Source organism: Ochotona princeps, chromosome 5, assembly GCF_030435755.1.
Source record: "Ochotona princeps isolate mOchPri1 chromosome 5, mOchPri1.hap1, whole genome shotgun sequence".
Classification (NCBI taxonomy): Eukaryota; Metazoa; Chordata; class Mammalia; order Lagomorpha; family Ochotonidae; genus Ochotona; species Ochotona princeps.
In genome coordinates this window covers 96,031,981-96,152,483 of record NC_080836.1, presented here as the reverse complement: position 1 = coordinate 96,152,483, position 120,503 = coordinate 96,031,981, and the positions used below count along the sequence as shown (strand labels likewise).

The window sequence follows — 120,503 nt, the reverse complement described above, 5'->3', positions numbered from 1 at the left end:
GAAATGCCTTTTTTAAAAAAAAATAGAGAAATGTTTTTAGAATTGCCCTTTCTTAGTGCAGGTGAGAGCAGTTCCCCTACACATTATTCATTACTTTGTGAATCTCTAGAGACGGACACCCCATCTCTGACCTGCTGTCTGGAGGACATAAACAAAATACTGCTTTTTATGTCATCTGACTTGGTTTTTCCCATAAAGAATTCATTGTATCAGTACCTCCGTGTTTTTTAAACCATTAAAATGGGCCCAAATATTACCACAATAGCCCAGTCCAAAGGAGATATTTTCTAAAATTACTCTTCCTCAAAGTACTTTCTACTTCCATTACTAGATCTGGTATCTCATAAAATCCAAGAAACCAGTTACCATTAATGATTAGACTATCTGCTCATTGTAAATGTAAGGTTTAACAAATAAGTAATACATTCTATATTTTTCAAGTATCTATTGCTTAATTGTTAATTGTGAGCAGATTGTTGAATGCCTACTCTATTTTCGGTAGTTTCCTATATAATAACTCTTTGTGTAAGTTGAAGTTTAATTGTGCAACAAATATATATTTAGAGTACAACCAAGTGTTTTTCTCAGTACCCTTTTTTGACATGGTAAGCAAAAAGCAATTTTATTAGTAACATTTGTTCTTTGACTAGCAATGTTTCTCGTGTGTCCAGAGAGGCTAGGAGACGTTCTTTGCTCCTGTTTCTGTGTTCTGTTTTTGTGCTTTTGAGGGAATATGCATACAATAAAATATTCCTTGCTTGTTACTGTGTTGTTGTGTTTGGACACGAAGCAGTGCTGTTAGTGTGTGGTCAGCACCCTCTGTGTGCTTGGTACTCTACCCGGAGTGTCCTAGTCAGTCCTGGCAACACCTCTGCAAGGTATCATTCCCTTCATTTTACACGTGTAAAAGCCCAGCACATTCTCTCTGACCCACAAGCCTTCCCTGTGCCCCGCCTTCATCAGGCAGCATGCCACGCTGCTGTCTGTAAGGAAAGTGGCCTTGTTTTCTCAGGTGAAGTCTGGGAAGGCCTTCCTGAGTGATCCTTTGGCACAGTGCAGAGCTACGGGAGATGCCAAGACCTGAGGCCTCTCCTTCCCGCGGGCAGCTCCGTTTCCTGAGTCCACCCAGAGACCCGACACCTGCCAAGCCAGGAAGAGACTGACTGACTTTGTTTTCTTTCATCATCATCAGAAGTATATTTGATCATAGAATGAGAAGAGTAAAAGAACACAACACTGCCCTTGACTTGCATGAGCGAGTAATAAATCACTATTTTAGTCCACGGGCATGCAGGGAAGGTGTGTATTTGTGTACGTGTGTTGGGGCGTGAGACTACAGCTCGTGGGGGGTGTGAGTGAGAGTGTAGCCTGTATATCAATATTCCATTGGTGTACTATAACATAAATCATCACTTATTTCCCCCAATACCATATTGAAATTAAGTTACACTGTGAAAAACTAGTTTTAAACCTGTGCTTATTTTTCTAGTAGCCCTTCAGGCATGTTCATATTTGAAAAAGTTTTGGAATATGCATTTGACATTCCAGAGAGAGAAAGCAACAGGAATGACTTTTTTTATTATTATTATTATTATTATTATTATTATTATTTGTAAACACCATTGGTAGAGGCAGGAATGTGTGAATGTCTCCAAATCAAACCTTGCATTTGCAAGGATTTGGGAACTGCTTTTCTCTAGGGAATTGCTGTTCAACCTAGGCCACCCTCAAAGGACTTTCACTAAATCTGCCCTTCGAACAAGCATCATCTGTGGGGAAGGTGGGCATTGTTTTCTCAGACGAGGTTTGGGAAGGCCTGGTGATTCCTCAGGTAGCACAGCATCAGAGTGCCGTGTGCTCTCTGACCTCACAGTTACACGGGACATGCTGTCCTGCTTTTGCAACGGCGAATGCCTGGCAGGCTCGACCATGAGAGTAAAGCCACAAAGCAGTCACATGATCATTATAGTTGAGGATGCCAGGCACGCTTTTTCTTTATTAAGTAAATGTGATAGTAAATTTTGGTGAGATAATGGTGAGCAAGCAAATAGTTTCATGATTAGATTTCTTTCAGTTCATCCTGCAATGTCAGGATTTATGTGATTTCATAATTTGCTGTAATCAAAATAGCCAAAGAAAAAGAAAGGATCATTTTCAAACAATTGCAAGTGTTTTTAATCACTTTTCTGGACCGACCCCAGCTTTAGTTTGCCTTGTGATTGTCAGTGCAGCCCGTGAGCGGCCTGCGCCTCGAGCCCCTGCGCTCTCCTTCCAGAGCAAAGGGCGCCTTCCGTTGTGTCCTCCCTGCCTCTCACACAGGCTGCTGAAGGCGTGTAACCTTTGCATTCCTTACATATTTTTTGTTCCGTTCATTTATCCAACAGATAGAAAGCTAAACTCAGTGTGTTCCTTATGCTTTGAAAATGCCACACTTGGCTGAATACGTTGAAACTTCTGTTGTGCACCGTAGTGAGCTGTGGAAGTTACAGCAAGTAATGACAGAGAAATTTATCCAAGTAGAAACACCTGTTTGAGTGAAACCAGTATGCTATTAAGAGGAAGACAGAAGAAGCATATATGATCAAGGAGAAATTGGTTCATTTGTGGGTGTACCCTAGCAAAAATTAAAAAAAAAAATCTTTGCTCAATTACATGGGGATTTTGCTTCTAGTTTTTTATGCACTTTGCTGTTTTCTGTGATTCGTTACATACAACATCTAATAACTGGCTACAGCAGTCCTGTTAGGCTGTCAAGTGATTCCTAATGTTTGTGTGAAACATTGGTGAGCTTGCAAACACAAACCTTGGCACAAGCCTATTGGCTGTGCCTTTCAAATGTATCTCCCAAATGGCCACTTCTCAACATTCAGCTGCTGTCCTCTTCTGGATTATTCCAACAGCTCCCCTTGCCGTTTCATGATCCTGCACCCAACCCTGTTTTCAACACAGCTGTTAAAACACCATCCAGTATCATGACATTCATTTCCACAGAACCCTGACAGCCTTCATCCCACTCACAGGTCATGCCCTAAAATGGTTCCTCATTGCTCCTGCCCCATCCCCCGCATCCACAGTGATGTTCTTGCTAGCTCCTGTCTAGCCACACAGGGCTTGTCATTCTCCCTCTAACTCTTGTGAGGACGGGGATTTTGCACACGATAATATGAGCACAGTGTCAGTCACACGTCAGGCACGGAGTGAATCATGAAGGTGAACGTGTACAATGTGGCTGCATTTTCAAGGATTTGTACATAAGGACTGTGTGGAGTTGATGCTTATCTTTGCAAAACACCAAACTCATTTCTGGGGGCCTGAGCTTGAAGAGACTTATTTGAAGACGACTCCACTTTCTTTGCAGCTTTATGGGGAGGAGTGTGGGAGTGAATGTGGAGACAGTGTTTAAAAAGATTTCTCTGAGCTGTTAGGCCTTCTTCCTAGTGAGCAATAGAATCTATGGCTTTTGCCCTTGAGATTGGCCAGACTGACTCAGTAATAGGATGCGGCAGAAGTGAAACTACAGAATGTCTTAGGCTAGATTGGAAAATGAATACGCGAATGAGAACTGTTGAGTGCTAATCATGTATAGTAGTATCCTAGATCCTTGAAAAACACATTCGAGAGGAAAACAAAGGCCTTTGCTTTTGTAGACTTGCAGAGGGCGACAAACAATAAGCAATGGACCAGAGTATACAGGATGATGTGGTCTTTAGGAAGAAGCATGCAAGCAAGGAGGCCACTAAAAAGGATGTAAGGGGGTGAGTGAGGAGTAGATACATTCTAGGAAGGTTTTGGCAGGAGAACCAGCATGATTTCCTGATGTTCTGTATGTGCAGAAGAAACTGAGAACAAAATAAAAGGGGGAACTAAAACCTCCTAGGTTGTCCTTGAACAAATGGAAAGGCCGAGCTGCCAGAAGGTTTAGAACTTTTAAGGTAATCAGGTGCTGAACTGATGAATAGATGCCGGGACACACATTTGGGCTAAGGAAAGGGCCCTGCATACTCAGACCATGTGCCATCTATGTTGCTTATGTGTTTCCTTTTCCACACATCTACTGAACATTCAGGGATGACATTAATGATAACTCCAATTCCAATCCAATGCCACAGGGTTATTGTTTCATTCACGCTTTCAATTACTGCCTTCTGCAACAGTGAGAAACATGTCTCAGGTTATAATACTTACTGAGTTCCAGAATACAAACAGGTTTTAGAATTCCTAACCCAGAGTCCAGTGACTGGCACAATAGGTTAGGATGCCACCTGGGTAATCCTTGTGCAGGGGCCATGCTAATCTCTTATTGTTCCAATTTTAGTTCATGTGCTACCGAAGTGGGCACAGGATGCCATCTGGGATCCTGCATCCCATATTGGAGTGTTTTTTTTTTCCTGCCATGAATATTTAAGATTTCTTTATAGCCAAACATCAATAATTAAAGACCTAGGGCGTCTGCTAGAAACTGTGTGTAAGAGGAGGTTTAAGTACATTTTAAGTTTTTTCCCCAGAACTTGTATGGTTTTCTTTTTCACTTTTGCATTTGGATTCCTGACTCCTGGAGAGTTTATTCTCATGGGATATGAGCTATGGATCTATTCTTTTTTTTCAAATGGCAAATCAATATGCCAGCACCAACTACTAAAAGGCCCATCTCTGTCTTGGTGATTTGCTGTAAAGTTTCAAGTGTGTGAAAGTCCACTTGTGGACTTTATATGGCAGGCCACTGGCCTGCCCACTCATGTGACAGTGTTATTCCTCTTCAGATATGAAAACTTCATGTTTCTCTGTTGATTTAAGATTTATTTATTCTTATTGAAAAGGCAGATATACAGAAAGGAGGAGAGACAGAGAGGAAGATTTTCCATTCTCTGATTCATTCCCCAAGTGACCGCAATGGCCAGAGCTGAGCCAAAATGAAGCCAGTAACTTCTTCCAGGTTTCCCACACAGATGCAGGGTCCCAAGGCTTTGGGCCATCCTTGACCGATATCCCAGGCCACAGTCAGGGAGCTGGATGGGGAGCAGGGCCCCTGGGACACAAACCAGTGCTCATATGGGATTCCATTGCGTGCAAGGTGAGAACTTTAGCTGCTGGAATACTGTGCTGGACTCTCATACTCTCTTAATGCCTGGTAGGCTGATCCCATATTGTAGCTCCTTATTTTAAACGCTTCCTGGCTACTCTTGCATGTTTGTTTTTCCTTGTAACGCTTGTTCCTACTTATTTAACTTCATCAACAACCCTTGGTATTTTGACATCTTTATAATGTTGAGAAATTTTGTTAAAACAAGTGTCTTTTGTTCAAATAAACTTTCGCAGATGAATAGACTTTCAAGAATGATGTTTTTCTCAAGTAGGGCTTCATCTACTTCCTGTTAAATTTCCTCTAGAAATTCTTCTAAGTGTTGTTTGTTATCTTTATTGATAGAGCAAATAAGGATTTCTCTGTATTCTCCAACTCCTAATTATGTAGAAGCTATTTCTTATACTGACTTAGATGTCCTGATTCAGGACCGACTTCTCTCGTGTGAGTGCTAAGAGTTCTTCAACAGTATGTCTCCTCCCTCCCAAACTGAGGAAAACAGTTTGTTTTTCTTCCTAAAACCTGGGTGCTAGTGGCACAGCTTAATGTGTTATTTGCAGGTGTATTTCTGCTACAGCTTATGAAGTGAGAAATGAAAATTTAGAAATATACGTTCTAACACATTGCTATTTATGATAAGAAGTATAAATTTCTAATTATATAATGTTAGATTTTTTACCTGTACCTCGGGACATGAAGTATCTTAACTTATGAGGTTATTTAAAATCTATTTTTAAAATTAAATTAAGTAAAAGATTCCTCCCATCCATTATTTCATTGTCCAAATACTTGTACTCTCTGGCCAGGTCCGAGCCCAGAATCAAAAACCAGTTCTAGAACTTTTGAGAAGATGGCAGGAAACCCATCACTTAAGCCCCCACTGGCTGCCTCCGGTAGGTGCCTCATCAAGAGGCTGGAGCTATGAATGGAACACAGGCATTCTGATGTGGGCCACGAACGTCTTATCTGACAGGCGGAGTGCCTGCTCTGTTTGTTTGAACTTGAGCTGTTTCAGTTTTAATAACAATAAGAAAAGAGCACAGAGAAAATTATGTTTTTCACATTTCCAAAAGGCAGTACACAAAGGCAGTTATTTTTAAAAGCATGTAATATTTTATGTGTTAAAACAGTAAGGTTAACACAGTGTTAGGCTCTTAAATGTATTGAAAATGCAATTGCACATTTAGGAAAGTTCACCCAAGTTGTTGAAGTGTTTTCTGTGCTCCTATAATAGTTTCAATTATTCTTTAATGTTCCTATTTAAACGATTTGCATTCTGATGGATGTCATGCAAGTTGCTGGTTATGTCATGGTGCTGGGTTTATTTACGCCTCTGACCTGTGCCTCAACACCAAGTCACAGTGCGATCCAGAGGATGAATTCCGTGTCAGAAGCCGCATCACACAATTTATCTCAATGTTCCCAGTTAGTTTTTAGAAATCAAATTTTAGAAGGAACATAAAAGGAAGTGTATAGTCTTCAAGTAAGTGCTAAAGCCTAGTTCTTTTTTTTCTTCCTGGCACCAAGGGTCAAAAAATTTTTTTAATGGAAAAAAATATGCCTTGTTATACTCTAAGCATTTTTGATGGAAGAAAATTGGCTAATTAGAGGTAAATGGTGACTTTTTTTTTCAAAGATTCATTTGTTTTTATTATTATTTTTAAAGATTTTATTATTATTGGAAAGCCGGATATACAGAGAGGAGGAGAGACAGAGAGGAAGATCCTCCATCCGATGTTTCACTCCCCAAGTGAGCCGCAACGGACCGGTGCGCGCCAATCCGAAGCCGGGAACCAGGAACCTCTTCCGGGTCTCCCATGCCGGTGCAGGGTCCCAAAGCTTTGGGCCGTCCTCGACTGCTTTCCCAGGCCACAAGCAGGGAGCTGGATGGGAAGTGGAGCTGCCGGGACTAGAACCGGAGCCCATATGGGATCCCGGGGCGTTCAAGGTGAGGACTTTAGCCACTAGGCCACGGCGCCAGGCCCGATTCATTTGTTTTTATTTGAAAGGCCAAATTAAAGAGAGAGGAAGAGATGGAGAGTGAGATATTTTGCATCACTGGCTCATTTCCTAAATGACCACAATGGCTGGAGCTGGGCCAGTTGGAAGCCGAGAACTACCCCCCAGGTCTCCCACATGGGTACAGGGGCAGAAGGACTTGAGCCTTCCTCTGATGCTTTCCCACACACATCAGCAGGAAACTGGCTTGGAACTGGAGCAGCTGAGGCTTGAACTGGCATTCCTATGACATGCTGCTTCCCCAGGCGGTGGGTTAACTGACCATGCCACATCAAATGAAAAGATAGAACTTGAAAGAGCAAGTGTCAAGGAGGATGAATATCTATTCATTTATTCAGGTATCCTGTTTGCATTTCTAGGTGTTGACACTGTCTTAAATAAAACACCAATGAGAGCAGGGAGCAAACTAATTGAATCCCTGTCCCGCCAGTGAATGAAACAAAGAGAAATATCTAGCTTAACCTTTAATATTGAGTGATTATTGATAATTAATCTAGACGTTCATAAAAATTCCAGTCTTTTCTTCATAGGAAAAAGCCTTGGGAAAGAGCAGTTAGAGACAAGGCCTTTAACTGGGTTGGGTGGAGACATGAAGATAGTGGAAGACCAGTTGGATAATTTAGTCGGAAAATTCTCTTTATTTTCAGTATTCTGAAATTCCAAAGAAAGTTCCATAAGTGAGTCTTGTAATTATTAGACAGGACATTCAGTGGGCCCCATAATCTGAAAGTTTGTATCTTAAAGTTTGGAGACATTTCCTTGAATCATTTCCTTGATAATTTGTTTCCAGACACGTTCTTTACTTGTGTTTTCAGACATAGGCTATCTTGGAGCTGTTTTCTCATTTTTCCTGCCTTTATTCTTGGTTTATTTTCTAAATGATTGCCTCAATTTAATCTTCCAACGTTTCCGTTGAATATTTCATTTCAATTTTTGTGTCATTTCCATGAATCATCTATTTTCTCTGAATTTAAAAAAATGTTATGTGGTTCTAGTTTAGCAAATACAAGCACTTCTGTTTTATTTCTAAAGAGTTAAGATTCTTAAATCTATTATTTGGGAGGCAGAGAAAGAGAAGGAGCTCCCATCACTGGTTCTCTCCCCAAGATGCCTACAATGGCCCCCACGTGGAGGTGAAGCCAAGCACCCAGAACCCATCCAGGTCTCCTTGGTGAGTACAAGGTGCCCCGTGTTCTTGAGCCATCATGTGCAGTCTCCCAGGAAGCCGGCCTCAGGAACCAGAGCTGGAGTCAAGCCGGGTACTCCAGTGGGGGATGCAAGACCCTTAGCCAATGTCCCAAGCAGCAGACCAAGTGGCTGCCCCTCCTGCAGATCTTAGTAGCTGCTTCTGACCTGTCATCTCTCCTTTTTCACCCCTTTCCTTCTTTCCTCTTGTGTGTTTCTGTCATTCAGAATCTATCCTGGAGGGTCTGTCTGCTCATATTTAAGAACCAATCGCTGAGCCTGGCGCCGTATCCTAGTGGCTCACCTTGAACGCACCAGGAACCCATGTAGACACCAGTTCTAAACCCAGCGGCCCTCGCTTCCCATCCAGCTCCCTGCTTGTGGCCTGGGTAGACAGTTGGGGATGGCCCAAGGCCTTGGGACCCTGCACCTGCATGGGAGACCTGGAAGAAGTTCCTGGCACCTGGCTTCGGATTGGCGCAGCACCAGCCGTTGCGGTCACTTGGGTGAATCATGGGATGAAAGATCTTCCTCTCTGTCTCTCCTCCTCTCTGTATACCTGACTTTGCAATAAAAATAAATAAATGTTTCAAAGAAAAGATTTGCAAGTCATGCAAACACTGTACTCATTGGCTTCACTACTGGTAAAACATGTATAACAATATCAAGAGTGTAAAGTAGCTAGGTTATGGTTGTTTGAACTTGCTTTGGGGAAGGAGAGAGAGGGTGGGTAGGAAGACCCTCTGGAAGCAAAGCTTGTTCTGGAAAGGCTGAGGTGTGCAGCTGGGTGCCTCCCAGTCCTAGGAGAATGAAGGGTGCACTCATCAAAGGCAGGTCCTAGGCCCTGTGACCCAGGAGGTCTGTAGTGTAGTGCCTGAGTTGTTTGATACTGAGTTTCTGGAAAGAATCTAAGAAGACTGAGGAGTTGGGGTGGGAATGTGGGTGAGGCCACTCTGCAAGGGTAGCCAAGATTGCCCAGCAGGGGAAAAGCTCCACCAAGAACAGGGATTTGTAGGCCTGCTGGGGTGAGAACCTGGAGGGCTCAGAAAGGAAGGGAGGGCTGGGGGAGAGACTGGAGCCCAGGAGTGCTTGTTCTGGAAGTGAGTGTCATTTCTAGTCACTCAGCATGTGTTCGTTGAGGGCATGCCGGGTAGCGGCTGGGGGTTGGACTAAGAGCAGGGGTCAAGGAACCCACAGCTGGACTGGAACCCTCTCAGGAGCCAATGCACCTGGGCTGGTTATTCAACCTCTGGTCTTGGATGCCCTCCTCTGCAATTGGGGAGAATGATAACCTCCACTATGTGGTGTGTCAACCAAATGATTAATCTGGACAATGTGTTTTCAGTAGCACCTGCCATATATACATACCCAGTAAACCTGGACTGTGTGTGTGTGTGTGTGTGTGTGTGCGTGCGTGCGTGCCAGATGGGGCCAGAAGATTAGAAATGTAAAGACTAGGGCCCGGCGGCGTGGCCTAGCACCTAAAGTCCTTGAACGTGCCAGGAGCCCATATGGGCGCCGGTTCTAATCCCGGCAGCTCCACTTCCCATCCAGCTCCCTGCTTGTGGCCTGGGAAAGCAGTCGAGGACGGCCCAAAGCTTTGGGACCCTGCACCCGCATGGGAGACCCGGAAGAGGTTCCTGGTTCCCGGCATCGGATCGGCCCGTTGCAGCTCACTTGGGGAGTGAAACATCGGATTGAAGATCTTCCTCTCTGTCTCTCCTCCTCTTTTTATATCCGGCTTTCCAATAATAATAAATCTTTAAAAAAAAAAGAAAAGAAATGTAAAGACTATTGAGTCCCAGGGGCCTTGACCCAGTGGCTGATGGAGACTGGATATCCTTGTCTGAACTCCGTTTGCAACACTGGTTTGCGGGGTGGGGTTTAAAGTGCCCAACTTGTCTCCTATGGTTTCCTGCCTGAATCTCTCTGCTATGGTTCATGCTTGACTTTTTGTCATAATATTATCTAATTTGGTGGAACACGATATAATGGGAATGCCCCCAGTCTAAGACTCAAGTTTGGACAGGGCCATGGACTTAGACAAAGGGCATTGGCGACTCTTTTGAGCAGTAGAAGTTGGATGGCGTTTGGAATGTTACACATGCAGCAGAAATAACTAAGAGAACATTAAATTCACACTCTGACCCCTTCCTTCTGGGAACCCTGAGAGAGGGTGAGGGGCAATGACTGGACCACCCAAACGCCAGCCAAAAAAGGCACACTTGTGTCCTCGCCACAGACTCCCAGGACTTTGAGTAAAAATCCCTCTAGACAGGAGGTAGTCCCCAAACTAACTTCTCAGACAGCACTTCGAGCCCAGTTAATAAACACCTTGCTTCATTAGATATGTTTACAAAGGCATATACCAAATATACTCGAGGACTGAATTAATGAAGCTCCCCCAAAAGCCCTGGACATTAGAACATTTCCCCATATTGTTACAGAGTGAAGTGATCATGCTGGACACAAGGGTAGGATGTACACTCCAAGAACCATCATCATGTCTGGAGTTGGACCTTTGTAATACTAGCCGTGGTTACCAGGCAACCATTCATCTAATGATAACAAATTAGCAAATGAGCAAACCCCTGAGATGTAGAAATGGTCATTACTGTGAAACCCATCCAGGCCTGTGCAGTAGTCTAGCAGCTGAAGTCCTCACCTTGAACGCGCCAGGATCCCATATGGGCGCTGGTTCTAATCCCAGAAGCCTGGCTTCCCATCCAGCTCCCTGCCTATGGCCCAGGAAAGCAGTCAACGTTGGCCCCAAACCTTGGGATCCTGCACCCACGTGGGAGGCTGTCGCGGTCACTTGGAGAGTGAATCATTGGATGGAAGATTTTCCTCTCTGTCTCTCCTCCTATCTGTATATCTGACTTTCCAGTAATAATAATAATAATACTTTTAAAAAAAGAAACCCATCCATTAAACTGAAGACCTAAGTTCCAGCTTCCCCAGCAATATAAATTATCCTAAGAGATGCAAAACAAACAACCTGGACACATTTATAAAACTGCAAACATCCGGGGCCAGGGGCGTGGCCTGGCGGCTAAGGTCCTCGCTTTCAACCCGCCCCGGGATCCCATATGGGCCCCGGTTCTAATCCCGGCAGCTCCACTTCCCATCCAGCTCCCTGCTTGTGGCCTGGGAAAGCAGTCAAGGACAGCCCAATGTATTGGGACCCTGCACCCGTGTGGGAGACCAGGAAGGAGCTTCCTGGTTCCCGGCATCGGATCGGCGCGCACCGGCCCGTTGCGGCTCACTTGGGGAGTGAAACATCAGATGGAGGATCTTCCTCTCTGTCTCTCCTCCTCTCTGTATATCCGGCTTTCCAATAATAATAAAAAATCTTAAAAAAAACCCCTGCAAACATCCACAAATTCATTCAGCTTTTCCTGTCTTCTCTGCACACATTCCATTAACACTAGTAGTTTGCCTAAGCCTCACCTCCACTGAAACTCTTGGAATTACACAAATCAGAAATACAAAACATCTTAGCATTTGCATCTTCACCAGTTCTCCCAATCAGTGAGCAGAGGGTGAGGAATAGACACACATGGGCCACGTTCAGGGGCTACCTCTGTCTTCCGAGTCTGTCCTCAAGAAACCAGAGAGCAAGCAGGTACGCGAGAGGCCAAGAGCCCAAGCACTGATGTGTGTGAGGAGGCATGAAAGTGAGAGATGGGGACCCCTCCCAAACGCAGGCTTTGAGGGGCTTGGGAGAGGAGTGGCTTTTCAACAACACAACAGCGCCTCCCTCAGGTTCCAGGTGAGCTCACCTGGTTTACAAGTGGGCAAAAGGGATTACCTAGGGGAGGTGTGGCCTCCAAACTCAAGACCCTGAACTAGCTGCCTAAGACCATACCAGTGTAATTTCTTTTAGTTTTCCTCTAATCAGGAGGGGAAAAACAGTTCTTACAGGGAGCTAGTACTCACAGTGGACACAGGAGGTCTCCATTGGCATGTTTTGGTTTAAGATGACTTTAGTCTTCCATAAATCATTCACAAGGAACTCACAAAACTGCCAAAATCTAGTTCTTAAAGTCTAGCTTGGGTCCCGGTGAGGTGGCCTAGCGGCTAAAGTCCTTGCCTTGAATGCGCCGGGATCCCGTATGGGCATCAGTTCTAATCCCAGCAGCCTTGCTTCCCATCCAACTCCCTGCTTGTGGCCTAGGAAACCAGTCAAAGACAGCCCAAGGCCTTGGGACCCTGCATCCGGGTGGGAGACCGGAAGAAGCTCCTGGCTTCGGATGGGGCAGCCCTGGCTGTTACAGTCACTTGGGGAGTGAATCATCAGAAGGAAGATCTTCCTTTCTGTAGCGCCTCCTTTAAAAAAAAAAAAAGTCTAGGTTGAAAACAGGGAATATTTAATTACTGGGAGAGGTGACACTATTTGAAAAGATTTTCAGTTAGAAAGAGATGAGGGAGTGTATGATGATTCAAGAGATGAATTCCTTAATGATAAGAACTGATAAGAATTCCTTAATGATAAGGTTTGGGCAGCTTTTTTCTTTTAAATGATCTTTACATAGTTGATTAGGGCACAAAGGGTCAAGGGCTACAGGAAAGTGGGTAAGACCATTGTTTCCGCATTTTCTTATTTCCTTCCTGTGTCTGAGGGAAGGAGAGAGGCAAAAGGAGAAGTCACACTCGCCCTCCCAACCATCCCAGGGTCCCTAACGTGGGACATGCTCCGAGAGCATTGCTCAAATGGTTTTGATAGTTCAACTGTTCTGAATTGCTGCCAATCACACCATTCCAAGCATGATGAAATCTCTTCGGAATCTACTCTCTGACATAGTCCACCTTAGTATCTCCACTTGGCCAGATTTTCACTGTCAACACTTGGCTGGGCTAGTTGAGCAATTTGTTCTGTCTTCTCCTGGCTATGCTCCTGGATATGCCGTCCACTTCTCTGTCTGAGTCTCTGAGGAGGCTCAGCTTTGACACAAGCACTCCACGGTCAGACCATGGAACCTGCAATTCTCTTCATGGTTTGGGTTCTGAGTCCAGCAGTTCAATTGGGAGTATACCCAAAGAAACTTTGTCTAAAGTGATCCCAGACCAGATTCTTAGGTGTGCTTGCCAGTACAGTGCCCGGTACAGTCTTTCGTCCCTATTAGCCTGTGCATATTTTGGTGGTTGCAATTGTTGGATCTGTTTTACCTCCAGCCCCATGATCTACACAAACCAATGGATGTTAGAGCTCATCCTAATCCTGCCCACCACACACTTGGCCATGTAAACCAGTGGGAGCTGCAGCCTATTTGGGGTGACTCCCAATAACCCTTATCAGGCCACCCCCTGTCCTGGTGCCTATGCTTGCCAGTATGTACAGCAGACAGGTTCAGTTTGTCCCACATCCCATTCAGATCTCATACTTGTTGATGGGCATTGAAATCTAGTTCAATCCAACCAGCCCACACACCTGCCAACAGGTACCACTCTAACTAGCCATGCCTGCCCCTGTCCTGGTTCTTATGCTTAGACAGAGTGGCATCCCAGGAGGGAGGTACATACTGTTTCTCTGTTAAGCCGACTCCCAATCCCAGATCATGCACTCTCCAGGTGGTTCTGCAGTTTGGCTTGACAGAATTAGCCCCCTATGCAAGCATCTACTAGTTGATGCTGCAGCAGAGCCCAACCAATCCACACCCACCCTGACCTATGCGTGCACCAGTAGGAACCATCAACCCAGCCTGGCTTTTCCCTGGTACAGCCCACATGAGGCCCACAGGTGTAATAACCCTGCCTAGTCTGGTCTGCCCCCAACCCAGCTCAACGCTCTCCAGTGGGAATGGTGATCCAGTAGGGGAGCCCTCCATATTCCCTCTACAGCTTTGCCTCTTTCCCACCCCCCGGGTCTTGCATGTGCTGGTTGGGTGCTGCAGCCTGGTCTAGCATGGCCTACCTCACCTCAGATTTTGCCAGTGGGTGCTATAGCCTGGCCTGGCCCAGTCCACCCCCAATTCCAGCTCAGGTTTGTGGGGGCTAAAGCCTAGACCAGCCTAGCCGGCACCCAATCCAAGACCTCATGTGTGCTGGTGTGTGCTGCAACCGGACCCGGCCTGACCTACACTCTGTTCTGGTGCTCAGATTCGCCAGCGGGTGATGTGAACTGGTCCTGCCTGGTTCACCCCTGACCTGTGCTAAATATATGCCGCTGGGTACCGTGCCCTGGCCTGGTCTGGGTTGCTCCCTATCGTGGTTCTTGTGCTCACCTGCATGGACTGTGTCCTGACAGAGGAGTTTCCCAGGCTCCTGCATCACAACCTCTTGGGCAGCATTTTATGCAGAAAGCTGAGAGAAAGATTTTTTTTTCTTCAATAAAACCCCAGTTCTTTATAGAACCTGGGAGACCTTCCTCACCAGGGACCAACATGTTCTCCCACTTGTTTTTTCCTGCATAGGGCCTACCTCTCCCTGCTCCATTGGGTGCTTGAGGCACCCACACACCCCTCACCCCTCCCCTTGGCCTAAGTAATGCACGAAAGCCTTCAGGCTAAATCGCTCCCTCTCAGCATTTTCCTGGACTCCCTTTGAAGCAGATTCCCAAACAGTCCTTATCAATGATCCTCGGTTTTACCCATCACAAAACTTACGCTCTCCAAGGACACTGTTTTCGTTTGTGTGCTTGTCTTTTGGCCAAGCCATGGACTTGGACAGCCTGCAGTGGTGACTCTGCTGAGACGCTGGGCAGCAGGCAACTGCTGTATTTCCTGTATGCATGCTGCATTGGCTCTGAACACAGTACCCAGCACACAGTAGGCACTTAGCATAGAGTTGTGGACTTGGCCTCAATAGAGAAGTAAAGGTGGATGAGTCTGCAGCTTATGTATTAGGAAGGCTGGTATGGAAATGTTCAATCAATAAAACAAGCATTATCAATAAATTCACAAATTATTATGAATATCCTGCCATTTATATTAAAAAGATGCATCTATTTTGTTTTTAATTGAGAAATCTCCACCTGGGCAGAGTTAATGAGTTCCCCTCCTAATTTTTTTAAAAGATTTATTTATTTGCAAGGCAGACCGAAGACAAAGAGAGAAACACAGAGATCTTCCATCCACTGACTCACTTTCCAAATAGTCCCAGTAGCCAGAGGCTGAGCTGGTCTGAAGCCTGAAGCTGGGAACTCCTGGGCCTCCCACGTGGGTACAGGAATCCAAGCACTTAGGCCACCTTCTGAAGCTTTCCCCGGGCACATTAGCAGGGAGTTAGTGGAAAGTGGAGCAACTGGGACTCACACCAGCACACATATAAAATGCCAGAACTACAGCATCAGTGGCAGAAATTCTCTTTTGGATAATTGAATATAAAGCAAGCCACTGACTGTGTGGGACTGGACTTGGGAGCCTGTTGGATGCGGTTTTCATAAGTAGAGTATAAGAGTAAGCAGATGTGTTACAAGGGAGATCTTTATTTGCTTAGTACAAAGGTTCACAAACTTTGGTATCAGGAAGAACAGTTAATTTTTAATAAATTCCTACAAGGTACCTGGCACCAGGCTGAACACTTTTTAGGTGTTTTTATTATTGCCAATTCACGCACCAAAACTATGAATCAGGTACCTATGTCATCTCCATTTACAAACGCGGAGATAGAGGCACAGAGTAGTTAAGTAGTTGGGCTCCACAGGTAAGTGGGGGAGCAGGAGTAGAACCAAAGTCCCCCGCAGTCTCCCGCACGGGTCCCCTGAATCTGCATTTCCTGAGGAGGTAGGGCTGAGTGGGGCATGTTGAGTGCAACAAAACTCCAGCCCACTGGCTGTAGGCAGTGGGGCAGAGCCTAATGGGGACCCCCTGCCCTCAGCTGGTGTTTCTAGGTGCAGCTTCTTCCTCCTCACAGAAAGACCCTGATGCAGGTGCAGGGTGACAACTCCACACCTCAGGCTGGAGGAAGAGTATGTGGGACAGATTGTTGCCCACCATCACAGGGACCAACAGGACAAGGACTGAGGGCAATCAAGGATAAAACCTCTGTGGGAGGCTGCAAGAGAAGAGCAGCAGAAAGATGATGGACTTAAGGACCCCCAACTTGGAATTCCAGCAGCGTCCGCACTTCACTAGGGAGATGGTTTCTCTGGTACTTGATCTTTCCATTTGGTTTCCTCATCTACAAAAGAGGAGTAGTAACAGAATGTCTGGACCAATCTCTATACTTTGAATGTATAATAGAGAAAAGAAAATAAAGGGAGGTTGAGTCGGCAGAGAAAACCAGTAGTGCAGAGTGAATTCCTGGAAATGTTTGCGTTCTTGACATGTTAACCCTAGAGCAAAGGAGCAGAACGTCTGTTTGAAAGAGATTAGTGCTGGCTTTATCGTGTAGTGAGTTAAGGTTGATGCCAGAATCCCATATGAACTCTGGTTCGAGTCCTAGCTACTTGGTTTCTGATCCAGCTGCCTGCTAAGGAGCCTGGGAAAGCAGCAGAAGATGGTCCAGGTACTTGGGGCCCTACCATCCTTGGAGGAGACCTGGATGGAGTTCCAGGCTCCTGGTTACAGCCTGGCCCAATCCTGATATTTTGCAGACATTTGAGGAGTGACAACAGATGGAGGAGCTTAAACTGTGACTTTCTTTTTTTTTTTTTTTAAAGATATTTTTATTATTATTGGAAAGCTGGATATACAGAGAGGAGGAGAGACAGAGAGGAAGATCTTCCATCCGATGTTTCACTCCCCAAGTGAGCCGCAACGGGCCAGTACGTGCCAATCCGATGCCGGGAACCAGGAACCTCTTCCTGGTCTCCCACGCGGGTGCAGGGTCCCAAAGCTTTGGGCCGTTCTCGACTGCTTTCCCAGGCCACAAGCAGGGAGCTGGATGGGAAGTGGAACTGCCGGGATTAGAACCGGCGCCCATATGGGATCCCGGGGTGTTCAAGGCGAGGACTTTAGCCGCTAGGCCATGCCGCCGGGGCCCAAACTGTGACTTTCTAATAAATAAATCTTCATTTATTCTTTAAAAAGATAGTATTAATAACCAAGGCTTATTACTTATTGACATTGCTTTTAGGTTGACATTAGAAAAAGACAACACATAAACAGATTGTCATGACGGAAGAAGAAATAAGGAAGGCACTTGGAAAGCCAAGTTCCTGAGCACTTTGAACAGAGGAAGGAAGTGCTTTTTCACACACCATTTCTCAGGTAACAAGTAAGCTCTGCCTTTGCTGGTCCACCACACACCATTATGCACGTGAAGACTCTTATACCATGGAGTAACCCAACTACAACTCTGTGTGGGAAGATCAATGTTCCATGGAGTTTCATATAAAATTCAAGTGTGGCTTAATTCTATTCGGTTCAGCCCTCACCACTATTTTCAAATATGCTTTTACGAAGGCACTGTTTAACATGCTATGGAAAAGGCAATTTGACCAGCGAGCGTGCAAGCCAACTTTTTAATAAGGCTAATGCTAACATCTACCGTAAGTAGCAATAATAACTGTAATTATGGATTGCTGACTATTTGAATGCAGCCAGCATCTTCAGGAGTCGTGAGAGCTGTTTTCATTCTACAGATGAGGCAACAATAAGATGAATCATCTTTCCTAAAGTCACTTGTCTGGCCCAGCAGGCTGGATTGGGATTCATGGTGTCTTACTGCAGGTCACCATCCTCCTATAAGATAGTTCCTGGACCCAGCATTGCTCTGTGGAACCTCATTGTTCTGGGCAGGCACCCACTCATTCCCTGTTCCAGCTTACTGGAGGGCTACATGATTGTTTATTCTGCCCCTTCATGTTCTGGATTTTGCATCACTGCCCAATTCATTCACCTATCCAGTGACTCTACACTTTAGCCTAGCTATACACAGGAAATCCATATGAAATCTACACAGCCAAAGGCTCATACTCATCAGGAGCACCAGGCCTGGCATTTCACTGGTTGATGCTGAAAATTAAGTATGCCGAGGAATTCAGCATATGGTATTGAGGCTAGTAGTGTAGGACACCAACAAGGCATCAAGGCTCAGGCAATACTGAAGGCCTTTCACATACGAAGCTTTCTCCTTCTACATAATTTTAAAGTTGGCCCAAATATCACTTCCGCATCTCAGGCATTTCACCAAGATCTCCTAGAACTTCACTCTTGGAACTGTAGCCCCTGGATCTTCTGAGCACCCTCCAGCACATCATGCAGTGTGCACAACGGATGCTGTTTTGTTCTTAGGAAATATTCAGCATTCCATCATAGGAATTATGAAAATGCAGTAAAAATCAGTAAAAAAAAAAGTCAGAATTGTCACTAATTCTTCCTTTCAGCTTAAGATATGTAGAAGGGGTTGGTGCTGTGGCATAGTAGCTTAAGCTTCTGCCTGTGACACTGGCATTCCATAACAGTGCCAGTTTCAGTCCTGGCTGCTCCATTTCTGATCCATCTCCTTGGGTTGGGGAAGCACCAGAGAATGACTCAAGTTCTTGGGCCCCTGTACCCATGTAGGAGACCCAAAGAAGCTCCTGGTTCCTGGCTTCAGATCAACCCAGCCCTGGCTGTTGTGATCATTTGGGGAATGAACCAGTAGACAGAAGATCTCTGTCTCTCCTTTTCTTATTTAACCCTGCATTTCAAATACAAATAAAATAAACCTTAAGAGAGAAAACTCAAATTTTCCTCAGTGCCCTAAATTTACTGCATTCTAAGTTGTGACAGTAATGGCTAACCAGTATGTAAGGTGTATCTGCATGTCCTCTTTTTTTTTTTTTTTTTGATTTTGTGTTGCTGTGATAACCATCAGCATGTTTTGTTCAAGCACTTCTATTCAGCAAGACTCAGGAGCAGCTCCTCCTGGGTCTACTTATCAGTTAGTTAGTTCAGTTAGTCTTTAACCTGATGACCATTGTGGGCACTGTTCTGAAAGATCTTGTTCACTTCCTGGCAAGTTTTGTTTAAGGAAGCCAGGTAAGTCATGTCTATTTGTAGATTCCAAAGATTACTGTTAAAGATTAAGTAGCCTTTAGGAAGAACTTTGCAAATAACACAAGAAAGCCTTCTTTGCCTTTGATCTTACACCTCTGCCCTCCCAAAGACAGCCTGGCATTTACAGTAGATCAAACAACACTTGGTTGGTATTAATTAGTACACACAGGTCATCTGGGTTAAGATGCCACTATGCCTCGGTAGCAGAGGTGAAGGTAACAGTAGGGATTTTTGCTTCATTCTTTGATAATTTCACACGCTCATGGGTCTGCTATGTGATCGGACAGGTGATAAATGTATGTAGCCCTGGGATTGTATTTATCTATTAGACAAATGTATGGTCTTCAGAGAGGATGGATAAAGTTAACTTGAAGGCAGAGCTCCTGCCCTGTGTACTGCAGGCTTTTCTCTGAGGACTCGTCTCTGCTGCATTCTGTGTATCCACCATAGAGAGCGTGGCTGGGTGACTCCAAACATTGAGCATTGGATTTGCTGGTTTTCACAGCTTCCTCCAGGGTCTATCTGAACTCCCACCACATCTGACTTCAGGGTTCACACCCATTATGTTGTAAATTTCAGTAGTAGAAAAGCATGTTCTAAACATAGTCCCTCAGAAATGAAAACAACTCAACACTTGCGTCCTGTGGTTTATTTCAGTAAGTGACACCGCAACAACCTAGACAATCTGGATTGCTCAAAGTGTACATATGTGTGTACACACATGTGTGTCTAGCAATGAGATTACACACAGTCTGATTTTCGTTGCCAACTTTCCAGATTCTTCTCACATCTCACAAATGTGTTTCTGATCCCACGAGACTGGGCATGCAGCTGTTTGAGCCGCTCCTTCTGGTGCTGGGTCCTTATGCTCTGCAGCCTGATGCCTCTCCAGTTAACCTGCCTGCAGCACAGTTTCTTTCCTGCTCTGGGGCACTCCTTGCCCTGAAGCCCAGTCTCCTTCCTCTTGCTGACTCAAACTTGTGGCCTGCTTTATTGACTCCAAAGACCGGTCTACAGTAGCAGCTTTAAAATACTCAGTAACACAACTTACTGTGCACTACATCTCTACTAGGTTCCAAGTAGGAAGACAATTTTGGTAAAGATTGAGTGAGGGTATAGTATGCTACACAATTGGAAGACAAAGGGATTCGGCTGCCTTGTGGCAGAGCTGGCTAAACCACCACCATCTGCAACATCGTCATCCCATATGCGCATATGGGTGTTTAGCCTCAGTTCTGATCGCTGTATTTCTGATCCGGCTCCCTGCTAATGCTCTTGGAAGAACAATGGAAGATGGCTCATGGTCTCTGGCCCCAGCTACTGAGGTGACAGACAGGGATGGGATTCCCAGTTCTTGGCTTTGGCCTGGCCCAGTCGTGGCTATTGTGGCCATTTGGGGAGTGAATCGATAAGGTGAAAGACCTCTCTCTCTGTGACTCTTCCGCTCTCTAAACCTCTACTTTCTATATAAATGATCTTAAAAAAAAAACAAAAACAAAAAGACAAGGGTTAAGAGGTAGAAAAGAAAGAGAAAGAAGAGAAAGCCAGGGAAAGAGCTCATTTTCTGAGGCAGCCAGGAGCTGTTTGAAGACTGCACATTGCCCACTGGAATGGGCCATGGAGCTCATTGTTGATCTTGCCAAAGTGGCGTGGTGGAATGGTAGAGACAGAAGCCCACTAAGGTGGAGTTCAAAAGAATGTGGGGATAAGGGACTTGCACAATGGTTCAACCGGCTCAGCCTTGACCTGCAAGTGCTGGCATCCCATGGGTGCTGGTTCGTGTCCTAGTGGCTCCACTTGTGATCCAGCTTCCTGACTGTGGACTGGGAAAGCTGTGGAGGATGGCCTTAGGCTTTGGGACCCTGCACCCACATGGGAGACTTGGAAAATGTTCTTGGTTTCTAGGTTTGGATGAGCTCAGTTTTGATCATTGTGGCCATTTGGGGGAGTGAACCAGTGTATGAAAGCTCTCTCTTTCTCTGTGTCTCTCTGTAAATCTGACTTTACAAAAATAATGAAAAAACAAACAAAAAACCCCACAATATGGTGGTAAGAGCACAGGTTACTGAGATGTTACTCTACAGGGTTTCATAGAAAACTGTCTGATATATTACTACAAAGGGGAGCAGAAAAGCAGGGCGATCGCCAGAGGGAAATGACGCCAAAGAAACTTTTGTTTGTTTTGAAAAGATGGAGGATATTACTGCATACTTGGAGGTTGCAGGAGACTGATCTTGTGCAGAGGAAGGAAATGTCGCTGAGTTAAGAATGGCAATTGCTAATAGGATCCTTTCTGTGAGAAAGAGCTTCAGACCCAGTGCTCATCCCACAGGACAAGCCAATGGGAGAGGTGAGAAGGCAGACAGAAAGGCTGGGGCACTCAGTGTTTTGAACAGGAGGAAGTTTTCTTTTGGCTACTTTTGCTTTCTCAGTGAAAAGCTGAGAGGGAGAAAAGGAGAGGCAATGTTGAAGCTGGAGGAAAGAAGGGCAGGTGGAAAAATGCTTTAGGGGAGCAGTGAAAGTTGAGATCGCCTGAGGCCGTTCAGACTCCTGAGCAAGAGTTTAAAGTGAGAGCAGCCAGGACTGGCGTGAATTTTCTCCAGCTAAATTCAACTGCAACGATTTAGTATGGAAATGGATTCCGAAGAGGCATACAGGTTGTTTGTTGCTGGTGGAAATGTGGTGAGACAGGAAGTCCTTTTGTGCCTGTGCACACTACTGCAGTTTTCCTCGATGGAGATAGTTCCATAAAGACAAATAAATAGATCTTGGGACCTATAAAGGTTTTCTCTTTACCCAGTAATTTAAAAGTTATGAGTTGATCTTGGTAAACTAGAAGATTGAGCATACATATTATGTGCACATGGTATGCATTATAGTATTTGTAAAATATGACTGGAAACAATCTATACTTAGTTATAAAAACAAAAATCTAGAACTTCTGTTTCCTATAAGGGAATGTAACCAAAATACTTAGAAGTTATAAGGAAATATAACCAGCAATGGACTATTGGATGTATTTTTAGTAGGATTTTTTTGTGAAAGATTACTGTATTCTTTTACTTTTTTTCCAGTTGAGAGTTTCATTTATTTATTTGCAAAGCTAGAGTGAGAGAAAGATCACATTCATTGCTTCATTCTGCTGGAAGAGTTTTCCCTTCCACTGCTTTATTCTGCAAATTCCCATGCTAGTGAGGCACTCTATCTGGGTCTCTCACTCAGTTGAAGGAACCTAGGTACTTGACCACCCTCTACTGCTTCTCAGGATATGCATCAGAACAAAGCTGGAATGAAAATCAGAAGCAGGACTCTGTCTCAAGCACTCCGATATGGGATGCAGGCATACCAAGTGCTGGCTTCAACTGTGACACATGCTTGGCCCTAAGTTGTTGTTCTTAATAGAAATTGACATTGGAGAAATTAGACACATGGTGAAAAAATCCAGGATGAAGCCATTATGATTATCTCTTGGTTGAACTATTTTAGCCCACTTAGTAACTCTCTCTCCTAGATGTCCTCTCTCCTCCACCACTCATTCTATTCACTAGACCACAGCACATGTTTCAGTAAACATCTCCCGAACATCATCTTGCCAGGTTTCAACTTTGGGTGGTTTCTCACTTATTGGGCTCCTGTTTTGAATTCCTGAGATCTCCACAGGCTCGCGGGATCTCCTGCCCCGGTGCTGGTTTTCTGGCTCTGAACAATCTATGCTCTGCTGTCTCCAGGTCTCAAGGTGGTGTTGTTCCAGCTCCATGACTTTCTACACTTCCCTCCTGCTCTGGACCGACCTACCTGTCACTCCTCCCCTCAACTCTCAGTTCACACGTCCTTTCCTCAGGGAAGTTTCCCATCATGGATTTATGTTCTGAATCATGTTGATTATAAGTAGCAACCCAAACTGGCTAACTGCAAAAGCTAGGGTTAGTATCAGGTTTGATCCTTGTCTCAAAACGTGTTAGGAGGTCCTGCTCACCTTTCTGCCTTTTGACTTAGTGTCATGGGCGTTGGCTCTATAGGGAAGCTCATCCATCATGGTGCAAAAATAGCTGCACCAGCGAAGGCGTTAGTGATACAATGAGTTAAGTTGCTGCCTGTGAAAGTGGAGACTCTCAGGTGGATTATGTCAGCCAATGGACCTTGGAAAGATTTCCTCAACCTTGGAGCAATGAGATCAGCAGCATCTCAGAACTATCAAAACCACTTCAGCCCTACCCTAGGGCATGCTCCACATAGGGGACCCTGGGATGACATCGAGTGGCTGTCCCTCATCTCTGGGTAATGACATGGTTAGGCTACTGGGGACAACCCTCTCCCCTACTCTTCTCCCTTTCCCCTAGATAGAAGAAGAAAAAAGGTAGAAGCAATTGTCTCATCCCAACCTTCATTCCTCAACCTTCCCCATTCTAGCTGGTGGTCCACATGGGCATGCATCCTTCTTAACCATCATCAACAATAAAATTTTTAAAAGTTGTTGCCTGTGATATCAGCATCTCTTACGAGTACCAGCTTAGGTTCTTGCTGCTCTGTTTTCAAGACAGCTTCCTGCTAATGTATCTAACAGGGCTGTAGAAGATGACCCAAGTCCTTGGGTCCCTGCCACCCAGGCTCCTGGCTTTAACATGGCCCAACCCTAGTGATCGAATTGAGGCTATTTGGAGAGTGAACAAACTGATGGAAGATTTTTTTAAAAAAAGATTTATTTATTTTTGTTAGAAAGGAAGATATACAGAGAGGAGAGACAAAGAGGAATATCTTCCATCCGATGGTTCACTCCCCAAGCAGCCACGATGGCTGTAGCTGAGTCAATCTGAAGCCAGGAGCCAGGGGCCTCTTCCAGGTCTCCCATGTGGTGCAGGGTTCCAAGGTTTTGGGCCGTCCTCTCTTGCTTTCCCAGGCCACAAGCAGGGAGCTGGATAAGAACAGGGGCCACCGGGATTAGAACTGGCAACCATATGGGATCCCGGCGCGTTCAGGGTGAGGACTTCAACTACTATGCTATCATGCCAGGCCCCTGATGGAAGATTTTGATCTCTCTCTTTCTCTCCTTCTCTTTTTATGCTCCTCTTAAAATAAATAAATAAATCTTAAAGAGAAGAGGGGTGCTCACAGTAGCTTCAGCTTCCTCTTTCACATTTAAAACTAGTAGGAGGAGTAGCTTAACTCCTCCAAGAAGATCTTGAAAACTGTGCCAGGGTTTAGTTTTCTTGGTACTGGCTACTAGCCTGTTGTCTATTACTTTGGGCATATGTCTATTCCACAACCAATCCTGGTTGCTGTGGAGAGCAGTATTCTATCTGGAGCTGGGTCATGTGTCTTTCCCAAAGTCAAGCGTTCATGTGTGGTTTGGGTCCTGTTCCCAAACTGGGAAGTGCAGGAGTGGGATCCTGGAGAGAAAGTCTCCAAATGTCTGCCAGGAATTCCTTTATTGCCAGTTCATGCGGCATCTGTATTTTCCTTTCCTAGCACTTGTGACAATTACACTTTCATGGGTGTTCTTTGTCTAGAGAGGAGCTGCGCTTCTTTATCATGTCCTGGCTCATCACGGTTCTTAGCAGAGACCAGAGATGCTCAATAAATACTTGCTAATAACCCAGCCAAAGGGTGGGGTACACAGTTCACTTGGGCTGACACTGGGTGATTCGTGCAGGACAGACCTTCATTCCTCACAGCCCTGGAGGCTGAGTGTGCCTTGATGCACCAGGGAAGGCCCAGTCCTGCTTCTAGGATGGTGCCTTACTGCTGGAGCCCTTGGAGGGACAGATGTTGTGTCTTCATGTGTCATAAGGGGCAGAAGGTAAAACAGTGGCTAAAGGAGTTGCTTTGATCCCTAATCCAATCATGTCCCCAAAAGTTCTACCAGTATTTTAAAAAAATTATTCATTTGAGCTTATTGGAGATATGACTGCCTTTGAAGGCTAAGAATTTCAGGGTCAGCCATTTCCTATCGGGTCCTCCCACACAGGACTAAAGCAGCCCAGGACCCTCCTCACAGGCTCTGGTGATACATCAGACCAGCACCTAGCAGTCTCGCATGGTTCTCACAGCGGAAGGGAAGCCTATAGATTCTGTTCTGGACACAGGAGAGCAACTTTCTCTGTTCTTGGCTCTAGATTTGGCCCCTTTCCCTCTTACAGTGGCCATAAGGATCTCTCAGGAGCCCCGGATCAGCTCAGATGAAGATCACCGTTCTTGGGGCCTGGCATGGCAGCCTAGTGGCTAAAGTCCTTGCCTTGAATGCACCAGGATCCCATATGGGTGTCAGTTCATGTCCCAGCAGCCTTGCTTCCCATCCAGCTCCCTGCTTGTGGCCTGGGAAAGCAGTGGAGGACGGCCCAAAGCCTTGGGACTCTGCACCCATGTGTGAGACTTGGAAAAGGCTCCTGGCTTTGGATCGGCTCAGCTCCACCCATTGCGGTCACTTGGGGAGTGAACCATTGGACGGAAGTTCTTTTTCTCTGTCTCTCCTCCTCTGTATATCTTCCTTTCCAATAAAAACAAATAAATCTTGAAAAAATTTAAAAAAAGACCACTGTTCTTTTGCCTCCTTCTGAGAGACTGATGCAGAAGTTTGGAACATCTGAGAAAAGCTGGTTGGCCCGTAACTTCTCAGCCTGTACTACTGGTCATGCTCCCTGCAGGGCTGTGTTTGCCAAACTCCCTCCTGAATTCTTTCTTTCTTTCTTTTTTACATTTTATTATTATTGCTATCATTTTATGATACAGCTCCATATTTCCTTATCCCTTATCATTCAATGACTTGTAGATCATGCAGTGGCATCATTTTCTTCAAGAAGATTCTTGATTTTCATATCTTCAGCCACACATTAGTCATTTAATAGCATGTTATTTAACTTCTTGGTGTTGTTAATTTCTTTTTTCTCCCAGATGTTGATTTTGTTTTGTGGCTGTTCATTTAAGGGGATGTATAGTAGCTGTGTAATGTAGACTGTCATGTCTAGTGACATGTCGTTTAACTTCAGGGCATTGTAAATTTTTATTTTTCCTTCTATTGTTGATTTTGTATCATGACTTTTCATTTAAGGGGATGTACAGTAGCTGAATTCTTTCTAAACTTTGCTGGACTGGGACATCCTGACTGTTCTGATGCAGAGATCATGTCTTTCCTGCTTGCTGAATCACTGGGGATTTCTCTGCTCACCTACTTAGGACTCTTCTGATCTCCGATTGCCAATACATGGTTTGCCAATCCATGACTTTCTATAGTTTTACTATAGAACTATTTAATTGCTGGACTCTGTCCTAAAGTGTATAATGTCTGTGAAAACTTGCTAGAATGCTATGAACAAATAGGTTATTACAAATCACAAGTCGTTTAAATCTGCCATCTGCACTGTCATTCATATGTCTTGTAACAAATGTTTTTGGTTCTGTGTTTTATGTTCTAGGCTAAATATCTTCCTGAGACTCTTAGGGTTTACAACAATTGCTAAAGTGTAATTGTTTTAGAAAAATCTAACCCTTGTCTGTTCCCTACCTAGATGCAAAAACTGTTGTAGCATTTTCAAAAGTCAAAGGGGTTTAAATAATTATGAGTTATAATTCTGTATGTTCCCTCAAAAGATTATTTTTCTTAAATCAGAAATGTCAATGTTAGACAAGATGTGACTCAATGGAAGCTTTGAAGTCAACCTTGTAGGATCATTAGTTATCTCACACCAGTGGTAACACTGGGACATCAACCTTGTGTTTAACCATCCTATGTGATGGGTTTATAACTTGAGGCTACACGCTGTCTTCTGCTGTTTCTGTATCTTCTAAATGATCTAGGTTAACTGTTTTGTGCAGCTCAGGGGAGCTTCATGTGTCCTGTTGCCTTTATTGAGTTCATCATTTCAACATCTGATCCTCAAAGGAGTTAACTTAAGCTGGTAAGTCTAGTCCATAGTCTCAACTAAAGCTCTCAGGTCTAACTTTTACTCTGACAAAGGTTTAAACCTGACAATTCTTTCACATCTGAGCTCTAAAACTCAACATAGAGGTTTCCAGCTGAACTCACGAAATGCCAAATTGGGAGGGACTATAACTGCCTCATGCTTTATTACCTAGATTTCTACAAAAAGAAGCCTTCAAGCTCTAGGCGGTATTTCAGACACCTGATGACTTACCTTCTTCCAGGGAATGTGAGGAGTTAGATGCGGTAAGGGGCAGTTAGGGTCTCTGGTTCCTGTTAGAGAACTTTTTTTTTTTTTTTGCTAGAGAACCTTTGTAAAAGGTGCCATCTCTCCCTCTCTCTCTCTCTCTCTTTTTAAAAGATTTATTTATTTTTATTACAAAGTCAGATATACAGAGAGGAGGAGAGACAGAGTGATCCTCCATCCGATGATTTACTCCCTAAGTGACCGCAACGTCCGGTGCTGTGTCAATCCGGAACCAAGAGCCAGGAACCTCCTCCAGGTCTCCCACATGGGTGCAGGATTCCAAAGCATTGGGCTGTCCTCCACTGCTTTCCCAGGCCACAAGCAGGGAGCTGGATGGGGAGCAGGGCTGCCGGGATTAGAACCGGTGCCCAGATGGAATCCCAGTATGTGCAACGTGAGGACTTAGGCTGCTAGGCCACGCTGCCAGGCCCAGGTGCGTCTCTTGAAGTGGCTGTCATGAGAAAAGCAAGAAGACACAGTGCATGTTAATCCCATCTCTGGGTCACTGTTAACGAGATGGTGCCTGAGTTTTTGGATGATTTGGGAATGGGAGGAATGGGGGAACGTGGGGTGGGGAGGAAGCCACTGACCCCACCCTTCTGATGTCCTTTTCTTCTGGACAAGGTGATGGACATTGTTGCCCATTGCAAACGAGGATTTTGTTTTGTTTTCTTTATCTTTCTGCACTTTGAGATCCTCTCCCTGAGGTGGTGAATAAAAGATAACACGTCTACTATCTCCTCAGGTCTTTCCTGGGTGACTTCTCCTGTTGCTATGGTAGGGCACTTCTCTCTCTCACATTTCCTCAGGTTTTTTCCCCCTCCTGTCTGACTCTCTCTTCAATAAATCTTGCTTTGCACACTGAAAAAATATTTTATTTATTTGAAAGGCAGTGTTAAAATCTTCCCAAATGGGCCCGGCATGATAGTGTAATGGTTAACGTCCTAGCCTTGAACGCGCCAGGATCCCATATGGGCACCGGTTCTGGTCCTAGCAGCTCCACTTCCCATCTAGCTCCCTGCTCGTGGCCTGGGAAAGCAGTTGAGGATGGCCCAAAGCTTTGGGACCCTGCACCCGTGTGGGAGACCTGGAGAAAGTTCCTGACTCCTGGCTCCGGATCGGCGCAGCACCTGCTGTTGTGGCCACTTGGGGAGTGAATCATCTGACAGAATATCTTCCTCAATGTATATCTGCCTTTCCAATAAAAAATAAAATAATTCTTAAAAAAAAAAATCTTCCCAAATGTCCAGACTGAACTGGGCTGAGCCAGACTGAAGCCAGGAGCCAGGAGTTTCATTAAGATCTCCCACATGGTTGCAGGGGACCAACAACTTGGACCATCTTCTGTTGGTTTCCTAGGAGCATCAGTAGGAAGCTGGGTAGCTCTGGAGAAGATAGGGCTTGAACTGGCCCATATGGGATGCCAATATTGCAAGCCACAGCTTAACCCACTGTGCCACAACATTAGCCCCACACCCTGCTTCTTAATGCTATCACAGTGGGAATTTTACAGGGTCCACATTCAAGCTATAGCAGTATGATTCTGATTTTTTAATTTTAACATGAAATCTCCTCTCCTGCATGTCTATGGGGCACAAATCTTGAAGGAAACCTGCTAAATATAAGCATCATTATTTCTTGATTGTAGGATTAAGAGTAATGACTCAACAGGTTAATCAGCTACTTGCAAGTGCTAACATCCTACATGGGCACCGTTTCGCGGCCTGGCTGCTCCACTTCCCATCCAGCTCAATGTTTGTGATGTGGGAAAGCAGCAGAAGATAGCCCAAAGCTTGAGACCCTGCATCCACATGGGAATCATGGAAGAAACCCCTGGCTCCTGACTTCAGATTTGCTCAGTTCTGATTATTGCGGCCATTTGGGGAGTGAGGCAATGGATGGAAGGTCTTCCTTCTCTCTGTAAATCTCCTTTTCAATCTAAAATAAATAAGCCTTAAAAGAGACAGAGAGAGGGAGAGGGAGGGGGAGCAGGGAGAGAGAGAGAGAGAGAGACCTATCTCTGTCCTAGCCTGCACTTGATCTTAACCAAAAGGCCAGAAGCGGTTATCTCTGTCCTAGTCTGCTTAAAGCCATTCAGGCGGGTGGGACAGAGTTACACCTGCTCTGAAGGAAGACACAATTGCTCCTGGGGCAATGTAGAGCCAGAAGGTCTGTGATAGGGAGGAGAAATTTGCCTGCAGGTGAAGGTGGGAGATTAGAAAGCAGCTCTCCTAAAATCACAGGAAGTGCTGAAAGGGAATCTCAGCAAAAAGGCCCCGGGCAGGCTGGGGATTTAACTGCTGTTAAACCCCTTCCAAGACCCTAAGCACATACCGTTACACCAGGGGTGGCTTGAAAATGTTCAGCACAGTGACAACTGGGCACAGGTGGCAGCCGGGCTTTCAGAGCTTTGCGCTTGGAGGCTGTCGCCAAGCCTTAATGTAGCAGTGATGACATTGCCTTGGGCTCCTGTCAACCTCTCAGGCCTCTGAACTCCAGCACAGAGCTTTGAGTTCTTGCCAGAAAGGTGCCTCCTCCCTCCCCTCCCCTCCAATGCATTGCCTTGGGACTTCCAGCTTTCAAGTTTGCTCTGGAGGGGGGAGGGGCGGGAAAGTCTCCCCAACACACACCCGATTCTGAACTCATGCAGCTTTCCTGTGCCTATCCCAACAGCCTGCACATCTCAGCACTTGCCTTGATTTTAGTTCATTGGAATTTATTTCTGTGTTGGTTATGTGTTCTTCTCCAATAGGCTGGAAGTTCTAAGGAACATGGAGCAGGGCTGTGTTTCCCGCAGGATCCCCAATGTTCTTCCCAATGTTCTTGGTATGCTTGACTCTGGGGGGAGTCAACACTGATATGTATTTGTGGCGTGAGTAGATGGCGCTCCCCTCACTTCCTGGTCACCTGAGCTGGCCCGCATCCCGCCGAAGGTGCAGAACAGATCCTAGAACATTCTACGCCCTTGTGAGTACAGGGGCATCCAGGGAAATGGTTCTTAACCTTTTCAGGCTCACGGATCTCTTGTCTCCAAAGAACACAGGTGTGCACCGCTTTTTATGCTCATAGTTCTGATTACAAGTCAGAGGCGTGGCGCCTCTCCTCCGAGCCCCCAAATAATAATACAATCCCTGGAAAATGACGGAGTGAGGCTCCTTCAACATTGCAACTCCTTAGCGAGGGAACTGTTTAAAGCGATCTGCTTAAAAAGACACACGTTCTTGGACAGTGGAATTTACTTAAAAAAAAAAAAATCCCTTCTGGCTGGTCTACAGAACGCTCCCTCCCCACCCAGATCAGGAAAAGACAGCTTTTGAGGTTTCCTTCAAATGTATCTGGAAGCGTTTCTGCCAGGTTTAATAAGCGTTTGTCGAATGACTGACTGACGCTGCCTGATCAGGAAAGCAGACGTTAGTTCTCAAGAGCTCTAGCTGCAGGTTGGTCCCGGCGGGTGCCAGCATGATTCCGACTCACCACCCTGGTCCCGGCGGCGGACAGGTGTGGAGTCGGCGCGCGCAGGTGTGTTGATACCTGCTGCTGCTGCTGCTGCTACTGAGGCCGGCGCAGCGTGGGCGGGAACGAGGGGGGGGGGGAAGGGAGAGAAAAGCAGGAGGAAGGATAAGAGAAAGAGGAGAGTGAGAGGGAGAGGAATAAGGGAGGAAGGCACAGGGGAGGAGCAGCTAGGGTGGAGGGGAGCGGCGTGGGGAGGAGTCTGCAAACTTTCACTCCGAGGGCATTGTGGGAAGCAGCCATGGTCTAAGGCGGCCCCCTCACCTGTCAGCCGCGCGGGCTCCTGCGCTCGGCTCTGGCCTTCGGAGTCCACCGCGTTCGCTGGTCACAGGGCGGGGACTGCGGCAGGGCCACCATGGTGAGTACCGGCCAACCGCGCGGCGCGCTGGCCCGGGGACGTGCGCGCTCTCGGGAGCACCTGCGGCGCTGGGGCCGGGAGCGCGGCCGGGTTGGGGTGCAGGTAAGCCCCGCCCAGGCCCCCAGCCTGGCACGCCTGTATCCCCGCCGCTTGGGAAGGTGTGGGTTCCTCGCTAGGTAATCTTGCTCGGGATTCTCTGGGCAACCGCGAGTTGTGGCTGCATCCATTCGTTTGCTTGGAGCCTAGTCCACCTGGCGCAGTGCGGGGCGCTGAGGACGTCTCGGGGGACCCGGTGCGACTCCCGCCCTCAGGGAGTTTGCGGTTCTAGGAGCCGCTGGTGGAGGGCGGGTGCCTTGTGATGTACACGCAAAATAACTTTGCAAGTAAGGAGGGCTCAGCAGCCTCACACGCCCAGCTTGTGAAAGGAAACTTTTGACTGAGAGAAGGCCTCCTTGGGGAGGGGGCTTTTAAGCGGCTGGAGAACTGTAGAGGGAACACAGACCACGAGTCAGGCGGGGAGGCCCCCTGAGGCAGGTCCTTAGAAGCTAAGTAAGGACTTTTTTTGTTGTTCAAGCGAAGCGGGGAGCATTACAGCGGGCAGATTGCTTTCATTCTTTTTTTGTGCATTGGAAAGCTCTCTTTGGCTGTTGGTAGAGAATGGAGTGTGTGTGTGTGTGTGTGGTGTGTGAGCATGTGGGACAAGATGCAAGCTGGAGAGAGATGCTGGGATTGCACACGTTTTAAGCAGTTGGCAGGCTGCTCTTGTTCTTGCTCTTCTGAGCTGTGTGTGTGTGTGTGTGTGTGTGTGTGTTTTAAGATTTTATTATTATCGGAAAGCCGGATATACAGAGAGGAGGAGAGACAGAGAGGAAGATCTTTCGTCCGATGATTCACTCCCCAAGTGACCACAACGGCCGGTACGCGCCAATCTGATGCCAGGAACCAGGAACCTCTTCCAGGTCTCCCACGCAGGTGCAGGGTCCCAATGCATTGGGCCGTCCTCGACTGCTTTCCCAGGCCACAAGCAGGGAGCTGGATGGGAAGTGGAGCTGCCGGGATGAGAACCGGCGCCCATATGGGATCCCGGGGCTTTCAAGGCGAGGACTTTAGCCGCTAGGCCACGGCGCTGGGCCCTGAGCTGTGTTTTAAGGCGCAGTGATGTGAGCTACTTGAGCAAGAGACCCCGCTGCGTACCACACCCAGACATCAGCAAGTGGGCACTGTGGTGAGAGTGTGATTGACAAGGAGGGCGCTGAGCCCCTGCACAGGAAGCCTGTGGTTGCTGGTTCCCAGGGCACTTCGGCTGCACATACACGGGAGGTGTCCTTTTGCTGGCTGGAGGTTCCTTGTGATGCAAAAAAGAGGCTGTGGATATTGGTGCAGCTTCTTGTGTCTGGCTGAAGTTTCCCAAGGAGCAGTGTTCGTGGCCCACCTTACTTCTCTTGTGGAGGTGGAATAAAGCTGCGAGTTTCTGAGTGGTCAAAGGCTGCTTCCATTCTGTGGGTTGGATTGGGGACTGGGAGCAAAGGGTTCCGTTTTGTGGGCAGGGGTAACACCTGCCGTCACGTTCGGTTTCTTCTTGCTGCTGTCATTTGAGGAGTTGATTAGAAATGCAGACCGTGTTAATGCTGGTGGTCAGTTATGATAACCCAGGAGATGTCTAACTCATTATCTCAGTTTGATCCTTGGGATAAGCAAATGAGGCTAACTATCATGTGCTTTGTATTTTGCTCGCTCTGGGCTATTCTAGCTGTGCGTCTTTGGGCAATTCCTTCATCTCGCTCTCAGTTTGCTCATTGTGAGAAGTAGATTTTATTTATTTGAAGGAAAGAAGGGTGGGGAGAGAGAGACAGAAGGATGAGAGAGATCTTCCATCTTCTGTGGATCCTGCAGGCCTAAGGTCCAGGTGCCCCAGGAACTCGTCCAGGTTTCCAGTGTATGTGGCAGGGACCCAAGAACTTATCTGTGGCCTCTGAGGTTGTGCCTCAGCAGAAAGCTGGAACTGGAAGTGGAGGTGGATCTGGAACCTGGACACTTGACTGGATGATGTGGACACCCCAAACTTCATCTTAAATTTTTTGTTTAAAGATTTTATTTATTTTATTTGACAGTCAGAGTTAGAGAGAGAGAGAGAAAGAGAGATCTTCCATCTGTTGGTTCACTCCCCAAATGGCTGAAACAGCCAGGGCTAAGCTGATCTGAAGTCAGGATCCAGGAGCTTCTTAAGGGTCTCCTACATGGTTGCAGTGTTTCAAGAACTTGGGCGAAACTCGGCTGCTTTCCCAGGCCATTAGCAAGGAACTGGATCAGAAATGGAGAGCTGGGACTAGAACAGGGCCTGAATGGGAGGGTAATACTACAGGCAAAAGATTAGCCTTATATGCCACTGCACTGGCCCTCAAATGTCATCTTAACCCCCGGGCCAAGCATGCAGCTCATTGCTCCTTTGTAATTGAGGATATAATTGTTTTGAACTGATGAGAAAGGGGTTCTTTCTCACAGTGTAAGGTAAGAGTACATGGAAGCTTTTCTGGAGGTTAGAACCTATGTTCATAGCAACAGGAAGACATTAATTTACCCCTTTAACTCTCAAAAGGCTACAGTAAAATGACCTTGAGCCTGCATGCCGGAAGTACAGAAATAGGAGAGTACCAGGTCTTCAGTTAGGCCTCATGTGAACATATTTGCAAAGTAAAACAATTCTCCTCTTTTCACTGGAAAAAAAAAAGGTTCTTTTGGCTTTGTAACATATTGCTATGGATTATAATGTATAATCGGTTTATTATCATTTTAACTGAATTATAAAAATATCCAATGTTTCCCCTTTTAAGTTCTAATACAACAAATATCAGTTAACTCACAGAAACAAAAAGGTCTCAGTTCTGAAGAGTGTAGTTCATCTAGAGTTGTGATGAGTACTGTGAGTACCTGCAAGGAGCTCTACATTGAACTTGGGGATGGGTCCTATCTGTCCCTGCTGCCACCTGGTAGGGAGCAGCAGGTGGCCCTATCTGGTGTCCAGGAGCCTAGGGTCTTTGCTGAGGAGCAGGCTGTAACTCCTCTTACCACTGCTCCTCTAGCTCCCGACTCTTGCTTACTTTTAGGTTAGGGAACTGGAAGCTGCCTACAGCACGCTGCCTGGGAACACAGCCAGTGGTCCTTGCTTCTGTCCTGCCAGCCCTTGGCAGTTTCAATCTCATGCCTGCTGAGGCTGTGTTGATATTTGCTCTGACCATTCGCTTCAGCTGTGAACATCTCCCTCTTGCCTCTATTTTAGAAATCTCTACTTTAGAAAACAATACTGGGAATCCCAGGGGTCCTGAATCCCTTGTGTTTCAACCCTTATCTGGAAGAATTTACTGTGGACCTGTTGACAATGTTTTGTTATCACTGCTCCTTTATTTATTTATTTATTTTCCCTTGAGAAGGTAGCTTGTGAGGATTGACAGGGTTTGGAAAGCTCTGGGGATGCCTTTTGGAAAAATGCAAGTGGACTTTGATCGATGGACCCCTGTACTTCTGACAAGTTGAGGTAGGGAAGTCACTGGAAGAAGCCCAGATGGCTACCCCTATGGAAATGTAACATTTTGTGTTGCAAATCATATCCTAATAATGCGTGTTACTTATACACAGTGAGATAGACTGCATGCCAAAGAGATCGAGTGTGTGTGTGATTTTAAGTCCAATTTAGCCAGAGAACTTTCCATATTGAAGTTGCAGCAACCCAAGTGTATACATTCTCCTCACTCAGGTTAAAAACAAAAGCTTCCACCATTCACTGTAGTTTAGCACCTTACCCAGAAACAGCAAAGGTGCAGAGTTGGGTGGAGCCATTGAACTATGAACCTGTTGATCCTGCCTCGCCCCTCTATGTACCAATTTTATTGTTTGAGGCTTGAATGCTTTGTAATAAGCATGGAGTCCTTTTGGCAATGTAAGTTCTGGTTTGCTGGTGAGGGAGTTTATTATAGTAATGAATTTTTTCCTCTAAGGGTCGGTCTGGGCTATTGGTCAGGAGTTGCTGTGGGCTAGGGGGTTGGGAACAAAACAGAAAAATAAGCCTTCATGGTGTTCACTAGGGCCCACCTGTAATAGGACCTTCCCTTTGGTCTCCTGAACCCCATGGAGACTTGTGTTTTCCCTTCCAGGACTGGGACTTTGGAGTTCCATGACTCATTGTTTTGTGGTGCAAAGTTACTAGCTACAATTTTTGTATGGCATTTTACTGCAGGAAGCACACTGCCCATTAGGTATAGTGTTTTGTCAATGTTTTTTTCCTTGTGAAGTATTTGATTATTGACTAAGACACAATAAACAAAGCTATTTTGCACCCCTCCTCAACACACACACATACGCAAAAACAAAGTCCTTTAACAGATCCCAGAAGCAAACATTTCTTGAGAATTTGATACTTACTGTTGCTTAAAACCCAAGACCGCTGTGGTTTCTTCCGAAGGATAATCCCCTGCTTCTCCTGTGGAAACTTTCCACCTGCCAAGCCTTGTCCTTCCCTCTTCCTGATGGGATTCTCTTAGGTATACTAGCCACTTACAAAGGAAAACTCCATGTAAGCCACTGGGAGCCCCCACTGCTTTTGGTGTGAAATAATGTGTCTAAGGGCGGAGGCAATGCCCGCAACATCCCTCCATGGTGCTCCACAGGATCCAGCCAGAGAAGGCGGATTTTCAGCCTGGCTGCTAATGGTGGTAAATTAGGAATTTTAGCAGTGGAAATGGGAGTTAGCAAGTCATTAAAGTTAGAAATGGGATGCCAGGGATCACTAGGAGAAAGCTGGCCTGGGAAACATCTGTGCCGGAGTCCTGGGGCTGTGACCCTTGTGATGCAGGCAGAGTGGGCTTCTGGAGTAGCTCTCTACAAATAGTTTGTGAACAATATTACTGGGGGAAAATAAGGTGACCACAGTTAAACATTCAGGGGAACAGGATATAGTAGTCTAAAAATATATTTAGCTGAGTATAAGTGTATTAACAATCATACATATGTATAAAGAATTGTTTCATACATACATATGTGTGTATATATATAGATCTAACTTAAATTTTTTTTTTTAATTTGCAAGGCAATGCCACAGAGATAGAGAGCAAGATTGAGAGAGTGCTGTCTTTCATCTTCCAGTTCATTCTGGAAATGGCCAAAACAGCCAAGACAGGGCCAGGGAGAAGCCAGGACTTAGGAATTCCATCTGGGTCTCCTACATGTGTGAAGGTGGATCAGGCACTTGGTCATCTTCCACTGCCTTTCTAGGCACAATAGCAGGAAGCTGGATTGGAAGTAGAGCAACTGGGGCTCAAAAATGCGCTCCAAACATGGGACATCACTGTTGCAAGCAGTGGCTTAATGCATTTCCCCACAGAATCAGTCCTGGGATCCTGTATTTTAATGTCCTGATTGTATCTTGTGTACCAGGATTTCAGGACTGGTAGGAATTGTTTGGTTTGTGTTGACACTCAGTGCTTTCCTTCCTTCCTAGATCTGCCTAAAAGGAGGAGCTCAGGCTGTGAGTTGCACACTTGGGTGCCTGCTCCTTCTGTACTGACACTTACACAGGGAGATGCAGAAGCACAAACTCATTCAAAGGCACAGTTTCTATTTGAAAGCAAGGCACAAATATTTTTAGGGTCAAAATGCAAAATTCCAATAAACTTTAAAGGTAAATCTCTAAGACATATCATGTTAATGGTTAGTTCCCTGAAGTCAGCCCTTTGGGTTTATCTGTCATTCCTGCTGTTAGAGTTACTTGGGTAGGAAAATTTTAATGTTCTGGGACAGAAGACAGCAAGCTTTCCTGTAAAGGTCAACTGCTAAGTGTTTTAGGCTTTGAGGACCCTGTGGTCTTTCACTATCCCTAAATTCTTCTGTTGTAGCACAAAAACAGCCGTGGACGAGACGCTAATGGATGCGGCTGTGTTTTAATACATCTTCATGTAGAACAACAGGTGGAAGGCCAGATTGGGTTGGTAGGTTGTAGTTTGTTGATCCATAGCCTAAGTTTGTACATTGGACAGCTAAATTTTATACCTTTCCCTCAATAGGCTGGACTGCCTGTGTCATCTATAGAGCTGGGAGGAAGATGTATGTTCTTCTGTCCAAAAATTGTTGTGAATGTTGACAACATTCACAGAACTCCACACAAACACTCACACACACATACATACACATACATGCATACATACACAGGCACACACCCCCTCCCCCCATCTATTTGTCTTTGCATGTGGATCGCAGTCTATCCTGCTATTTTTTTCCCTTCCTTTTTTATGGATTTTTGGCCAATCTTCCAGACCAGACTGTACTTTGCCTTCCATATGAGAATTGAGAAATATGACCTATCTTCATATCTTTAGTGATTCTGAGAAGGCCCCTTTGGCAATCAGGTCACATGATAGTTCTTGTCACTTTATAGTACAGATGTCTGATGTTGGTTAGATCACTCGGGGGTGGCCTCTCTTTGTATTCAGTAGGCAGATTCCTACAAGATTAAGAAGCTTCAGCCTTGAAGAAGTCAGGAAGAACCTGTCTTGTCTGGTATCAGTTATGTAGTGTCCTGCATTGTTAGGCTCCAGGTTTCACCATCTGCTGTATGCATATTCCTATTTCCCCCGCAAACCCTGTAACCCCAAACCCAATAATATCAAGGCAGCAAATTGTCTTCATGTGGGAGAAGCTGTTGGAGTTCTGAGTAAACCTAGCATTTCTTGCAAGAAAAGGTCCAAATTGTACCTGGGGACAGAGCATGTTATTCTAAGAGCCGTATCTTCATGTACATGTGTATTTTACTATGGAAGTTACACAGGGGGTGCTTGGCACAACTTTTCATGACATCCTCACCTGTTCGCTTTTCAAGGAAGGTGTACCTCTCTTTCTTTCCTCCTCACTGTATATCTGACTTTCTAATAGAAATAATAAAAAAAAAGAATGTCCTGTTTCTTTATTAGAAGTGCTATCTTCAATTCTATGTCTTTTATGTTACAGTCAGAGAACAGCTTTTCAAAGTCCTTTTGATTTCATGATTTCAAGACATTGAAAATGCTGGTAGTTTTATCACCATCAATGAACTTTGTGAAAATAAGAGAGGAAGGGAGAAGCTTTTTATTAGTATTTTTTAAAATTTGTTTTTATTGGAAAGACAAATTTTACAGAGAGAAGGAGAGAAGATAGGAAGATCTTTCATCCACTGGTTTACTCCCCAAGTGGCTGCAATGGCCAGAGCTGAGCCGATCTGAAGCCAGGAACCTGGAGCTTCCTCTGGGCCTCGCACATGGGTGCAGAGTCCCAAGGTTTTGAACCATCCTGCACTGCTTTCCCAGGCCTCAAGCAGTGGGCTGCATGGGAACTGGATCAGCTGGGACATGAACTGGCTCCCATATGGAATCCTGGTGCATGCAAATTGAGGATTTAGCCACTAAGCTGTCAGGCTAGGCCCAAGGGAAGCTTTTTAATTTTTTTTTTAAAGATTTATTTATTTTTATTTGAAAGAGTTATAGAGAAAGGAAACGATAGACTTAGAAAAACTTTCCTGGCTCACTCCTCATATGGGCCAGTCTGAAACCAGGAGCCTAGAGCTTCATCTGGCTCTCCCAGCTGGTAGGTGCAGGGTCCCAAGCACCTGAACCATCCTCTGCTGCTTTCCCAGGCCATTGGCAGGACTCTGGATCAAAATCAGAGCAACTGACTTGGCTGCCTGTATCTGATGCTGAGGCTGTAGGTGGAAGCCTAGTTTTTTGCACTGTTGAGATGGCCCATGAGAATCTTGATATATGTAACAAAGGAAGTTCATCTCAGGATTTCTGAAGTTTGTGGTGGTAAGTTTTGAAAATGTGTGATGGATATGCCATTGCCCATCTCTGAACACATTTTTGTTTGCAAATGAAGGCAATTTTGTCAAGGTTTAAAGGTCTCTGGGACAGAGTTTTAATGAGTCCTGAGTAGGCTGCAATAAGAAGAAAATGAAAATTCTTAACATGTAAGTGGACATCACCACGCCGGAGTTTGAGTTTAGCATATCAAGCCTAGGATCAAATAAGAATGTTATGAAATATAAATAGGATCTCTAGTTATTAATGTGTTCAACTTCAAGGTCATATTGAAAATTGCCTGAAACTTCCTGTTCCCTGTTTCAATTCTTTTTTCTCTTTGGATGTATTTGCAATAGAATGAAACTCTAGTCTGTCTCTCACAGGATTCTAGGGAAAAAAAAATCCCTCCAGAGCCAATTTCTCATGTTTGCTATAGGAAAACTATCAGCTAGAAGATGTCATTGATATATTGAGAGTTGGTTACTCTGCCCAGGAATTTGATAAATTGAAGAATAATACATTGCCCCCAGTTCAAGGCATTTTTTGCTTGTTCATTTTGATGTTTTAAATGTAGTGGTTATTAGGAAATGAAACCCCATAAGAATAAGGCCTAAGACACTTGCCATACTGCCTAGGGGAAATTTCTCCTCTGTGTAGAAAATCTAAACTGGTATATAGTAAGAAATTAAATTCAGAGATGTCATTCAAATGTTATCATTACTGCGTGAGTTCAGGGGAGGAGACGGGAGGCCATCAGGAGAGATGAGCTTCCTGCTGAGCCCAGCAGGGTGGGGTGACTCTGCCTTTAGCTTTCAGAGAAGAGCGCATGTGTGCATGTCATCCAGTTTATGAGGGAGTAACATTTCTGACAAGCGGATATATCAGATCACTAAAATGAACAGATTTCTAAGATATTTAAGTTCTTACACTATAAATGTTAAAATGTTCCTTAAGCATTTGGGGGAGTGGTTCACAAGGAGCTTGAGGCTTGTTGAAGGTCAGGAAGAACTTCAGGTCACTTAGCCATGCTTCTGGATGTGACCTTGCCTTCTTACCAGACCTGGTGCAAAGCTGCTAGCACTGCAGGTGTGTTTGGGGTCCAAGTGTGTGCATATTTTCTTTCTTAGTCCACCAGTTCCCCTAAAGAGCCATCTGTTATCTCCCAACACTCTCTATCTGCCACCAGCCATCTTCCTGAACTTCACTGTGTGGTTTTAACTTCATCTATTATCTTTAAAAAAATGACAAATAAAAATGGTATTTGTGAAGTACAACATTATGTTTTGATATATGCAGCCTTATGAAATGATTAAATCATGTATTACTTCATATGCTTACATTTTGTTATAATGAGAACACCTAACTTTTTAAGCATACTCATTTAAAAAGTATAAATGATTAATACCTAAAGTTACCATATTGTATCATAAGTCCTTTGAATGTATTCCTTGTGCCTAACTGAAGTTTTGTATCTTTGGCTGATATTTCCCCAAGTTTTCCACCTCTGTTTCCAGCCCCCTCATTCTAAACTCCACTTCTGTAATGCCATTTTCCGATTTCACATATGATTGAGACCATGTGGCAGTTCCTATATAATTGTAGAATATAGATGTATATACTTGAAATGTCTGCCAGGTTAATTCATGTTGTTGGGAATGACTGGATTTCCATCTTTGTTGAAGTTTGAATAGTTTTCTGTTGTGTAGATGCACTACATGGATAGACGTTTAGGTTGATGTATATCTTGAATATGGTGAATGATGTTGTATTGAGCATGGAAGTGAAGACATCTCTTCAACACACTAATCTCTGTTGGGACTATACTACATATTTGGATTATGAATAATATGCTAATTCTGTCTAATTATCTGAGGAAGCGCTATACCATTTTCTATAATAGCTATATAATAGCTGTATTAATTTTTAGTGCCACCAGCGGTGGGAAAGGCTTTCTTTGATCTTCGTCTTTTTCTGACACAAGTTAATGCTTATCTTTCATCTTTTTGGTAGTAACTTTTCTAACAGTTGTGTGTTGATAACTTACTGTGGTTTAAATTTGCATTAGCGGTTGGTGATGCCTAAAATTTCTTTCGTATGCCTATTGGGTATTTGTAGGTTTTTCTTCAAGATTTGTTTATTTTTATTTGAAAGGCAGATTTACAGAAAGAAGAAGAAACAGATGGAGAGGGAGAGGAAAAGAGAAGTAGAGAAATATCTTCTATCTATTGGTTCATTTCCCAAATGGCCAGAGCTGCCAGAGCTGGGCCAGTTCATACCCAGGAACTAGGAGCTTCCTTCAGGTTTTCCGCATGGATGCAGGGGTCTAAGGACTTGAGCCATCCTCTGCTAGTTTCCTAAGCCAGAAGCAGGGAGCCTGATCGGAACTGAGCAGCAGGGACATGGATTGGTGTCCATATGGGATGCTGGTGCCATTGATGGAGGATTAGCTTCTCCACTGCTGTGCTGGGCCCTGTAGGTCTTCTTTTGAGAACTGTCTTGTTATGTCCACTGCCCATTTTTTTCAGATTATGTTCTGGCGATTGAGTTGAGTACCTTGTATAATTTGTGTATTAACTCTTTCCCAGATGTACGGTTTGCAAATATTTTCTCCCATTCCTGGGTTGTATCTTCACTCTGCAGATGGTTTTTTTTTTTTCTTTGCTCTGCAGAATTTATTTAGTTTGATGTATAAGAGAGCTTAATTTAAAAGCAGCTTAAGACCAACATTAATAGAAATGTAGAAGACCAAGATATTGCTTACAAAGATTATTGCACTGGAAGATCAGGACACCAAGGTTCTATTCTCAGCTGTGCTGGGGTCTGTCTTCACTAGGTCACGCAGCATCCTTGTGGCCTGTCCTCAATTGTCAAATGAGAACATAGGCCTACAAGCAGCTGGAGAGGAAACCCTTGTTTTAAGAATCTAGTGATGTCTCTTGCCTTAGGGAAATGTTTCTTTGATGAAGTTTGAGATTTCCTTTTCTTGTGTGTGTTTTATTTGTGGTAATGAAATAGTGAATGACTTACACAGCCATGGCAAGGCAGATCTGCAGGGCCCACTGCAGCAGAGGACTGGCAGAGTAGGCTTGGCACCTGGGGCTGCAGGGCTTTGGTTTCTTGTGGGCCTGGCTGTTTCTTAGGTGTAACAGGGGCTGTGGCTTTTTGTATGGCCCCATTCTAAGTTAAACTGAAGATTTTATGCTCATTTTGTTTTTTTTAAAGATTTATTTATCTTTTTATTACAAAGTCAGATTTACAGAGAGGAGGAGAGACAGAGAGGAAGATCTTCCATCCGATGTTTCACTCCCCAAGTGAGCCGCAACGGTCAGTGCTGCGCCGATCCGATGCCAGGAACCAGGAACCTCTTCCAGGTCTCCCACACAGATGCAGGGTCCCAATTCTTTGGGCCGTCCTCGACTGCTTTCCCAGGCCACAAGCAGGGAGCTGGATGGGAAATGGAGCTGCCGGGATGAGAACCGGCACCCATATGGGATCCCCGGCGTGTTCAAGGCGAGGACTTTAGCCACTAGTCCACAGCGCCAGGCCCACTCATTTTGTTTTATATTGGATAAATTAAATAGCTACACCCATTAGAAAAGAGTTGAGCCCCTCTTTGTCCATGCCCAGCCTGAAAGAAAATTCAGGTAATACCTGTTTACTGCAGAGCTATATTTTGGTCTATGACTATTAAATGCCAAACCATTTAACTTATCTAAGAATACGACATTTTAAAACATAGTGCAATGGATGTGGAAGCCATAGTTATGGTACCCGAATAAGTGTTTGATAAAGATAAAGGGAAGACATTTATCTTGTGTTCATTGCAAGATTAATTATTTTCAGTCTGAATGAAAGTTTTTAAAAGTGACCTTCCTTGAAATAATGGACATGCCTGACTTATTGGTAAAACTGATATTAAAAAGTATCTTTTAAATGATGATAAAAGGTGGTTTTTGGAGCAACTAGCTTAGCAAACATTATGCCACTAAATTTGCACTGTTGCATTTTTTGTTCTGTATTGTTTAGAATGTGAAAACATTGCATTTTGCATGCCACTTTAAATCTTTCTAACACAAATTACATTAAGATTTTTAAACAAAATCAGCTTTTTTAAAAAAAATATTTATTTATTTTTATTGGAAAGGCAGATATACAGAGAGGAAGAGAGACAGAGAGGAAGATCTTTTGTCCGATGATTCACTCCCCAAGTGAGCCGCAACGGCCGGTGCTGTGCTGATCCGAAGCCAGGAGCCAGGAACTTCTTTCCAGCTCTCCCAAGCAGGTGCAGGGTTCCAAGGCTTTGGGCTGTCCTCGACTGCTTTTCTAGGCCACAAGCAGGGAGCTGGATGGGGAGTAGAGCAGCTGGGATTAGAACCAGCACCCATATGGGATCCCCGGCATGTTCAAGGCGAGGACTTCAGCCAGTAGGTTACTGTGCCGAGCCCCCAAATCAACTTTTACTTCCCAAATCTGCAGAGCTCATTTTACAGCTTGTTAATACAGTTGTGTTTTATCAGTTAGGAGCTTTAAGGGCACAATGCATAATTAAATTTTCAATTGTCATATGTTTGTAGTAAATGTTTACACAAGGAATGCTTCTGTAATATAATTCCTATTTAGCATTAAAACTTAAAGCTTAGGACCTTGAGCAAAAGTGACCAGAAAGACACAGCATCCTTTTCTGTTAACTATGAAATAAGACAATCACACAATGGGACCTCCCTTTCCTTATAAAGCTTCTTTTTTTAAATTTTTTTTAAAGATTTTTTTATTATTTTTATTGGGAAGCCGGATATACAGAGAGGAGGAGAGATAGAGAGGAAGATCTTCCGTCTGATGATTCACTCCCCAAGTGAGCCGCAACGGGCCAATGCACGTCGATCCGAAGCCGGGAACCAGGAAGCTCTTCCAGGTCTCCCACGCGGGTGCAGGGTCCCAGTGCATTGGGCCGTCCTCGACTGCTTTCCCAGGCCACAAGCAGGGAGCTGGATGAGAAGTGGATCCCATATGGGATCCCGGTGTGTTCAAGGCGAGGACTTTAGCCGCTAGGCCACGCCGCCGGGCCCCTTATAAAGCTTCTTGAAGCAGTGTTTTTGTCACACTCTTGAAAGACTTATAATTAAATGTCAGTTTCACTGCCAACTGCTATGATTATTTACGGGTGCCAATGATTTGATAGTTTATTCAGTAGCTACACATTACTAAAATTAGGTTAGATTTTTGGATTTAAAAATAAGTATTTAACATGTTTGGCAAGAAGAACAAGTGAGAAGACAGAGTGCACTTTTCTTTACTGATTGATGTAAAGAAGGGTTCATGTCTGTCAAAAGGAACCCCCAAACATCTGTTGCACAATTTCTCAAAAACGTTTTATGTGGCTTGGTTATTTTGGCATGTCTCGTTAAGACAACAGCACCCCCACCACCAAAACAATAGAGTTGAGAATTGGACACGTTAGATCCATCTGCACCTTACTGGCTGTTGTGACTTCAAAATGGGCCAGGGCCAGTCCTGGCTTTGGCGCAAGTATTTTCTGTGTTCCCTTTCTGTGAAGAGTTGGAAGTGACCAGGTAGAGAAGAGATGCATATTTTATTCATGCCCGGCCTTAATCATGTCACACTGCGAGAGTAGAGAGCTTGAATGGAATCAAGCAATGTGATTCGAGCATAAGACATGGCTCACTATCAAATAATTAAACCTGGAGTTAGTTTTCTTAAATGGCAACTGAAATAAATTTAAACTGTTTCCTCACAATTGAAACATATCTATGACCATTTAATAACGTCATTTGTGAAATAATAGTTTCTAAAATTTGGGGGGTGGTGGTGGATAAGAACAGCTTGGAAATTCCACTAAAATTTTGGATCCTTTGCCCTAGATCAGCGTTTGTAAAGCCAACTATTTGCATATGCCTACAGTAAGTGGGTAAGTTAACATTGTCCCTGCACCCTGGCTCTTCTAATAAAGCTGAGTTCAACCTTCGTTTGATATCTACTGCATATATGTTGATGATTCTTGAGAAGTCTTTTAAGTGTCAACCAATGAATTCTTTTTTTCTTTTTTCTTCTTCTTCCTTCTTCTCCTTCCCCTCCTGATCTCTGTCCCTGTCCATTTTCTCCTCCTCCTCCTTCTTGTCTTCAACATAATAAGCTGCTTAGCTGTGTAGTTTAAACAATATAACACAAGCAAAGGTCCTCAGCAGCTGACTGCTGCCCATGAGGCATTTAGAATAGTGAATGCAGTTGTCATATGGAGTACCATGTTCATGGTGGTCAGTCAAGATATGTGAGTTTCTTGTAGGAAAGTCTCCCCGAGACATTAGATGACGGTTGGAAGAGTTCTTGGGATAGCTTAGAATCAGTTACTACTAGCAAGTGCTAGAATTCTATAATGCATCATAGCTTGTTGTATCTATTTCTGCCCCAGGTAAGTGAGTCAATCTCAGACACTCGGGATAGACAGTGCATCTTTCTTTCTGGGCATGTTTACAATTTTGCTCACTATTGTGTTCAGCCCAATTTTCTTCATACAGTCCTCTGTAAGGTAGATTTTACAGCTATTTTAATAGGTGCCATTCCAACCACATCTTACTAAGAATTATCATGGTAATGATAATTTGACCAACTCTTCTGTAGAGGATGCCTATAGGATACTTGATCCTTTTTTTTTTTTTAAGATTTATTTATTTTATTACAAAGTCAGATATACAGAGAGGAGAGACAGAGAGGAAGATCTTCCGTCTGATGATTCACTCCCCAAGTGAGCCACAACAGGCCAGTGCGCGCAGATCCGAAGCCGGGAACCTGGAACCTCTTCCAGGTCTCCCACGCGGGTGCAGGGTCCCAAAGCTTTGGGCCGTCCTCGACTGCTTTCCCAGGCCACAAGCGGGGAGCTGGATGGGAAGTGGAGCCGCCAGGACCAGAACCGGCGCCCATATGGACCCCGGGGCGTTGAAGGCGAGGACTTTAGCCACTAGGCCACGGCGCCGGGCCCAGGATACTTGATCTTAATTGCCAAGTTAGGAGAACTATCTGTAGTCTGTGTGAATAATCTGTGTTTTGTTGACTCTAGTGCTATGCATTAATTTAGCCTAGATCTGAGGAGTCCCTATTGGTAACCAACAGCGCCATCTACACTGCACTTATGTGAAGGCTATACTTGATTGGCAGAAGAGGCTGGGTAATGGAAAGACTGGTTTTAGAATCAGGCAGGTTTGGGTTGGAATCCCTTTCTGCCACTTACTAGCCTTTGAACCCAGTCATTGATGTGGGCTCCTATCCATGGCTTCCTACGCATACTTGCCCTCTCCTCCTGGCTGGTAGTATCAGGACTTGAGGTTTATCACATTTCCTGCTTCTCTTAGCAATGATTCATATTACGGCCTGGAACCCTACTTTTGCTCAACATGAACCATCTGATTTCTGAATTTGTTGTTGGCAAGTGATCAGTTGCCGCAGTTTTTTTTTTTCCCAAATGAAGGGGAAGAAAGGAATAATCACCTTTGCCTGTCACAGATGCTTATTATCAAATACATCTTTTAGATTCCTCATGTAACTGACCCAACTGGCAATGGAGTTCATTCCGGTAATATTGTGTACCATAAGATGAAGAATGCATAAGAATTGTGGGCCAAGTGTTGCTATGTGTTTGCTCTGGAATTTAGAAAAGTATAATTCACTACTTCAGTTTTTGTTATAAGCTCACATGTTAGGTTAGTTTTGCAAATCAATGCATGGATTAACTTTAGGTCAGGGAGGATCACAATCCATTTAGGAATTGCAGATGGTTCATAAACTGAAGGGCAAAAGTGATTGTTACCTTGAGAATGGAGTCAGACCCTAACGAACCGTAGCTTGAGTCTGTCTGGAATTAATTAACTCAGTCTTTCGGTTTCCTTTGGATGCCATCCAGAATCAATCTTGGATAGTTTCTCCCAGAAACACCTCTTCCAAATTCTTTCTTCTGAAGAAATCTTTCATGTACTGCAGCCCACAACTGAAATGTATTATATAAGGAGAGCCAATGGCTTTTCAGCGAAAAAGAGGAAATATTAAAAAGCTTTTTCATGGGGTTCTATAGAATATTATTTGTGTTTCAGAGCCGGTGGTGCTTGTTTCGTTAACTCTATCAATGGTGTTGGTAAAATGTCTCAGAAGTTAAAGACTAAACCACATTTATTCAAGATAAAGATTGAGTCATTGTTCTCAGTGTCAGCCAGTGCAGTGTTGGAACCCTTGTCATGTTTTTTAGTTAAGTATACAATCCTCATTTTGAATGAAGTGAAGCTAAGAGCTTCTGTATTTGAAGCGAGAGAAGGTTTTGCAAGCAGGGAGTATGCACCTGGTCAGTGGGAATGTTGTTTGTGAACTTGTGAGGATTTGTAGAAAGCTAGCCTCCTGGCCATGCACTGAGTTTTGGCCTGGATGATCAGGCATGGTTTAAATGCAACCTTTCAAGCACATTTGATTTCAGCACTTGGTGGTGTTTGAGGGACAGACAAGCCAATTCTCTTACACACTTGCTTTATTATTCAATTTATATGAATGGGCTTAGCTGTGTTGGGATGGCTAACTGTGAACTGGGTGGGCAGAATGTAAAATGCAAGGCAGCTTCTTCTTGGTAACAGAGGAGACAGTGTGGGAGCCTCCCAGCGATGCCATCTTTTCACCCACCCCTTACTAGTGATTTTTTTCGGACTTGCTGTGCAGAGTCTTCCTCCCACAGTCACGTCAGTCGGGGCTTCTCAGGGTCAGGGAGCCCAGGCCACTTCCTTTTCTTGAAGCCACCTTAGGTGACAGAATGAAGAAATATCTCAATAAGTCTGTCCATAATATGACACATTTTAAAGCTTGATGCTTGGGAAGATTATTCTTATATCATGAATAAAATGTTGTGCACTTTCATTTTGTCATTTGCGAAATATTTTAGACTTATGGGCATGCAAGGAGCTAGGGCTGGGGATGGAAGAGAGACATGCATGTGTGAGAATATTGACCTTTTGGCCTCCTTGGGGTTCTTGTGTGACAGCTGCAAAAATGCTACAGCTCTCCAAGTAGGACCCTTCTGGGTGTGCGGGTAACCCTTGCCTGCTCACCCCTCTTCTCAGAAGGCCTGCTCTCATTCTGAGGATGGTTTCCCGTCACTGGTTTTTTTTTTTTTTTTTTGTTAAGATTTATTTTATTTTTATTGGAAAGTCAGAAATGCAGAGAGGAGGAGAGACAGAGAGGAAGATCTTCCGTCCAATGATTTACTCCCCAGTGACTGCTACGGCTGGTGTTGTGCCAATCCGAAGCCGGGAACCAGGAACCTCTTTCCGGGTCTCCCACATGGGTGTAGGGTCCCAGTACTCTGGGCCGTCCTCGACTGCCTTCCCAGGCCACAAGCAGGGAGCTGGATGGGAAGTGGGACCACTGAGATTAGAACCAGTACCCATCCATATAAGATCCCGGCAGGCACGTTCAAGGTGAGGACTTTAGCTGCTAGGCTATTGCGTTGGGCCCCAGAGTCCATATTTTAGTGAAGGGCATGCGGAGAAGACACCAGGACTTTGCTGGAGTGGATTTAATCTGGCCGTATCCTCCAAACAGGACTATAGTTGGTGAAAGAACTCAAGCCAGCCGTTAGCCGGCGCCTGGCTTTTCAAAAGCCAGTTCTACTACTTCAAACTGTAGGATCTCAGGCAAGCTCCTTAGCCTGTGGGAACCAGAGCTACTTCATGTTAAAAGATTAAAATAATTGCTATTCATCTTTTGTCTTTGTTATGGGCTTTAACAAATGAAGTACTTGGCACAAACCCAGGTGTGTAGTACATGATATTCCAAACAATGCAGGAGATCTTACTGTTAGCTGTGCTTTTCATTCCTCCCCACCGTGTCCATTTGGCTCATCCTGGCAGTTAAGGCCCTTGAGGGCCTGGAGATGCTCTGTCCTTAGGTGCTGAGCCTTTGGAAATCAGAGAAATCACTCACTGAGCTTTTAAACATCCAGGTTCTGAAATCAAGCGGACATGCCTGAAAAGATAACGGGAAAAGCACTCATTTTTTTTCTTTGTTTTCCTGGTACCTTTGATTTCAGCTTACCAATTTTGGTAAATATGCTGCAGGTACCTGAGTTGGCCCGTTCCCCTCCGTGCGGAGCGACGACGGCCTTGGAGGCAGGAGAACCGAGTCCCCATGAAGTCCCACGGTCTGCTTGTGCAGAGTTGCTATTCAGCTCTAGAAAATAATCTCCCAAATCACATGAAAGCCCATTCCTCTAAGGTCAGATAGTAGGAATGGGAACTACAGTGTACAGTAGCCTTGGCCTTGTACTTAGGAACCAAAACAGTCAGAAAGGGAACCAAAATGTTATCGCTTCTGCCTCATGAAGGCTCACATGTTTACATGCATAAAGAAATCAAGACTTGGGCAATGAATGTGGTGTTTGTGTTATTCTGTAATATTCTGTTTATGAGCAGGATTTGAAAAATGATTTATGACGGCTGACCTGAAAGTCCTCCTCTATATTCCTTTATTTTGAAGAATATATAATTATTATTGCTTTCTAGATGAATAGATAGTATCTGAGTTGAAAGGAATCTTGCAGACCACCTCAGGTTCCACCCCAGAGTGGCTGGTCTACTCACAAAGTCATGTGGAACTGTCTGAGTTCTTGGCTGAGTCTGGGCTGGAAAGTGTGCTCTGTGCCAGGATACCCCGTTGCTTTCGATGGCTGTTAGCCTACCTGCTCAGTAGTGAACACACAGAGAATGCACAGGCTTTTAACCTCTCCTATTGTACCCGAAAACTGCCAAGTTATATTTTCTTATTATCCATGGTTTATGCTTAAGAGCCTTGAAGACATAAATATAACTCCCAAGTCCTAAGCAACCACTGACTAACAAGTCTTACTTCAGAATGTTGAAGGCAGTGGGTTATGCCGCAACTTCGGATGCCCACATCTCATATCTCGGTGCCTTGTTCGAGTCTCAGATGCTCCATGCTTTTTTTTTTTTAAGATTTACTTATTTTTATTACAAAGTCAGATATACAGAGAAGAGGAGAGACAGAGAGGAAGATCTTCCGTCCAATGATTCACTCCCCAAGTGACTGCTACGGCTGGTGCTGTGCCAATCCGAAGCCGGGAACCAGGAACCTCTTTCCGGGTCTCCCACATGGGTGTAGGGTCCCAGTACTCTGGGCTGTCCTCGACTGCCTTCCCAGGCCACAAGCAGGGAGCTAGATGGGAAGTGAGGCCGCTGGGACTAGAACTGGTGCCCATATGGGATCCCAGGGCAGGCGTGTGCAAGGCGAGGACTTTAGCTGCTAGGCCATGCCTCCGGGCCATCTATGCTTCTTGCTGAGTCAGATTACTCCTAAGTCTCCTGGTAGGTAGTGGATGATGGGCTGTCTGTTTAACTTTCTGCCCTCCGTGTGCAGACTGGGTGGAGTTCTTACTACCTGTCTTTATCCTGTCCCAGCCTGGCTGATTCAATTTGGGAGTGATACAGTAAATAGAAAATACCTTTTCTCTCTCTCTTTCTCTGTCACTCTGCTTTTCAAAGTACATGTTTTTTAAAAACTCATGGAAAATGGAATTAAATGGTACGTTTATTTTGGTGCAAGAAAAGTTTGAAGTATGCATATTTTTCCATAATACACATTTTAAAAAAAGATTTATGTATTTACTTGAAAGGTAAAGTTAGAGAGAGAGAGATCTTCTAGCCATTGGTTTACTCCCAATATGGCCACAGTGGTAGCAACTGGGCCAGTCCAAAGCAGGAACCAGAGTCTTCTTCTGGGTTTCCCACATGGGCGAAGGGTCCCTAATACTTGGCCATATTCCACTGCTCTTCAAGGTGAGTAACAGGGAGCCAGATGTGAGTGGATCAGCTTAGACTGTAACCGATGCCCATATGAGATGCTGGTGTTGAGGCGGTGGTTTCAGATGCTACAACATAGCCGATGCCCCTGTAATATGGAGATCTCTTATAAGGCGTTGAAAATTTGTTTTGGCACCAAAGTACATCTTCTTCTAATAAATCTTTCAATTCCATCATCCACAACATTTTGAAATCCCTTAATATAAAGATGGAAATATGAAAGTGGAGCTAAACAACATAATGAACAAATGGACTAAGGACTTGAGTACATATTTCTCCAAAGAAGACATACATTATCAGGATGCTCCTCCAAAGCTGTTCAGTATTACAATCAATTAGCTAAGTGCAAATTAACACCACAGTGAGATAACCCTTCGCATCCTTTAGCATGGCTACTATTAAAAAAAAAAAAAGCAGAAAGCAATGTTTTGGTGAAGATTAAAAGGAGTTAGAACGTTTGAGCCCTGGTGGTGGGAATGTAAAATGATATAACCACTACGGAAAATGGTAAGGTGGTTTCTTTGAAAACATAAATAAACATAGAATTACCATAGGATGCAGCAATGCCACTTCTGGGGATAGGCCCAAAAGATTTGAAAATAGAAATCTGTGGGTATGTATTTTTTCTATTTTTAAAATGCTATTTAATTTTATTTTTGATGATATTTACATAGTTGGTTAAGTTGGGAAGTGTCGAAGGTTAGGGGAAAGTGGGTAAGATAATTGTTTCCAAATTTTCTTCTTTTTCTTCCTGTATCTGGGGGAGGGGGGAAAGTAAGGGGAGAAGGTACACCCAGCATCCCACCTCCCTCAGTACATGGGGATGGGGAACAGCCTCCCAATGTTATCCTAATGTCCCTGATGTGGTTCCCTGATAGGGAGCATGTTCTGAGGCTTCTGCTCAAGTGTGTTTTTTTTTTAAATTATTATTTTTTTATTTTTTCAAGTGGTTTTAATAGTTATGTAATGCTGTGGATCTCACCACTCTAAGAAAAAGGAAATTTCTTTCAAGGTCCAATGGTTGACATAGTCCACCTTAGAGCCTCTAATCACCCAGATATTTGCTGTCAACACCTGGCTGGAGTAGTTGACAATTTGTTTCTGCCCTCCTTCCTCTGCGATGGTACCAGATGTCCTTTGAAGGCCCCAGTGAACTGCCATATCCTCCATGTATGCGTATGCTGTTCACTGTTCCATCTGAGCCACTGAGGACGCCCAGTTCTGACACATGCGTTCCACGGTCAGCAAGTACAGTGAGCTTATCAATGGAAGTCCCTTAGAAGTCATTCCTCACCTGCAACATACTCCTTCAGTGGTCCTTCCTTCCACACATGCCCTTACCCCTTTCCCTGTTCCTGGTGCCCACTGTCCCTGTGCCCTGGAGAACATGGGGCACCCAGCTCTATATGGTACCCATGTGGGCCAGGCTGAGCTGGCTAGGAGCCTGCGGTGCCAAATCCCTTCACATATCTTCCAAAAATTAATAAAATAAAACAAATAGACTAGGTGACAATACTGGCACACTGATATAGTTAACACAAATTTGGCATTAACCAGCCCCAGATACCTGTCAGCTATTGGCTATTTTTCTGCTAGGTTTGTAACACTTACTTAGGTACAAGGCAACCTAGGCTGCTGGCAACAGCTAGGGGTGATGGGTATATTTGTAAACTCATATTTGTAGAGTGTTATTCATGATGGCCAAAATGTGGAAGTAACTGAAGCATCCACTGAATATGCTCATTATGATCCATGCATGCAAAATGGAATGTTATGCACTGTGGGTGGGAATGTAAATTAGTTGCGCTCATTATGGAAAACAGTATGGCGATGTTTTTAAAAACGGGAAATAGAACTGTCATATGATCCAGCAATCCACTACTGGGGTATACCCAAAACATATGAAATCATCTTGTCGAAAAGATACCGTCCCCTAAACCTTGTAGCATTATTCACATTACTCCAGGTATAAACTCATTCAGAGAGAATATCACAGATGGATCGACAAAGGAAATAGTGTATACACACAATGAATACTGTTCAGTCATAAAGAGTGAAGGCCTGTCCTTTACAGAATAAGAGATGAAACTGGGGACATGAAGTGAAAAAAGTCATACTTAAAAAAGACAAATGTGTGGTATTCTTTATTTGTGTTAAATAAAACCAAACCCTCTGGAGAGGGCATCGTGGCTCAGCAGATAAAGCCACTGTAGGTCACACTGGCATCTGATTTGGGTGCTACGCAAGTCCTGGCTGCTCTAGTTCTGATCCAGCTTCCTGTGAGTGCCTGGAAAAGCAGCAAATGATGGACTAACGGCATGGGCCCCTGCACCGTGTGGGAGACCCAGAAGAAGCTCCTGGTTTCTGGCCTCAACCTGGTTCAGTGCTGGCCATTGCAGCCATTTGGGGGATGGAAGATATTTGTGTCTCCCCTCCTCTAGCTCTCTCTTCTCTTTAAAATGAATCGTAAACAAACAAACAAAAATCCCCACAAAAACCCTCAGTCTGAATGCAGAATCTTGATTACTAGAGACTAGGAAGGTGAGAGATGATAGAGGGAATTTGAATTAAAATAATAGATGAAGAGGGGTGTGACTATTAACTGTGACAAATATACTGATATAAGATGCCAATAATAAGAGGGAAGGTGGGTATGTGGTATATGGGAATTCTGTACTACTCTTTGCTTTGAAATCTAGAACTATTCTGAACTAACACTTTTTAAAAAAGATTTATTTGTTGTTATTGGAAAGTCAGATTTACAGAGAGACAGAGAAAGAGAGAGAGAGACAAAGATCCTTCATCTGCTGATTCTCTGCCCAAGTGACTGCAATGGCCGGAGCTGAGCTATTCTGAAGCCAGGGTCCAGGAGCTTCTTCTGTGTCCCCCATGTGGCTTCAGGATCCCAATGTCTTGGACCCTCCTTAACTGCTTTCCCAGGCCACAAGCAGGGAGCTGGATGGGAGGTGGAGCAGCCGGGACATGAACTGGTACCCATATGGGATCCTGGTGCATGGGAGGTGAGGACTTCAGCCACTGTGCTACCATGCTGGGTCCACTAACTAGTTTCTTAAAAAAGAAATTCTACTGCATTTTGCAATATGGATGAATATTGAGAAGATTATGCCAAATTTAATAAATCAATCATAAAAAACAAATACTATAAAGTTCCACTTAATTGCACTGCTTAGAGGAATCAAATTCGTGGGAAAAGAAGGAAGAGTGGTGGTTGCCAGAGGGTAGGGGAGGGAGGAATGGGGGATTTTGGCTGAATGGGTACAGAGTTTCAATTGGAGATGATGAATAATTTGAAAGATGGATGATGGTGCTAGTTGCACAACTGTGAATGTGTTTGATGCCATTAAACTGTAAACTTAAAAAATTTAAAGGTGAATGTCATGACATTTTACTATAATATACAAAGCAGTTTTAATCATGGAGTCAGATTTTAATGTGTAATAGATATGTGATATGAGGTATAATAGATGTTACCATCCTTAAAAGAATATTACAATGAATGAGCCTAATAAGGGAAGAATCTGCTTACACACAGTCTGTTTGAAGTGTGACTCCCTAATTCACGAGGGACTTCCTGTTCATTATAAGGTGTTTATTGATCATAGTATTTTAGAAGTGAGGCAGCATATATTTGCATTCATATGGATAGATATTACTTCATATGTTTTTCTACAAAAAGAAATGAGATTGTTTCTTTGGACCCGGTGCATACCTTAGAATAGTGTGCTATTTACAAACTAAATAGATAAGGCTTTAAGGTGGGACTAAGTACTACTCATTTGCTCTCTGTCGTGTATGTAGCCATTTACTCTAAAGGTTCACTGACTTTCATATATATAGGGTTTTGTGTGTGTGTGTGTGAAGGTAGCTACTTGAGGTCCAGATCCACACATGTTCTCAATCTGATTCACTGCTTACCCAACCATACAACTGTGGTTAGAGGTTTTTCTAGAAATGTGAGAAACAAAAAGATTTATCTTTAGAGATCACAGTGTAGAGTGTGAAAAAATAGGAATGACATAGTAAGTTGGGCCGTAGGTTATGAATAGTGGAAAAAAGAATGGGGTTGGTTGGTTGGCTAAAACTGTTGGGCCAGGTAATTATGCTGCGTTTTATATGGGATGGGCAAGGTTGGTCTTACTGAGATGCCGGTTTTGAATAGATTTGGTGAGGTAAAGGAGGGTGAGTGAGATATTTGGAAGAAGACTTCTGAGTAAAGGCCTTAGCAGGTGCAAAGTCACCAAGGTAGGGTGTGCCATGGTGGATGTGGAAGGGTGAGTGAGGGAGGGTAGATGTCTCCAGGGGCACAGGCCTTGGACACTGTGGCAAGGTGCTGGTTTTCCTTGGAAAAATATTTTGAGCAGGGGAATAAAGTGCTTTGGCCAAAGACAAGTCTGGTTGTTGTATTGATAACAACTTGTAAGGGGAACTGCTTGAAATAATTATAATTTTCCCAATGCAGCCTCTTAAAACTTCACTAGTCTATTGAAGTTTAGTAATAAATAATATTTTGAGTATTTGGAATTGAGTATTTCTAAGGAAGCATATTGTGTATTTTTTTTTCCTAGTGTGTTGGTTCCATGTACCAAAGTATCCACAGTCAGAGACCTTTTTAGATCTGTCTCAGTGAGATGAATCATTAAAGCTAGGAGTCATTTAGCCCACAACTTTCTAAAAATGACTGCAAAGAGTTCTTTCTACAGTGTTTGCAGCTGGCCTGTGGATTGACAGCAATAAAGCAGAACACGTCTTTCATGTTACACTAGGTTAACTTCCTTTTACTTAGCCCTCAGTTTAAAAATGATTTGAAGGGAGGAACTACTTATGAAGTTGCACAAAAGGCCTTTATCAGTCAACTTCCTTAGGTCCTCTGGGACCATACTGGCAGCAGCTGCACCTTGAAGCAAGAGGGGGCTGTCTTAGAGCTGTGGGGACCAAGTCTGCTTGTGCTGTTTGTTCTAACATGGCTTCTTGGGAAGAATTTATGGAAACCCTCTGGTCATCGCTATGTGGGGACTGCTTATAAATACTGGATTGCTTCTTGATCCAAGCCCAGTATATAAGCAAACCCATATTCTCTTGTGGTGGAGTATGTTTGAGTAGTGCCCCTGGACAATAACCACCTCTAGTCGCCAGCATTCCAGACAGCCCAGTTCAGCCCAGCCTGCACTGCGTGTTTCCCTAGCACTCCTTGAGCCTTAACAATCAAGATAAGCATAATTATTCTAGAAAATTTGAAAAAAGAAACTGCCAGAAATATAAAGAAGAAAATAAAACCATCTGAAATTATGGCTGGAGAGAGTCATGGAAATATTTCCTCTACTCTTAACTTTTTTTCTTGACATGCTATAAAAGTAAACCAGACTGCTCTCTCAAATTATTTGTCCTCACAAAGGAAGTTTACACTGTCAGTGTTTTGCGCACGAGCAGCTTAACAAAACAGACACACACACACACACACACACACAAATGCATTGTCTAAATATACATCTTTTAAAGACAGAGGTATAAAAACAACCTTGGACTATAAGAAGAATAAAAGAGAGAGTCTAGTTTACATACAGCAGCATGACATAAAGTAATTCTTATATCAAAAACTCAAACGTGAAGATGAATTTCACATAGCTTCCATTTTGCCCCTACTGCTGGGATTACCAGGAGGTTTTATCTGGGCTTGGTGCTTTCAGTAATAAATGTATGTGGTTGTGTACTCAATTGGAAACTTTCTAGTTTCTTTTTAACTTGTTAAACATGTCTGCTGGGGGAGCCAGGCTGTTTTTCTTCTGTTAAGCTCAGGTTTGTATGTTTATTTTTGTAGAGGTTGAAAGCTTGCGATTCTTTGTGACTCTGTTTGCAATTTGGTAGATTCTCTACATAGGAGATTACTCTGTCTCTGGCACACTAGGCTAATCAGAAATGGAATAGTTTGATAGATGAAAAAAGACAAAATGAAAAAAAAATTTGAAGCATCATTCTTGGTTAAAATTCTGAAGATAAAAAATAAAGTGAAATGATAAAAATTCATATATATTTTTAAGAAAGTATAAGCAATTAGATCCATTTGTGAACTACAAGGAGGCATGAACACATTTTGGTTTATGCAATTTGCAATGCTGCTAGATAAACCATTCACCTCACAGAATATACTTGGAGACTAAATAAATTCCCTAAGTAGCAATAAGTATTATCAAGATAGAAAGCACAACTTTTTGAAATAACTCAGGAAATTATACATAAGTATGTGTTGTAGCTCCTGTGGTTACTATTTTGTTCTTTCTCAGCCCAAGCCTGCTGCCCAAGCTTGGCCTTTGCTCTGCAGGGCCCTTCAGAGGCAAGTTCATTGCTGCTGTTTCGCCATACTGTTCACTCACCGGTTCTTTCCATTTGACTCATAACTGTACACATGCATGTTTTCACCCTAGATCATCATTTCAGCTTGTAGTGCAAGGTGGTTGTTGGCTGTCTAGGACCAGAGCTGCCTTGCCTGTAAGGCTGCTGTGAAATTAGTCTTTTCCTAACTGTTGGTTATTGAGATGAACATACAATTTATAGTTTATCTATAATATTCCTTCTCTGGAAACTCTTTTCTTTCATTTGATCTTTTTCTTTCTTCCCATAGTTTGGAATCAGTGATGTGGGAAACTAGAAGCATGGAAATCATGGCATTGGCTGCGCAGGCATGCCCAGTGGCAGGTGCATTGTGACTTTAATTACTAGTTCCACCCCCTGTGCTGGCAGCCCAGGTCTGCACCCTGGATTTGAGAGGCTTGGGATATGCACTCAGCCACTGCCTGCTGGTGGTTTTTCATGTCAGAGACAGGAGTGGCACTGCAATTTATGAGTGGAACCTAGCCATCAGTTGGGAGGTTCCCATGTTCCGTGTTACGTAACTCTTACACATTCTTTTTATTTTTTAAGATCCATTGTTCAATCTTTGAGTAACAGAGAAGAGAAGTAAGAGGGTTATAATACAATACACTACAGTGATTCACCACTTATCTGTGGGGAAGTAAGAGGGTTATAATACAATACACTACAGTGATTCACCACTTATCTGTGGGTTATATTTGCTAAAAAAAGACCTCAGTGGATACCTGAAACCTCAGATAATACTGAGACCACATAATACACATAACAACAATATAGTTTATTCATTAGGCATTATACAGTATTAACCACAATAATCTAATGTAGGCTATTTTTAAAAGGCTTATTTCACTTTTATTTCAAGTGTAGAGTTATGGAGAGGGAGGGAGAGAAGGAGAGAGAGAGAAAAAGGGAGAGAGAAATATTCTATTCTATGGTTTATTCCTCAGATGACCACAAAGGCTGGAGTTGGACTGCTCCAAAGCTGGGAGCTAGGAGTTTCTTCCAGGTCTTCCATGTGAGTGCAGGGACCCAAGCACTTAAGTCTATCCTCTACTGCTTTCCCAGGTGTGTTAGCAGGGAGCGAGTCATAATTTCAGTAGCTGGGACTTGAACTGATGCTTACATGGAATGCCAGTGCTGCAGGTGGAGGCTTAACCAGCTGTATCATGGCACTTGACCCTTAGTGTAGATCTTAGCATATGATTTCTCCTTTTTTCCTTATCAAATTCAGAATTTTTTTTTTGCTATAAGAAGGCAAGATTTATTTATTTATTTATTTGAATGTCACAATTACAGAGGGAGGCAGGGAGAGATTTATGCAGAGACATATTTTCCATTCATTCAATCATGTTCTAGATGGCCATAGTGGCTGGGTTGAAGCCAAGAGCTTTGTCCAGGTCTCCCACATGAGTACAGGGACCCGAGGAATTTGACCATCTTCACTGCTTTCCCAAGAGTATTGGCAAAGAGGTGGATTGGAAGTGGAGCATCTGGGACTTGAACTGGTGACACATGGAATGCTGATGTTACCATTAGTGGCTTAACCTGTGAACACAATTTTGGCCCCCAAAAGAAGTACTTTATAACTTTTTTCTGGGGTGTCCAAATTGCCAATGTCACTACTCTTGTGTGCTTTGCTGCCATTGGTAAGGAAACTACAGACCGCTCACACATAGGCACCGTAATACCCTGCAAGTCACTCTGATAACTAAGGCGGCTACTACTCACTAACAGGCTGGTAGCACAGACAGTCTAAATAGGCTGAACAAAGCGATGTTCTGCTTGGGATAGAATTGGATGGCATGATATTTCAGAATGATACCCAGGACAGTGAGCATTTTTAAGCTTTTGAATTATTTAGTCCTGTAATTTTCCATTAAATAGCTTCAGACTGTGATGGACTACAAGTAAAATTGTGAAAAGCAAAATGATGGCTGAGACAGGAATCCTCAATGTAAGTTTGAGTTAAGACATGCTTGCATCTCACATTGATGCTGTCCACTTTATCTCTCAAAGCTCAGGAAAATTGCACTTGTTATTAAGTGTCTTATGGAGCTGATGAATCTGTCTTCGTGTTACTCTGGTTTTAATCACTGAGGTTATATTCTAAACCCAGGTTAAAAAATTTACCCACAGATGATAAGTGATCTTCTGTTCTTTCAAGAACGATTTCCTCTGAGCCCACTGCTTATGCTGCCATGCTGTGAGGAGAAAAGTAAGTTTGTTATGTGCAATAGCATATGGAATTTTAAGCAATAGCATTTTATTAATTTTAAATTTATTTATTTATTTGAAAGGCAGAGTTACAGAGAGGCAGAGATGGAGAAATCTTCCATCCACCTGGGTTACTGCCCAGATGGCCACAGTGGTTGGGGCTGGGCCTGGCAGAAGCCAGAAACCAGGAGGTTCTTCTGGGTCTTCCATGGGGGTGCAGGGGCCCAGTGATTGGGCCATCCTCTCTTGCTTTCCCAGGCACAGTAGTGTCCAATTGAATGGGAAGTAGAGCTTCGAGTCGCGAACCTTCCTCCTCACCCTCCTTCCTATATGTCTGCTCCATTTCTGTTAGACGCAGGGCCTTCCACACCAGTATGGGGCCTGTTTAGTTATCATATAAGGTCAAAGGAAATAGTGGCTCTTCATTTCATGAAAGTTAGAGGCCCTGGTACTGATATCCAACAATTATTCACTCAGCTCAAGTTCCTCATTGTTCTCATTTGTACAAGAAGAGATAATGGACTGTGTTTGGTTTAGCTGAGTGACTTAGATAGCCTGAGATAGCATTTATTGCTAGCAGAGGATTGTTAGTTCAGTAAATTTGTCTCAGAGCTTTTCCTCTTACTGTGCTTTTGTGGAACATTTGTAAATAGTGCTGACTCATTGGGTTAGTGCTGACACCATTGTTGTCTTTAGCTGAACTCAGTTCTTTCTTAACTTCTACAAACCACAGGCTTTTGACATCTCCTGTTAGGATTATCGTAAAGATTCCTTGTTGTTGGATGAGGTTAGGGAGCTTTAAGAACCATCACTTTGTTTTAAGGATGTTTTAGTGTCATATTGACTTTCTTAGTGGTGAGGCCAGGCTACTAGGTTTCTTTATATATGTCTGCTTCTTGTCAAGGTGGCCAAGTTGTGTGGCCCATTAGAGAGCGAATTCTGGAATTAAACACGTCTGCCATGGACGTGGAATAAGAAACAATTTTTTCTGGGGACAGATGGATGGGGCTGCAGTTTCTTTATCAATCAACTGTGGTAAAAGTAATATGCCACTCTTTCAGTTCTGAGGAAGATTAAAATGTGTGAGGACGAGTGTTTGGTATGGTGGTTATGACATCACTTGGATTGCCTGCCTACCATATCGGGACTCGTGGTTTGAATGTGAGGTCCTCCAGTCCTGACTTAACTTCCTCCTTTGCTCAAAGGAAGAAAGTGATGACTCAAGTAGTCAGTCCCTGTCACCTGCCCACACGGTAAACTCAGATTGAATTGTCGGTCCTTGGATTTGTTCTGGCCCAACAGCAGATGTGTGCGTTTGTGGGAGAGAACCCAGCAGATGGAAAATGTTTCTCTCAAATGCATTATAGTTAGATTGATAGGTACTGCATGTGAGTGTTTATTATGATGTCTGGTATATGCTCAATGCATGTCAACCATCAACCATTATAAGGAGGTTTCTAGCAATGATTGACTTAATTATAATTATCTGCGTAAATGGGAAAAATGAGAACAGAGTAATTTTAGTTTTGCTGGACCAGGAAAGGTATTCTCAGGCATTGTAAGAAAATATTTCAGGACTGAAAGAGCAGAAATTACTTTAACTCTGCTGCTTACTGCCTGTACCAGGAAGGGTACGATTTTTAGATCTCTGAGAATTGACTTCCTCAACTTTTTTCTTCCCAATTTGTGTACCTTTTATTTCCTTTTCACGTCGTGTTGCATTAGCTATAACTTCTAGGATAATGTTGAAAAGTACTGGGGAGTTGTCTTATTCTTGCTAGTTTCTTACTTTTAAAATATAAGGTTAGTTGCAGTTTTGTGTGTGTGTGTGTGTGTGTATGTGTGTGTATATGTGTATATGTGTGTAAGTGTGTATGTGTGTATGTGTATATATGTGTGTATGTATGTATGTGTATGTGTGTATGTGTATGTATGTGTATGTGTATATGTGTGTGTGTGTGTGTGTGTGTGTGTGTGTGTAAATGTACTTTTAACAAGTTGAGGATATTCCCCTCCATTTCTACTTGGTGAAGATCTTCCTTTCACAACTTTTTTTTCTTAGTTTTTACTTTTTTGAGAGACGCAGAGACAGACAATTTCCCCCTTGCTGATTTACTCCACAAATAACCACAGCAACTCACTCTGGCCACAGCAAAGTCTTAGACTCATATAATGCTACCATGAGAAAAGATGACAGAGCCTTCTCATGTTAAAGAGAAGACATGTTTTCACAACAGACTATTAGCATATTTAATCTAGTAATATATAAACAGACTTTTGTATCATGACCAACTGGGACTTATTCTGGGTATATAAGGCTGAGAGGGCATTGGAAAATAGAATCATGTGATATATCAAATTAACAAGCTAAACAAGAAAAAGAAAGTCACATGTCAATAGGTGTGGACGGAGCATTTGGAGGGGCCTATACAGTGGCATAGCACCCTAGGCTGCTGCTTATGATGGCAGCACCCCTCTTTGCCCAAAATTGGGGTGTCAACTCCAGCCTCTGGTTCCAGTCAGCTTGCTGCTAATTCACCTGGGAGGGCATCAGCAGATGGCCCATGTGCTTGTATCCCTGCCATCCATGTGGAATACCAGAATGTAGTTCTTGCTTCTTGACTTTGGCCTGGTCCAACCCTAGTTGTCACATCTGTTTGAGGAGTGAACAGCAGCTGGAATATCTCACTCTTACTTTCTTCCTCTCTCCCTCCTTGTGTTGGTCTACCTTAAAACAACAAAGAAAAGACATATTTTGAAATGTGTTGGCAAAATCCAAAACCCATGATAAAAATTCTGAATGATGTAGACACTTGTCCCAGCAGTTAAGATACTGTTTGGGACACTCACATCCTATTTCAGAGTGCCTGGATCCGAGGCTGTGTTCCACTCCCCAGTCCAGCGTCCTGATCATGTGTACCCTGGGAAGCAACAGGTGATTGTGTTTCTGCTACCCAAATAGAAGAACTCGATTGAGATCCTGGCTCCCAATTTCAGCTTGACCTCTTTGTCTTACTGTCTTTTTCCTCCTCCCCCCTACCCATTCTTTTTGTCTTTTTCACTGAGTACTTCTCTTGTTCTAAGCATACAGTTCTGCCACCAGATGGTGTACAAGGATTGGAAAAAGACTGGAGATATGTCAGTGTGATTACCTTTCTATACTTTATTTCAAGAAAAAGCATAGTAGAAGAGGCCATGAGTGAGATGCTAAAGATGTTTAGGTTTTAATTGTTCATGCAAAAATTTCTTTTGGTGTATTAGGAAAACAGAAACCTAAGCTGGAATTCTTCAGGGGGAAAATCTTATAGAATGTGGTGAAAATGATGTTGAACTGATGTAGAGACAAGGTTTTGGGATGACAGGGTCACTCCCTCAAGTAGGTAGCTTCAGAAACCACAAACAAGAGACCGTGTGAGCCCAATAAAACGGTAGAAGGCTGGTGCAGCTGGGACTGCAGGCATTACCTGATTCAGCAGCCTCCAAAGACACCTGCAGCCGGGTGCAGCTCTCAGACTGTAATTTGTGCACAGCATCCTTTGCTTAGCTCGAGCAATTTTTTAAGTTGTAATACTTAACTGCCAACCTGAATACACTCACACTGTTTCCCATCATTTTTCAGACTGCAGGCCTCTGGAAGACCTGGCACTAGTGCTAAAGTTGTTGAGTTTTTCTTGGCAGCACCTTCCTAAGGGTGAGCTGTGGCTACAGTTACAGTTGGAATTTATAATTTGTAGTCTGCTGCCATCTCTTCCACCCCTTATTATGGTAAGGTGGTGAGCCTTTACCAAGACTTAATAGGTTACCTGCCTCTGCCCAGCCCAGGAAAGGTATTTGGGTTTATGGCCTTGTCCTGATATCTCACAGAGGGTGACATGAAGTCTGAAGGGGAGCTGACAGTAGGGTCAATGCTTGCATCTGTTTTTTAACTCCCAGAGACTCAAGCTGCTTCTGCAAATAGAAACCACTGGGGAAAGAGCCAATGATTCACCATCGGGGAATGATGCGGTTCAAAAATGGGATCGACAGGCTAGGTAAAAATTAAAAAGGAAACAAAGAGCTGCTGTTATCCTATTGTAGAAAGAGGTACAGGGAGAAGACAGAGATATAAGGGAACAAAATGGGAGTCATACAACTGCTTAGCAGGAACCTGGAAGCTGAATACATACCTGGTCAGATTACAGTCAAAAGTGAGAAGTAGAAGACTTCAGCGGTTAATCTGAAAGATTGGGCTGCTTCCTGAGCCTCTCAGCATGACAGAAGCCATCGATGAAATGGGGTGGCCGTGAAGGCAAGGCAGAAACGTGACTTCAGAGTGACTGCAAGCATTTACTGGGAGCTTGTTCTATGCCTGATATGGGCCGATGGGTGTCACATCTCATCCTCCCAACACCACTGATATCGTGGCCATTATCATCCCAATTTTAGAGGACAGGAGAATGGAGGCCAGAAAAATCAGATAGATTTGCCACATCCATATAACTCATAAATGACAGTGTAGGTTTCAAATGCAAAACTTCCAACTTGCCAAAGTCTTCCCACTTAACCAATCTACTCTGTTATGTCCAGTTTCACCAAAGATGTGGCATGGCTTGGTGATAAATACCACAGACCAGTGTGATCTAGATTAAGTCTGAAGCAACAGTTGAGTACCATTTTGGTTGGGTGGTATGTAACCAGTTTGGAAGAACTAAAGTTTTCATTTGTGGCATGGAGTTGGTTTTTTTTTAAAGGGCTACTAGATTAGAGGACCGGTGGCTTGGCTGGTGAGTCTACTTTCTACGCTTAGCATGCTGGCACAATATGTAACAGATCACAGGCGACCTAAACAAACGACTTTAGAAAGAAGGCAATTTGGCTTAAGGAGAGTTGAATAGCCAGGATATTTTGGGAGTATTGATACTGCATTGGTGAAGAAATGATATCCCTTCCTTCTTTTAGAAGACCCCTCTGCTGGGGCCCAGACCATAGGGTGATGACTGATTGGGAGGCTGCAGCACGGGGAGGTTTATCTGTGGTTTTCACAGTGGGGTTTGAAGAAGCAAATCAGGATCATTGTGAAAGGGCTTATTCCTACAAGCACCCCTAAGTCCAAGTCATGAAGGGGCGAGTACTCAGACCTGCCAGGTGTAACTCTTTTTTTTTTTTTTTTTGAACTTTTTATTCTTCATTCTGTTTTTTTTTTTTCATAAATTTTGGTTTTTTAATACTGATTACATGGTTGATCAGGGTGGGAAGGATCGAAATTTAGGGAAAATTGGGTGAATTCATTGCTTCCAAATATGCTGTTTCTTCTTGTTTTTCCTTGGGGAAGGAAAGAAACAAAAGGGGAAACCACTCACAACTTTCCACATGTCCCAGTACCCAGGGATGAGGAACTGCCACCTCGTATCAACCCAGAGTCTCAATGTGTACGCATTCCGAGGGTTCTCGATAGTGGTTTGGATAGTTCTGAAATGCTCCCCATTTCACCAATCCAAGGATGATGTCACCCTCCCAATGTCCATTGGCTCCATTCACTGAGATTTTTTGCTGTCATCGTTTGTTTGGGATAGTTGTCCAGTTTGTTCTGTTCTTCTTCTGCTGCTACAGCACCAAATGTGCTGCCATATTCTCCTTTTACAACAGGGTCTGTGTCCACTGCTCCACCTTTTTCATTAAGTAGGACATGTTCTTGCAGGTGAGTCCAAGTACCTGGGTCAGGTGTCCCAAGCATCGCCGGATCCCCCATCCCTGGGGCTCACGAACCTGGCACACACCTGATAGGTGGGCCCTGAGACCTGGGCCAGGTGACCCAAGCCCTGCCAAATCACCCATCCCTGGGGCTCATAAACCCAGCACCCACCTTGCAGGAAGGGTGACATTTTTATAGCTGATCCAGCAGAAAGAAGAGAGTAGATGACCTTTTGGTTTCTTAGATTGCTCTCAGACCAGAGAAGTCAGAGTCAGAATAAGTTTCCAGGAGATCTGGCAGATGAAAATGCTAGTCAAGTCTATTGTTCCTGGGGAAGCTCACTTCTAAGCTTATGATGCCCAATAGGACCCTGTGCTTTGGCTGGAAGGAGCTCGAGAAACTGTGTTGCTTGTTAACCCGAGGCACTTTCTACCCAGGATCTAAATACCAAATTGCTCAGAATTCAACAGTTCCACCAATGTTTGAGTAACTTTTATAAGGCAGCAATGGAGTTTGACAGGATTCAGGAAGAAGCATGCAAAGCAGCATGGAGGTTAAGAACCCCAGGACAGGAAAAGAGGCTTAAGAAGCTAGCTTTCTTTCATCCAGAGGAGGAGGCTGAATGGAATCGATGGTGATTGACACAAAATCAATGAGAAACTGCTACCAATCCCTCGCCTTCTGTGTTGGATTGGAGGTGGGAAGTAGGAAGCTGATAGCCAAAGCGTGCAATTTCAGTTAGAAAGAGCAGGTTCTGGGGATCTAAGGTACAGCATGATCACTAAAGCTAGTGATGATGTCTTATATAGTTGAAAACTGCCAAGAGAGGGGATCTTTAGGATTCTCACCATGCACACAACCACACTGATAATGGTGTGAGGTTGTGTTAACTTAATGGTGGTAGTCATTTAACAGTGCATGCAAAAGTCAAAACTTAAGTGGATCATAAACATACACAACCTTTGGCGGCTGTGCCGGAGTTCAGCTCCAGCTGAGTTTGGAACTCGAGAAGGGTGTGTGCATGAGGCACAAAGAGGAACGAAGTGGACCAGTACAGTTCCGGGATCATAATGAACCATGCAAGAAAGCTGTCCACTTTATGCAGAAGCAATCATAAGCCCTGGCACAGACTTTTGACGTCATGGTAAAGTGGGTATTTCCAAGGATAAGTCTGTCATTTGTTTCACCTAAAAACTCAATACTCAATAGAAGCTCCTACTACAATTCTTATTCTACAACTCAATCTTGTATCACAAACAAAATGAGAACCTAAAGATCAAGGAAAGAATGAAACCCTAAACACAGATCCCTTCATTAGTCTAAGGTCATGGGGGCAGCTGAGACAGCATGAATAATAAAAGGCCCTTTGGCATGATGTTATTTTTTTTTTTTTTAGTTTATTCATTAATTACATTGTTATTACATGACACAGTTTCATAGGCACTGGGATTCTCCCCACCCCTCCCCAAACCCTCCCCCCATGGTGGATTCCTCCACCTTGTTGCATAACCACAGCTCAAGTTCATTTGGGATTCCCTCAATGCGAGCATACACCAGACACAGAGTCCAGCATCCTATTGTCCAGTCAAGTTCAACCGCTTCTTAGGGAGAACCCCTCTGGTCTGAAGGCAAAGCTAGCAGAGTATCATCCTGATCAATTAAAAGCTCCAACATACCATCAGCAACAATCCAGGTACAATGAGGCTGGTGCTGAGTCCACTGATTGACATAGTCCATCATAGAGTCTCCCCTTGTCCAGTATTTCGCTGTCAACATGTAGTTGAGGTGGTTGATTGATCTACTCCATCTTCTATCTCTTCTTGGTTAATGCTCTGATTCCTACATTTTGATTGAAGGGATCCCCAAAGAAACTTTGAGGTGTTCCCAGATCAGGTTCCTATATGTACTAGCAAACACAGTGCCTGCCTCAGTCCATCACCCCGATCAGCTGGTGGTTGCAACTGCTGGGTTCGTTCTATTCTCAGCCCCGACCTCTACCAGAACCAATGAGTATTGCAGTCCATGACGTTATTGACATTAACATCCAAACTCGCATTGATAGTAAAATGCCAACTCCACAGTAGCAAATAATGCCTGAATGGATTAGAATTCTTCCGCAGGGTGGTCTGGTGTCCATGCAAAGAATAGTGGAGCTGCATTCAGGTGGCTGTAGAGACATCTGGGCCCTGCCATGCAGTGGGAAATTCCTCGCGGCCCTGCCTGCAATGATACAACACTTTTCACACCTTCGTGTCCCCCACATCCACTGCACGGACCCCAGCAAGCTGTGCTTCAAAGAAAGTTGGAAAAATGATACTAGAAATATTCAGATTCATGGTAAAATGATACAATGTCTTGAAGTACAATCGTGGCATATATTAAAATGCATTGTTCTTCTTGGAAGCTAGGAAAAGCATGCCACTGTTCTTCCATGAACTGGTACAGGTTAAAAAAAATAAAACTGCTCCAGGTAAACTCAAGTGGCAGTTTATGTGAGGGGATTGTTTAGAATAATACATGCATTTAATCATTTTCTTTGTAATTTTTTGAGTTTAATGTGGGGAGGAAGAGGAGATAATAAATCCAGAAAGAAGTAGTTAATGTGCTGTCAAATAGATACTCCAGCACTTCTTTTTATTGTTTTAAAAATTGCTTAAAATTTTTTAATTCGTAGTTTCAAAATACAGAGTTAAATAATATGTAATGAAAGCAGTAACTCCCCTCTTTTTTTACCAGATTTTTTTATTTCAGAGTCAATTACTTTAAGTAATTGTAGTTTTCTTTGGCTATTTCCTTCTATATTTCTAAAAAATATAGACTGCTCATAGTTTTCTGTTGATTTTGTTTTGCTTCATCTCCTGACTCTGATAATTAAGTATTTTCTTCACATTGGTTTACCATCCCTCATCCCAGCACGCAGCATATGTACATGCATGCACTCAGAGACAATATGAACACACACAAACATTTCTGTCTTCTTTGATTCTTCAAAGATAATTTTAAGAACTGTAGTTATGACTTCTGTCTTGTGCTCTAACATTCTCTTTGCGAGAGTTTACAATTTTCTCATTTTTCTGCTTGCTTCATTTTCTGTGTATCTGTTATCATTTTCTTTGTCCACTACTACAGCTTTCAGATGCCCATGAATACTTCTTCCAACTCTATGAAACGATCAACTCATGCACCAACTCCGTCCCTCCCTCACCCCCCTGCCTCAGCACTTCCTCTGCTGTGCTGGCTCTCCTGCCTGGGGTGCTGCCGCTCTGCCCTGTCTTCTGTTGTCTGTTGCTTAGGGTTGTCTAGGTGCTAGGCAACATAGCTAGCAGTTGGTTGCATTTATTCCTGCATTTGTGAGGCGTTGCCTCCGATGGCTTCTTAAGAAATACTGGAAGCAGATTCTTCCTTTTTTTGTTTTTGCATGTAAGTCTTCATGCAAAAAATATGAACTGTCTCTTCATAGAAAGTCAGACTTACAGAGAAAAGGAGAGACATAGAGAGAAATCTTCCTTCCATTGGTTCACTCCCCAAGTGGTTGCCAGGGTCAGAGCTAAGCTGATCTGAAGCCAGGAGCCAGGAACTTCTTCTGGGTCTCCCACACGGATGCAGACTCCCAAGGCTTTGGGTCATTTGCCACTACTTCCCTAGGTCACAAGCAGGGCACTGGAAGGGAAGTGGAGCAGCTGGGATATAAACTGGTGCTTGTATAGGATCCTGGAATGTGCAAGGCAATGACTTTAGCCACTGGGCTATGGCACCAGGCCCATCCTTTGCCCATTTCTTAATGTGGTTGCTTTGCTGTCATTGAGTTTCTGAAGCTCTTGGTAAATTCTGGCTTTTTGTCCCCTATTGTTTAGTATGTAATGTTCTTCTCTCATTCTGTTGGTTGCCTCTTGGCTTTATTAACAGTTTTTTTTTTCTGTACAGAAGCTTCTTAGTTTGATGTAGTCCCATTTGTTTCTTTTGGCTTTAATGGCCTGTGCTTTTGGTGACTTTTCTAAGAAGTCTTTACCAAAGTCTATATTTTGTAGAGTGCTTCCAATGTTTTCCTCTGATAGTTTTGTGGTTTCTGAGTGCAGATTTAGACCCTTGATCCATATATATATATATATGTATATATATATATATCTCGGGGGGGGGGGAGAGAGAGAGAGAGAGAGAGAGAGAGAGAGAGAGAGAGAGAGAGAGAGAGAGATCCATTCTCCACTGGTTCACTCCCTAGGTGAGCACAAGGCTGGAACTGAAGCCAGAAATCGGGAGCTGATTTCAGGTCTCCCATATGGGTGCAGGGGCTGATGCACTTGCGCCATCCTCCACTTCTTTCCTAGGCCACAATGAGAGAGCTGAATCTGAAGTGGAGCAGCCAGAACACGAGCCAGTGCCCATATGGGGTGCTCACAGTGCAAGTGGAGGATTAATCTGCTATTGCCCCATGCTGGTCTCTTATCTCTCTCTCCTCTTTCTTTTAATAGACAACTGATTTTGTTGTATTAATAGAGGATCTCTTTTACTTTGAGAGTGTATGTAAATGTGTAAATATGTGAGTGCATATATTTGAGTGTGTGAGACTTATGTGTGTGACTGTGAGTGTGCATGGGTATGTATGTGTATGATGTGAATGTGTAAGTATATATCAATTTGTTCTGCTCCATGCTTTGCCGCCACATCCCATGACTTATATTTTTTCCTTTTTTAGTCTCTTTCTGTCTAGAGTTTGTTCTCCAAAGTGCAGTGACCTTGGCCTCTGTGAGTGATCACAAGCAGCCTGTGATTTCACTGCTAGCATGCCAAAGTCTTCTCTCTGTCATTTGGTGTCTTTAGGGAAGCATCATTGAGCCTCTTGAAGGAAGAGATGGGTTTATTTTCGTACAGCAAAGCCACACATGGAGCTCAGGAGCATGTTTCTTTCTTGCATGAAAATAGATGAGTTTGTAGACTCTGAATTCCTACAGGGTTGTGGGCATCTATAAATATTTCTTGAGAAGGGCATAGATGAAGTTGTCTGAGTGCCAATGAGAGCTAAAAGTGTGTAAGAACTGTGTCATGGTCCAGATTTGACTTCTCAGGTTTGGTAAGGATGTGACATGTGTGGACACTGCCCGGAGCACCCACTTGCTGCTCATTACTCTGGGGACCAAAGCAAGCTGGACTCATAATTGCTGTGGAGTTTAACCTTTGCTACATTTCTGTGTCCTTGAATAAAGTACTTGGAAACTCTGTGTGTGTGCTTGTGTGTGTGTGTGTGTGTTTGTGTGTTTTGTGCATACACACATGCGCATACATTCTTGCATAGCTGATGCCCTTCCCCGGGAATGCTGAAAGTAACAGGTGCCGCTGGTACTCTACAGGTAGACTTCCTGTTGGCCTCCAGTTTTCAAAGTTTTGCTTTACTCTCCATCTTTTAGACATCCAGGCATTCTCTGGAAGCAGCTCCTTCCCTGTTTTGCTAGCTCAGTCACCACACTTCTGTCTCCTTTCCATCTTCCCAATATGAGTTGAAAACTCTTGGTTGCAGTTGATTTGGTTGGTATTCTCTTTGACTTTGGGGCTTAACACAGTTTTGAAAATTTTCCTGTCATGCTGTTAGTCATGTTTTGGGAGGGAGAAGAGATCAATGCTTGTGTTTCATTCCATGTGTTGATCTTGAAATTTCTCTGGGTTCCTTATCACGGTGATGAAATCTTCAAGGCAGAACACGAAGTCTTGACCTTGTGTGCTTCCTAGTGCATATACTTGGAACTCAGTAGATATTGGTCCAAAGAATAAATGATCTATGCTGATATGTCTTTTGGAATCATAATTATTTTAGCTGCGAATGTGATGATTTCCTCTGAGGTTGTCTTTGGTTAATCTTGAAATGAGGGAGAAGTGTTGACTGCCAGGTGGAGGGTTTTCAAACTGATGTTCACAGTTCAGGGGGATGTTTTACTCCCGTTTAACTGCTCATTTAGTTGCTAGAATTAAGAGAAGAGAATTTGTACAAAAAGGAGACAGCTTTCTGTTTTTCATAAATGATCTTAACTGCCCAGCCTTAGACGGTGTACCTTTGAATGTGCATACATTCCACCTGGTCTCAGACAGCCCTCCTTGAACTTTCGGTTAAAATGCAGTGCTTTGACACACCGAGAGTCCCACCCAATTATTCTTTCTACTTGAAAGCGTTGTGTATACAAGTATTCTTCCTGGTGCACATTTTTTTGGTGTTTAAATATTAACACTAAATGCAAAGCCTGGTTTATGTTAACATTTCTTTATTGACTAGCCTTGCATGTTTGCTTGACCTCATGACTTTGCCACTGGGCTCAGAGTTGCTGTGTTTCCTCTTGCAACAAATGTACCTGAAACCACACCTTGTTGGAATATGCTGTTAGATATGCACTTGGAATAAACATCTTAGAGTAACACATATCCTTAGAATATGTGACTGCTCCAAATATACTGTCTTGTTCTGCTCTATTTCATCACAAATAGGTTGATTGTGACTCACAGTTTTACACTTCACTGGCTTGCACAAGCAATCTTCCAGTTAACAGAAATAAAGCCTAAAGCACAAGGGTTGTGCTTCCCTGCTCCCTCACTTTTTTCACTTCAGTAACAACGTAATAAGTGAGAATTAAATAACATTGCTTTGAAACAAGAGAAAATTGATCACCATGGTCACTCCCATTTTAACAGGTCAACGAAGATGATTTTTGTGTGTGCCTTACCTGTCGGATTTTGTCATCAGCATAGCATGCTGGCATCTTAGCTGGTTTGCAGCAAGTATGAACACATGGCATAGTGACATCTTGCATATCCTCTGCCCTTGCATATTCATAGCCTTGCCCCTTATCAATTTCCACTACAGAAAATCCCACCTGGGAACAGCCTCAATCTTCACCCTCACCCATCTTTACCTCTTAATGCATGGTAGGAATTCCAAGCATCTTCCCCTTCTACTTCCCTCATGGACTGTTACACCATATGGCCCTCACATCCCCTCCCTTCATCTTCACTCCCTGACTCTGACATGTGGGAGTCTCCTCAGTTCTTCCCACAGTTATGTACACAAACTTGGTCACCACCCCCTCCCAACGCAAATTCTTGCTATTCTGGAGTGGGGAATCCAGCATCTTTTGATACTTTTGACTTGCCACTCTCACCCTCTTGGTCAGGAGTAGGTGATTCTCACTTTTGCCAAACTATGACCCCACCGCTCAGCATCCATTCAAATGCTGAACCATATTGATTTGTCATTATCACTCCCAGTTCGTAGTGACATTATGGTTTCACATGTGGTGTTGGACATTTAGTTTGTACAAATCTATCATGACATACATAATACCCCCACCATTAGCATACAGGATGTTTTCATTGTATTTAAACTTGTCTGTGCTCCACCTCCTCCTGACTTGTAGGACTGCTTCCCACAAGAATTGACTCTCAAAATCACGACCCGAGTTCTTTTTGCTGTACTCTAGGGTCTCTGGAATGGTACCATCTCTTTTAGGTGTAGTTTTATTGAAAGAACATTGGCATTTACTTAGCATTAGATTTTCAGATAGAAAGCTGACTGATTTTTATTGAAGGTGCTCATATCGTTTGTCTTAAATATTTTTCCAATTATAGTGTCATATATATGAACTTTGGAAAATTCCAGGTAGGAACAAAGAGGAAAATAATATAATTCTACCAATCCAAGATACCCACTATTAACAATTTGATGTACTTTCTTCATCTAATTTCTCTGCAAGTGCAGTTTTGCAAGTATACATTGTTACTTGATACTGCACACAAAATTATGTATATGTATATCTAAACTAATAATGTATCACACATTCTTTGTTGAAATTATTTAGCAAATATCACTTAAGATCTATTTATTATTGGCAACTTAGGCATTTCTCAGTTTTTTTTTTCCCATGTAGCATTCTAAGTAACTGCTGTAAAGACCTGGCATTGTGGCTCAGTGGATTAAACCATTGTTGCAATGTAGGCATCCCATATGGGCACTGGTTGGAGACCTAGTGGTTCACTTCCAATCTAGCTCACTGTTAATGGCCTTGGAAAGCAGAAGACGACCCAAATACTTGGGCTCTTGCCACATGGGAGACCAAGATAGAGTTCCTGGTTCCTAACTTCAGCCTGACCCAGCCTGTCTATTGAAGAGAGTTGGGGAATGAATCAATAGATAGAAGATCTCTCTTTTTTTATTGCTCTGTTTCCTTCTCTTTCCAATTTTGGCTTTCAAATAAATAAAATAAATAATAAAAACACTGACTTGGACATTGCCTAAATATTTACCTGCATTTAAGGCACAGTTAAAAAATACATTTTATTTATTCCTATTCGAGAGATGGAGAGAGAAGGAGCTCTCATCTGCTGGTTTATTCCGCAAGTGATTACAGTGACTGGAACTGAACCAGAAACTAGAAGGAAATTCAATCCAGGCTTCCTATGTCAATGGCAGGGACCCAACTGCTTTGTTGTCTGCTCCCTTTCAGGATGCACATAAGCAGGAAACTGGAATTGGGAGCAGCATTGGTATTTGAAACCTGTGCTCTGATTTGGGAAGCAGAACCATTAGGGCAAACACCCGCATCTAAGAGGTTTTTTTTTGATAAAGATTTATTGTTATTTGAAGGGCAGAGTTCAGAGAGAGATGGAGAGAGAGAGAAAGAGAGAGAGAGAGAAGAAGAAGAAGAAGGAGGAGGAGGAAGAGAAAGAGGAGAAGGAGGGAAACAGAGAGAGATTTCCATTCAGTGTTTTACTTCCCAAATGACTTCAACTGCCAGAGCTGGACCAGTCTATAGTCAACAACCAAGAGCTTCATCTGGGTCTCCCACATGGGTGCAGAAGTCAATAACTTGAACCATTCTCCACTGTTTTCCCAGGCCATTAGCAAGGAGCTGAATTGGGAGTGGAACAGCTGGGACTTGAACTGGCATTCATAAGGGATGCTGGCCCAGCAGGTAGAAAATTAGCCTACTAAGTCACATGATGTCTGTCACTCCCCACCCCCCTACCCCTAATAGATTTTAAGAATAGACCCACTGAGTCCAAACTATAGGTCTTTTAGGAATCCTGGCACTTTTGAATCATGTTTGGGAACATTTGAGTTCCAGAGAAGGTTATTTTTGATTATTTTAAATTTATTTGAAAGACAACTAGACAGAGAAAGAGATGTTCCACCCACTGGATTAGCCCTTACAAGCTTGCAACAGCCAGGGCTGGGTCTGACTAAAGCCAGAAGCCATGAACTTAATCCAGGTAACTCATGTTGGTAATAGGGACTCAACTGCTTGAGTCATGCCAGGGCACACATTAGCAGAAAACTGGGATGGGGAGTGGAACTAGGACTCCAACCCAAGCATTCTGATAGAAGATGTGGGTGTCTCAAGTGGTACCTCTATTTTTTAAAATAAAATTATTCATTTATTTAATTATTTGCATTTACTGGAAAGACAGGTTTTACACAGAGAGAAGGAGATACAGAAAAAGAGGGGTTCTCCATCTGCTGGTTTATTCCCCAAATGGCTGCAAGTCCAGAGCTGAGCTGATCCTAAGCTGGGAGCTAGGAGCTTCCTCTGGGTTGCCCATGTGGGTGTGGGATCCCAAGGACTTGAGCTGTCCTCCACTGTGGGCCTTCCCAGCCCACAAGCAGGGAGCTGGATTGTAAGTGGAGCAGCCAGGGCTAGAACAGGTGCCCATGTGGGATGTTGGCACTATATCCTAAAGGATCAGATTGCTATGCCACCACACTAGCCCCTCAAATATTATCTTAACAGCTAGGTGAAATGTTCTCCCCACTGAGAATTTTTGTCACGAGTGAGAGATTTTGCCGTTTGCTTCTTAAAAAGTATATATTTGAAAGGCAGAGCAAGAGATAGAGAAATATAGTGGGATGGGTAGGGGAAATCTTACATCAACTGGTTCATTCAAATGATCACAACAGCATAAATTGAGTTGTGGGCAGATGTTTCAAGGGCAGCTAAACAGCTGTGTCAAACATCAACAACAGTTCTATATTTTTTCAAGGTGAGTGAGACTTAGGTTTGCTCAACATCTGTGTGGCTCCCTCAGCAATGGGGTCATAGATGGGCAATGTAAGAATGCTATACTACTGAAGAGTGGATGAGAGCTACAAGCAAGAGCATAAGAAGATGTTGTATTTCACAGGAAGGCAATACCCCATGTTGGGGGTGCATGCGTGACCAAATTTGTGTGTACAAATGTGTGAAAAACTGGGGATATCCCCAACATATCAGAGTCAGGGAGTGAGGATGAAGGGAGGGGATATGAAAATGCAGGATTAAAAAAAATACCCAGAGTAACTCAAATGTTGGATTAAGGTGAGGATTGTGGCTGCTCCCATTTATAATTTCTCTGGTAGATATTTTAAGGCCAAAGTGTTTGATTCATAGCTGATTTGAAGTATCATCGTTGATTGAAAGACTCTTCTAGATGGCAGCTGACATCATGACTCTTCAGGTGGAAATGAGAGGCATCGATGGGATGAGGGGCACACCTGAGGCCAAAGCACAAGGCCGGGATGGGAAGTTCACCCCGCTCACTGCACTTTGCAGGAACTAAGGTGGAGCTGGTGTTCCAGAGGACAGTGTTGCCAGTCCTGCTATTGCTCCTTCTCAGCAAGGTCACTGGAAGGGCATTGAGGCATTGTCTTGTGAAGCCTGACAAAGTTCATGATATGAATTTGAATTTAAGGTGACTCTTGGCAAATATTAAAAAAAAAATCTTCTGATTGCCTCTTTTTCTACTCAAGTGAATACTAATCAGAAGTGATATTTGACTAACCTCTTGATGCATCCTACTCAAGTGTGCACTGAATGACTAAGCTTATAATTGGGTAAAATTAATTGTTGCAGATGCTGGGCTCTTCTGAACCAGTAGAAGTCATCCTGCCAGTTCCCTTGAGTCACATGTCAAATCAGCAGAGGTCACAGACAACAAAACAGAAGTTTCCAAACACAGTGGAATTCGAGAGGATTAAATCTTTCAGCATTGTCTTATGCAATGCAATTATCGGATAAACGAATTTATTTGTTACTTCTTTTGAACTTGGAATGCATTTTATATTTTATATGGGCTTTACAAAAAAGTATATTAATGTTTCTATTCATCCTTTCCCTTTGAATTCATTGTTAGAATCTAAAATTGCTCCTTGTTCACTCTTTGACACTGTTGATCCATGCTAAGAAGGCAAGCAGCTAATCCCAAGATAAATGAAGGTTTTAAGGTTCCCAAACCACTCAATTTGACACTTGTAGAATGTCACTTTTATGGTGATCTCTTTTTGCAGAAAAAATAAGTATGATTCTTAGAAATGTGTACCAGCACTGAGAGTGAAATGAGCATTTAAGAAATGCTGTATTCTGAGCAGATACCTGATTTTATAAACTGAGGGTAATTTTTGTCAGGCTCCTGGTTTGGCAGCACTTTTAAAACAAAACATGATTAAGATCTCAAATAATGTTGTTGGGTGCAGAAGCAGTCCTGAGTGAGGATGCAGGGATCAGGGGCCCTCAGAGATCACTATCTGGTGGTTTCCTGTGGTTTAGTGTGACATTCAGAGGCAAACCTCTCTACCACAGTTGAAGATTTTACTGGTAAAAAGTGTATTTAAAAAATTTAATTTGTTTCCCACTAAACAAGCAAACTTTAAGATCACAGATAATAGGATCAAAAGATAATGTGTGTTCTCCTGAACTTTTTGAAAATCATTTTCATGTTTCTTCTGTTGTACAAAGTAACATATTTTGCATATTTGAAAGACCGAGTTGCAGAGAGAGAGAGAGAGAGAGAGAGAGAGAGAGAGAAGACAAAAGGAGAGCTAAAGAGAGATTCCACCTGCTAGTTCATTTCTTAAATAACTGCAACAGCTGGGGTGGGCCAGGTCGAAGTAAGGATCCAGGAGCTTCATCCAGTTCTGCCATGTGGAGAACTCCCAAAAGTACTTGGGCCATCCTCTGCTGTTCTCGCAGGCACATTAGTTGGGAGCTGGATTGGAAGTGGAGCAACTGGTACTCAAACTGAATATGCATCCACCTGCTATGCCACAGTGTCATCCCATTTTACCTTTGAAAAAACACCCTAAATTAGTTATAATTCTAAACCAATCCTGTAATATTATGGACTGAGGAAATCTAAACTCTCAAAGTTTGGGCGATCTGACAATTTCTAAAAATCAAATTGACCATACATGTAAGATATTGAAATAAATCTCTAGATGTTGCAGTATCTTCCTTTCATTTAAAATTTATTAAAAATATGAATCTTGCTTTCAAATGCACATTTCAGACTTGCTTGGAAATTAAATCAGGTTGCTTCCTCCTTTAGCCAACACCCTGTAAACTGTCAAAAATCTATTTTGATGCCAAAGGCACTTGTTACTTGAAGTGATTGATTCCAAGGATCTCAGCCAGGGTAACCCACAAAGTGAAGCAAGGAACTTATATTTGAAATAAAATATAGACCTTTTATTACTTTCTCTTTTAATATTCACTTGTTTATTTGAAAGGCAGAGAAATAGAGAGGCAGAGACAGAAAGAGGAGGAGACAGAGAACAGCGAGAGAGGAAAGTAGAGGAGAGGAGAGAGGAGACAGAGACATCCTCCTTCCATAGATGAGTTCATGCCCCAGATGGCTGCAGCATTCAGGGCTAGGCCAGGAAAAATACAGGAGCTCCAATCATCCAACCATGCCACATGGGTGTGTCTTCAGCTGCCTTCCCAGGCATGTTAGCAGGGACCTGCTTGGGCAATGAAGCAGCCGGGACTCCAACCAGCACACAGATGGGGATGTAGAGGCTTCAACTATATGCCATGTTTGCTCTGCTTTTTCTCTTTTCCCCCTTATTTCACCTTCCTTTCTTTTACTATTTCTCCTTCTCTCTTTATTATATTTCTATAATTAGAATATGGAATTAGGATGTTGAAATAAGTACTTCCATTATTCTTAACTTAAAAATATTGACTTATGAAGGAACAATTTTATGCTTTCTCAAAAGTGTGCCACTGTTCCTTGACATATTTTTATCCCAGTAATGGGTTTACAACTCTTAATGGAAATGAAAATAAAAAACTGTATCTTTCCCCTATAGTGAAAATAGGCCTTCCTTATATCATGTATGTATTTTTCTTTTCTTGGGCTAAGTGTCACTGGTTATTGGTTTAGTTCTCATGCTGGTAAATATTTTCTCAACTATTTAGATTTATTTCCCTTCTTAAACCCAGCCGCTGGATTTCAGTATCTATGCACAATGATCGGACTGACCAAGCTCAGGTTTTTCCTGCCGTTTGTGTGTTCTAGATCCATTTCATATTGCTCTTCAGTCGACAAGGCAAGCTACGGCTGCAGAAATGGTACACCACGCTCTCCGACAAGGAACGGAAAAAGATCACCCGGGAAATTGTCCAGATCATCCTCTCTCGTGGTCACAGGACAAGCAGTTTTGTTGACTGGAAGGAGCTGAAACTTGTGTATAAAAGGTGTGAGTAACTTTATGAGAATGGAGTTTCTCCTGATAACATGGGCTTGTCTAAAATTTGAACATTTTAGGCTGCCGTTTCAACCCCCTTGTTTCCCCAGTGACTTGTATCAGCAGACTGATTTGCCTGTGGTCTCATCATGAAATGAACATGGGGCCTCAGTTTGTTCAATAATTGAGGTTCCTTTCTAGTGTGGTCTTGCTATGGCAAACAGGTACAATAAAAAGTGTAAAGGTTTTAAAATTAGAAAAGGGCTCCCAGTTATGGTGAGGTCTGTGATGTGCAACATAGTTTTTTTTCCCTTTGCTTTATTTTAAGCACAGGATTTATCTATCATTTATTTATTTAAAGCTTTTTCATTTTTAACAGATTCGATGTAGTTCATAGAATTCTAAGAACACATTTTTTCCCTCCCCACTCCTTGCTGCTAACATGGATTCTTAAACTATTTGTTATTAACAGTATTTAAACGAGGTGTCAATAGGACATATATGAACTATACAGGAAATGCTCATGATTGTTTTAATGGCAGAAGATAATGGCAGTGAAAAAGAGATCTAATATTCTCGGTGTCGTGGAGTGGCTGCATTTGCTAAATAAACAAATAAGATGTTTTCTATTAGTAAAAAAAGCTATGGACAAATTCAAGTTAGTGTGATCCAGAGAGGAGGAGGGCTGCGCACAACAAGGAGCTCTTACAACACTTATTACTCATATCAGCAGGTGAGTAAGCTGAGGACACTGACAGTTTAAACAGTTAGTCCCCATTATTAGTAATTAGTAGGGTCGGCATTCAAACACTCTTTCTAAGTTTAAGACCACGATGCTTTTTACTGCACCTATTTGCAAATGGCAAGACTATTAGGAAGGGATCTGAATTTTTAGATGAGGAAACAGAACTGAGAGGTCATTTTGCTAATGTGCTCCCAAGAAACTGGGATTCAGAACACAGCCCAGTTGGCTCTGCACGCAGCATCACACTGCAGCATCCACAGGGAGGACGTGTTCTTGCAAAGAGTGTTTTCAGTGAGGAAGACTGAGGTAATCTCTGCTGACACTTAAAGTGGTAGATGGTCAAGGGTCTGGGTTGAGCTCCTGCTGGGTCCAGGCGAGAGCTTGACAAGTTGAGGACTGGAGACATAGACAGAATAACTGAAATGGAGTGTGCACTGAGAAATAGGGAGGGCAGACCCCTCTGGGCACTAATCAGGGTTTGGATACTCCACAATTGGCAAATTGCACGGTGTCTGAATAGACACTGTGATTGCCGTGGGCCAAAAGATGCTGCTTCCTGGCTGTAACTCTTCATAATAAAGGCTTATTGAGACTCTTTCATCTCAATCGCAGAAACATCCATTGACCATGATGTTTTTATAGGTTCTGTTTCATATTTGGGGAGGGTATTGGATATGATGAATAATGATTTCATTATTGGATGGAGCTAACCCTTTGGGAGAAGGGGGTGACTTGGGATATGTATTGTGCAAAATTATCTTCCGATTGTATGATCATCATATTTTTGCTTTCATTTTTTCCCTTTTAAGGTATGCTAGTTTATATTTTTGCTGTGCAGTAGAAAATCAGGACAATGAGCTCTTGACACTAGAGGTTGTACATCGTTATGTGGAGTTGCTCGACAAATATTTTGGAAATGTAAGTGTTCTGGTCTTTTGGAATTAGACAGTCTGCATCTCAGCTCTTATTTCAGATCCGTCTGTCATCACATTGCTTCTATCCTTCAATTATGAAATTGAAATTGTGTCTGTACTGAGAATCACACTAGTCCACTAGGGTCACGTTATGAGGCTTTCTTCCATGTCCGTGTTTTTTAGCAAGTGGAAGACCCAACACCTTGCAAGGCAGATATATCTTTATCTGTAGACCACGATTAATGAGACCTGGTACTGAACCAGCATTTCATTGTGAAGCATTCCTTGATATTTCCCCCCTTATTTCTCATTGGTTTTTCTCCTATCTCTTCTTCATCTTCTCTCTCTCTCTCTTTTTTTTCCTTTTTGTATATTGGAAATTTCCACTTTTTTCTGCCTAATCTGAAAAAAATGCCAATCAAACAAAATCCTTACATCCTCTCCATGCACATTGCTCTACAGTAACCATTCTGCATGAACTGCCATGAGTCGCACCAGTTAGCTGCCCCATTGTTTGGAGCCCTTTTCCTCCACAGCAGGTTGCATGTGGCTCTCATCTGTGCCGTTCCCAGCAAGTAAGAGTCACTGTTGAATCCTTCCTATGGTCAAGACCAGTGACCCCTCTTAGGTGTCTGCTGTCTTTACCTCTCTGTAGCCCCGGCTTCTTCCTCATCGTACCACTTTCTTTAAATTAGTCCTTCTTCATTTTGTCAAGCCATTGATTTCTGCTGCTTTTGTCTTGTTTCTGAAGGCCCCGCCTTTGGTTTCCTTTCTGATCTTCCTTTCTCTCTCCCCCTAAGTGCCCTTCTTCTTTTGCTAGTGTCCTGCATGTCTAGTAACTCTCCCCATTCCAGTTGACTCTTCACTTGGCTGGTGATGATTTTCACTGGGCTTCTCATGGGAAAGACTGGGCTCTCCTGACAACCTGTTTTGCCTTATAGTTAGAATCTTTGTTGTTCTAGTATCCTTCAGTGCAAAAGAACAATGTTATTTCCATCCTTCTCTACCTGTTACTAGACCCTGCTTATCACTTTTCACTTTGGACTAAATTTCCTTTTTTTTTTTTTTTCTAGGATTTACCTATTTATTTTGAAAGTCAGAATCAGAATTACTGGGTCTCAAGAACACACACAATCCCTCCAATCTTGTTACTTTTATTATATTCCTGACTTAGCCAGGGCTCTAGTGAGGTAGAAGAGCCTTGTGGTATCCTTGGTACAAGATGTACTGAGGTATCAAATGGCCATTTTCTCAAGGTCATGACTTGAGGCTCATTGGTTTACTTTCTCTCTACCATTTGTAACCAGTGCTTGACCAGACTGTAGCAGATATTACAGAAAACTTTAATCTGTAGAAATAAAACATTAGATTTAGAAAATGTTTTCTATTCAGTGAATTCACTTCTATATTCCCTTGTTCGCTGAAGATTCCTGTGAAGTGGTTGCCAGGAAAATCTACTGCCAAAGGGTTTTCTGTATGCTTTAATAGAATGAACAGTGACCACCATATTAGACCTTATTAGATTGGTTATAATACCTTTCATAACCACGAGCAATTGAACGTCTTCTAAAAGAACCTCCCACTTCTTTCCTTTTGTAGGTAATGTTACAGAATCAAAGTCGCTTCAGGCATGTCAGGTTGTTGCTCTGTATATAGAAGTAGTAAGAAATAGACTGGTTTTTGTCTGCCTCATCTGGTTTACCAAGTTTATTTGCATTTCAAAGAGACATTTGCGGATGTATAGCAACATGATTTCAAACACGAGATGATTTAATTTAACGCTATTATTCAAATGCATTTGGACATTTTGGTACTTTTAATGGATTTATTTATTTTTAAATAAGCTTCACACTTGGCCTTTTGCAAGGGCCTGAAGGAGTTTTCTTGAATTCTGAACTCTCTCAGATCCTGCCTCCTACTCTTGATTTCTGAACCCTGATTTGTACTGTTATGTTTTCAAGCCAACTTTAAGGATGTGAATTGTGACTGAATTTCTGTCTCAATGTATCTGACCAAATTTCAGCCCAGTATTTCAGAGCAAGTTGCTTCTCAAGAGAATTTGAATGACCTTCACCCATACTCAGCCTGAGGAAAAATAGGATGAATTCCTATTTCCCTAGCATTCATTTTCCATCCTATTCTGGCACACTATTAGAACCTCTGTCATCATCATTAACTAAAATTTAATTCACTAAAAAATGCAATGAATCTTTTATTAAGCCAAGAGCAGCTAAGAACAGTTCAAGGCTGTATACCCAGTAGCTGTTCACTTCTTATTAATTAACAGAGCTCAGCAAAGCCTTCCTTCTGATTCTCACTGACATCATCTCAAGAATAACACACTTCTCTTTGGTTTTCTTTACCTCTTGTGTTGATATTAAAGATTTTTTGGAATTCTGTCATTGTTTTTTTCCAAAGGAAGACTTTGTGCTGGGAAAATATTTGTGTTGGGAAATATTATCTTCTAAAGACAGATAAGTCAAAATCTATGACTACTGATTTATGTTATTTTTCTAAGTACTTTTCAATTCCAAGGAGATTTACACAGATCAACTAATTAATCTTTCAATCTTTAGGAAGTAACACTGACCCCAATTTATAGAGCCTAAGAAGAAAATCCTCAAAGTCTCACAGAAAATAAGGGTATGTTTGAGGATTTAGGAATCTGCCTTATTTTCTGAGACTGTACTCTGATTTTGGGGATTTATTCATTGTGTGGATGCTGTTCCAGTGAGCTATGGAGCTTGATTTAGGGAGTTTTTGTTGTTGCAAAAGGAAGAGGACCGTGAGTCCTGGCGGACGTTGGGGTCAACTTCCTCCCAACAGGCCCATGACTTGAAGTTTGCCCCCAACCTCCATTTTATGTATATTAAAATTGACACTCAGAAAAGGTCAATGGAAATATTTACTTTGCTAACCTCATGAGGCTTCTGGGAGGGCTAAAGAAATAAAGTGAATATGGATTTTGTAAAAGCCAATCAGTGTTGTATAGTTGTGCATTGTGTTATAATTATTTTTATTTTATTTGTGAATTTATGGTTTTTGTGTGGTTTGTTTTATTTTTCCTGCATGTAATGTGAAATGCATTGCATTTGCTTTAGAACAGAATTCAGCAGGTAGGGGCAACTGCTTCTCAGGCTCCAGCCAAAAGGATTTAGTTGGCGAAATGCCAAAAATAATCTCACAGCACTATGCATTGTGCTAGATGAGAAGACCTTCAAGTCAAATTGTAACAAGGCACAAGGCTAAGAAGTTTAAGATAAAGGATTTGTGTCTGCATTTATTTCAGAATCTAGATACATGAAAAATAGAAGTAGATTAAAAACTCAGATATTTATTATTGCGGTAATGGTGAGGAAGCTGTAAGTATTTATGAAATGAGACGGCTTAGCCTCTTGAGCATCAAGATAATATTTTTGCTGTATTGCCTTCAGGAAGAATCTTTGCACTATTGGAGTAATTAGACAATAGTGAAAGAAATGTGGATTAGAGTTAAGATTCCCTAGCATGTTTTCTTAATGTCAAATGGGGTTAGAGTCAAAGAATAACCATAGAGTAGCACTTTAGAGATGTACATCATCTGTGAACATGCAATTGCTCATTGATAACAGTCTACCCCACTAGCAGCGCTTGTACAGCTCAGAGGTTTCTAGAGACAGCAGCTGTGTATCGTGCTGTGTGTTTGTGTATAGCTGACTCTGTACCGCCTCACCAGTTCTTATCCCTTACTGGGTGCTCAGTTCATAGCTCCATGGCTGTGGAGGACCCTGCCTGCCTGGGGATGGGTTGCTGCTCTCTGAGTGGAGTAGAAGACGTTCTTAGAGAACTTGTGTGTGTGTGTGTGTGAGTGTGTCAAGTTCACTTTACAGGATTCTGATGGCTGGTTTGTCTTAACAAGTCTCCTGTGTGTCTTGGATTCCCGGTGTGCGTCTGCCTTGACTTCTGAGCTTCCAGGACGTTTGATACTCTAACTCCTGCTTCTGCCACTTCTGAGCTCTGCTAACTGCTTATTTCTCCTAGCTTCTTTAAAGTGTATGAATGTCTGATTTACTGTGATTTCTTTTAAGTTATGTAAAATCATAAAACAGTGCATCATTCTCAGGTATCTTTCTAAACTTTCTTTTTAAATGGGACTGCACTACACATAATATTTTGCAACTTTTCTGCTTTATAAGTCGATCTTGAATCTCTTCCCATATCTGTCTATATATATCTACTTAATGTATCTAAACTACACAGAATTCACATTCCTTAGTGGGAATATACAAAATCTAATTTAAACAGTTCCTTTACTGGATGAATGCTGGGTTATATCCAATTGTTATAAGTAATGTCATAATTTTAGTTGTTTATATATGTTATTATGTTCTAGTTTGAATACAGTATGGAAATGAATTCCTCATGGACCTGTACATTCCAAATTGATAGATGCTGCATTCAACCCTCAGTAGTCTATAAAATTTAGAACTTTTGCTAACAGTGAGTTTGAATACCTATTTGCCCAAATCATCACCGACATTATTTGCCCAAATCATCAGCAATGTTATATATATTGGATATTAGCTCTTAATTTTCAGATGCACATCAACTTAGCTTACATTTCTGTGATTACTGGTAAGGTTGTACATTGTACAAGAGGACTATTGGACATTTCCATGTCTTGTGTTGCCTATGAATTGTTTCTTGACAGTCTTTCCTTGTTTTGGTAATGTTCATCTAAGTGTTTTCAAGAATTCTTTCATGGATCCTATTCCCTTTCCATCTTTAATGACTCTGCATATAAAAGAATACAGAGTGCATGGCAAGTAGGGTAAAAGTGAGTTTATTTTGATTCAGAAAGTTTTGGAGTTCCTGTGTTTTGTTTCATGATGTATACTTTTCCATAACTGAAGACCTTTAGTATTTTGCCCAGCCTAGGCTGTAATTGTCAATGTCCAGACAACACTGTGCTCTGCTTCACCACGTTCTTACCTTGGGGAACTCTGTTCCATGATCTTCCAGTTTCCTGGAATGAGAAATAAATGGCACAATTCATATGCAAGTGTAGTTTCTTTCACCATGTTGTTCTGTCCTGAAAGCTTGTTCCTATGAATGAAACCTACTGGTTCTGGGAAGTCCTAGGTTGTTTTTGTGTCCCAGTTAATATTTTAAAAATCAAAATTTTTTTAAAATTTGAAAGCTGGTCATACACATTTGAGTATTGATGCATGTATGTACAGCCAGATATGCATATACACATATATGTACACACAAGCCCATATACATGCAGATATTTTAGGGAGAGGATTTATATTTGAGTGTATATGTATGCTTATTGTTGATTTAATGCTGTTTTCTAGTCAATGAAGAGCTTATAACCCTTGCAGTTGAGTTATATGTTTCCTGAACTGGCTATTTATTACATTTGTGTTATATTCACTTGTATGTTTCTTCATTCAATTGAATTTGTCATCATAAACCATGTTCCTTGTGGAATCCACAAGTTTATTGGCCTAAATCCTAAATCAGTGCAGCCATTTTCAAGAATATTGGCAACTATTTTATGTAAAGTTATAGCATTCAGTAGAATTGGGGAATTATCTGGGAAGCTGTTAATGCTTAGTGTATTCAGAAGTGAGACCTATTTGATGGCCAACTTGTTGGCTTACTCTGCAGAGACCAGGAACACGACAGCACTGAAGACAAGCCCCCTACCCTGTACTCACAGTATGGGGAATAGGGCTTTGATGAGTGATCAGTAAGTGAGCATATCCTAGCAGAAAATATAAGTGAGAATCTAGTGCAAATGATAGGAAGTCTGAATGGGGAACAGTCTGGTCAGTTGCTCTGCCCCTGACTTGAAATTGGCCTTGAAACTTAAGCATTCATTTGGTCAGTAGAAGAGGAGGAACATTCTAGGAATTTCTGGAATGTGTAAAAGCTGAAGGCATGTAAGAGCACAGAAAGGTCATGGCATATGTGGCTATAGCATGGGGTGAGCACTGACCAAGAACCAGAGAGCAGGACCCTGATTAGTTGTGAAGATTTCTGTATTCCTTGCTGAGGAATTAAAGTTTTTTCCTGAACAGGAGAGGAAGAAGATAAGTATTTTAGCAAAGTGTACTTGGTCAGTAGGCACAAACTTCAGGCCAAAGATCATTGCCATGGCCTAAAGAGAGGTGTTGCAGGGCCTGACCAGGGGCTTGTAAACCAAGAACGGGGAAAGGTTAGGGATTTAGAGGAATGAATCTGTAGAATTGGTGAGACCAAGAGAGAGTAGAATGGGGTGAGGAGTGAATTGAACTCTAGGATGTACTATTGAGCAATTAAATTTTTCAGAGTTGGGCACTATGGTTTAAGATTTCATTCCATACTGGAGGGCTGGTTCAAGTCTTAACTACTCCACTTTTATTTATTGTTTTTTTTTAAAGATTTATTCATTTTATTACAGCCAGATATACACAGAGGAGGAGAGACAGAGAGGAAGATCTTCCATCAGATGTTTCACTCCCCAAGTGAGCCGCAACGGGCCGGTGCGCGCCGATCCGATGCCGGGAACCTGGAACCTCTTCCAGGTCTCCCACACGGGTGCAGTGTCCCAATGCTTTGGGCCGTCCTCGACTGCTTTCCCAGGCCACAAGCAGGGAGCTGGATGGGAAGTGGAGCTGCCGGGATTAGAACCAGCGCCCATATGGGATCCCGGGGCTTTCAAGGCGAGGACTTTAGCCGCTAGGCCACGGCGCCGGGCCCAACTACTCCACTTTTAATCTTGCTCACTGCTAATGTGTCTGGGAAGCAGCAGATTATGTCTGAAGTACTTGAATTTTTGATACCCACTTGGGAGAGCCACCAGAATGGAGCACCTGGATTGAAATTGACCCAGTCCCAGCTTTTGCAGCTATTTAGGAGTGAGTCATCAGATAGAAGACTCCTCCTAACTCTTTCTGTCTTTCAACTAACTGTGGTTTCATCTGCTAAACAAAATAAGAACCAAAGGGAAAAGAATGAACTTGGTAGGAGTTTGGGGCATGGTGACATGAGGACCCTCCCAAATGGGATGTTTAGTTAGCAACAGAAAATACTGATTTAGTGCCCCAAAGGGTGATTAGAGCTGGACATGGAGTTTTGTTGAGCACCCTGGATTCTAGACACAGTTGTAGAAAGCCACTTGAACTATCTGGAGGACTTGCGTATCACAAAGAGAAGAGTCCCTCTTGGGGACACCAATGACTAAGGAGAAGATGAGTCACTAGAATGTAATGAGTATGTGGCAGAGATGTTTGTCTTGCTGAGTGATGCATTATGAGCACTCTGTAAGTCACTGTGGAGCCAATGCGAGCTGGTAGAGAGCTAATCTATCAGCAAGGGAGTTACAGGAGGAACTGCCAGACATTGGGAGGAGAACAGGTGTTAAATAGTATTGCTGTAGCCAGAGGCTCAAGAGGAAGGTACTTTCCATGGGCCAGACACTGGTGAAGAGTTAGCAAGTGCTGCTAACAGCAATGTGGGGCAGGATTTGGAACCTTTAGTGGGCAGCTTTTTTTGGCTGATAGGGTCTGGAAGGTTTGGTCTGCAAAGGAAAGTCAGGGGGCAGGAGTTGAGGAGTAAACAGAGGAAGGATAGTGCCTGGCAGCTGTCTGGAAGGGTAATGGATTACAGGCAGTGGTCCTGACACATGCTCACTTAAGCCCCAGACTCTGTCAGGGAGTGGTTCTGAACATAACATTCCAGGTGCCCTAGTGAATCAGAAGCAGGGGCCAGGGCCAGCACGGTGTTTTATTGAGCCTCTGGGTGAGCCTGACTCATCCAGACTCTAAGGTTCAAGAACCACTGGCCTGTGACATAATTTTGAGAATAAGCCGAGTTGAGCCAGTTTTCCTTTGAGTGATTTGCTAAGGGAGTCTTCGTGGGGGGATCCAAGGTTTACATCCCAGAGAGCAGAGAATCTGAGCCCTGCACTCACAGCTGAAAGCCAGCTGGGGACTCAGCTCTGTTTAGGCAGAAGTAAAGGTGGAGTGGCCTTGTTCCTCCACTGAGGGTCGGGGGTCTTCCTGCAATATACAACATTACTATATAGTCATGCGTTGTATAGAGAGTTACATATATTTTGTTTTTTAAAGAGATTTATTTATGTATTTGAAAGGTAGAGTTAGAGGGAGATGATAGAGGCAGGAAGGAAAAGAGAGAGAGAGAGATCTTCCAATTTTAGTATATGTGCTGCTGAAGTGAGCACACAGAGAAATCTTTATTCCCCAAATGGCTAAAATGGTGAGCTACACCATGGTGCTGGTCCACCAAGATTGTTATTTGAAAGGTACAGTGACAGAAAGAGATAGAGAGAGAGGGAGGGAGTGTCACCCGGCATCCTCAGCATCAGGCTGCAGCCAGGGGTCCAGAACACCATGTAGGTCTTCCACTTGCATGACAACAGCCCAGCATTTGGGCTGTCTTTTTGTTTTCTCCCAAGACATTTTTAAGGACCATGGAGAAGCTGGAAGAAGAACTTGTGGTCTGGTAGCTGGTATGGGATGCCTGCATTACAAGCCAGTGTAACCTGTTACGTCATAATGCTGGCCCCCATCAGATATTTTGGTCTTTTATGTGGCATATGGGTGTAAACCTGTGAAACTTGAAATCCTGCAAAATGTTTCTTCCAATGCAGGTTTCTCAAAATGTTTATTTTTGTCCTACCAGGTCTGTGAGCTGGATATCATCTTTAATTTTGAGAAGGCGTATTTCATCCTTGATGAGTTTATCATAGGTGGAGAAGTTCAAGAGACATCCAAGAAAGTTGCTGTCAAAGCCATTGAAGACTCTGACATGTTACAGGAGGTTAGTACAGTTTCCACACATGTCACAGGAGAATGTGCTCATGAAGGTAAAACTACCCCATTTTACAGATAAGTAAACTAGACTTTGAGAGGTTAAATGACATGTAAGTGTGGAATGGGGACTGGGACAGAGGAAGCTGGCTTCTGGAGTCTGAATGTTTGGGTCAGATTTTTACTATGAGGATATGTCCCTGTCAAGAAGGGGTCAACTTCCAGTGCTATTGTTTTTAAGAATAACTTGATGAGATGTGTAAATAGACTTTCATTGAAATGTCTGTGTTGCCCTAGGAAAGGAGATGAGCAGTACGTAGTGACTTTATTTGCCAGGGACATATTAGAGCTTTATTATTGAAGATGGCATTTATGATTTTAATGAAAATTTCTTGTGCCCCTGGGGAAGGTTGTATGCATGTTCTTGTTTGTGTAAAGAAAGTGGCTTGCTTGCAGGGGAACAACAACAACAAAAAAATGAGTCCCGAAGCATCCATTTTGTACAGCTCCTGACTCTCTATGGTACTGATTAAAAAAAAAATCACAAGACTTCGAGCAAGCAGCCCAGGTTTGCACTACACCTGATCCGGGCACTTAGCTACGTTTTCTCCTCTGTCTACCCAAAGACACTGTGAAAGAGCATGAGTGCTACCCCCTGACCTTTGCTATTCCAAATAAAAGTGATCCGACCAGCTCCAGTGCTGTGTGTGTGTGTGTGTGTGTGTGTGTGTGTGTGTGTCTGTCTGAGGGCTTGGGTTTGGGTTGTTCTATCACTTCTTGTTACTTCTTTCCATCTCCTAATTGAGCCTTTCTATCCTCCTATCTTGGGAGCATCAGTCAGAAGAATCCAGACCATGATAAAGTCCTATTCTGAAGTTACAGTTACTCTTCATGCTCTTTGGAAACAAGAGGCCAAGTTCGGGCAATATTAGGTCTGATTTCTCAGTAACTGCTTTGGCACATCTTGGAGCTGCTGACTTGCTCTCACCCATCAAGAGGAGTGGTCCTCAGGTGGCTGGTCCTGGAGAGTCTATGCGGGCAGGGGTGATAGACAGCAGCTCCTTGTGCCCACTAGGAGGCCAATGCATTTAATCATTTATTCCCTGAGATGTTCTCACTTCAACAAAAGCATTTAAACTTTCTCTGAGTTCCTTGGCTCTCTCCAAATGCCACCGGAAGGGGATTTTACAAGGTACTTGAGAAATCAGTGGTTTGGAAATTCCACAGAACAGCATTTCTTAAAATATACCAGGACAGAGAGGTAGGCAGTGGAGGATGGAGATTATTTATAATTTGGTCCTGAGGATCCTTAATGTGGAAACTCCATGGAGGAGAAGCAGACTTTTAACAGTCTGTGACACCTTAATAATTAAAGCTCCCTGAATGGGGCAAACACACGCCCGGGTTATTTTGAAATACCCTCTACTCCATCAACTCCCACCTTGCCCCACCGGTAGGAGTTTTAGAGAGCTTGAAGTAAGTCAACTGTTTTAGTTGTGTTTAAATCCAGGAATCAGGTGTTTCAAGAGTGAACTCCTTCATACTTCACACCAGTTGGTGGTTTATTTCACTGGTGACTGAAAGGAAGGTCTCCAGGGACCCAACATTTAGCCTTTTGTTCCTGGTAGAGAGCAGGCAATGCCAGGGTTGCCCTCCCCTGTTGAATTAACATCTGCCAGATAGAGAATAAACATTTTCTATCAGGGTATTTTGAGCTCTAGAACTCTCATCAGAAGTCAATGAACATTTGGGGAAATGTATTTAGAAACTGACCTTGTGTATCCTGTCTGCTTCAGATCAGTTCGGAGTGGACAGGTGCCAATAATGTAACTGCACGAAACAAAAAAAGTTACTGCTCTTTCCTTCCTGTATATGGATCTAAATGCTGTCGTGACTCATGGTTAAGGGCTGCCATTGTGACATTTTTAAACTTTTAGAACAATTGTAAACTTTAAAGTAGTCCTTGGGGCTTTCTCCAACTCCTACCTAAATAAAGTTTCTTAGAATATTAGGAAATATGGGGACCAACATTGTGGTATAGTGAGCTAATCCATCACCTGTGAGGCTGTCATTCCATTTGGCGCATCGGTTTGAGTTCTAGCTGCTGTACTTCTGATCCAGTTCCCTGTTGGTATATATGGGGAAGCAGTGGATGATGGCCCAAGTTGTGGGGCCTACCACCCGGGTAGGAGATCAGGGTGCAGTCCCTGGCTCCTGGCTTTAGCCTAGTCCAGCTCTGCTATTGGGGCCACTTAGGAAGTGAACCAGCAGATGGAAGCTCTCTCCTTCTGCCTGTCCCCTATGACCCCCACCATCACTCTGCCTTTCAAATTAATACAAATAAATATTAAATTTAAAAAAGAATATTGAAACAGTTTTTAAAGCTATCCTCACTAATTTAGTATGAAGACACATACTGTCACATCTCCAGATAATCAAAGCGTATTCTAGAGCTAGCTATTGAACATAGGAAAATGAAAGCATGGTTTGGTTGGTTGAGGGTGACCTGTTTGGTATTTTTGTAGAGAAAATTTAAGAAGTCCGTCCATCTTGCAGGCTACTCAAGTTTAATTCTACTGACATTTATGAGGCTGTTCAAGTATGTTTTAAAAAGTGCTGGGAAAAAAATCTGGCTTTGGAGTATGTTAACAAACTTGGTTATTAATGAAGAAGCTGAGAAAATGTAATTGTAAATTGAACCCTGCTTGGGACAAGAGCCTTTTCAAAAGTTGTGGAAGGGGTTTTCAACATTGTGGTGTGTATCTTTCAGTCTACCTGAGAGCTGTTGGTTGGACCTTTCTCTTCCTAGAGTTATGCTTTATGATCAGGTCCAGCTTTTCCTTAATAGGCAGTTCTGTAGTTCCAGCTGTATGGTTGAGTATACAAATTACATTCAAGCTTTGAACCCTCCTTCCCGACGAGCATGTAAGGGTTGACCTCCATTTATACGTTTGAAAGCTTCTTAAAAAGTATTAAAAGATAAAAGGCTGAACACAATATTGCAGTTTGTTAAAGGATGTGGTTTAAAAAGAAGACTGTTCTAATTTGCTGTTCTCTTTCAGACCATGGAAGAATACATGAACAAGCCAGCATTTTAACTGCATGGTTACTGGAAGGTTTGGAGTGGTAGATCGTGTGGACTTCATGAAGAAACACCTTGTATCCAGTCTTTTCACAGAGCCCATGGCAGCATGCCAAATGCATAACTTGAAGGGATTCTTATTAACCCGCAAAACCTTGAAGTTGTCATTCATAATATACTCATAATACTATAAGTCTGTATTATATATATATTTTTTTTATCTTAGGAGGTTTATTTCAACGGGGCAAGTCTGTATTATATTATATGTGAATACTTACTCTGGTTCTGAATGTTTAACTATCACATAACTTAATGGACTGCACCATTTTAACTCCATGTGCTGTTTGTCAGCTAATTTTGGGAAATGATCGCAATCTGTTCTGGTGCCTTTCATCCTCATCTGACAGGTTGCAAAGCATGTGGTTATAAATCCATGAGATTTGAATGTGAAATTCATCTTATATCACTAATGTTTCCAAATGTTTAGTTTTTAAAATTGTATACTCGTTCAAATCTATGCTAATAGGTTGGAGCTCACACATAATGCTAGAGATTTTTATAATTGTTAATAATAGTCTGATTCCAGTCCAGATACAATGTATCTGTGTACAATATCCTGGAATTCACTTAATTTTATTTTTTACAATTGAAACTAAGGGAAAAAACCAAAATGGTATAGAACTTAATGTTTCTGAGCTATTAGGGGCTACAATCTAGCAGAGATTTTATTTTAGCTTTTTATTGAATATTAAGGATATTTTAATATGGTTACATTTTCTACAAACTATATATTTATTAAGGCTTTAAGACATACAGTGTCTATGACATCCCTTATTATACCAAATAATATGATAAGGATGAATGACATAATAATTATTATTGCTACCCCTATTTTAATGATCTCCAGGCAATTTTAGTTGCTTGAGGGATTTTATTGCAAATATGTTGTCATGTATGTTCAATGTATTTGAGGATGATTTTTTAAAGCATTGACTATTCCTGCAACTTGTGTGGTTGCTGCCTTGCCCTTTTTATAACTGTCTTCCTGCTCCCTGTCTTAAGGAAATATTTGCTGCTGACCATTATTGCTGTGAATATGTCACATTTGTGCTTCCTGGAATGACAATTCCGTGTAAGTGGGTACTGAATGTGTTCAGACGTATCATGGAGAAACTGCTTGTGCTACTTGGTGTGCCCCTTTTCAATGTAAATGTTAAGGTCAAGTATCATTTATCCTGGAGTGGTTAGGGATCCTCTGACATCCTCTGGCACTTTATAAAAAGGAGTGTGTGCTAGCTCTTGAATACTGTAGGAGATCCCATGTGTAGATCTATTGAAACAGTGATGTTAAAAGGTTCCTTTCAGCAGACATAGGTGAAAATCAGCCAATTTCTCAATGTTATTATTTTTCAAAAAAAGTAATTCCAATCAGTAGATGGAACAACCATTGGACTTTTGACCTGTGTATTTTCCACAAATTAATGATATAATTTACAATCATGGAAGAAGAATTTTGATTGATTTGGTTTTGTGATTACCTTTTTTGTATTTCAAAAAGTTTTTTTTAAGATGATAGAACTTTATTTTTCAAGACAGTTTGGTAAAGGTTACTTCATGTAAATCCATTGCAAGTTTTCTGTTTCTTTTCACATTTTCTGCCATTTTGAATGAAAGTATATATTGAGCCTCATTCAAACATACTGTGCAGTTGGTGGATGATTTCATATTGGACCCAGCTAACTATGCACAGGGATTCTCCAAATTCTTCATGTCAATGTCTTATATAGGAGAGCATTGTGTCTGTGTGGAATACTGGGGTAAAGTCAAGGGACTTGGGGACTTGTTACATAGGCCTTGAAGAAAATAATCGTTTTAATATTATTTAATTATAAAAAAGTACCAAATAAAAAGAAGAAAATAAATAAAAATGTGTGTACATTTCCACATGCATTTAATGAGGCACTTGAGTGTGTTTTCATGAGCATAATTTTTTTTGAATCAGACTTTATGCTTAACATTGATGCCCATAATTCCTGTGAAGTCCTTTTAATGTAACCGCTTCCCTGTCTTGCCACTTATCAAGGAGAATCTTCAGACACAGGTTAAAAGGAATCCAAGATGACCCATTTGTGATCTCACCGTTTTCCAGACTGGAACTATTTCCATGTCTTTAAATGTCATGCATTAACCTACTACCGATATCATTCAAAGGTGGCATTCCTGCTCTCCTTTGGGAAATACTGAGTTTCTAGTCAGACAGTTGAGCGGTCCTGCAGTTGTGAGGGCTTTTGCTGATGTTGCTATGACTTCGTCACCATCTTTTTGAGCAACATGTGATGCTGTAATACTCTCTATAAGAGGACATTCTTATTATATAATTGCAAATGTCAAAAATCTTATGTGAGATTCGGTGTCTAATGGAAATATGCTAGTGTGAGTTATTCAGCTATTGTCATACTTGGTAACGTGTAGAGGTAAATAGGCATTTTTGGCTGATAGCTTAGTTCCAAATACTTACATACTTAGAGCTCCAGGAACGGTAAATCATGAAATAAAAATTGGACTGGCTGATCATTTAAGAGTTTCATGGGAAGACACTTTTATTCTACCTATTTCTGACATTGCAGTCCATATTCAAAATCCTTTGAGCCAAAGTACGTAGTTATTGAACTTAGGAATTTCTCGGAGGCAGCCATCTAAATACTTTGCAAACGTAGTTTCACTTTTGTGAACTTTTTGAATCAACGGGAAATGATTCAAATGGCTTAATTTTAAAAACTTGCATGTTTGATGTTTAGTCATCCATCTCAAAGCATGCAAAAGGACCACAGTGTAGCAGTGGAGATGTTTCGAGCTACAAGCTCAAGGATCCTTTTCGGGTTCAGTAAACACGTCAAAATGGACTCGGAGTTGCGGCCTTCAAGCTGGCCCCAGCTGCCATGGACAAGGCTACGGACTTTCTCTCCTGGGAATGAATGGAACGTCTGAGTCAGATGGGCCCGGGGAGACGAGCTGGTCTAAAGCACTCATTATACAGAAGAGGGAAGAAATCAGTACATTTATGCTTTGATCAGGTCCCTGTGCTAATCATTTGCTTAATTAAACCTTATTTTGATCAAAGTTGTTACCTATGAAAGTACTTGATGAATGTGTTTTCCTGGTATGCAATGCCAGCTGATGACATTCAAGTACGTTTTTCAGCCTTTTAAATGATAGCAGTTAAGCATATTGAGTGCACTTTATGTGAAAGATGCCATTACAGAAACAGATGAAGAGCTACTCCTGAATATGGATGAAAGGTGAATTACAAGAGTATGTTGCTGAGGGGTGAAGGTAAAATTTCTTCCATGTTTTAGGGGGAAAGAGAGAACAGAGAAAGAATGCATGTTTTGCTGGTGTTGAATAATACTTGCTGAAAGCGTTTGAATTTTGTGACAACTTCAAACATGTCTTTCAACCTTGCTTGTACTTAACTGTGAAATAAGACTTCACATTCAGTCCTGAGATGAGGAAGCTGGTGTTGGATGAAACCAAACACCACTAGAAAAAGAAGGAGCCAACCTGCCTGTATCAGAATCACAGCCACTCTGCTTCCGTTACGCTTCTAGCAAGTGCACTGGACAAGGCAGTGGAAGATGGCCCAAGTACTTGAGCCAGCTGCCACCCACATGGGAGACCTGGATGAAGTTCCCGGCACTTGGCTCAACCCTAGGTGTTGTGGCCATTTGGGGAGTGAGCCAGTGAGTGGAAGCTCTCTTTATCTCTCCCTTTGTCTCTGCCTCTCAGATAAATTACATGCATCTTACAAAAATACAAATCAGATTTCAGATTACCAGATGTGGTTCATTTCCTGTATCATTTTCTGCTTCCTCTTAGGCATACATCTAGTTTTTGTTTCCCAGTCCCATCCTGAAGTTCGGTTTATTGGTATTGAAATTATGACCAATGGAACATGGGTCAAAATAACCTGTGCCCTGCTGTTGGTCTGGTTTATAAAATTCTCTCATATGTGACTCTCATTTCTCTGCCTGTCCATGTCTAGGCGAAGAAGACCAGAATACAGAGAAGGCAGAGCCATAAAATGGAAGGAACCTAAGAAACGCTATCATGAAAGGCAGATAACCAAAAAGCCTAGATTGCTATATGGGACAGACACAAGCATCAGTTGTGCTCAGCAGCTAAATCCACAAGATTGGTTGCTCCAGAATTGAGCCATTCTGTTGCAGGAAATAATTGTGGGCTACCATCAGCAGGATCAGGATCTGTGAAATCAAGATTATTCTTCTGATAATGGTGAACTATAGCCCCCTTTGGAGCTCAAACAAGCGGCTAATTATCTAGGGGTGGGTATATAATAGGCCTGATTGGGAGAGGAGGCTTATTGAGAACTGGGCGCTAGAATGTACAAGTGGAAAGATTATCACGTTGCCATCCGCATCTCATGTCATTTTTGTAGAAACACAAGTTTGGTCTTGTAGGCTGCTTCAGTCTGTCTGCAAGATTCGTTTGAACTTTGCTGTATGAAACATTTAATCAAATGTTTGATTTCATATAAAATTTAAATTTCTTGTATTCAGAACATTATCTGACTGGCAGTTTTGGATGTGCATTTCTGCATGACGAGAGTCACCTGGGGCTGAGGGGCCTGTGCTGCTGTTGTCTGAACCGTGCAAAACTGTGTATTTCCTTATCACTGATTTCACGCTGCCCTGGGCCCAGCCCTGTCCTGTTGGCAGTATGCTGTGGGACTCTCCATATCTGGACATTTCTACTGTATACTTGCCCACCTTCACAGACCTTCCAGATTCGCTCCTACTTGACTGTGGCTAGCTCTGTCTTTTTCTTTTTATCTGAAATATTATTTCCTCTGTCCTCTATATACCAACAGAAATACAGTTCTTTTTTCATGAACTTTTTTCTTGTTCTGTTCTTCTTCTAGTCACTGAAATCCTGTAGTGTGTGTGTGTGTGTGTGTGTATGAGAAAGATAGAGAGAAACTTCAGCTGTTTTGAATCTCTTGTTTTACTCTGCCTTGCAGGTCGTGATACAGCTATGAAAGATCAAATCTGAGAGCCACCCCTTTCAAAAGCTGCCCTTTCCTTAACATTCCCAGATTGGAATATTTCTGAAGTTCATGAGACCAGCACTTATTTCCAGAGAATATCGTCAGAATATTTTTTTGATGCTTAAGAGTGTTTGTGCTGCCTCTTACATTGTCTTCAATAATGCCTTGAGTTGTCAGAATGATGTTAACATCATGTATATTTATTTCTTATTCATTTCAAAGGCATATAGTTACAGAAAGGAAGAAGGGGAGAAAGAGAAAGAGAAAATGGAACAGGAAAAGCAGTTCCCTTGGCTTTAGACGGCTAATGCAACTAGTAAGGGAAGTCTCTCTCCTTACCTCTTCCCCAGCTTGCTCACTCTCGCTCTCTTTCTGTCTCTCATTCTCCTTCTCTCTCTCTTTTTTTCTCTTTCCTCTTCACCTAGGCACACACATCCATATAGGCCTAACTTCCCTGTTTCCCACAGGAGCCCAGTCCGCTAAGGTTGATGGACAAGCTACCCAGACAGAGTTAGTGTGCTGCGTCTTCCCGTCCGGGGAGTGACTGTCACCACTGGCCTGGTAACTCTTGGTCATTGTCATGAATCAATGTCAATTTCTCTTAAACCACCCTTCCTCTCTTGAAAATCATGGTTTTTACTGAGTACTTCATGTGGAAAAATATGATGACTCCTATACAAGGCTATATCAAGATATTCACAGAAAATGAAGTTAAGAGATAATTTTATTCTGGTGCAAAATTCTAAAATCCATGCACGTGAGTGATATTCAGGAAGCTAGTAGGAAAATATGCACTTTGCAAAATTTTACATGGGTTTAAATTTGTTAGCACCAACATAAATGTATTTTAATTTCATTCTTTTAAAAAATATTTACTTACTTGAAAGAATTATAGAGAAAGAGGGAGGGACAGAGATCTTCCACTCACTGACTCATTTTACAGATGGCTACAATGGCTAGGGTTGAGTAGGTCCAACCCAGGAGCTTTATCTATGTCTTCCAAGTGGATGACAGGGACCCAAACACTTGGGTCATCTGCTGCTGCTTTTCTAGGTCATTAGCAGGAAGCTGGATCTTATGCGGAGCAGAAATGATGCGAACCTGTTTCCATATCAGATGCTGATTTCCCAGTCAATAACATCACCTGCTGTGCTACAAGTTCCTAACACAAAGTTCCTAACTACGTTCTCAGGAACTTTGGGAAGGGTCCTTGTATATCTTCTTCTCTGATGGCATCATGTACAGGAGAAGGGGTAACTCAGTAGGTCTGAGTTATTTATGCCCGCTCTGTGATTTATGGGAACATTTAGTTTGCTCTGGGTCAGGACCTAGAGTCTGAGTAACTGTTGTCAGTCACAGGGGACTCTTAAGGAAATCCTGGAAACCAGAGCTCAGTGAGCTTCTGTGGCTGACAATGTCCTAAGTGGTGTGGCACTAAACACAACCCCATGTGACTTTATAGAGTGGGACACTCAGAAACTGATGCCTGGGTCTCTTGAACTTGGCCAAGGGCCTCTTTGCTTTGCTGATTCTAATATGCAATGAGCTGTCTTTCTAGTGAATTTTGGAGCCTGTGATCTTGAGGATCCACACACTGTCCTAGTCAGAGATTTTCATCTTGTAACAGTGAATGTGGACATCAACAGTTACAGGACCAAGGAAACAGCTGGACTAGGAGTCTGGGATGGTATTTTGAGGCCAAAGTGCAGTGGGTTTGGGGCCTTCCATTTGCTTTTGTCACATGCTAAGAGCTAGAATTGCTGCTCCTGGGTAGCCTTTCAGCCAAGATTTGAGAGTTGTATATGTCAGCCTTTTGACTCCAAAGGTGTCATTGTGTTCCCTAAGGTAAGGGATAAAGTAGCCAAAGGACAAATATGTCTAGCTTTCAATTTGCAGATTTAGGTTCTCAATTCTGCCAGAGAAGCTTGATCATCAGCCTTGGTAGACTGGGCCCTCCGGCAAGCAGGAAAATTACATCTGCAAGAAAATGTGTGTGTGTGTGTGTGTGTGTGTGTGTGTGAGAGAGAGAGAGAGAGAGAGAGAGAGAGAGAGAGAGAGAGAGAGAGAGAAAAGCAGATCTTTCCCAGCCTTACTAGTTGTGTTAACCTCCTAAAACCAAGGGAATTGCTTTACAAATTCCATTTTACAGATCCAGGAAAAGAGTTCCAGCAATCTCCAAGATGATTGATTGGGTGGAGTTTAGGTTTGGAGTGCCAAGTGCATTAGCTGTCCCTAGCTGAGTGTTTCTTTGTGTAGGTATCCTCCTCCTGCCTGGTTCTTTATTTGTGTTCACGATGGAATCTGGAGCCTACTCAATAAATGCTAGCCATTGCTACTGAATCTTCTTCTAGAATCATTGAATAAGCATCTGAAGAGCTATGTTGACTTTTTTGGGTGGGAGACAGTTCATGTTGCCAAAAATAGTTTCACAGAACTAAAATGAAGTATAAGGCTAAGTCTGGATCTCATTTTGTGGGTTGATAATTCAAGTGGCACTTCAAACCCATTTCTTCTGTATCTTAGTCGAGGAAAAAGGATTTCCTTATGTCCAGTAGGTTGGGATATGTTCTGTTGGTTCTTCTGGCTCCACTTCACCAAGGTCTCTGAGCAGTAGCCTTGAGCATGGCCAAGATGCATTTCAGCTTTGCAGGATAAAGCAAGTGCGAGACTGACATCATTCTTCACACCAACAACGTTATAAAACAGAAGCTTAATCACAGGCAGACTATAGGTTGAAAAGGGTCTCTTTGACACATTTAGGATAATACCCAAATGATAAGGTTTATTTTTGCCAGATTCAAAAGACCACAAAGCAACTATGATCCTTGCAACTGCATAGCTTCTGAATGCCGAGTCTGTTGCAGCCTGGCTATTGTATGATATGCCCCCAGCTTATTTTCCGCATCATGGTAAAAGAGCTATCATGCAGTATTTTATTTCTCTGGGACCACAAACTTCGTTTCTACACTCTTGAGAGTTCTGGTAAAATGGAACTGTTTAAGTTAGATGAGTGAAAATTCTTAGCAGAATTTCTTTGTCTTGAACAAACATTCAAGTGACATTTAGCGGAAAGTGAAAACTAGAAATAGCATCCAGTGTAGGATGGCCCAGACAAACGACATGCATTGCTATGGCTGTGCATAATGTGCTTCGTGATGAGCCTTTGTATTAGCACAGGCGCTCAGGGAGTCTAACCCAGAGGTCAGTAAACTCTGTGAAATCCACCCTGTTACTTGTTTTTCCCAATCAAATTGGTAAAATTAAACTTGGTTTGTGTTTCTTAGTGGATATTAAAGAGGAAGAGGAAGTGGAGGTGGAAGAAGGTAGAGAGAGGGAGGAGAGGGCAGAGTAAATGGATTATGTGGTCCATGAAGTATATATATATATATATATATTTGCCTTTTTTGCTTACTCTTATATGACAGATGGGAGATATGACTGTCTGAAATAAATGTATTTTTTAAAGATTTATTCATTTTTGTTGGAAAGGCAGATATACAGAGAGGAGGAGAGACAGAGAGGAAGATCTTCCTTCAGATGATTCACTCCCCACTTGACTCCAATGGCCAGTGCTGTGCCAATCCGAAGCCAGGAACCAGGAACCTCTTCCAGGTCTCCCACACGGGTGCAGGGTCCCAAAGCTTTGGGCCGTCCTCGACTGCTTTCCCAGGCCACAAGCAGGGAGCTGGATGGGAAGTGGAGCTGCTCGGATTAGAACTGGTGCCCATATGGGATCCCGGGGCATTCAAGGCGAGGACTTTAGCTGCTAGGCCATGGCGCCGGGCCCTAAATGTATTTTTTTTAAAAGAGAATAATCCAAAAATATGAAAATCTACATGAATAAGCATGAGCTCTGCTGGGTATAATCATTCAGGTAACTGGGAAAAATCTAATTTTCCAGAACAGAGAATGATTATGTAATTTATATTCGTTTAAGAGCATATTTTCCACTAATAGGGTGGTAATTAGTAAAGGCCATAGAGAAGTGCTGTTGGATCTACGAGTCTGTATTTTCCCTGTGTTTCAAAAATTGCTTTTAAATATTTATCAGTTTCTCTTAGAAAGGCAGACTTACAGAAAGATCTTGTATATTCTGGTTCACTCCCCAAGTGGCCATAAAGGCTGGAGCTGAGCTGATCTGAAGCCAGGAGCCAGGAACCAGGAGCATCTTAAGGGTCTCACATATGAATGCAGGGTCCTAAGGCTTTGGGCCATCTTCTCTTGCTTTTCCAGGCCAGAAGCAGGGAGCGGGAAGGGATTTGGATCAGCCTGTGCATAAACTGTAGCCCATATGGGATGTGGGCACATGCAAGGCAAGCATTTAGCCACTGGGCCACCAGACCTAGCTCTAATTTTTTTTTTATTAATACAAAGAAAACCAGATTTCATGCATTCAGTGGATACTATTGCAAGAAGACAGGTCAATCCAGTTCAGACAGCTCAGTCAATGCAGTTGCTCAAGTGCCTGTTTTTCCCTAGAAATCCTCCCTCCTTCCTCTCTCTTCCTGAGTTTTTTGAAGATATAATTTTAATCCACTGTACAGTCAGATGCTTAATTTTTCAATAAATATAATATTCAACAAATGAAAAGTAGGAAGGCCAGATTTCCACGTAAGTATTAACATGGGCTAAAATGTTCCCAAAGTGAACATTTCATTCCTATACTTTTTTTGGTATTCAATATTAACTGCCACATATCAGGAACCAGTCTTTTTGAGACTGGCTAATTGATTAAGCATAAAGGTTTCCAGCTGCATCCATTTAGTTGCAAAAGACAGGATTTCATTTGTTTTATGACTAAGTAATATTCCAGAGTTTATACCACATTTTAAAAACACAGTTATTGCCGATGAGTATTTGAGTTAATCCCTAATTGTAGCTGCCGTGAAGTGTGATGCAGTAAACATGGGCATGTAAGTAACCCTCTCGTGCTGAGTCCGCTTCCTTCAGGTAAATTTCCAGGAGTGGGATGGCTGAGTCAGAAGCAGATTTGATTTTAGACCTTTGAAGAATCCCCATAATGTCTTCTGTGATGGTTTATTAATTTACATTCCTACAAACAGTGGCTTAGTGTACCTTCCTCCAGCATTCTCACCAGCAATTATTATTTTTTTCATTTTTGGAGGATAGCCACTCCAGCTGGGGTGAGACAAAGCCTTATTGTGGTTTTTATTTGCATTTCCTTGCTGGCTGGTGATCCTGAGTAGTTTTTTCATGTGTCTGTAGGCCATTTGTGGTTCATTTTGCCTGTCTTAGGAAGACTTAACGGACTGTCCAAACTCACAGACACTTTCTAACTTCTGCATGCTCAACACAGGTGTTGGGTACATCACACTTAACAAACGTGATGATATTCTGTACTGAATAGGGAGATCTTTACAAGAAGAATTGTCTGTGAAAGATCCTGCGTAGGACAGTTACAGCAAGGAGGTGAGAATTAGGGTCACACGGTCCACTTGGGGAGCAAGAAGTTCTAAATTAAGCACTCTTTTCTCTTTGGGAAGTTTCTCTATTTACTTGCAGCCTGCAGTATCCCTTCTTTCACATTTTGTAGATTAAAATGTAGGTGGGTGATATTCTGAATCCATTGATGATTTACAAGTCTTTTCAAAACTGAACACTGTAAGGCATGCTCCTTACATAGATCTCATTGTATGTGACCTTTGTGGTTGTTTCTGTAAATCCAGCTTCAGGGCTTTGGATGGGAATATAGTCAGGAACACATTAGTGTCTTGAGAAATATCAGATGTGATTGGCAGTAATCATCCAACACCTGTTGTTTCCTCTCTTTCCTGTAGAGAAGAATTTGAGAGAAATTTTCAAAGCTAGATCCATGGCCTACAGTTGCTTGTGGGTGGGGGCGCAGCACAACTAAGAGACATAACAGAGCCAACTCTCTTATTGTTTGAAAGCCTGCAATGATCATTATTGCCAAAAGATGACACTGCAGTGTGGATGCAGGCTTTTCATGGTCTCTGTAGCCTCACTAAACCCAGTACTCTCTGTTCATCTGCGCTTATAAAGGTGGTATCATTCCTTTCTTCTGCCTTTCTGCATTTCAGAAATTGGAGCTCACATGTTATTCCCAAGATCCCTTTGTTGGCCTCTCCAGTTAAATGGCCATCTATCTCCCCATAGCCTACATTATTTTCTTGTCAACAATTGCATTTATTTGACATTTTTCTATTTCGCTTGTTTGATTGTTAATTGATTTATTTACTGGTGTGTGTTCATTGCATGCATTTACTGCTGTCTTTCTTCTCCTGCCATTTCTTCTTTAAAATGTGAGCTTCTGAAGTTTTCCTTACTTTCCCCTTATTCCCTCTTCCTGATCTCTTCCTTCAACTTGCTCCTTTATTCATTCCTTGTGAAGCAGTGTCTTACTTGAACGTAAAGAGAGTTTGTGGTGAATGATGCTAATGAATAAGAATGAATGATCTTGTAACAGAGCAACTGGCTTGGGATAACAGGGGCTGTCAGAGCCTCAGTTTCAGGTTAAAGCATGTCCTAAAGAAACAGCCTTAGGAGCATTGCTTTTCATTTGCTGGTTGACTGGTGTGGCAAGGCCAGAAGGTGGCTCAGGCCCAAGTATGAGGTGGGACACAACTGGCCAAAACAGTCACTGTGGGCACCTTCTGCCTATGATTTTTTTAAAAAAAGAATTACCTATTTTTATTTTGAAAGCAAGACTTACAAAAGGAGAAAAACAGAGAGATCTTCCAACTGCTGATTCACTCCGCAAATGGCCACCATGGCTGGAGCTTGGAATATCTAGAGTAAGGTGCCCGGAGCCAACACTGGAGCTTCTTCCAGGTCTCCTACATGGGTGTAGGAATTAGGCTATCGTTTGCTCCTCTCCCAGGCACATTGTCAGGTAGCTGGAACAGAAATGAATTAACTGGGGCTCAAACTGGGGCTGACATGGGATGCAGTCGTAGGCTTAAACTACTATGCCATGGTACTTTATAACTGTTTTTAAAGAAGAAATGTCAGAGCATAAAATCCAAATGAACCTGGGCTCATGTGGGAGAGATTCAGGCTTTATCCAACCCTATCCTCTTGTTCATCATGCCTGTGTTGGAATTCTGCTACTAGAACTCATTTCAAGGATGTTGGCTGTTTAATAATGTTGTGAATACTTGAGTCCCAGTATAGTGGACTATATGACAGCTTCTGTGCTAGTCTAACAACATTGTTTCCATGTCACAACTGGGAAAATGGAGGTGCAGGAAATTACTTTACCAAAATCACATAGGTATTCGGTATCATAAACAGAAATTCTTCGGGAATATCCTGATTTTAAAACACTGGCTAACAACATGTATTTGAAAACCATCTGAAGTCAAGACTGGACATCTTTTAGATGAAAGAGGCATGTCAATTTCATGAAATCAGTCATCTTGTCTGATTTGTAAAAAAAATGTAGCCATTTTCAAATAATTATTTTCTGAAGAATACATCTGAAAACCACCACAAACGGCAGGAGATACTTGGCGTGCAGATCCATACGTGCATTACATAGGGTTGTTGTAAACAATGGTTTTAATATAATGTATATGGAAGAGGGAGGAGGGATAAATGTATTGGAAAGCTAGCATAAAACACATCATATTGATGAGGGATCAAGAAAACAAGACTGGAAAAGGTAAGACTTCGTGTAGCACTGGACAGCTCTGCAGCAGGACAACAACCGTAATGATGTGAGAGAAACACTTGGCATAGGAAGCTACTGCTGGCACAGCTGCCACATGCTATCATAGGTCCTGCTAGTCCAGAGCTGTTTCTCCAACTGTTGCCCAAAGCACAGGATTTGCTCTGAGATTGACCCTGCTGTCTTAGATACTAAAGATGAATGAACTTCAGTGTGAAAGATTCTGATGGGCTCACGTGTCTTACCTCCACTTTGCCATGGAGAGAAGTTCCACAAAGGAGTCACCTGATATCCTGAGACAGAAACAGGTGCACAGTCACTGTGAGGCCAAGGTTATGCCCAGTAACTCAAAGGTCAGAGTTAGAACTGCCTCAGGATCAGCTAGAGTGCTTAGAGGAAGGGGAATGGACTCTAGGCCTGAAAATACAGGACAAAGGAAACCAGAGAAATACCCAATATATGGCTTCAGTGGTCAGAGGGAGAAAAAAAATCTGAACTTTATTTTATTTTTTTTAAAATTTTGCTTCTTTTTATTATTATCATTTTATGATACAGTTCCAAAGGTCCAAGAATTTCCCTTATCCCCTCCTTAAACCCCCCCGAGTTCCTCTATATCATTGCAATAGTACAGTTTCACATATACAATCATTTGTCCATCTTTGCAGGCATGGGCAATAACACAGAGTCCAGCATCCTATTGTCAAGATATAGTAAACAGTTTCATTGGGAGTCCATCTTTGGAAGTAGAGATGCATACTGCATTGTATCCTTACATCTGGATATGACAGTTTCCATTACAGTTACTATACATCCCCTTAAATGAAAAGCCACAATGCAAAACCAACAACAGGAAGAAAAACAGAAATTTACAATGCCATGAAGTTAAATAACATGCGTCTAGATATGATAGTCTCCATTACACAGTTACTATACATCCCCTTAAATGGAAAGCCACAATACAAAATCAGCAACAGGAAGAAAAAAAAAAGAAATTAACAACACCATGAAGTTAAATAACATGTTACTGAATGACCAATATGTCGCTGAAGAAATGAAAAAGCAAATTAAGAACGTTCTTGAAGAAAATGATGCTTCTGTATGATCTAAGAGTCATTGAAGAATTAAATCAGAAGAAAATGTTTTGAAGAGATGAAACTGACAAAATCAAAAACATCAAAAATCCACGAGACACAGTTTCTGCCGATCTTTGTTGGTGAAATATACCTCCTGTAGCAATAAGTAGATGGGCTTTGTTTTTAAATCTAGTCTACTAATCTATGGCATTTGATTGAGGAGTTTAAGCCATTTACATTCAGGGTTAATATGGATGAGTGGTAATTTGGTCCTGTCATTTTAGCAATGGGTTGTTCATTGATTTAGTCTTCTGTTGTTAATTTACTGGAATGTTCTTTGCATTTATCTTTGGTTTTGGTGGGTACTATTCCATTTCTCTGTCAAGAGAGCATCTTTAAGAATCATTTGTAGGGCAGGTATGGAAGAGGTATATTCTTTTTTTTTTTTTAAGATTTATTCATTTTATTACAGCCAGATATACAGAGAGGAGGAGAGACAGAGAGGAAGATCTTCTGTCTGATGATTCACTCCCCAAGTGAGCCACAACGGGCCGATGCGCGCCAATCTGAAGCCGGGAACCTGGAACCTCTTCCGGGTCTCCCACACAGGTGCAGGGTCCCAAGGCATTGGGCCGTCCTCAACTACTTTCCAGGCCACAAGCAGAGAGCTGGATGGGAAGTGGAGCTGCCGGGATGAGAACCGGCGCCCATATGGGATCCCGGGGCTTTCAAGGCGAGGACTTTAGCCGCTAGGCCACGCCGCCAGGCCCTATTCTTTTAACCTTTCTTTACTGTGGAAGAATGTTATTTCATTTTCAAAGACAAAGGAAAGCTTTGCTGGGTACATTATACTGGGATGACAATTTTTTTTTGCTTTTAGAATCTGGAATATGTTGTGCCATTCTCTTCTGGCCTGTAGAGTTTCCTGCGAGAGGTCTCCTGTGAGTTTAATTGGCATTCCTTTATATGTCAGTTGATTTTTTTTCATGTGCACATTTAAGGATTTTTTTTCCTCATATTCGATTGGAGACAACTTGATGATCATGTGTCTTGTTGAAGATTGCTTTTGGTCAAGCCTGTTAGGAGTTCTGTGCACCTGCTGCATGTTTTTCCCAATTCTTTCTCTAGATTAGGGAAATTGTCCCTTATTATTTGATTGAATACAGCTTTAACCTTGGTTTCTCTTTCTGCACCTTCTGGGACTCCCATAATTTTATAATAGTGTCTTTCAATTGTTGAATACATTTTTTGGCCTGATCCAACTCTGCTTCCAGCTTTTTGTTTGTTTCTCCGTGGTGACAAGAAATATCTTCCAATATTCTTTCTGAGAGTCTTTCTTCTGCCTGCTTCATTCTATTCTGGAGACTCTCCACTGTACTTTTAATTTGCTCCACTGTATTCTTCATTTCTGATGTGCCAACTCTCAATTGATTCACTTGCAGTGTCACATATTCCTCGAATTCCTTGAATGCCTGCTCTACATGCTTCTCATTGTTGTTAAGAAGTTTTGTAACAAGTGTTTTGAATTCTGTATCCCCATTTTCTTGATGTCTTCTTCAGTGAACTCTGAGATTGGCAAAGGAGATTGGCTCCTTTACAGGGAAGTCTTCAGTAGTATTCATTGTGCCTTAGTCTCTTCTTTTGCTCTTGGTCATTGCATTTCTGATGATCAGATTCTTCTCCTTGGGGCAGGTTTCTAAGCTGTGTCACCCACAGGTCTACAGTTTGATTTTACTGATTGCAGTTGGCACATGGCTCTAAGCTTGCAGTCAATTGTGCCACTCCCTCCAGTGAACTTCAGGTCTGCGTTCTTATGTTAGATTTCCACCATGGTCTCCGTAGCCCCAGCTCCTGGCTCACCAGTCTCCACCTCCTGTGATACTGTGCTGAGGCTGTACTGCTGTCTGTACAACCTTTCTCCTACTTCCAGTTGGAGCAGGTCCCAGGATTAGGGAGACACCAAGTGCTCTATATAGGTAGATTGTTGTTGGTGGTGATCTTTCCAGAACCTGTTGACTGTTACGTCTGAGGGCCACACGGACCTATTTTGACCCTTGCAATGCCATAGTTGGTATTATTTTCCTGTGAGACCAGTGCAGTGCACTGAACTCAGTGAATTTTTGCTGAGCTCATTGCATGCACAACTCACTGTTGTCCCCTGCAGTCTTAAACTCTTTGCTACAGTGTAAGAAATGGCACCCGATGGCCATCAGGTCTGAGGGCTACCCAGACCTGTCTTGGGTGGAATCTGTAGGATTCCACGCTGTTGCAGGTCGCTGAGTCAGTAATGAGTTCACTCACAGATCAGTGCAAGTGCAGTATTGTCCATAGCCCTTGCCTCCTTATGCAAAATGGTGCCTGATATGGCCCTAGCGGGCAGACTGGGTTGTGAAATCCATCCTGTTCCTTCTCTGTCCTGGGACCTGCTGCTCTGTCTCTGTTCCTGATCAAATGAAACAGACCAGCAAGAGGGGACAGTTTTCTGTCTGGGTTTACCTCCTGAGCTCCCAGTGAAAGTCCCTTCCCACCTGAATGTTGGTGTAGTTCTGGCTGCTGGTGCAATTGGGATGGCTACTCACTGAATGCCGCTGGGGTATCAGTCACTGCAACACCACATCATTGCGTCTGCAGCTTTCCTGTGTCAATCTCCAGGTAACCCTCTACTGTTATTCTGTCCTCTCCTATTTCCTGTGCCCTCTCTGCTTCACACTGGCTAATGTTTCTCTGTTCGTTTAACTGGGTTCTTACTCTTTTCTGCCATTCTCATTCTCCAGAAGTTTGAACTTTAATGACATGTTCAGGAAGAATCAGTAGTCCTTTTATCTATACTTGCATAAGACGTAAGCATAAGAACTGTACATTTCTAAAGAAGAAAGGACTTTAAATATCATGACTTTGTAACGAATCTCTCTTTTTTAATGAAAAAAAAAAAAAAAGCCAAGTGAGTGATGTTCTCATTTTGAGTAGCAGAGTGAAGACTTGACCCTGGAATTCACATCTTTGCATTCCCATTTTAGTATTGCAGGAGACTAAGATTTCTTATTTAATGGCATATGTAAAGTTTTGGAGTTGGGTTTGGGTTTGAATTCCAGAACCGACATTTATTTTCTATAGAACATTGAGTTTTGCTCAACTTCTAAATTTATTCATCACTAAAACTGGAAATACAACCTTTTCCTTTACGTTTCTTGTGGGAGTTAAATGAGTTAAAGCCTGTAATTTCTCAGTTGAAGGTCTGACAATGAGAAACTGGTCAGCAAGTGTCACCTGCTCTAGTTATGTGTACCGTGACACACCCACTCCACTCGGAAGCCAAATTGGTCCAAAAGAGTGGTGAGTGGGTTGATGATAAATGTGTTGAGGAACTTCGTCAAGGAAATAGCTGAGGAAAAGGCCAAATTCTTGGCTCATGATTTTTGTAAAAATGGACTTCTGCCTGTCCCCAGTTTGGCCAAGAATGTGCTCAGAATGTAGGTGGAAGTCCAAACCTTAGGAGAAGCATGAGAAGAATGTGGCTGTCTTTCACAAACATCAAACCCTTTTAAATTTTTGGAGATAAGGAGACCTTTGCACTGGGCTTCTCTGTGAACTTGTGTGGTAGAACAAGAGAGAGTCTGTTGGCCTGGAGCTTCCTTCTCCCGTGCAGCACTGAGAAATAAGCCATTCATTGCTGAATTCCTTTGATGGCTCCTCTTTAACATTCCTGCTTCAAACACCTTACTCCAGCCTCTCAAAAGACCTTTATGTGCTTGACACAAAGCAGCCTATTTCTGGGTTTTTGGAAAACTCATGCAAACACCCTCAAATAGGATTTTGCCTCTTGAAAAAACATGCTAAAGAAGATGGGGAGAGCTACATTGCCTGTATCCCAGGCAGATCCCAAGCTACACCTTGAGCCAAGATTGAGTTGCTCCCTATCTCTGTTGGCTTATGTCAATTTTCATTCACTGTCTTGGCTTCCCATCTCTTATCTCTGACCTCTAACCTCAGGATCCTTACTTGCAACCTCTTCCCAGTTCCATGTTACCCAACATCTTCCCTGGTATTTGATCTCTTACATTTAGCCTCAGGTTCTACTCTTCTGAGCTCCAGCTCCTGGTAGTTCTGAAGACTGGGACTGGATTGTGTTGCATCTGCTTCCACCCAGAGAAGGCTGGTGGGTCAAGTCTATGTTAAACATTTCCTAGGAGTTTTTGAGATGCGATAGTTTCACCTTTCTCATTTTCAGGAACCTTGTCTTCACAGGCAGTATTGAAGAAATAATGGTCGCTTGCTGAAAAATATTTCAGAATTGCTTAGAAACTTTGCAGGCCATCTTCATGGAGAGTCGCAACACAAATAGAAGTTCTGGAAACTTCTATTGTAAATGTAGCTGTTACTTTTGTGCTTTATAATTTTACTCGAGTAGCCAACATATGTTTTCGGAACGTGTTTTTTAGTAACTAATGTTTCATGGTGAAGTGCCTTCATGGAGATCTTGTCCATATACCTTTCCACTCAGTCTTTTGTAGTCCCCGAAAGCACATTTTATCACCCTTGTTTTAAAAAAGAGGTTGGGGCCCAGAAGCGAAACATTGGTAGTGATGAGAACTTGATTCCGGCCTGAGACTAGTGGCCCCTGAGATGGCTCATGTCTCTGTGTGTGTCTGTCTCATGACCTCTCTGGCATCCAGGAGTGAGATTAGGTCGCGTCACATCACGTCAAATCTTATCTACTACTGTGTGTCTCACTGGCCCACCTGCAGCCCACCCATGAGACTTGCCAGAAGTCTCTCCCATGTATTTTAAAAACTCTGATGTTTTTTTTTAATCCTTTGATGGTTAGGCTAACTTAAAGATCCCTTAGCTCATCACTTCCCACTTACTCACAAGTTTATGTTGAAATCACAGAATTATTTTTTCCAATTGATAATCATGTGATGAAATTTACTGTCTCAAACATCTCCAAAAGCTTCCTATCACAATTTAACTGAAACTCCAATGTGTTGCTATCAATTAAGTGAGTCTGGTCCCTGCTACCTTCTCCACTCTGCTGCTCTTCTCTGGATCTGTTTTGCTCTGGTGTGGTTGGTTTCTACCTGACCAGAGTGAGCCCTGCCCGGATCAGCAGAGGCACCAGTCAGCAACCAACTCCCCTAGCACCTTTCCCCTTCCAGCTGATGACTGGACTTCCTACTGTGTTCAAGTTCATGCTCAAAGACTGCCTTTACAAAGTGGCTCTTCCTGACATTCCATCATCTTCTGTTTATTTATAAACTTAATAAAATGCATTCTGTTGTGTTTTACTTTGTGCCTTAGCTGTCCTGTCTTTCCTGCAGGTTCTTTGAGCAGTTCCACTACCTCAAAGCTGCGATGTATATTTAGTGTTACTTTTCTGGAAGTCTCTCTCAATAAGCTAGCTAAGGGCAGGGTTTTGTTTTGTTTCATTTTGTTTTGTTTATTTGTTTTAATCCTTTTCTGTCACCCCAGGGTCTATTATATCAGTTTTATTCAATGCAAGCTCTCAGTAAATATTTTTGTAAGTAAAGGGCTGACAAATTCTTTCTTTTTTTGAAATCACAGACCTTGTGTGGCATCCCAGAGAGTGTCTCTGGTCACTTTTTGCCCTCACTTTATGTGATCAGCCTTGCTACTCCACCATTTTCCCTGTCTCAGCACTTTTGGGCTGTTTACCAATTTATCTGTATTCCACTCTACACTTCAATTTTCTTGAGTTCAAGAGTTCTAGATTGGTCATCATTTTATCCCTGGAATATAGAACAAAAATATATGACAGAGGTCACTACATTGTTTCTGAGGGTAGGCGTGAATGTTCTGAATATAGTTGACCATTTGCTGTTTTGGTAAGGGAGAAAGCAAGCAGAGAAAAAAAAGTGGCCAAAAGAAGAAAAAGAGAGCTTAATGTCTAATACAAATTGTTTTACAAGATTGGTTTACAAACATGAAAAGCTTTAGTTGCCTGAGTTGTCTAGTTATAGGTGATTTAAAATTTCCCTGGAGTGAATGGAGCAAACGGGCATTGCTGGTGAGCATCGGTGGCCCGTCAGCAGCCTAAACACGTGCTATAGCAGGCTCCGTGTAGCGACTGCGATTGTGGTATGGTCTTCCATTCAGAGGGCCTAACAGAGCGTCAAGAGCTCCAGGTAAATTGTAAGTACGTTGACCAAAAACCCATTTCATCAGTTCTATCCAACTCTTATTTCTGCCTGTACTTCTTGTCATGGCGTTTTTGATCTGCTTTTATCTGAACGACTTAGGAACAAAGAACATTTTAGTATAGGTTATTTAAAAAGCGTTATCACCTATGATCCAGAGCACAGAACATATTCAAGGCAGTGTCGCCCCATTCTCTTGTCTTTATTTTCTTTCTCTTTTACTTCTTATTTTCTTCTTCCTCCTACATTTTCCCTCCTTAGGTGGGGGGACTGAGGCCTCACTGAAAGAGGGTTGTAGCATTCCTGACAGCCATTAGCCGGCTTGGCAGTGAGATCAGAGTTTGAGAACAGCACTGCAGTCAGTCCTTATTTTCAAAAGACAAGCAGTAAAAGCAAGGCCAGGATACCTTGGAGAAGTTTAAAGTTTTTTTTTCTCCTCTGGGGAAAAGGCTCCACCAAGCTCCTGGCATGAAGATGTAATCGGTGCTACTACTTGCTAGATGAAAGGATACAAAAGACTCATTGAAATGATTGAATGGAATAATGAATCATTCACACCTATTCACACTTGCCATTTTCTGATGCAAGACTGTGAACGTGGGTAACTAAAGCAGCTGAAATTAAAAATCCCATCCTCATTCTCACATTTTGCTGGGAGGAAAGCTGACATCCCCTGAAATGCCTCACAAGGTACCTTGCAAGGGGGCACATATTTGTTACTGTTATTTTCTGGTTGTTTGTTACTATTGTTGTCACTATTTACCGAGTTCTTATTATGTGCTAGGTACTATCTTTTTAAGAATTCAATTTATACTGCAACCATTTTCAGAAATGCTCTCAGTGTCACCATTTGACATTTGAAGAAGTTGAGGCAGAATTCATCTAACACAGTTGGTGTGTGACAGGGCCGGGTCGTTACTGGCGGCACCAGTTACATCTGCTTTGGGAACAATACAGAATGAGGATCACTAAGTAGCTCCTTAATGGAATGGAACTTTTCTTTGAAAAAATCTAAAATAAGATTTGTTCGAAGTATAAAACAAGTTTTTAAAGTACAAACTATTATAAAGACAAAATGAAACTCCACTATTCCATTTAAATACCGGCTTCCACACAATTCTATAAAAAATACATTCCTTTTCAATTGCTTCCACATGATTCTGAATGAATATTTACTGTTGTCTCAAGCGTCTTCTCTAACAACAATACATTTCATTTTTTATTTTTTATGTTTTAAAGATTTCTTTGTTTTTTGGAAGGGTACATTTTATACATAGAGAAAGAGAAACAGAGAGGTCTTGCTCCCCAAATGGCTGCAAAAGCCAGAGCTGCACTGATCTGAAGCCGGAAGCTAAGTGCTTTTTCCAGGTCTCCCACGTGGGTGCAGGGTCCCAAGGCTTTGGGCCGTCCTCCACTGCTTTCCCAGGCCACAGGCAGAGAGCTGGATCTGAAATGGAGCAGCCGGGACATGAACTGGCGCCCATATTGGATGCTGGTGCCACAGAGGAAGATTGGTTTGCCCCACCACCATGCTGGCCCCAAACTTCTTTCTATATAAAGCTGTGCTATACCACTTAAGTTTGGATTCCATTTTACCACATAATGACTACACTCCATTTATAAGTATACATCTATTTATTTTCCTTCATTCAGGAAAAAAAACAATCACTCTTTAAGCTAGTCCATTGCCTCTTATTTCCATCATTTGATGAATTCCCATTACACATTAGATAGTCAGAAAAGATATCAGTTATTAGTCAATATAAACAGACACCACATAGTCACAAGTATACACTCTAAGTCTCTAAGCCTTTTCTCAAAAGGACTTCAAAAACTAGTTAGATGTAGGTAGGTGACAATGTTTTTTATCTACATTTATCTTGCCTCTTTGGCTGGTGTTGAAGGGATGTAAATGTCAGAAAATGTCTGTGATTACCATAATTTTGGTTAAATGGTGCTCTAATTGTAGCACCTGTTCCAGGTGCAGTATCTTCACTGACATTAATATTGCAGCTCCTGGCACTGGCACATAGTGTTCAATATAACAAATATTGCTTTCCCTATTTCGATTTGAATGGTTGCCAAAAGCAGTTTGCTCTTATCTGATAGGACCAGGAGTGTACTTTTCACTTTGAAAGTTCAAAACAGTGCCAAGCCTCCTATTCTGCATCATAGTTTTATCTGTAGAAATTTTGAGTATTTTGACATTATAGAGAATAGTGTGTCCCTTTTCAGCTTTGGTTACGAGGTACTGATTGAGCTTAGATGAACAGAAACTACCAAGTGCTTTATTACCTTACTTGTTTGAGGCACGCACACACATACAGGGAGAGGAGAGGAGAGAAGAGACACACACACAGAGATTCTATTTAGTGGTTCACTATCCAAATGCCGGCAAGACTCAGGTGAACCAGGACAAAACTAAAGCTAAATCTATAAACTGAAGACATCAGCCAGATCTACTTGTATAGTAGAAACCCAATTGCATGAGTCATTGCTGCCACCTTCTTGTCTTGCAGGGTTTGTATTAAAAGGAAACTGGAGTCAGACCTGGACTCCCTGCTGTGGGATTGTGGGTAACTGCATTGCTTGGCTAAACCCTTACTATTCCCCATGACCAGTAGTTGAAGTGCCTTATCGTGATTCCAGTGAGCCAAAAGGGAGAAGAGATTTATAGTTCCCAGAATCAAGTACCATGTCAGTTCTGATCCTCTCCAGAAATTTTCTTATTAGAATAGGTTTGCTACTGCAGGAATTTGGCTCCTTTCTTTCTCCTCCTCACTCACCTACTTGACTTTTCTCTTTGTGTCTTTTGAGGTCGGTGACCCTGAGGTCCCTGCATGAAGACAAGCGGATGCCAGCACTGTTCTGTTAAACTTCTGTCACTGTGAACCAAAGTGAATCCCTTTTCCTTATGTGTTATCCACTATCTGGTGTTTCTCTTATAGCAGCAGAAAGCAAATCAAGACAGAGGGTGATCAGGCATGTGCTTGCCTGAAATTCCTTCCAAATAAAAACTCTTGGTAAGAGCGTTAGTAACAGCAAGCACAGGCGTGGCACCATCAGGACAAAGCAAAAGGCGGGAAGTTTTGAAACAGTAGGGAGAAACAGAATCCAGAAGTTTGTTTACACTCCAGAAAAGTGAGTGAAGGAATAAGAATTTTTCAGGGTGGTTCTGGGCGCTTCCTAGAGGACTGTGGTTCCAACTCAGATCGCCGAAATCACTTGCTAATGCTTGTTGAAAATATCTGTTTAACCCCTACCCAGTATCCACTAGACATCTTCTCATCCTAATTGGCTTTTCTTAGCAGATTTGAATGTCAGGAAGGAAGTGCTTTGTGCTAGCTAGAGAGTTCACAGACTAGACCCTTCTCTCATAGTTTGGCAAATTGTAATTGGCTTCCTGTTTGCAGTTGGTCCTTTTGAATACTGAGTGATAATGTTACACTGAGGCTGTCACTGTGCCAGGACTAGCATCAAACTAATTAGTGTAGGCTTTTCATTTTATTAACGTGTGTAGATAAGTAAAAGGGTTCCCAGACAGCTACTATTAGATTTATAGCATTAGAGTATAACTCCAGAAGTTATCATAATATGAGGGTCATTCAACCTAATAAACTCCTACTTGATAAACCTTCAGTGTAAGGTATTGTGCTAGTTACTGCAAGTAAAAGAACAAAAGCAAAAATCAAGATGATGGTAACTAAGTTTGCCACCTTCAAAGGCCAGGGAAATGCTGATGTACTGAACAATAGTCAAAGGAGTGAGAAAAACTCTTAAGCAATAAAAATGCAAATGAAGAAGTAATTTGTGATGCTGGGGTAGCAGGACATCAGACTTGAATTGGGAATTTAGTGGTCGACCAAGTATAAATATAAACATTGGAGAAAAGAGAAAAAGTTAGACTGGACCTGATGGCGTTTCCCAGGAAGTAAAAGATAATCTAAGTGAGAGAACTAGTGACAGATACCCAAGGAATGGGTGAGGCACAACACATTCCAGGTAAAGAATTCTTTGATGACTTCATTGGATGCTGCCTGTGTGTTCTTGGACACACTTGAACTTCTGTTTAAACAGCCACCAGAGTAAAGAGATGAATGGCCCTCAGCACAATCTGGAATTCTGAAATGAAAGACAAACTGGACAATGTCATTGTCGAGATGTTTTAAGTTAGAGAACGTAAATTTGTGGTCATCTCAGATTCTTACATGGAAACCCTAATCACGGATGGCGTTTGCAGGTGGCATCCAGAGAGGTAATTAAGATTAGATGATGATATGAGGGTGAAAGGTTCATGGTGGAAAGATTGTCATTATGAGATGAGCTAGAAACCAGAATACCTGCTTCTACCTCTGTAAGCTCTTGTCTCAAATACAGGAAGATAGCCATTTGCCAGAAGGACACCATCATCAGATACTGAACCTTCTGGTACCTGTGTCAGACTCCCAATGTCCGAAACTGTGAGAGATAAACTTGTCTTTTATAAACCACCCAGATTCAACTGGAATAAGACATAAGACATGAATCAATTCAGAACACTTCATGGAAAGTACCAAATACCTTCAACCTTTTCTAAAGGAAAATAACTTGCAACAAACATTTGGTATTACTTGACAGCAATAGAGACTTCTGTTCATAGTTTTCCAGGCAACTTGACAGTAAAATTGGAGTTTTCACAGGTTGAACTTCCTCTGGGTTGAAATCATCACTGCCAGGCGGGGAAGGAGGAAGCAATTATGTCCCACATGGGTCTCAGAAGGGCATTTGGGTCATCTGCTCAGGCCATTACTATTCTCTTCCTAGTCTTTTGAAAGATCGGGGGCTTTGACGTCAGGTGTGGATGAATCACCCTTCCTCAGCGCCTCCGACTGGGATTTGCAGGCTGTCCTTGCAGCAGCTATTCTGTTAGTCATTCACAACAAAACACATTGGAAAAGGCTGGAGAGAAACGGCTGGGTGAACAAGTGATTAAATTTCTATTTTCACGGCTGAGAACCCACTGGCTTGCTCACAAAAGCAGCCTCATCCTGTATCAGGCATCCTAAGGGCACCCGGAAAACACTTGTGGATTGACTGATAGAGAATCTGCCGGGTCCTTGTAAATCTTGGTGTTGAAACTGAATTTTCAGATAGGATTTTGCAGCCAATAGCTACAGCTTTGTGCCTATTTACTCCTCCTGGCTAAGGGAAGTCAGCACGGATTGCATGGGTTTACGTAAAGAGGCTAGTAACATTGCTGGCCACAGTGGCATGAGCATTCTGACAGAAAACACACAATGCCCTGCCTGGCGCTTTATCTGCAGGAACCAGATGAGACTCAACAAAAGTGAGGTTGAAATCCGATCAGCCTCCATTTTGCTCCAGAAAGCCCCAATCATTCAGTCTTATTTTGAGTGCCTGTTAAGGAGAACATCTCCCTGCCTGTTAGGGACGAAATAATCAGGAGTGAGGACAAGCGTCAGATTCCGTCCGACACCGGCTGTGTCATTTGTGCGTTATTAACAGACAGGGAACCCGAGAGCCAGAGCCGTGATCGACTCCTAAGCCAGGAAATTGAGGAAGTATGGCTCAATCCTCATTTTTTATTATTATCCCTTCTTAGATTATTTCCATGTCACATTTTTTTCTCACTTAATAACTAAATACCATTTTGGAGAAGAGTTGGTATTTTGTCTGGCAGCTATGACCTCCACTGGAATACCCCCATGTCATGTGGTGTGCCTTGGTCTCAGACCGGCTTGCACCTTGACTCCAGCTCCTTGGTCATGACCTAAGTCTCTGGTGAACTTTTTTCATGAACTTTTCAATACCTTTTAATATGTGCAAACTTGAGATATCGTTGCCTCTACATAAGTTTGCTTTTAAATTCCATTTTCATGGACATTTTGAATTGCTTTTTCTAAAAAAAGATTTGTTTACTTTTATTGGAATGTCAGATTATTGAGAGAAGGAGAGACAGAGGAAGATCTTCCATCAGCTGGTTCGCTCCCCAAGTAGCTGCAATGACTAGAGCTGAACCAATCCAAAGCCAGGAGCCAGGAGTTTCTTCTGGGTCTCCCATTGCGGATCCAGAGTCCCAAGGCTTTGGGCTATCTTCCACTGCTTTCCCAGGCCACAAGCAGGGAGCTGGATGGGAAACGGGGCTGCTGGGATACAAACCAGCACCCATATGGGATCCCAGCACAAGGAAAAGCAAAGACTTTAACCACTAGGCTACCACACCAGGCCCTTAATTACTATATATAACTTTGTGCTTTAAACATTTATAGGAAGGGCCATTATGTATTTCAAACTTCACATTTAAACTGCAATTAATAGCTTCTTTCCTTATCTTCCTTTGGAGGGAGTGCCATGAACACTCCCTTAATCCACAGTGTCTAAATGTCACCTTTCATTCTTCTGTCTTCATTCCCTACATCTAAATCACTAGTAAGACTTCAGTCTTCCCTCCAGCCCCTTCTCTCCACAATCCCTGATAAGAGCTTAGTGTAAGGCTTTCTCATTTCTCACTACATCCACAGTGGTCACATAGTCTCTTTAAAACTTAAAAAAATGTTATTGATTTATTTGTTTTTGGGTAAAAGGCAGAGAGGCAGAAACAGATGGACAGAGATTTGCCATCTTCCTGTTCACACCTCACATCTGGTAACACCTGGAGCTGGACCACACCAAGGGTTTGGAGTTCAGGCTCGGGAGTTTCCCATACGAGCAGCAAGGCCCTGACCACGTGTGCCTTCACCTTCCTCCTTCCAGGAGTGAATTAACAGGAAGTGAAAATTGGAAGCAAAGATGTGCCCCAAACCCAGGAACTCTGATATGGGGTCTAGAGGTCCTAAGTGTCATCTTCATTACTGTACTGAACGCTGCCCCCCTTCTTCCACTATTGACTCTCTGATGACTGTATTCTCTAAGCAGATGTTTATGTGAAATCCTAAAAATATTAATCAGATCTTTTAACCATCTCCCTGGCTTTCAAGCATCCTCTGAGTTCCCTTTGTCCTTGAAATGACCTTGCTAACAGTTGCCTTATATAATCTAGCAACCACATCCTATAATCTTCACTTTCTGGCCTCTCATAGTGGTCCCTGCACATCGGCCTCCTCCTGTCTCAAGATCTCCACAGTTGCTGTTCCCTCTGTTGGAAATATTTTCCCTGCCTCTTCATGGAGCTGCTTCTTTTCCATCTTTATGCTCAGAACTAAGCCCCTCCCCTGCAGGTAATTTCTCGATACCTTTCTAAATCAGTGGTACCCATTGCCACTCCTCTCCCACAATCCTGTGCATCACCTCACTGTCTGATTCTTTGGTAACATGAATAACACACTGGAATAATCCATTTGATTTATTTTACTGTTTCATGTTCGTTCCACCATCCCACTGTATCTTTCCAAGTAAATCAAGAAAGGCAGTATAAACAGTGGTTATCTCACTAAACACTAGAGATTGTGTTCAAGACCCAGGTAGTGTATATGCTAGTGAGGCATTGCTTAAACGTTTTATTTCTTACTGGTAAAACAATGGCAGCAAAAGTACCTGCTTTCTCAGGTTATAAGCTGATCACCTTCCTTGGTACGATGGCATGCAATAAAGGTTAGCTGTCACTATTGACAATCGCATGGTACTTGGTATATCATGTAATTATTGAATGTCCAATCCATTAGTTGTATTCATGCAAGGAAATTTCAGTTGTTCAAAACAAGAGGTTTAGGACCATGCCTGGAAGCACTCGCTTCCTGGGACAGCAGTCATGCCCCTGTTGGAAGCCAAGTGGGGATGAAGAGAGATGAAACAGAGTGTGTTGAAGTTGAAGTTCGTTTTGTACTTATTCTACGCGAAATGCTGTGACCTATTTTCTTTTAAATTTTTCTTCTCAAAATTACTAATGGGTTTCATGAGAAATCAACACAAAATACTTGATGGGGTGCTTCATTACCACAGCCCTCCTCGCACCACAGCCTCTGCCTGAGCTAGAGTCAGGAACGCTCGCAAGGCCTCCTCCATCGACCCATCTTCAGCTCTCTGGGGAAATACTGTTTCTCCTCCATCCCAGGCCTCCTCCATCGACCCATCTTCAGCTCTCTGGGGAAATACTGTTTCTCCAGAGGAGTCTTTCCTGAATCGGGATGGAACGTGCCAGATCTCCCTGCAATATTGCTCAGAGGGCTTCTGCAAGCATAGACCTGTACATAAGCTTACATGGTCACACAGTCATCTGTTTTCCTGATTCGGGCGTAAATTGTGTGTTGGTTGGGGGGAGGGATTGGCTTTATTTTTCTCACTAAGCCAAGCAGCACACCTTCCCTATAACTGGAGAGCAGGAAATGCTTGCTGAATTTAAGTGGGTGTCAGTACTG

At 42.6% G+C, this 120,503-nt stretch overlaps 1 protein-coding gene and 1 pseudogene across 1 annotated transcript; one reads left to right on the top strand and one right to left on the bottom strand.

The window, feature by feature from the left end:
- Positions 1 to 4,244: 4,244 nt before the first annotated feature.
- On the bottom strand, positions 4,245 to 4,339 carry LOC118757945 (U6 spliceosomal RNA; annotated as a pseudogene).
- Positions 4,340 to 31,068: 26,729 nt separating this feature from the next.
- AP1S3 (adaptor related protein complex 1 subunit sigma 3) lies at positions 31,069 to 92,407 on the top strand. Its single transcript, XM_058665071.1, has 5 exons — positions 31,069 to 31,239; positions 78,495 to 78,673; positions 80,218 to 80,326; positions 88,996 to 89,133; positions 92,186 to 92,407. The coding sequence occupies exons 1-5, from the start codon at positions 31,237 to 31,239 to the stop codon at positions 92,219 to 92,221; spliced, it is 465 nt and encodes a 154-aa protein (XP_058521054.1). The 5' UTR covers positions 31,069 to 31,236; the 3' UTR covers positions 92,222 to 92,407.
- The last annotated feature ends 28,096 nt before the right edge of the window (positions 92,408 to 120,503 follow it).

What these genes read in the sequence shown, in the direction of transcription:
- AP1S3 (XM_058665071.1), top strand. An exon ending in CTGAAACTTGTGTATAAAAG is followed by an intron (nt 78,674 to 80,217) that starts GTGTGAGTAACT and finishes TTCCCTTTTAAG; the next exon opens with GTATGCTAGTTTATATTTTT. An exon ending in ACTCTGACATGTTACAGGAG is followed by an intron (nt 89,134 to 92,185) that starts GTTAGTACAGTT and finishes GTTCTCTTTCAG; the next exon opens with ACCATGGAAGAATACATGAA.